Source organism: Rattus norvegicus, chromosome 3 (genome assembly GCF_021556685.1).
Source record: "Rattus norvegicus strain SHRSP/BbbUtx chromosome 3, alternate assembly SHRSP_T2T, whole genome shotgun sequence".
NCBI lineage: Eukaryota > Metazoa > Chordata > Mammalia > Rodentia > Muridae > Rattus > Rattus norvegicus.
Window position 1 is genome coordinate 121,614,380 of NC_141536.1, and position 144,179 is coordinate 121,758,558.

Genomic DNA, 144,179 nt, shown 5'->3' on the forward strand with positions numbered 1-144,179 from the left:
AGTGGTGGGAACGGTTAAGTTGAGATGGTCTCCTAGAAGTCCTAGAAGAATGCGGAAGTCCAGCAATCTTGGAGGAGTAGCAGAGTTACTTAGTAACTGCACCAACCTGGCCATGGCAAGTGGAACGAGCTCGTACAGAGAGTACAGTGAGCTAATGAGCTGTGGTGTGTTCAGAAGGCCTTACATCTTCAGCATTAACCTTGGGCACACGGCATGAATTTCACCAAGTTTAGGTATGAAAGGTAGAGAATGAATACTCAGAGAATAAACACAGAAGAAAGATTTTTTTAAACAAAGTAATATTTTCAACTGCTTTCACAAATGCTTTTATGTGAAAATATTCATATGAAAAAGCAGTACAGCACTCTGTTTCACTTGGTCATCACCACCTTTAGGTTTTGACACAAATGGAACTGACAATCAAATGGCAGTACACAGGCTCAGGGTTCTGTACAATCCTGTGCTCAGAGAATTTGCAATGCAGGCAATGTAGTGCTTGAAATGATGCACTGAGTTCTCATTTCAATTGCTACACATCTATTTGAGAGCACAGAATACACAGGTAAAGGAAAATAAATACACTGGGCTAAACAATCCACACTATTACAAAAAATAAATACACCATTTTATAATGTATTGACTTACAAGTGAACAGTGTCTTTAGTATAAAAATTCCATTTCTACAAAGCTGTCCAGAAAGAAATAAAATTAAACCACATCAGAAATGGGTCAAAGCCACAGGTGAACATCACAGTTTACACAAAACTTTAGAGACTATGCCGCTGAGGTCCACATGCTAGGCTGAAGCTGTCTTAGGTTTCTCAGTTGAACCTCCTGCCCGGCAGGTTTCATCGGATTCCACCTTGGCTTCTGTCAGACAAGCTACAATCTCACAAGAACCATATCAATGAATGGTATGAGGTAAAGATACACAACACTGGGAGAATTCTTGTTGGCACAAAGATTTACACAAATACTTTCCAATACTTGATAGATTTGACAGGCAAGTCAATCACGCATGTACAATACTGGCAGGAATAACAGCGGAACACTAAGAGAAGAACACAGAAAACCTGTATACACCAGCAGAAGTACCAATCTCTCCTTTCACTTCATGCTTAGGATTTTAATGCTGAAATATCTTTCACCCTTTTCATTCCTTTAAAACTTCCCTTTGAACTCCATTGTTTCCCATCATGCAAAAAGCAACATGGTAGATATTCTGTTAACTAGCATTTTAATCTCCTCGTCAAAAGATGTTACAAGGTGCTCTTATTCAAGTTTACACATACTCAAACTACACAGCAGTATCTTAATTATCAGTCATGGGGTGGCCCTAAAATGTGAGAGTGTAGCTTTTCAGCTACCCAGAGACGATCTTGTCAAGCGTGTTTGCCTTCCACTGCACTAGTTACTATAGTAACAGGTACAGAGCCTATGTATAGGATGAGACTGCAGTGACTGCCACAGCACCCAGCGAAATGGCCTGTGCACTGAATGAGCCATCTCTTCCGTGTTCCACGATTAGCTTTCAAAATCAAAACAATCAAAACAACAAAAACGTGAATTTGCCTGTGCATTGCTTCCATGAGATTCTAAGCAAGCTGCTGTGGTTCAGCATGGTTAAGGGGTGAAGTGCTAAGAAAAATTAAAAAGAGGTGGAATTTTCAGATATTCCAATGAAGAACAAGGCACCTTTCTCTAACTACCTGTCCATAAAGCACTATATATCCTCATTCCACAATTGCTATCTCATTCACCCAATTTTAACATACAGAAAATAGCAATCTACAATTAAATAGCAGGTATGGCAATGGAGGGGAAGCATGGTTAGTTTTGTTTTATAAAATCATGTTTTCATGCACTTAACTTCTGGATTAAATTTATTATATACACAAAAATAAAGTGATATTAAATGTTGATCTAATCGTAAGTTGGTCTTTCCCTTTAATTTTATATTAACAAAGTATTGAAAATTAACCTAAAGGCTTTACATCAAAAGAAATTAAGTTAAATAAATACTTCCTGGACTATTTACTAGAAACCCAATTTTTACCAGGATATTAAAAAGAGAAAAGCTAGGAAAAATTTGTTCCTACGAATAAATATAATTTTAGGCCTCTTCTTCGTGGCCCTTTCTCCCAGCCTCCAATATCTTTTAAGTATTATTAAGAAAGAAAATATATTATCTCATTATATTATTAGATAGTATTTGTGGTCCAACTGGAATGTGGTTTTAAAACATTTATCAAAGCTAAGGCTGACTGTAAGTCTTCAAGTTTTCCTCTGCTCAATTATCGCACTAGAACCCAGTATGTCAATTTGGAGGAGGGTACGTCACAGAACAGCGACACAAGCCTTCCCTTTTCCATACCCTGAACATAGATTTACTATTACACACTCCATGCATCTGATTACAAGGAAACAAAATGCACTGGCAAAAGAGAAGGTGCAGCTTAGCTCTAGTAGGAAGATATAGCAGGAAGTACCACAGAACCATGGCACTTTTGAGTAAGGATGTATCAGAAGGGTAGAAACATGGAAGGGAAGTAGGTCTCCAGTTCTGTGATAGCCTTAGCCTTGAACTGATAGTTAACTAAGTTACAAAGATGAAATAAAAACATTGATAAAGAATGGATTGTCACAATAAAATCTTCCTTTGTGCAAAGTTTGTAGCAGGCTTGTGCAGTATAGGAGGGCGAATTCTGAACCTCCACTACCAATGACTCTCCTGTTGGCAGCAAAGGGTTATCTAAGCAGACAGAGAATTACACTACATATCCCTTTTTAAAATGTCGAAACATTTTGAATTTCACAAACCTAAACTCATTACTCTGAGTCAACCCAAGGGTAATAAGATTCACTTTAGTCATCTTTCATACAGCTAAAATCTATTTTATGCATTTATTTGCAGACATGAGAGGGTAAGAGAGGAGATGGAAATATTTTTTTAAGAAAGCTGGGTTCCTTGACACTGATATTAGATTGAGCAGGGAGAGATTTATAATCATACAATTCTCTAGAGGATCAAGAGAGACAGAAACAAATCAAATCTTTCACCTCTTGATATTGACTTTCATCAATTTTTTCACCAAAAGCACATCAAGAAAAGCAAAGCCGACATGCCTTTTCAGTGGTTATTAAAGTGATTCCAGAGAGATTCCTGGAGATGGAAACTATCACAGACATGAAGTCAGCTTTAGAAAACTACCTTGTAGTGACAGGTGTTTTTCGGTTCAGAAAAACAAAGAATGTGGCTGAAGAAACTTGAAGAAGTCATCCTGTAACTATAGGGACCCAAGCAAGATGTTGTTTATACCTGTCCTATGAATCCACTACTCTCTTTTGCTTTTTCAGAGTACAGCATATCTTTGAGACACTTGGCGGTCTTGGCATCATCAGCTGTGATTACTGATTACCTCAAGCTTTACTTCAATTAAGGGTAACGCATGCAGATCACTGCTGCCTGCTCTTCTCACTACAGAGCAGCTGTGAAATGGAGTCTGCAAGTCAAAGAGGAAAAGTCATAGAGATTAAAGGTAAGAAACAAAAGACAACAGAGACCACAAGAGCTTACATGACTTCATTTTGAAGTTGTATCTATATCCAGGTCTCCACAATTTCTAGCCCCAAGATAATGTTGGGGAGCTGTGGGACCTGATGTTGCTGACATGACTAAAGGACATGCTTAACGGTGACGGCAAAGACTTCCTCTACTTCAAGGTGCTCCAGAGTGCGGTGGCTTTGTTCTCACTTCACTAAGCAGCAGCCTCATTTCTAAAGGTGCTCATGAGAACTGCAGAGAAGTCTTCTGATTTACTCCTTAGTTCCCAAGCACATCGACTTGTTCTGCACAAGTCCCCACAAAGATCCTGACACCATGGTGGCTAAGTGCTGCACCTGACTCTTACAACACTGAGCTTACTACCACGTAACCACAGGGCCAGAGATCATCTTTTAAAAGTGAACATTGCTCATCCAGAGAAACAAAACAAAACAAACAACTAAGGATTTGGCTTAAACTGCACACCAGAGGGAAACAAACTTATTTTTTTTGGCCTGTATTTTTAGAAGTAGCATAATGTAACCTATGGTCCCTTGGCATGCTGACTCTTGCGCTGCCTCAAGGAGTCTTCCACCACGTCCTGTGTGTCAGCTGAACGAGCTTCTTCATCCTTCGGGGACACACTGCCCTCCTTCACAACTCCTTGCTCATTGCTGTCACTTTTCTCCTCATCCATGATGCCTGCCAAGTTGTCTTCTTCCTCATCTTCTTCTACTTCATCGTCATCTCCAAGGTCCTCTTTCTCTTCCTCATCATCCACAAGACTGTCTTTGTTTTCTTCTTCATTTGAGTCATCCTTCTCTTCCTCTGCATCCTGTAGCTGCTCAGCTCCTTGAGCCTCCTCAGACCTCTGCTCCTGCTCTGTGGAGAGAAGAAAGAGGGGAAAAAACCCTCTGGATAAACAATGGCAACTTAGTAATTAACTCACTGGTTAACCATGAGAGGAACAAATGGGAGTTTTCTGTTCTTAAAATGCTGGTATCACATGAACAGGTTTTCTGGTTGCAGCTTAGCCTCATCTAAAAATTTCATATCCCCCTACAGGAGCACCACTGACTGTACAGTGAAGCAGACAGGACTAGAGTACACTTTATTTTATGGTATACAGTAATGCAGTACATACTGTATAAAATACTCAATGACTCACTGGTCATAGCAACTATTTCAGACAGGTTAAGCCAATGAGAGTCCTACTCCCCAGGAATTTGAGACCAAAGTCAGGAAGAAAAGGTCTCCTCTTACAACAAAGTTAAATTGATAAAGTAGGAGTTGGGAATACTCATGACTGAATGAACTTAGGAAATATAGGGCTGGGCTTAAAACCAGAGAACTCGTGCAGCAGTTTACACTGGCTACCTTTTGCACTCCATAATGCTGAAGGGCATACACGTTTCCTAGTTATCTATGAAGTCTTACAAACTTCAAGGACTAAAGACATAACCTTATTTAAACTCCTGAGAAACTCAACACTACAAATAAAGATCATTAGAGCCAGTTAGGCCTAGAAGTACAGTGAATAATTGCAGATTTGGGCAAACTGCTCTTAAAGGACTAGAGATAGTGACAATTGTCAGAGAGACTCAACAATGTCATTTCGTCTAAGAATATTTCCTTCCAATTCAAGAGTAAAAGTTATTCACTGAAAAATACAGGTGATAAGCTCAAGGAGAAAATGTAATCTTCAACATAAAATATTTTTTAATTTTTAAAAGAGGAAAGTAAATTTTATTCAAAGTTATATGGAGAACACATCTTTGGAGAACTCAATACATGTACCTGGAAGGTCAGTGGGAAGTGGTAAGCTATAGCCAAATGCTGAGCCACAGACTATATAGTATTCTATGAAACTCTAAACACCCATGAGAACTTTTCAAACTTACCAGAGCGTTCAGAGGAAGCTCTTGGAAGAGGCACATAGAAGCATTCTGAGATCACCACCAGGATCTGGAGGAAACAAAGTAACATCACGCTAAGTAGAGAAGACAAACTATCAAGCCTCTGGAACATCAGATGTGTGTCCCTTAACCAGATATCCCTTAACCAGACACTTAGCAACTAGACAAAGCTTTCAGAAAGATATACTTGACTGGAAAGCCACTCCAGGGTACAGAATTCTTGAGTACTTAAAAAAAATAACTGGCCATATAGAAGAAAAATCAGTAATATTGAGAGCTAAACTCTTATTTTAAGCAGAGATTGGCTGGCTTCACCTCTGACCTTGATGCATGAGTAATAGATGGGAAGGTTGGGAGGAAGGACTAGAATAAGAGGTAGAAGGGGAAGCTGTGGTCAGGGTGTAATATATGATAGAATAAATTAATAAAAACTATTTAAAAGAATCTAGACAGTTTTAGCTATTCAACTGGAGTACAGAAACAAGAAAATGGTCTGTCATCTCATTTGTTAGGTGTATTTTTTGTCTTTACTGCAGTGGTCAAAGCAAGGAGCTTTATGTGAAGCCATAGCCAACTTGGTTGCTTGGAAAAATGATTACCAATTGAACTACAATATTTATTTCTTCTTTGATCACTGTGTATATTCCTAGCAGCATTAATCTTCAGAACATTTAAGAAATTAAGACTAGAGGGTGGCAATGAATGAATTTCCCATTGGGTTACACATTGTCATTGAAACCAAAGAGCAAATTAACTGCTTAAAGGACAGACAAAGCTATTTATGTGCTTTTCCTTTTATGGCCACCTTTTAATTTTACATGAAATCCTCTGCTGAAAGGGCAAGAAAAAAGACTGGCAATGTCTTACCAAACCCATGAACAGGCCAAAGACCAAAGTGGCAATGACGAAAAAAACATAAGAACACCATGCAGGAATTCCAAGAGTCACTGTGAAATAGTTGTGAAGATGCTGCAAATCAAAAGAGAAATAAAATGTTTACTTGAAATGCAGGATTCTCTAACTGCAGCTCCATTCTACAAACTGCCTTTCCACATATGTGCCCGAAGTTTATACTCAAGTGATTACTAATGAACAAGTCAAATTTCATAGCTCTGAGAGACAGTAATTATTAAAATTGGATCTATTAAGAATTATTCTTTAGAGTTCAGGATCTTGATACAGGTCTGGACAAATTACTTTGCCAGCTCTTCCTTCCATAGCAAAATTTTTCTAATACCCTTCATGAAATCATTACCTTTTTCTCAGTATTTAATACAAACGTGAAATTTATTAAAAAAATTAAACCCTTTCATTCCTTATTGTTGTTATATAAAGCAAAGTGATGCCTTAGAGTATGAACCATTTAGCATTTCTACACTTATTTTTTCTAATGTTAAACAATATGTGAATTACAGATATGCACTTAGAGGTAGACTTCCCAGGTCTATACTTCCTCTTGTTGTCATAATGTTTTACACCATAAACTACAATCCTATCAATTAGTAGGCACAGAATTAAAAGGCTCTAAGTTAGACATCAGCAGTCCATAAAAACAATAATCTTCCAAGAACTCACAAAACTGCCGAAAATGAATACAAGTTTCTATATTAATCTCATATTTCTCAAAGTCTAAGTCATTCCTATTTTTGTTTTTTAGTTTATGGTAAGAAATTAATTTTTTTCTGGCCTGTTCTTAAGGAGAAACGTGTAAACCAAACAAAACTTTGTTAAATTACAAGAACAATCTGACAATCCAAAGACTCACCATTGAGGACCATCTGGAGCTGACATAGCCTGGCAGCCAAGCCCACATAATGCTAGTTTTATGGCCATGCCCTATGCACCACCACGAAAGGATCAAGGAGACTAAGGTCTCAGAAAGCTGTTCAGGCCAGATAATATGAATTCTCTGCAAAGGAAGCCCTAACAGTTTATTGTATAAAGACATGAAGGTGAACACTTGGCCAGGGAGATCCTGGATTTTTGAAGATGTAAAAAAAAAAATGTGGGCCACTAGTCAAGAAAGTTGTGGACACACCATAAGAGAGACTATGTGTACTCCAGGTTTACAGTATTGGAGCCCTTTGCAGCCCAGATGATGTCAGCATGAGTGCTGAATATAGAAACTAGAGTAGCAAGGGATGGTGGTTGTGTGTCTGCTGAATCTCCCTCACTTTGATCAAATCATTCTTGCTATGCCACCATTTCGCCACTTATGGAATTTCCTACCATATGCTAAAAATACCTAACTTGGTTTTTTACTGTATTAGAGCTCAGATTAAGAAACTTCCCTGAGTCTTAGAAGAGACTTTGTAATTTTTGAACAGCACTGAACAGTAGCTATGAGGACTTTTAATGTAAGGCCTGTATGCCTTTTGCCGTATGGGTGCCAGGGGTAGGGTATTGCTTGATATGAAAATGTATCCTACAGACTCATGTTTAGATACTTGGTACCCACCTGATGGTGGTATTTTCAGCCGCTGTACAACTTTAAAGGATGAGGCCTAGTTGGTAAAAGTAGGTCATTAAAGTTAAAGCCTGTTTTCAATTCTGACCTATTCCTGTAGAGGAATTTTAATCCAGAAACACAGCTATTCTACCTGGAATACAGACATGCCCTTAGTACCATTAATCCCAACAATGATGTCTAACTTGACGGACAAGTCAGAGAAAGATTTGACAGAAGTGAATATGGCCAACATATCATGAGAACAGTACAGGCAAGAGAGGCTATTTAAGAGTGCAGTGAAAGCAGTTCAGTCAGTTCTGTTTTGCCAGTTTTGTTCAGTACTGGCAGGACAAGAGGCAGTGCAGTGGAGTCTGTCCAGCTCTACTCAGTTCGTGCAGCAGAGGCAGTTGAAGCCAGAGAATAAGAAGGAGCCAGAAGATTAGAACGAATTGCCAGAGTTAGTTTCAAGCCAAGCAGAGCAATTCCATGAGAAGCTGAGAGAAGCCAGATTGAATCAGTCAGCTTGGAGAGAAGTTTAAGCCAGAATGGCTGAGTTGAAAGAGCCAGCTAAAGTTCAGAAAGAACTAGAAAGGGTGAGAATATTCAGCAGAAAGCCTGTGAGATGACAGTTACTTTCAGTGAAGAAAGTTACATTTATACTTTCCTCCCTCTCTCCTCTTGCCCTTGTTACCCCATCTCTTCTCTAATATTTTATTAATTCTTCGAGAATTTCACATATTTTGAGCATATTTAATACCTCTCTCTCTCAGCATCCTTTAGGATCACCCTCACTGACTTACCCACCAACCTATTTTGTTTTACCATTCTTTCTTTAAAATAAAATAAAACAAAATAAATATCAAATGAAAACTAAAATGTGTTACCCAAATACTTTGGAGTGTGGGACCTGGCCTCTCCTACTGCACTTTGTCTGGCTTGAGCTTGTCCTATGCTTGTAGTCATAGCCACTGTCTGCTCATATGTGCAGCTGCTCTGTTGTGTCTGGAAGACATTGTTTCCTTGTAGTCATTATACCACCTCTACCTCTTACCTCTTATATCAGCCCCCTTGTCCTCAACGATCTGTGAGGAGAGGCAAGTTAGATATGCCACATTTAGGGCTGAGAGTACTCTGTAGCCTTCTACTCTGCACACTGACCAGTTGTAGGTCTCACTGCAAAAAGCTTCTGATAAGGGTTGAGAAATGTACTAATATCGTTTATAACAATTTAGCAGAACCACAGTAATAGGGAAACCCTAGGGCCAATGAGCTGCCTATCAAGAGGTTCCTGGCCCTCCTAACACTGCCAGGTATGGGTTCCATCTCAAGGAGAAGGCCTTAGAGCCAATTAGGAAGTGGATGTTTATTCCTGTAACACTGGTGCTACTACCAAGACAGTCACTGTTGTAGCTCACAAAGTATACAGCTGGGTAAGGCTGATAATGAACTTTCTCCTCCAGTAGCATGCATAGCGCCTTTCAGCACTGTGAAAGTGAGTACACAGAATGTAGCTTCTAGGTTAGCACCCATTTGATTTCTCCATGTTTTGTGACTCAAGTCTGTGGTATCTTCAGAAGCAGGGTATTATCACCAAGTTCTGAAGAATAACCAAGAGAAATGGCAATAGCCTGTATGCAGTAGGTCTATGGGATCCCACTGGCCAACAGCTCAAAGGGAGGTAACTGAGGGGTTTCTTTGTTTGTATTTGGCTCTTCTACTGTATCCCTCTTACAGGGCAACTCTCCCTTTAAACTCTTTTTTCATATGTATGTGCATATATTTTAGGACCCTTCTATACTAGGTTTTCATAATGCCTTTTTCCAAAGGCCTTTGGTGTTAGCTTTCCTTCCCTATAGTCCCTCTTCTACCCTTACCTACTACCTCCCACCCTATTAAATTAATTTCTGTCTTCACCTCTTCAATGTCACTAGCTGGAAAGTCTCTACACCATGGCCAGAGCCCTAGCCACCATGTCTACCCTTCAGTGGAACTGTGAACTGAAGTAAATTCTTCTTCCATGAAGTTGTTTTAAAAAGTAGTTTCTAATTTTAATATTTTAGGAGTTATTATTCAGCTCTGGCTTTAGGTAAAAAATGTCTACGGAACAGCTCATGCTTTTCTTGATGAGTCATTATCATGACTGGGCTTAAAGTACGGCCAAAAAGACTGAGGACACCGAAGGCTACTCTGTCTCAGGCCTGACTCATGGATATATTTTGCAACTTGCTTTATGAATACCTGCTGTCTTACCTTACTTGTGAACCTATAATGAAGAGGCTGTGGATGAATAATGTGTAGCTGGGCAGTGTCCAAAACGTGTGATCAAAACACTCAAGAAATGTCTTAAGTGAATTTTAAATTACAAAAAAAAAAACGTTATTTGCCTCTGAATCATTGCATTCTAGGTTCAACTCAGCTTAATATTTGATAGCATTCTCTTATTTTAATAAGGTTTACTTCAAGTTTCTTTTATCAATTTATTCTTTAAAGGATCTATTTGAACTTCTAAAAAAATCTGAGATACTGTGGTTTTCTTAGGTAATTATTACTAAAGACTAATAACTAAATAATTATTACTAAGCACTAAAATTAATGAAGTTGTTTTAATAACTACAGACATAAAATTCCATCTGTTTACTTTGAGTTCAAATAGCTTTAGAAACTCTTATAAAGATTGGAGTTGTGGTATCATGAAGATCATATATATATATATATATATATATATTTGATTATAACAGATTCAGTTTAGCTTTAGATTTTTATGTTCCTGTTTCTTTAATTATGTTTCCTTAAGTCAACATACTAATACTTGATCAATGCTATATGTTTTCATTACATAAAAGTATCCTACTCTATTTTATTGAAAATATTTTAAAATGTCAGCTGATTATCCTGAAACTTTATTTAATATATAGATAAATATTATAAAATATATACTTAATATAATGTATAAATATAAAATTATATATTATATCTTTATAATAATAAAAATATTTAATATATAGTAATATATAAGAATACATTATATATAATATGTATGGTATGCAATATTTTACCAGATGTCTAAATTAGAGCTAATTTTTGTTATATATAAACTTACATGAAAGGACTAAATGAATTAATCATTAAATGAAAGAAATAAAATCATTTCTATCAGTAGAAAAATCAAGACCTCCAGGAACAGGTAAACTCTTCTGTGCCTAGGAAGGCCATCCCTTACTCTAGACATCTGGACTTTTTCAGCCAGCACTGCATGGTCTGATTCAAAGCTGCAGTGTTCCAGGAGGATAGAGTCTTAGGTTTGCAGCTCATCTGCATCACAGGATGTATATACACTTGAAGAACTCAGGACCACACTCATAATCCCCTTTCACACATATGTTAGAGTCCTCTCAATATTATTCTTGCATGGAAGCAATCAGTAAGGTCTCATCAGGCCAAGGTTTCTTGTCTCGGTTTATAGTCTATCTTTGAATATCTACAAGACCTAAGCTAACAGCTTTGTGTAGGCTTCAAGACTGGATGTACAGCATCTCAATATAACTTGCTAAGAAAATGTATGGCCATTGTGGTAAATGGAAGAAAATCTTGGCAAAAGAGATGTCCCCATCTAAACCACAGGGAACACACATGCACACACACATGAACAGGAACTGCTACAGATTTTTTTTATCTAAGTCTGCTATTATTAGATCAAAAAATAAGTAATATCTTTAAACTATTATGTTGTTTATAACCAGAAAGTAAGCAATTCAAGCAAAATATAAAATAAATATATAGCAATAAGCTCTCTCTACAAAGAAGAAAATGAATGGTCAAAGTACATATTAAAATCCAAGAAATAATTAAACACCTGGCCTAAATAATTGTAACTCTGAAGTGACTACATGTCATTATACAAGCACATACAATAGGGAGTATTTTCAGTAGTTGGCCACAATTCTTTTGGTGTTTGGCACTACTATATAACTCCATCACTGTAGTTCAACAAAGGTCAAGAAACACAAGATACTACAATAATATTGGCTGCTCAATGAAAGCTTTGTTTTCTAAAACCAGAAAGCCCTTCTCAGGCTACAGTTTTCTCCTTTTAGACACACAGAATGACTTTCATCCCTGCCTAGACAATCTTTGATCTAAAAAAGAGATTTTACAAGGGGAAAATGAGATAAAATGGAACCACATCACGTAAGCCTCTTTGCTTTTATAAGGATTCATCACCAATCTAATAAACTATGAGTCTGACACAGCTTCCTTGAGTCCCTCTTCAAATTATTCCTTTCTATAAATACATATTTCTACAATGAACCAAACATGAAAGTAGTTTTATGGCTTAAGAACTGTAAACGTACTTACAGTTTTCTTTTTCCAATTGTTTATAAGCTATATTTATACTCTTTAAAAATATGTATGTTCAAATATAATTATTTAAAAGTACTCACCCAAATCTTGCCAGAGATACTAAAAAGACCAGCCATTCCAGACATCCTAAGAAAGAAAAAGAAGAATCCTGGTCAGATACAAAGACAAAACCAAGCAAAGCTCAGGCCAGGGACCATACCCCACTGAGCCTTACTTGCTCTCTCTCCTCCATTCACTTCAATTCTCAAAAAGGTTAGATTTCCTGGTCATTATCTAGACTAAATATATTCTAAATCTTTGACCCCTTATTCTTTCATCATACAAAAATCAACAACTATGAATAAACTATATATGAAGAAAGATAACACATCCTGGTGACAAATGTAAAAGCTCAATATTGTCTAGTATAGTATCTTTCAGGATATAACTACCATAAACGCTCATTTGCTTTTTCTTCTTTTTAATCCTACACATCCTCACATCCTCACTCCACAGCACTGTGAGCTATCAAGCACTTCTGTATGTCACTGTAAAATCAGAAGCATGAGCTGACACTTTCATCTTCTAATCCCCAAATCTGAACCTGATGTATAACAGATCACTTCTGTATCAACAGCAAAGTCTACAAGGCCTGACTTAGGTCAGTTTATCAACCTGTGACTGGAATTTTAACCTGTTTGCTTTGTTGATGACATGATTCCAGTCTTCCCTTCTTCCTGAATAACTGCTTATTCTACTTCTCCAGAATCAGTCTCTTTATCACGAAGATATGTTACACTCACCTCTATCTTTTGAACTCTTCCCCTCACAATTCTTGAAAGCTTCAGAATAAAATTATCTAAAAAGCAGTCCTCTCTTACAATTTCTTCAGTGGTGTATGTCTTGAAACCATTTAAATATAGTTACATTCTAACCATTTGCCAAGGCCATAACAATGTCACCCTGCTGCATTCTATGCCCTTGTCAGAGTTTATCTTTCTTAGTCTCCTGGTGTCATGGGATACAAGTAACTTTTATTTAGTTTCTAGAAAATGTTTTACACTTATTTTTTCTTCTGCTGCACTGATACTAATTGTTCAATTTCCTGTCTTAATTTTAATCACACACACGTAAATTCACAATTTGGCTACATGTGGTGGTCATAGGAGGATTTGCTTGAATCGGTGCTCTCTACCATGTGAAGCCCAGGAATCCAACTCAGGTCATTAGGCTTGGTGGCAAGTATCTTTACCTCCTGTGTCCTCTCACTCGTCTACTTTCTTTTGATTACTTAGTGCTTAGTAGTTAACTTTGAGGACGGTCACAGATTTATCCCAAGAACACTACTCTTTTACTTTCTACCTTTAAATTTACCTTTAATTCTAAGGCTTTAAACACTATCAAAGTCTTCTCTAATCATGTTCATTAATTCTCCACAGGGAACTATCTACACACACACTAACCTTAACAGTTTTACAAAGTCTATACCACTACCAAGCCTAACATTTTTTCTTCTTCCTTTTTAATAATTTTTATTGTCTTTGAGAATTTCACACAATAAATTTTGATCATGTTTACCCCAATCCTTCCCAGATCCATCCCCACCTCCCCTAGGCTCCCTTGCTTCATATCCTCCCCCTCCTCCTTTTTCCTAACCTATCAACTACAATTAGTGTTAGTCATAAACCCTGGGCATGGGGCCATCCTGTGGAGGTTGTTAACATACCAGAAGTCACCCTTAGAAAAACTGACTTCCTCTTTCAAAACAGGAATCCAATACCATCCATAGCTCAATTTAGAGGTGGGGGCTCATGAATCCTTTACACACCAAGCCATAGTCTTGATTTTAAATATCCCAAAGCTATCCAGCAGAAGCTTTTTTTCAATATTTTAATTAAAATATAATTGTATCACTTCCTCCGTCCCTTTCCTCCCTCCACCTGCAACCCAAACAACATTCTCTTCCTCTCAAACTTATGGCCTCTTTCTTTTTCTTCAACATCTAGCAGAATCTTGACAGTGGGAAATAATGAGATCCACTAAGTATTAAATAGGTATCCAAGAAATTTTTTTCTTGTAAATGCCCCTTGTCATGTTAGCCAATTCTTCCTTCAAAACCAACTTTAAATCTAATTCTCTCCACCTCCACCACTGATGATACCCTGTTACAAACTGCTCTTCTTTTGGCTGGATACTATAAAAATCCTTCTAGCTGCTTTCACTTTGCCTTTTCTTTTTTCCTACTAATTTATTTATTTACTTTACACCCCCTCTCCTCCCAGTCACCTCCTCATATCATCCCTTCCCACTTCCCCTCCTCCTCTGAGAAAGGGGGAGGTTCCCCCTAGGTTCCATATTCCCTTGGTACATCAAGTCACTGCAGGACTAGGCAAATGCTCTCTCACTAAGACCAGACAAATTGGCCCAGTTAGGGGAACAGGATCCAAAGCAAACAATCAAGGACAGACCCCACTCCAGTTGTTGGGGTCCTGCATGAAGACCAAGCGGCACAGGAGCCTACATAACTTCCCTCTGAGACGTTCTACCCAACAGCTGACCAAAACAGATGCAAAAACCTGCAGCCAAACATTAGACAGAGCTCGGAGAGCCTTGTGAAAGAGTTGGGGGACCCAGAAGGAATAGAACTCCATAAGAAGGTCAATGGTTATGGGGTCAACTAACCTGGACCCTTTGGGGCTCCCAGAGACTGACCCACCCACCAAAGAGCGTACATGGCTGGACCTAGCTGCCTGCAGAGAAGGAGCAGATGTGCAGCTTGCTCTTCACCTATTCTTGTCCTCTCCAATCTTGCATCCTAAGAGTCAATTTCTTTTTATATGTACTTATATATACAAAATAAATAACTAAGTAAGAGAAATTCCCTCCTGACTGTGATCACAGACCCTGAACAATCTGTCTTCAGTCGACCTCTTACTCCACTAAGGCTCTGCTCCATCTTTTCAGAGTGCTCAATCTGCCACCATGCTGCTCCCAAGAGCTCCACAGAGCTCTTTCTTAAACTGAGGCTTCTGGGTAGGCTACAGTCATCCTGTGACTATGCCAGCCCTGCTCTTATCTGAGCCACAGCTCCTCCTGTCCTGGCAATCACACCCCAGTTCTCTCTTCTGATCAACCTCTCTTAACACCTGCTCAAGTAGGTCCATGACCCTTGTTTTTCCAGACTAATAATAGAAAATATGTTGCTGTTTTTAACAGCCTATCCAAATGATCATATCTCTCTAGTTTGTTTTGCAATCTGTCTTACTAGTTTTAAGTTATCTATAAAAGGAGTGGAGAAAGCAAGTCTATGTAGTGAAGTCATAAATACTTGTCTCTTAGAACAACATCTAACATAAAAATCAGTGTTCAGTTATTTGTAGAATGAAATGCCAGAGGGGAGTTAATTTTAGGATAAGCTCCATATCTCCGAAGCATGAACACATGTGGCATGTGTTAGATGGAATACCACACTACGGTGCTTCCACACTATTAAGGATATTTCCTACACCTGTATATGCAAACTAGAACTACTTTTTAATATGACCACTCAAGATTGAAGCCAAATAAGGAATGAGTTAATACAGTTCAGCCATATCTACCTTACTAGATATTATCAAAAGCTATCCCCAGGAAATTATACCAGACAGCCAAGAACACCAGTTTTATGCTCAAAATAAGTCACAAGAATCCCTGAGTACTGTGATTCAAGAAACATTTCTCCTTCCAGATAATGGCAACCAGTACTCAATACTACATTTGTAAAGAGGAAAGAGCTGGCATGGCTTGCTGCAAAAGTAGATGGAGGTTTTCTGTAATACCTCCCTCCAATCTAGCCATTCAATTCCTACTACACTAAAACCACTTGAAGTACAAAAAACACTACACAGACTAATCGTAGTTATAAATAATCTTAGATAAGAAGAACTATAAAGGAAAGTCTAGACTTGTAAGTTCAACACATTAACATGGGACCTATTAATAACTTACGTTAGAGAGGCTGGGGACTTCCAGCCAGTGAGAGGCTCAACTGATTGCCATTTCTTCTCTAATATGTAATTCTGTAAATCTTCATAGATTCCTGGACCACGGTAACGGCGGAATATCCCATCTTTTGCACTATAAATTATATAATCAAGTAGAAATTATATAAATCAAAATAAGAATTGCATAATAAAAAATTATTGATCATATATGTAAATCTGCTTGAATTTTAAATTATCTCAAATGAAAAAAGTGTACTGAGACATTAACCCAGAAGGCATGTGTTATTTATTCTAATACAAATGAGAAATTCTAAAACTTAAATCATTAAATTTTCTATTTCATCACATAAAATATAGTCTGTAACTATAAGTTAAATTTCCAGCAATATTTAATCAGTAAACTCATAACTAGCATGCATGCTTGCAACCAATTATTTTTACTTTTTCTAACAAAATAGCCATTGTTATCACATTAACAAATGTTGTATAGACATTTTCAAACTTACGTCATCCATGTCTCTACCTCTGATCAAGAGCAAATCACACATCCACCTCTAACCCTTCCCTCTCTCACCTACTCAGCTGAGATAGGATTCACAGGATGGCTCTACACATTCCCCTTCCTCTCTTCATTGCTAATGTACTGCAGACTGAAACTGACTCCATTGGACCTGTTGGGCTAGTATCTGGAATGACTCCATGTGCTCTATCCATGGGACATTTTTTGCCATTTTCCCTTCACCTTTCACTGGCATGGTTCACTACTACCTGCTTAACATGTCTCCCTGCAGTCCTGCATTTTAATCTTTATAAGATAATAAAATTAATAAAACTTACTGAAAAAATGCTGGGAGAGTGGTGACAAAGAAGCGGCCACTCAAACCTAGGAAAAACAGTTAAAAGTTAAAACTCCAAGTAACTCAGGTGCTCAGTGCTGGAAAGTAGCATCCTCAATACTGCTATTAGGACCACATGAACAAGCATCACTGGAATTACTGAATTACATCATTATCTTTTGACTGAAAGAAGAAAAAAATTAGTCATTTTTATTTCCTAATACTTTCTAGTCATTGACACAGACATGTTTATGTTTCATGTGTTACCCTAGAATTTTCTGGTTTATGTTTTACTTGATATTGCATGCAAGCTAAAAGAATATATTATATAACAATAGATCAGAGTTCAATACTAATTTTCTCTACTAGTTTTTGTGGCTTTAGATAATTTAACCTTTTTAAATTTCAGCTGTTTCATTGTAAAATAGGTATATTAACACTTATTTAATTATTCTACAGTTAAATTATATACAGAATATAACATAGTTCCTAAGAGAGTAAGATTTAACAAATTATAGGTATTGATTACCTCAACTGCAAAGTAAATGAACAGACTATTAATCATCGGGAAGCGGGTCCTTTTGGATTCTCCTTTATATAATAAAAAGAACTCCAATTTCTGGAGTCCCTACATTTTACAGTATGCAAATACATCAGGAAAGGCAGGGTATAAACCAAAAGATATAAGGTGGTTGAAAGTCCTTATAAATCAGTTTAAAAGTCACAATTATATCACAATTTTTTGAAGACTGCTGAACTTATTCAGAAAGGTTCTGAATTGACTTCATTGCTTATTCAACTACAACAAGTGATCCTAAGTAGAAATCATCCATTGTATAGAAAACATGTTAGATCCCATACAAGTTTGCCAGGTCCTCTGACACAAAGTAATAATGAAACTGATCAGTTATTGATAGGAAATGTACTAGAGGTTTCAGAATTTCATTTTAAAAAGAACTGAATGTTTATAGCAAAGGTTTAAAGAAATAATTTTCTATCACCTGGCAACAAGCCAAAGAGATTGTAAGGAAATGTCTTACTTGTTCATACCTATAAAAAGTAACTCTAAGGATAACCCAAGAAATGAAATTTGGAAAATGGATGTGTTTCATTTTACAGAGTTTGGTAAACTGGAATACATGTACCATACTATAGACACATATTAAGAATTTCAATGAGCAACTATCTTAGCTTCTCAAAAGGCTGATTCTGTAGGACAACAGATGTCCTACATGATATGAACTCCAAGGGCATGTACACACATGTAAACCCAAACATACATGAATATACACATGCACACAAAAATGTACATTTAGGTCTCATTTAAAATGTTCATATTTTTATGCATGATTGCTTGTATGTGTAGCACATATCTGCAGGTACTCAAAGAGGCAAGAAGAAGGTGTCAAAGGCAGTTGTGATCTGTCATGTGGGTGCTGGCAATGGAACCATCTCTCCATCCCTATTCAATGCTCATTTTAAACTGATTTGTTGTTTCTGAATTTTGTCAGTTTTCTATATATTCTGAGTATCAACCCCCAGAGGGATGCTTTATAAATATGGTCTTCTACTCTGTGTGGTTTTCTTTCTGTTGGTTGCTTATTTTGCTAAGCAGTAATACAGTGATATTTTAACCCAAGTCTGTTTGCTGGTCTCCAACCTGTGGAAACTGGATGTCGGTTTTTTGTTTTTTCTATACTTTTCCTAAATCTTTTCTTGTCTTTTTCTACAGACTCAGTTCAGGATGACAGCCAGACTCCATGGACTTATAAAAAGATCCTCCCACATGGTCTCCGAAGTCACCCTGGCTGTCTTCTCTCTACCCTTTCTTCCTGTCTCCATCTTCTGCCACCCACCCTCTGCGCTTGCGGCTTTCCCTCGGTGCGCATGCGTGACATGCAGTGGGGTTACAGCCTGCCAGTTGCTGTTTGCAATGATTTAAGGTCCTTCCCTGTTTTTGTTTAAACCTGAAATGTCCACCACTGGCTCAGTTTGTAATGCTTGGTCGTTAGCAAGTGGCAATGCTTAGGAACACCTTGAAACTTTTAGAAAACGGGGCGGGTGGGTGGGTTGGAGAGAGTAGTTGCAAGAGCTGGCCTTTGAGACTTATTCCTAGCTGTTGTTTCATGCCCTGTTATGTCTGCTATGATGTGAACAATGTCTGACAGAAACTACCGCACCAAGCACTAGGGAGCTACACCTGCGTTCTCCTCACCCCACCCCCACCCTGACCCCAGAATGGACTAAGCCCTCTGAAACCACGAGTTAAACAAATTTCTCTTCCTGAAAAAAAAAAAAAAGACTGATTCTGTAACTACGTATTTGCTAGTTTGTTAGAAGTTATGACAATTATGGGAATACCCATACAAATTAAGACTGGCAATGCTCTAGCATGTGTCTCTAGTAAAAAGAAGCAACGTTTTTTACATATTGTGATAAAAACATTATGATATAAACCACAAATTCCTACAAGACAAGCAAATCATGGAGAGATCTAATCATACTTTAAAAGAGATGTTTAACAAACAAAAAGGGGTAACAAAGCCCCAGTGATACATTACATAATGCTTTATTAACTTTAATTTTTTGAATTCTAATGAACAAAAAACTACAGCTGTTGAAAGGCACAGGATTGTGGAAAAAATGCTGAACAAAACCAGCTTGTTTATTTAAAGATGCCCTAACCTCAGAATGGAAAACAGGAAATATGTTACACTAGGGGAGAGGTTATGCCTATATCTCCACAGGGAAAGAAAATCTATGGGTTCCTTCCAAATTGATAAAAATCATACATGACAGAGGGAGACTTTCCTGAAGTACGAGGCTACAAACAAGAAAAGGGACATTTCCAAAACCAACAAAATAGGTAATATGTATGCTAATCCCTCTACATGGGGACAGCTCTTGAAAAACTTATATGTCTATATACAGTCAGTTAATCTTATTGGCTATAAATTCTCATGACTTATTATTACATATCATCCTTTCAGAGGCCACGAATGGACGTTTATATTACAGTTTGATTATATGATCAAACTAACTTTCTGAAGGGAGACACTTGTCTTTCACATGCTCAAATAAAGAGCAGGATATCATCCTTAATTGATCGTGCACCATGCACATCCCATACAATGTCTTCATAGAACTATGTATTCCTTGTAAAGTTTTCTACATTGTAGAATGGAAGGCCTGGAGGGCAGCCCTGACAGGATTCGTCCTTGAGAATGCAGAGATGCTGAGACCTGCTGTTTCAGGTTCCAGCTTGATCCTACCTCAACCTTATCAGACCTTTTCCTCTAAAAACTTGCTTCCTGAGTATTTTCAGGACAACTAATTCACACAGTCCAACCTTTCAGACTGTTCTGTTCCAGTCAGAACTTCATTTAAGCCTGTACTTTATCAACATTCAGAAACTAGACAACAAATGCTATAGCTACTTTCTTACAAATAACCATTTTTCTAATTTTCTTGGGCTCCTAAAAAGGGATACTTCACCCAAATTCAGAATCAATTATAAAAAGACCATCATCCCAGTCCCTTAAGTTGAGGTGGCGATTTTGGTTATTTTATGAGTTATAGATATGTGGTGAACTTAGGGGATGATTACAAATAATTATGGTCTTGAATAGGAAGTAAACAAAATAGGTTAGATTCAGGGATTTCCTCTCTCTTTCCCTTCCTTTTTTCTATCTTTCTTACTTCCATCCTTAGGTAAGGAAGAGGGTTAAAAAGAAAAGGGATATGGAAATACTATATGAAATTAGACAAGTACGGGTAGATTATTAAATCTGCACATATAAATATTATAAGAAATTAGACACAAAAGGATAGATTATTGAATATTCTTTTTTTAAAGGTTTTTCCTCGATTTTATTTCAATCTTTTCCACACTGAATCCTGCTTCTAAGGATGAACTCCTTTCAAATCTTCCTTTTTTTTTAATCTTTATTAACTTGAGTATTTCTTATTTACATTTCGATTGTTATTCCCCTTCCTGATTACCGGGCCAACATCCCCCTAACCCCTACACCTCTCCTTCTATATGGGCTTCCCCTCCCCATCTTCCCCCCCATTACCACCCTCCCCCCAACAATCATGTTCACTGGGGGTTCAGTCTTGGCAGGACCAAGGGCTTCCCCTTCCACTGGTGCCCTTACTAGGCTATTCATTGCTACCTATAAGGTTGGAGCCCAGGGTCAGTCCATGTATAGTCTTTGGGTAGTGGCTTAGTCCCTGGAAGCTCTGGTTGTTTGGCATTGTTGTTCATATGGGGTCTCGAGCCCCTTCAAGCTCTTCCAGTCCTTTCTCTGATTCCTTCAACGGGGGTCCTGTTCTCAGTTCAGTGGTTTGCTGCTGTCATTCGCCTCTGTATTTGCTGTATTCTGGGTGTGTCTCTCAAGAGTGATCTACATTAGTTTCCTGTCGGCCTGCACTTCTTTGCTTCATCCATCTTATCTAGTTTGGTGGCTGTATATGTATGGGCCACATGTGGGGCAGGCTCTGTTCTGCCTCTGTTCTAAACTTTGCCTCCCTATTCCCTGCCAAGGGTATTCTTGTTCCCCTTTTAAAGAACAAGTGAAGCATTCACATTTTGGTCATCCCTCTTGAGTTTCATGTGTTCTGTGCATCTAGGGCAAGTCAAGAATTTGGGCTAATATCCACTTATCAATGAGTGCATACCATGTGTGTTTTTCTGTGATTGGGTTACCTCACTCAGGATGATATTTTCCAGTTCCATCCATTTGCCTATGAATTTCATGAAGTCATTGTTTTTGATAGCTGAGTAGTACTCCATTGGGTAGATATACCACATTTTCTGTATCCATTCCTCTGTTGAAGGGTATCTGGGTTCTTTCCAACTTCTGGCTATTATAAATAAGGCTGCTATGAACATAGTAGAGCATGTGTCTTTGTTATAGGTTGGGGCATCTTTTGGGTATATGCCCAAGATATAGCTGGGTCCTCAGGTAGTTCAATGTCCAATTTTCTGAGGAACCTCCAGACTGATTTCCAGAATGGTTGTACCAGTCTGCAATCCCACCAACAATGGAGGAGTGTTCCTCTTTCTCCACATCCTCACCAGCATTTGCTGTCAACTGAGTTTTTGATCTTCGCCATTCTCACTGGTGTGAGGTGAAATCTCAGGGTTGTTTTGATTTGCATTTCCCTTATGACTAAAGATGTTGAACATTTCTTTAGGTGTTTCTCAGTCATTCAGCATTCCTCAGCTGTGAATTCTTTGTTTAGCTCTGAACCCCATTTTTTAATAGGGTTATTTGTCTCCCTGTGGTCTAACTTCTTGAGTTCTTTGTATATTTTGGATATAAGCCTTCTATCAGTTGTAGGATTGGTAAAGATCTTTTCCCAATCTGTTGGTTGCCGTTTTGTCCTAACAACAGTGTTCTTTGCCTTACAGAAGCTTTGCAGTTTTATGAGATCCCATTTGTCGATTCTTGATCTTAGAGCATACGCCATTGGTGTTTTGTTCAGGAAATTTTCTCCAGTGCCCATGTGTTCGAGATGCTTCACCACTTTTTCTTCTATTAGTTTGAGTGTATCTGGTTTGATGTGGAGGTCCTTGATCCACTTGGACTTAAGCTTTGTACAGGGTGATAAGCATGGATCGATATGCATTCTTTTACATACTGACCTCCAGTTGAACCAGAACCATTTGCTGAAAATCCTATCTTTTTTTCCATTGGATGGTTTTGGCTCCTTTGTCAAAAATCAAGTGACCATAGGTGTGTGGGTTCATTTCTGGGTCTTCAATTCTATTCCACTGGTCTATCTGTCTGTCTCTGTACCAATTATTGAATATTCTTAAACAAAAAAAAATGCTACAAAAAACAAACAAACAAAAAAACGAACCAAAAACAACATTTTATGGTCATAATCTTACATTGGTAGAGATCTTTATATTTTGATACAAAATTGAGGTTATATTTTGTTACATTGGTACAGAATTTTAATATTGGCACAGGTATAAAGTTTTCGTTGCCATAAATATTTATATAGTGATACAAAATTTACGATTAATTTGTTAAATCTAATATATGTATGTTTCAACTCTTGTGTAGGTATTATGCTTATACAGCTCATTTAAGCATACAAGGTTTAGTCCCAGTTCTTTTAATAGCTGCTATTACAAATGGTTTAGGATAATTAAGTGAATCAAGTGAATAGTCAGCCAATCAAACTCATGGCCACATTTGACAATAGTCTGGATTATCACAGACATATTTATTCTGGGTTGTACAGATAATAGGTAGTGCAGACAGGCAATGTTTGCTTGTACAGATGTGCTTGGATACACAGATGGTCTTCAATAATCTCAGAGACTCAAAGGATACAGCATTTAAAGATGTTTTGACATTGAGCCATGTCAATTCCTGGCAGTACCCCGTTATACTTCAAAGAAGATGATGAGTATCAATAGCTTCCATACGGCATTGCTTCAATTGTTGCAAGCTAGCCACTAGGCATCAAAATGCCCCAACTTATAGGCAGACAGACTGTTGTCCAAAAGGGGCAAATGGTGCAGGAAAGCCAACTGCCAAGCTCTGCCAACACAGGGTGAACACAGTCCTCATAATTTCTGCTTTACAAAAGATCTATCAGATATTCTGGGCCTGAAAGCTGAAGACAGATGTTCCAACATCATAGAGAATGTCGGGGACTGTCCAGGTAGTCAGCTGACTTTATCCTTTCTATTAACTTCTGGAACCTGTGTCCCTGTGCTTCCTGCATACCCAGGTAATATTTTTTCACTCTCACATCTCTGGTGGTGTGGAAGACTAGATAGATATAGTCTCAGGATAAGCTTAAGATGTTTAGGATTCTAGATCTAAGATGTTTTTAGGATGGTAAAACAAGTTAGGATAAAAAAATGATTTAGATACAGAAGTCTGAACTCATCCAGATAGGATAGATGATAATATACTTTAAGTTGCCAAAAATAAATGGACTGAATATTGTGAACGTAACTCTTACCCAATAGTTTTCATAATTGTTTTATAATTGGTCCTACTGTATGTTGTTTGTTTACTATTATAAAATAAATAGCTTTTTTTTACTTAGACAAAAAGGGGAAAATGTACTGGGTTGGTCTGATGCTGGTTTTTCAACATGTGCTTCCCCCCCCCAACCCCCAATTAAACTGATCATAAAAGGCTAGAGCCTGTGCTTGGGCAGTAGAGGAAGAAAGGTAGGCCTAGAAGTGCAGTGAGAAGGCTGCAGGTACAGGGAAGAGGAGGAAGAAGGAAGTAGAGTAAACTAACTCAGAGCAGGACTGCATGGCCAGGAGAAACAGCAAGTAACAATGAGCTTTATAGTTGGGGAATACATTAGTATAGCTCTAAGCCTGCTCAGTCTAGGCTTATGGCTTATGAATAAAATGCCTAGATTGTATGTCTTTTATACGAGCTTTTTAGGATTATAAATTCTTTCCACAGTTCATACTACAGTAGGCAGCCTCACATCCATGCACATATGAGTAGCAGTAAGTAAGCTTAGTAAGTTATTAAGCAAGACAGAGAGTTAGAATGAAAGAAAGATAGGTACATGTAGTTGATAGCAGGACATGTTAAGGATCTGGAGGGAACCCAAGAGTAGTTGTGATATTTCATTATACAAATATATGAAAGTCCCTAAGAAAAAAATTTAAAACTAAAAAGAACATCTTTTAAAAAAAACCTAAGCCAGCCATGGTAGAGAAAACCTTTAATTCCAGCACTTGGGAGGCAAAGGTAGGTGATCTCTATGGGCTTGAGGCCCGCCTGATCTACCAAATAGAGTCCAGGGCAGCCAAGGTTTGTTACATAGAGCAACCCTGTCTCAGAAAAAACAAACAAACAAACAAGTTTAAAAACTAAACCAGGCCCAGTGAAGCTGGTAATCCCAGAACTACAAATCTGAGGAATGCCTGGTATATATATCAAGTTTCATACCAGTTCAAAACTATAGCGATGCCTTATCTCATACGATGAAAAATAAAATAATATACAAGTGCTATTCCATTCCATTAATGAATATTTTAAAAGGCTTAATATCCTAATATTTTATATAATTTTGTATATTTATAAAATTTCCAAAGTACTGTACATGAATCTTATTTTCATTGTTTTTACAATTCTTTCCTAAACATAAAGCACATATGATGTTCTATTATCAATATATAAAGGAAAATAGAATAAAGGTCTCCTTCACTCAGCAAATAGTTACTAAGAAACTTCTTTGAGGAACCCTGGTAGTTCCTGGAGTTGACTGGATGAGGAAAGTAGGTAGTATTCTCACAGAGGGAAAGAGTTTCACTCATCACAATCATGGCCTCATGGAGACATTATACAAACAACAAAATGCAGCAAACCCCACTCACAATGACTGAAGAACAGCTCTTTAACCTATAAATGTGACTTGCAAATCAATTATATTTAGAAGGGTACCTGTACTTCATGGAGGGAAAGAATATATCGGGGGGCGGGGAGATAACATTCTTTTAACAGTTAATATTTCTACCTACTTGTTTTGCTAAATAACACCAACAAAATCAAGCATCTATGCAAATCAGCTGTTCGATTTTCCATCTCTTGGGTCACTTGAAATTGGATACACTGAAGCACTGACACTCTGTTTTCATCATTTTTATAAAATAAATCTGTATTTATATAATACTTAGGATTATCCTGGCTGGGCTTGCTGACTGTTTCCTCACAGAATGAGGGGTGGAATACTCATTCACTCCTCCCAGTTGTACGAATTCTGCCATAACTGCACAGCCTAAGGGAAGGGCTAGAGTATACAGGCAGGGAAAGACTTAGGAAATAAGTGAGATGGAGTGCCACGCCTGCATCATAAACACTCTGCTGAGCATGGGAGTATGGAAATTAAGCTCCTAGACACCATAAAGTCATTAGCTGGGAATCCCAGAGGTAGGGTGAGTTATCTACTAAGAAGTTGTAAGCCACTCCTAAACCAATAATGGCTACTGCCATTGCTACTGGTTTTCATTCCAGAACTCAATGGTAAGACACTAATGCTGATGGCATCACATAGTTTGTGTTTTAGGACTTGAAGAACTCAGGCTAGGACTGAAACAAAGTGTCCACTTCCTTGCAGAACAGTTTTTACTGAAGGTGCTACTAACACAGTCTTTCCCAGCTGTGGATCCTTCATGCTTCATGACAGAACTATCAGGTGATATGTGCCAGACCCTAAAATAGTGACACAAGTAGTTATAGACAGAACACATGCTCTGACTGGACTCAAGGCCTGATACACAGGGAGAAATTCACATCTGATACTTGAAACTTAGACAAAAACCTGTGTGGCCAAGGAAGTCATGGGTCCTAGTGAAGAACCAGAAGCTATTTCTTTGTTAAATAAAAATGTACCAGCTAAGGTACTGTCCAACATTTATGGCATGTATATAATCAGGTTATTACTTGACTCAAGTGTTTTTATTTCCCATCTGTCATATTTTCCCTCACTTATGTTTTATAATAGGAGGAATATCCCCCAAGACTTGCCAAAACTCATGCTCCAGAGATAGAGGAACTAACAGAGGGCATGGAGGTTCAATGCCTCACTGAAGTTGGAGAGGAGTAGTCAGATATCTATGCCACCCCTTCCAAGGCTCAGAGAACCTTGTGGAAGAGAAGGACAGAAAAAAAGAATTAAGAACCAAAGGAAAAGCTGGAGTGTAGTACATAACTATCTTCCATGCCTAACTGCTTGTTGACTATTGATATTCTTCCATGGAAGGATGAGCTTGGAGAATCTTGGGACCCTCATTGAAGTATCTAGCCACTCTCTACAACAGGTTATATGCAACTCTGCCTGCTTGAATGTGGTCTTGAGGAAGTACAGTCATGTCTGAGTTACCAACCATGCAGAGGTGTAGATCTTCCAGTGTGGCTGCTTAAACTAATCATTTTAAAAGAGGGAACCTCAACTGAGAATATACCCCTGCAAAACTGCCCTAGAAACAAACCCGTGGTGCCTTTTTTAAAAAATTGATAATTGATGTGGAAGGTGAACCAAATTCACTATGACTGTCCCTGGGTCCAGGGTGCTTTAAGAAAGTAGGCTGAACCAGCTATGAAGCAAGTCTGCAGGTAGCACTCCTCCATGACTTCTGCTCTAGTTCTTGCCCTAGCTTCTATGACTGATGGACTTATAAGCTATAAAATGAAATAAGCCCTTTCCTCGCCAAGTCACTGTTGTCTTGGTGTTTATCACAACAATATAAACTCTTAACTAATACAACCACGATCTTTAAAAAAAAAAAAAAGCCTATAAACCCAATAGTTCCTTAGGATAAACCCTGGTGAAATCAAACTCTGATTAGTCATTGGTACCTTAGGAAGAGACAGAGATTGCCTAATCTCCCCCTAGAGCAAAACTTCTCTGTTTTCTCAGAATTAAAAGGTAACATTTAAAAGGACGGATGGAGATACAAATCATGCAATGGTTATCTACCACATGTGAGGCTCTGGGTTCAATCCCCAATACCTCTGACACCATCCCCTCAAAATAAAAAGAAAAGAAAAGAAAAGGTTATAAAAGGAGGTATACTCTTAAACTTGCAAAGAGAAAACAAAGTTTGGACATAGTCTTCCAAAATTTCTGCATGTCTTTTCTACTGCAACTTCTGCTTTAAAATACTACTGTAGCACTGCAATAAAAAGAACAGATATCTTTTTGTGAGGCCATTTCAAGTTATTAGTTTTCAAGATACTGTCTAATAGAAACAATGTAACCAAAACTCTGCCACAGAATCAAGATTCATTAAAACAAGTTTAATTTAGGAAAAAAAGGTGGGGCATTTATCCAGAATATATAAGATATTAATTTCATAATATAAAACATATCAAAAACTCATTTTAAAGAACTAAAAGCTTACAGAAAGGACAAGATCATGTCAGGAGTTGTACTGTGATATGCAAAGGCAAGAGAGCTATCAAGTACTGAGGGTAAGACAGCCTATATTAAAGGGTACACAAATGGAGATCTGAAACAAATATATATATAAATCTAGTAAAGTTCATGAGTGGTATGATTTTAATTGCTCAGTCAGAATTTCATAAAAAGTAAGTATTAAGGATGACTTCAGGTAAGCTGTCCTCTCTCCATCAGTTGATAGACCCCTGGCTTTTTCAAGTTCCTGACTACTATAACCAGAACAGCAATGAACATGAATAAGCACATGTCTGTACAGTAGGACATGAGTCCTCTGGTCATATGCCCACGTGTAGAGCTGAATCTTGTGTGAAATCTATTTCTATTTCTCTGAAATCCACACTGACAGTGGGTGCACCAGTTTGTACTTCATCAGCAGTGACTAAGTACCCCCTTCTCCCCACATCCACGCTAGCATTCAGGATCATTTGTTGTTTTGATCTCAGGCAGTATGAATAATTAAAATGAAATTTTAAAGTAGTTACACTTCTCTAATGACTAAAGACACTGAATTTTTTTGTTTGTTTTTTTCCATCTTTATTAAACTGGGTATTTCTTATTTACATTTCGATTGTTATTCCCTTTCCCGGTTTCTGGACCAACAGCCCCTAACCCCTCCCCGTCCCCTTCTCTATGAGTGTTCCCCTCCCTATCCTCCCCCCAATCCCGCCCTCCCCCCAACAATCACGTTCACTGGGGGTTCAGTCTTAGCAGGACCCAGGGCTTCCCCTTCCACTGGTGCTCTTACTAGGCTATTCATTGCTACCTATGGGGTCAGAGTCCAGGGTCAGTCCATGTATAGTCTTTAGGTAGTGGCTTAGCCCCTGGAAGCTCTGGTTGCTTGGCATTGTTGTACATATGGGGTCTCAAGCCCCTTCAAGCTCTTCCAGTTCTTTCTCTGATTCCTTCAACGAGGGTCCTATTCTCAGTTCAGTGGTTTGCTGCTGGCATTTGCCTCTGTGTTTGCTGTATTCTGGCTGTGTCTCTCAGGAGAGAGCTACATCCGGCTCCTGTCGGCCTGCACTTCTTTGCTTCATCCATCTTATCTAGTTTGGTGGCTGTATATGTATGAGCCACATGTGGGGCAGGCTCTGAATGGGTGTTCCTTCAGCCTCCTATTCCCTCCCAAGGGTATTCTTGTTCCCCTTTTAAAGAAGGAGTGAAGCATTTGCATTTTGGTCATCCTTCTTGAGTTTCATGTGTTCTGTGCATCTAGGGTAATTCAAGCACTAACTGTTTCCCAGCCATTTATATATTTGTATTTCTTTTTTTGAGATCTATTCAGTTCCATACCCCAACTCTGTCTCTGTCTCTGTCTCTCTGACACACACACACACACACACACAAACACACACACACACACACACACAGGCTCACATTCATATTCATAATATCTCTCTCCCTCCCTCCATTTCTCCCTCTCCTTCCTCCCCCTCCCACCACTGTGTGTGTGTGTGTGTGTGTGTGTGTGTGTGTGTGTGTGTGTTTAGTTATAGTTTTTTTGGTCATTGTTTTGCTTTTTCAGCTCTTTGTATTATATATTTTGGATATTAACTCTCTGACAGATGAATACGAATATCTGGTAAAGATTTTTTCTCTGTCCCAAACCTGATACTTCACTCTAACTTCTCAACACGTCTTACGACTTATCTATCAGGAAATCCTAGTCTGAAATCGAAAAATTTAATCATTATGGCTTCTAATCCACCATGTTCTTAACTCTAGTTTACTGAACTAAGCTCTCAACTATACTACCTGTTTCCATTTCTGAGCCCTATCATTTTTTTCACATGGAGTTCTTTTAAAATATAAGTCATGAAAGTATCTACTTAAATCCTCCAGCACCATCCTTATTGTGTTTATCTTTTCAGAATTTTGGCCTCCTATCTCACACTGAGGGAAAAAGTGTTTCTTTCTATTTATAAATTATAGCTAACATAGTCACATGGAATGAGTAACGAGGCTACCATCCTAAAATCCAAAATGATTTATCTGATTAAAGCAAAAACAACACAAAGACAAAGGAGGGATTGTTATTTATATTTATATATTTAGTGTTGCTAGTTTAGCTAAGTGTTCAAGCTTAACGTCACAAATGGTGACAGTGAGAGCCTTCTGATAAAATGGAACATGAAGTCTCAGTACTACCGATGGAGTTCTATTCCCATAACTTGAAGAGAATCACATCTCTACAGCAAGTTTCCAGTTTATAGAAAACAGGAGAATAAATTATTACTCTAAGAAAATGCTGGGGCCTTAGTTCTCTTTCCCATCTTGCAAGATGGAGGGTGAAAGGCAGGAAAGCCTGATACAAAGCAGAAGACACTTGCGGCCAAGAAGGCTGGAGGTTATGCTGCTGCCTCTGGTTCTTCCAGTGGCTAGTGCCCAGGCCAATGGTGCAGCCAAAAGGGGTAACCCTAAGCCCAGGAAGGGGAAGCCCCATTGCAGCCAAAACCCTGTCCTAGCTAGAGGAGCTGGCAGGTACTCCAGATCTGGTATGTATCCAGAAAGGCCTTGTATAAAAAGAAATACCAAGACCAAGGTTGAAAAGTAGAAAAAGGAGAAGGTCCTTGCTACCTTCACAAAAATAGTTGGTGGGGACAAGAACAGTGGCATGCGGGTGGTGAGGCTTCGAAATGCCTAGGTATTATCCTGCTGAAGACGTGCCTCGGAAGCTGCTGAGACATGGCACAAAGCCCTTCAGCCAGCACGTGAGGAGGCTGCGCTCCAGCATCACTCCCAGGACTGTCCTACCATCCTCACTGGGCAACACAGGAGCAAGAGAGTGGTTTTCCTGAAGCAGCTGGGCAGTGGCTTGCTACTTGTGACTGGACCTCCTGCCCTCGACACAGTTCCTCTGTGCAGAACATACCAGAAGTCTGTCACTGCCACATCTACAAAAGTTGCTATCAGTGAGGTTAAAATCCCCAAACACCAGACTGAAGCTTCCTTCAAGAAGCAGCAGCTGCACAAGTCCAAGCATCAGGAGAGGGAAATCTTCAACACGGAGAAGGAGAAAGACTAGATTACAGAGAAAGCTGTGGACTCGTAGACTTTGCCAATGGTTAAAGCTGCGATCTCAGTTCTCCCTGATGAAAGGGATGTATTCTCACAAACTGGTGTTCTAAATTGCTAACAACCTAATTAAATAGCTTCATATGTGTAAAAGAAAGAAAAAAGAAGAAAATGTCTGTACATCATGGCCTATTCTCTTAAGTACATTAATGCTAATAAAAAGAGGATAATTCCAGATTGAGAGAATCTAAAAACATGTAACAACAAAATTCAAATTATAAAGCTTGATTGGATCACAATTTAAAATATATATATATATATACAAAAAGCCATGGGAACCTAGATTTAACATGCTAAAAAGTGATAGGTGAATTTTGTGATACTTATAACTTACTGTTACTGTATCAACAAATAGTAATAATCATATAAATATAATAATGTAAACATATGTGTGTATATGTATATATACTTGTGGATAAATGAATAAACACCCACATACATAGACACAAATATGCCTAAATATAGTCTGTTGCTTCTAGTTGCTATGTCCAATATCCTACTTGGCAAATTTTCTACAGACATGAAAATTTCTATGTAAGCAATTGCTAAACATCCCATCCCATCCCATTTACAGTACCTGGTTCTTGAATGACATCCACCTTTCCCACACTGATCTGAAGTGTTTCTCCATTCTTTGCAAAAGTCTCCCATTCAGAATCAGTCTGCTGGCAGGATGGACACCATGGAGCATAACTGCAAGACCAGAAGAACTAATCAAAATAAAATACGTAGGGTAAAATCTATAAACAAAATTCATAGACCATTCTAAGATAAACTCTTAGGTAAAGAGGAAATAAAGGCAAGCTTTCCAAAGTCATTTGACATAGAAAAACAAGAATGTATTTTCTCCTTATGATTTTATCTACAAATATTAATTCTATTAAATTGAGAATATTTTCAAAATAATCTTAACATACAAAACATTTCCTCCATGTAATTTTTTAAAAATAAATGAATCAAGTTTTATCCCCTGGCTTTGATCTTTGAGGCAAATATATTCGAGGCACTCAAAGTAAAATAACCTTCAAGAATGTCCCAATACTAGCCAAGCCAATTTCAGATCTCTCAAATCTACAGAAATGAGAAGCAGAGACCAGAGACCTGTCTGGTATGTTTCCAAGTACATAAATCCATGAGGAAGTTCTTAACTTTTCCAAAGAAAATAGAGTTACCCAATACATTTTTAAACTGAAAACATTGAGAATCTGCACCTTAAAGCCATAACTCTGCTTTTTACATGTACTGTTCGGTTAGATACAGGCAATGACATCTCATGACGGCCTACAGAGTAAGAACATCTCTCCGCAAAGATGGAGGACAATCAGCCAGAAGAGACACTGCTACACCTTGACACCTGCAGGTCTATTATCTCCAGAATTATGAAAAAATAAATTACAGCTATTCAAGCCTCCAATATGGTGATAATTTGTTATAGCAGCCTTAGGAAACTGATACAGAAAACCAGATAAAATTTGAAACAAGGACTTCAAGTAAATAAGCCTTACAGGTCTTAAAGCAATGGTTTTCAACCTTCGTAAAGCTGCGACCCTCTAATACAGTTCCACATGTTGTGGTGACCCCAACCATTAAACTATTTTCATTGCTGCTTCATAACAATAATTTTTGTTATTGTTATGAATTATAAATATTTTCAAGACAGATTAGCTGAAGGGGTCGGGATCCCCCAGAATGAGAACCGCTGTCTTAGAGGAATGGCAGGGCACTGTTTAATATAGAATTGGTGAATAAAAACAGAATGTGCTGGAATTCCATTTGAAAGTAATAACATGACATAATTTGAAGAAAAACTAACATTTTCATAATGTCATAAAAGATACGCTGATAGAAGTGGAGCAACATTTTGTTTGGTTTAATGACGCTTATAGATAAAAACACTAAAATAAAATGATCATTTCGAAAAACGGAACAGAATATTCAAAGAAAAAAAAGTTATAAGGAATACTTTAAAATATATTTCAGGAAGCTACCAAATAAACATAACATAGTAAGTCTGCTTAAATTGAACTTTTAAGAAGAAATAAAGTCAAGATATTGAGGAAATAAATGAAATATATTTTTAAAACCTGGTAACACTAAATTGTTTCCACACAACGAGTAAATGTTATAGCATATAAATTAAACACCAGGGGATAGAGAGTAGCAAGACATGTCAATTTCATGGTGGTAAACACAGGTGATGTCAGGTACAAGAGCACTGCAAGACCCACATCCAAAAAAAGAAAGTTAATCCCCGTGTGTGTGTGTGTGTGTGTGTGTGTGTGTGTGTGTGTGGTGTGTATGTATATGTATATGTGTGTGTGTGTGTGTGTGTGTGTGTGCATTTGCCTTTATCATTGTACATGCCATGCCTATAAAATGGAAACCAAGGAGGAAAAGCAATACAACTAGCCAAATTCTCAAGTTTGCTGGTTTAGGTGCTTATGATCAAATGTGTGCTTATGACCACATTCATATTCTCTGATTTAACTCTCTTAGTTTTTGAGACAGACTCTTGCCATATATAGCTCAAGAGAGCCCACAATGGCTTTGAACTGACTTGTAGTCTAGGGTGATTTGGAATTAACTATTATCCTGCTTCAAAACTGGCAGAATTCTAGACTTACAGGCATGTACCATGTCTAGCTATAAGTTCTTTTAAAATCTTATTGTACAGACATTTACTGCTATTTTTTTTTTTTTGGTTCTTTTTTTTTCGGAGCTGGGGACCGAACCCAGGGCCTTGTGCTTCCTAGGCAAGCGCTCTACCACTGAGCTATTCCCCAACCCCTATTTACTGCTATTTTAAAACACAAGGAAAGCACTTAGTTTGATGAATAACAGAAAAATTAAAATGATACTGAAAAGCATTTTGGTCACTCACATTATTTAAAAAAATGGGTACAAATGTTAGCCCCAACTAGGTAGAAGTACTTATTTTGGAAAAATACTAACTTTTAGGTCAAATTTAGAAGAGAAATTTTACTAAAAATGCCTTTATTCACAAAAAAGCATTTTTTTTCTTGGTTCTAAATTCACTAGGGTTTCTTAGAGCACTCTTTTTTTTTTTGAGTTTTTCTTGACATCACAGAAATTAACTGAATGACAGATCTAGGCAAATTATTTAGAAATTTATTTAACACTCAGCAAGATGTGACGATGAAGATGAAAGAAATACTAGGCCCACTGTTCTACAACTAAATAAATTAAATTACGATATCAACAAATGATACCTTAACTACACCAAACAAGTGTAGCTGGCTTCCCCACTATATATAGAGACACTATCTCACAGCAGATGCCCTGTTTCTCTGGCTCTTTCGATCCTTCTGTCACCTCTTCTGTTATGATTCCTGAACTTTAGGTACAGGGACTGTGATATAGATGTGTCAACTGAGGTGAGGCAAACCACGGTCAGTTCTCTCCATTAGACCAGGTGTGGATTTCTGTAGTGGCCTCTACCTGCTGCTAAAGGAAGTTCCGTTTCGACAAGGGTGAGAGCTACACTATCTGTACACATAGCAATAAGGATTTCTGAATGCAGTTAAAAATTATACTGTCTTAGGAAATGGCGGTGACAGACTTTCCTCCAGAATCTATAATCTCACCAATCAAGGGTAATTGGCTAGGTTGACAATACTAGGCATGAGTCCCTTCCTACTGGAGTGGACCTTAAGTCCCATTAGACTAAGTATTAGTTACTCTCAAAATATTAGTGCTACTACTGTAACCTTTGGGCTATCTTGGCAGGTTAGTTATTGTTGTATTCTTGTATTTTTATAGCTGGGTAGGACCTTGCACAGCACCTTCAGAAACTAGGAGGGCTACTGCTCAGAGGAAGGAGGCTTGCAGGTAAGCTCCAGGTCTATTCTTCCCAACCCTGTGTCTGAAGTACGTGGTGCCTTCAGCAGCCTAGTCTTACCTTAACGTCCTGGGAGACAACCAAGGGCAAAGGCAACTGCCTAACATTTAATCCTCTGTGTAAAGAATAAAACCTGTAGCTGTAGGAAAACTCTCACACCTGCTTGAGTGAGGAAACAGTATGTCCCAGGCAAGATGAATCTCCAAAGGCAATGACTGTTTCATTGCCTGTACTTAGAACAGAGACTAGCAGGACTGAGCCATCAAAAAAAAAATTATAACATCAATAAATAAATGGAAGATGACACATAGATGCTATGTGAATGGTATTTTTGAAAAGACTCAGTAAAGAAATAAGTTGTGTTACTTTTTCATTCATTTACTCAAAAACATTGAGCACTTGCTGTTTAATAGGAAGGCTCTAGCGTTAAACGGGGAAGAGAGAAATTTTATCCTCTATATAAAGTTTGTAGTATAGTAGAAAAATAAAACAAAATATTTAATATGAAGGCATACAGCCAGATTTATACTTACCAGACATGGTTAGAGCCATGCTAGAAACACAAGGCATTATAAAAAGGGGGTTTCCTGTAGGGAAGGTAGGCACTTATTCAAATGGTAAGAAGCATCGACATAAATACAGAAAGGATAGCATCAGAAGGTGTTTAAGGATAGCAACCAATTATAGTCAGAGAGAAGAAATGGGAACTAACATTATGAAATAAAACAGAAAAAATAAATGAGAAGAAAGAGTACACAACAAACCCCTAACAAGAAAGAAGTTCAAGTAGTAATGAAGACATTTTGCAGCTTTGTAAAAATGTTTCAAAATAAATAGAATGAATTATCACAAATTCATTTTAACTGGTATTTCTCAAACAGAATAATTTTCAAAACTGAAAATTCAAGCCCAAGCACAAATATTGATTCCTTAAAATACAAAGAAAATTTCATTAATTAAATTTTGTAATAGTTTTTCATGTATGCTAAGGTTTAAGAGCAAATGATTAATACCAATATAGACAGGAACCGTGTCACAGAGCTTTGTATGACTCAATATAAAAAAGCAGATTTCCAAAGAGTGATAGTGTTTGAACAAATGAAGAACAATCATTTTAAATGATGTCAAATTTTTACCAATATGATCTCAAAGCTTTCTAACTAATTTCTTTACAGAAAACAAATACGTTTTACTGCAGTCCTAATAATCTCAAAATATAAGACCAGACCATATGAAAAATGCACTGACTTGAAAGGTCATCTAAGTATGTACATGAATATTTGTGTGTGTGTGTCTGTGTGTGTGTGTACATGTGTGCACGTTTGTATGTGATTGTACATATACATGAATGTGTGTGCATGTCTGTGTGTGGGCCAAAGGTCAATGCTGGGTGTCTTCCTTAATTGCTCTCCACCTTATTTTAGTGAGACAGGGTCTTTCACTGAGCCTGCAGCTCACCTGTATAATAGACTACCTAACAAACAAGCATCAGAGATTCTCCTACTTCCAGCACCCCAGTGTCAGAATTATAGACATGGTTCTTGCTTCTACATAGTCCTTGGGGAGATGAACTCAGGTACTCATACTTGTGTGGCTTCTCTCTTATACACATAGTGGAGTAGCTATTTTGGAAGAACACTCCAAAATGTATTTATAGTAGGTCTATAGTGGTTATGAGAATTCAAATAGAAGTTTTGGAGTTTTTCAAAGAATAAGGAATGTCATCCAATAACCTAGGAAAATAGATTGAAAAAAAAAGATAGGCACAGTAGCTCTTCTGAACCAGTTTCTGGTATCCAGAGAGAAACCGAATGTAATAGCATAAGTCCTTCCCTTTCCATCCTCACTTCCTGCCTACCAATTCTGAAATATTTTTAAAACAGTGTCTCACTTTTTAAAAAGAGAGAAGAAACAATTTTACATATATATGTGTATATGTTTGTGTATGTATGTATGTATGTATGTATGTATGTATGTATGTATGTATAAAATGCACCTAGACACATGGCAAGTCCCAGGAAGGGATATGATTATCTAGACTGGAGCATTTTAAACAATAAAATAGGAACCATCCAGGAGTTGTTAGCTAGTACTAAATTAGAAGCTTACAGGGACTTATAATCATCTCAGTTTTATTGTTCTTATTTCTTTTCCTTAAACAGCAAAAAAAGAAAATTCAAAAAGGAACCACTAAGGAGTTAACAGCGTTAGATCTGAGGAGGCCTTTCTACTGCGACTGTTTTTACACTTCACATAAAAACACTCAGTATAACTAGAAAACCATCTAGAAAAACAGCTGAGTAAGGACCTTTGAAATGATAGTAATTATTATAGAAATAGCTGACAAAAGCTGTTTCTCAGTGTTCTGAAATATTGCACACTGGCAGTGCTAACATAAAGCTTACTGTCTTTAACTCTAGCACTCAAGAGGCAGTGGCAGGCTGATTTCTGTAACTTGGAGGGCACTCAGGTCTACACAGCCAGCTCCAGTTCAGCCAGAAATACATAGTGATACCATATCTAAAAAAGAAAAAGATGTTTCTCTCAAATAGGATATGACTCATTTCTATCCAAATAGGTTATTCATATCCATAGCCTTATAGTTTTACTGGTTTGATGATTTAACAGGAGTATTGCACTGCGAGGTCTAGATATCTCCATAGTTTGAGGTGATAAATACCTATTATTTTCTTTAATTTACATAGTTTTTACCATGATCTCAGGCATCTACTTGCAATCTGAACCGAAGAAATCAAAATGTGGCCTTGAATAAATAAAACAAAACAAAACAAAAAACAATTTTGAGAATATCTATATCCTCAACATAAAACTAATTACCAAATGGTAGTGATAAATCTGTATTACCTAAGACAACGAGCTATGGTAATGTGGTCTCATAAATTATGTTTCCAGATATCTTTCATTTTCTCTAGATGTCCATAAGCCTATTAAGCCTTTTCAGACGACTGTCCCCTTCCCTGGTATTAATTTTATATTACAATCAACATAAATCCCTTCCCTTTGTCCTGACAGCTTTACGTAACCTTCAAGCGTGGCACTACGCACCAACCACCACTTATGGACTTCTGTTGTTCAAAAGGGACTATTTGTTCTTGCCCTTTCTTTATGTCATTGGCGCAATCCAATGATGCTACTGACTCAAAAGTCCTACCTCATATATTCTTTTCTTTTTTAAAATTTAGCCACCCGTGTTTATGTTTTTGCTCCACAATGACATCTCAAGGTCTTCAGAAGGAAAAGTGGTATTTCACACAAACTGGTCTTCCTTCCCTGCTGCAATGGCTTGTTTCAACACACTTTACCTAGGTGTATGCATCCCTGAATGGCTGCTCCTTTTCTAATATGGTTATAGCTTTAAGGATTTATAGTTTTCGTTCCCCCTCACTTACTCCTCCCCCCTGGTGAACTGTCTCCTCCATTTCTAAAACACTTTTGGCCTAAAGCAAGGATGAAAGCGGCTAAGGATGCAGGGTGTGCTTCTTCATCCGCAGTCTGACAGCGGAAGGGCAGGCAATGTGCGCATGCTCATTGCCAAGGCCGCAGCCGGCCACCGCAGGTGCTGGCAGGCAGGGGCGTCACGGCCCGGTTCTAGGTCAGGTAGGACGCCGGGCACCGCGAGGACGAAGCGACGTGCGGGGCGGGTGGGGACACTCACAATTTCAGCATCCACTCGCCCTCCATCACCAGCGTCCAGTTGGAGGCGGTCATGGGCTGCACACGGCTCTCCTCCGCCGGCAGCGCGGCCTGCTCCAGGCCCTCGGCCTCGGCCGCTGCCGCCGCGAGCCAGGCGGCCAGGAATACCGGGACGCAGAAACCGCCTGTCATGGTGGCGCCTGTGAGATAGCTCGGCTCTCTGAGGGCCGGGAGCAGTGGCTGGGTTTCTCACCCCAAGCAACCGCCTTCACAGAGGTCTGAGGAGAGGCCAACTCGCCTCAGCGTCGCGCTCCCAGCCACGCCTGCCGCGCCTCCCTCAGCCTCTTATCTGCCCGCCCGGCAAGGCCACGCCCAACCACCCTGGCCACGCCCCCAACGCACTGCGGGAAGGCGGTTGCCAAAGCAACCGCCTGCAGTTTCCCAAGGCAACGGCCCGCTCTTCCTGCTGACAGTCTAGCTGAAAATACACGGGTGACCCAACGCTGTTTAAGCGGCTCTTGCTGTTTCTCTAAAGGGAAACGTGGCCATTGGCTAAACAAACCCATCCCCCATTTCATGCTAACACAAATATCCCAGAATTGTGGAGTGGATCATGGTGCCTGGAGGAAGGGACAATTTAAATCTCTCTGCTCGCACATACTACTGGAGCAGCATTGCCCAAAGAGATAAAACTGGATTAATAATAAAACTAGATAATGCAGTCTTTTTAAAAAATAAACATCTTTAAAAATTTATAAACTTTTAAAATACGTGTATTAACAAAATGAGTCTGTTCATGACTATCGCTACTTAAAGTCAAATGGACCCCATTTTTCTCCCAGCCTACAATTTTGTTAGACCTAAAATCAGAGTCGTACATGATTTCTGAATCTTTAGAGATACACATTAGGCGAGTCTGTGCCCTGGAACTACCTTAATGTAAGACTCATTACAAGTAGAGTGCCCAGGAGCTTATTTAGGGGTCTAACTTGTAAAATTCAGTGGTGTGGTTAATGTAGCGTGCAAAATGTGGTTTATGTTCCTAGCATAAAACACAGCTATGCAACTCAGAGTGCTTGAGAGTACTTAAGGCCAGCCTCTAGTTAGTAATACAGGACAGATCAATTTTGCATGCAGAGGTGTTGTCGTCTGGATAAGATGTTATAGTGTGCACATTGAGCCTATAAGGTCAGTAGAAAGCATTTTACTATGATTATAAAAGATTCATAAATAGGAAGCCTATCATTTTCATTAGCATTCTAGCACTTGCATATGCACACATGCATGCGTGCTCGCACACACATAGAGAGAGAGAGAGAGAGAGAGAAAGAGAGAGAGAGAGAGAGAGAGAGAGAGAGAAGAAAGAGAGAGAGGAGGGAGAGGAGGGGGAGAGAGAGAGGGAAAAGAGAGGAGAGAGAGAGAGAGAGAGAGAGAGAGAGAGAGAGAGAGAGAGAGAGAGAGAGAAATGCTTCTGCTAAGAATGAGCTTGGGGAGGCTGAAGGGGCAAAGAGCAAGGACAGTGCAAGGTTAGTCAGTGTTGAAGCTAATTGCATCCTTGTCCTGTTATTTGCTTTTGTGTAAATTAGTTGGAAATGAGAAATCAAAGAAAGAAACACGGGAGACACAAGAGAAAGCATTGCTAACACATTTCTCATTTCTAGCAGAAATTGTTTCCAAAACAAAAGGATGCTCAGAGGACTCTGCAAGGATTGTTGGGAGGGGCTTTGCCTCTAGGAAGCACAGATCAGGATAGGGGCATGGTTGCCTGCACCCACGGTGGCATCTAGGACACCATGCTTCCTAGTCACAAAATTTAGGAGGAAAAAAGAGACTAGCTGTGTTTAAAGACAACTGCTGGTGAAACCTGCTCTGTAAGATAGCTGTGCAGATGACAGAATATAATTTACATGGGAAGACTCAGGAGAGCTGGTCTCTACTTGTAGGCAACAGCACACTATAGCATTGATAAGGCTCTATATTTTCCCCAAAGTCAAAATCATTTAGATGTCGCATGGCCTCCTTCATAATGCAGCTTTGTTTTTGCCCAGTATTCCCATAAGCCCCTGGGCTCCAGGAATAAAAAGCTATGTCCCATTACTGAAGCACACTATATTTCATTTCCTTACCTCTCCATTCTTATTATTACTCTTCTGCCTCCATCACAATGCTCACACTGTACCTCTAACAGCCCTGGCAGAATGAAGTTGGTAATTCAAAGCTAATAGCTCTTCTGTTTATCTACACCATTCCTCGGTCCTATGCAACAATGACCCTTCCTTATCACTCCACTGTCTCCTCTCCAAAGGCATCTAAGAACTGTCCAAGATTATGGAGTTATTTTGTGTCTCCTTTACTGTGGATTCCAATCTGTCAGCAGTGCTAGGCATAGGCAGTTTCTGGCATGGCTCTGAAGGACACTGGATTCCTGACATTCAGAATTGTGTGTCTTTCCTCTTGAGTGTGAGTTGGGCTAGTGACTCGGTCCTAAATCATAAAATGCAACTGAAGTTAGGGATTAGTTCTTTCCCAGTAAGATCACAAAAGCCCAGGGATTCTCTTCCTTACTTGTTTAGATACCATGTTTAGGGGCAACAAAGAGAGACCTCAAACCAACATCTCACAAGGAACAGAGGCCACACTGTACAATAGCCTGCTGGGAACTAAACCTCAAAAACAGCCATGTAAATGACCACGATGTGGACCCTTCCCCAATTCTTGTGAGAGGGCACAACCTGATTAGTGATCCAGAGCCTTAAGACGAAGATCAGGTGGGTTCCGTATGTAAGAAACTGAGATATTCAATGTAATTTCAATTTACCCAGATTTGGAATAAATTGTAACACATGTCATTTCCTTCAGTTTGCAGGCACTGTCTGACTAGGTTGGTTCTATAACAGGCCTTGCAGAACAGAAAGGAAGATACTCAAAGAGCCTCTGTTTGTCTCTCAATGGGACTATCTGATTATTGAAACAATGGACCCCCGCAGAGAAAGGGGGATTTCCCCAGGAATTTCAGGATGGGAAAGGAAAAGGCATCAGCAGGGGGGACCTTGTCTTCCTAAAAGAGATTTGACACAGTTCTTATAATTTGTCAAACCTCCTTACAGATTGCAACTGAACTCTAAAAAATGATGGGTTGATGATGACAAGGTCAACACCTTGATGAGGAACAGTTAGAAGTGTGTGTCCTTGGCCTTCTATATAAAGTTTGATCTTACTTTAGGACCCCCAAAAAGGCTTAAGGGTTTCATTGGGTCTCTTTGTCCCTTGTCCCAATCTTGGAATGTGTGTGTGTGTGTGTGTGTGTGTGTGTGTGTGTGTGTGTGTATTCTCTCTTTCTACCAGTCCAAAGAGGGGTATGTGCTTTGGCATATACTTTGTCATCCCTTTAAGTCAGTCAAGCCAATGTGACTAGTTCCCATTAAAGAGTTGTAATAGGAATGTCAATGTATTGATTTCTGACTGATGAATTCTGCTACATGTGTAAGATATCCCAATGCCTATAGTGGTGAATTAGTTAAACCGCTTTTGCTCCCATGCATCCGCCTAAGAGCTCTCTGGATTCATGAATGAAAGGCACACATATGCCAGCTTAATTTTCATATGCCTCTACTAGTTCAATGACTGAGCATTTCTAAATCTCCCTGCAGCCAGCCAACACTCCCCTCCAGTATTCCTGGCTTAACACCTCCTAAATCCATATTTATCTTTGCTTCCCTGGTTCCTTCTGGACTGCCCCCAATCTTTGCTCCCCAAGATGCTTCCTGACAGTCCTTCTGGGGTCTACTTTCCTTCTTGTACCTACATTTTGGTCATTTCTCCCTCCTGTTCCTTCCCAGCATGGTCTGTCCTACCCCTTCTTTTGGCTGCCCTCTCTCTCTCCTCCCTGCACTCTTCCCTGGGAACCTAGAAGTCCCGCCTCCTTCATCCTGCCAGGCATTGTCCATTGACTCTTTATTGATAAATCAAAAACCAATTGGAGACAGGGACCTTCAGCGTTTGTTTGGACATGCTGATTCCTCATTTTGGGGGCCAAATTAAGACAAAGAATTGGAACCAATTTCTAACAAATGCCTCCTTTGCCTGCTATAAGAAATTTCGGAGCAAAGTTCATGACCTGAGAGTCTGTAAGGGAAGTGTGGTGTGAATGAGTGAGCTCCCTTGTGGAGAACAGCTGCCCAGATGGCTTCCTGAAACCTCCATGCGTTTCACATAGGCAAGACACATATTTTAATAATGATAGTTATTTGCATGTTAGCATTTATTTTAGGCTCCATCCAACAGTTACCTAGCAACCACCAGGTACAAGCCTCTCACACGCTCTCTCTGATTCCTCTCCTTTTCTCTGTCCTCTCCTTTCTCTGTTCTCTCTCTCTCTCTCTCTCTCTCTCTCTCTCTCTCTCTCTCTCTCTCTCCTCTGCTCCCCATCTCTCTTTCTCTGCTGCTACTCTCTTCTCATCCCCCTTTCTATGCCCCCAAATAAACTTCATTTTATACTAGACCCATTGTGTGACTGGTAGCTGGGGATGTGCCTCAACGTGAGCCTGCTAAGTCACCCCTCCGGCCACATCATACCATGTTTTACAAAACATATCAATAGTCTATATAACTAAGCTATTGCTCTTTAACTGACCATCCCAGGACTCATTTCTCATATTTCTGGAGGTGGTAGACTGAACTGAGTTGGGGTATTAACCTGTGTTAACATGTATTAACATGGAGTCACAGAATTGGAGGCTGAGCCTACAATTAGTTGAAGTAAATTTCATTTACACTAATTACTGCCACCTGACAGTAATGGTTAGGAGATATGAAGCCTGATCATGCATCTCTTTTCTGTCAAAGGGACTCTACTTGGCTAACTTATGCTTCTTTACTGCATGGAACTTTCAGGGCTTCCCTGTCTCTGTTTTCTACAGCAAGAATTCCCAAAAACAGGCTGAGAATGCATTGCTCCTTAAACCCTTGACCCAGAAGTCTAAGAATATCACGTCTACCAGTGGGGGAAAGAGCACTGAATGCCGACCTAAAACCACAAGGAGATTACACAAGACCCCTTAGTAAGAAGCAGCAAAAGAAATTGCGTCCATCAAAAAGGTCCTGAAGGACAAGATGAGTCAGCTGGTAAAGGAGGAAGCTCGCCTCCAAGCGTGTGTGTGTGTGTGTGTGTGTGTGTGTGTGTGTGTGTGTGTGTGTGAGATGTATGAATTCACTATCTCCTTTTGATGATTCTCATGGGAGTAGTGTTGGCATTCTCTGTGAATTACAGGGGCGTATTTCCACAGAACACAATGGATACTGACTCTTTGTCCATCTGTAAGCCAGCCCTGCCAGCTGCTATTTTGGGCAAAGAGAACTTGAGAGTGTTCAAGCCTTTGGTTTGACATCATGTATTTAAATACTCAACACTCCACTGAGTTTTTTTAAACTTCTTCAAAAAAAAAAAAGATTCAGACAATATGGTAGTATTTATATGAAGAAATCTGGAAGAATCTGATAACTACCTTTTGGATTCTGAATCTCTTTTCCGTTGAGCAACTGATATGAGGAAACAATCCTCTGAAGAGCTAAACGATGAATGCCATTCGTAGGTGCATTCTTACATGGTTACCAGACAAAGACTTGATATGATGGGCAGCATGAAACTTCCCAATGAGATGAGCAAAGTCACACAGCCCTATATTAATGGAATAGAGCACGCCAACACTATACACTGCTTTTCCTATTGGAGATGATAAAAGTAATACAAGACAATTAAGCTATATTGTAAAATTAGTTTGTAAAGCACAGCACTTAATTATGCAAACAGATGTTTCTAAATGTCTTACAGGAGCAGAGGTTGAAAGGAGAAGTTAAGAAGGACACAGTAGGGGCTGGGGATTTAGCTCAGTGGTAGAGCGCTTACCTAGGAAGTGCAAGGCCCTGGGTTCCGTCCCCAGCTCCGAAAAAAAGAACCAAAAAAAAAAAAAAAAAAAAAAAGAAGGACACAGTAACACAGTAATATGTCCTGGACCAGATGACAGGAAATGCCAGGTATGATGGAAATTTACAGAAGTGTACCATGATGAGTGACTAGAAACAAATCATAAAAAAATGAGAAGCCCCAGGTTCACGTTCTAATGAAAAAATGTCAACTTTTCTTCCACCTTAATAAGCAAGCTCAGGAAAAGAAGAGCTTTATATAAAAATATGCAGAAATCAACTCTATCCCTATGCATGGCAAAGACTAATTCAAATATCTAATCTAGACAAATATAGCAGCTGTCATGATTTGAATGAGAATGGCCCCCATAGGCTAATAGGTTTAACTACCTGATAGAACTGTTTGGGCAGGATTAGTGGGTGTGGCCTTGTTGGAAGAGATGTGACATGGGATTAGGCTGTGAGGCTTCAAAAGCCTCACCATTCCCAGTGACTTCTCTCTTTTACTTGCAGATCAAGGTCTGAGCTCCCAACTGTTCCCATGTCCATGCTTTTGTTCTGCTGTCATGGACTCTAAATTTTCAAAACCAGAAGTCCAATTAAATACTTTTATGAGTTACCTTGGCCATGATATTTTATCATGTCAATAGAAGAGTAACAACAACAAAACTATCTTTAATATATAACCTTGTAGGACATAGAGGGAAAAAAAACCCGATAGAATTTTTGCATCTATAGCATAGATGCAAAACCTTCCAAAATAACATCTATATCAAATGCTACATTATTCAAAATTTAACCAAGGTCCTTTTTAATAGAATTGAAAAAGGCTATCTTAAAAGGCAATACTTAGCTGGGCACCATAGCACCCTGATATAATTCCAATACTAAGGTGGGAAGCTTTCAAGTTCAAGACCAGCCAAGTCTCAAACAAACATATAAAATATAAATAAAATGAATATAATAACAATAAACATAATGCTTAAAATTAACTAGATGGGATTTGAAAAGAAGCACTGTGTAGTTCTTGATTCTCATGAATATTAAAATCTACCAAAAAGTTATAAAACAATAATGAGATTTTTGGTATAGAAAATGTTAAATAGACAAATGAATTGGAATAAATATCCAAGATACACAAATTATATAAAGCATATCAATTAAATGTATGCATTAAATATAAAATTTAATCATATGCATATTTATTCAAGCATTTGCCTATGTTAAAGCTATATAACAATAAAGTAGAGATATGTAATGATAATACATACTACCAAAATAATAAATAAATAAGTAGATAAATAAATAAATAAATAAATAAATAAATAAATAAATAAGAACAAATCTCAGATGATAAACTCATAGGGATAATTTCAAGTCATGACAAACAGACCTCGGAACTAGGAGAGCCATAGGGAAGCTAGACAACACACACTGTTTCAACCCTAAGTTTTTTCTCTTTCAGTTCAGACTTTCTCCATAACCAAGTAAGGTTAAAGAAATAAGCCACACCACAAACAGCCTTTTCCTAATCCACAGGAACACATGCCAGTTCAGTTCATTAGTCTTTTAGTCAAAATAAATCTACCTTCCTGAAAAAAAGCACTACTCTTTCATGGAAACTAATAAATAACAAACACAATGATATTCATGAATGACATCATCTCAAATCCATGTGGGAAAATGTATTAACCCACAGTAGTGTTAGGTCAGTATCTGCACCATATATACATATAGATAGACAGATGATAGATAAATGGATGATAGATAGATAGATAGATAGATAGATAGATAGATAGATAGATAGATAGATACTTTCCTAGGTATTGTATGATACACTGAAGACATAAAGGAACTCTAAAGGTTTACTACACAACAAAGAAAAAGTGCAGAACGAAACCCAAGAAGTAGTATAAAAAGCAAGAAAGAAGAATCATAAATCTGAAGATCAGGAACTCCTACACATCATGTAGGGACATAAAGTCCAGCCAAGAGCTGTGAAGCACAAACTCCTGCAGAAGATGGGCAGAGAAAACTGCTGTATACTCTGTGGGCTGAGAAAGCATATCTGAGAGTTGCTAATACTTACTGATTCTCTGGGATTCCTTTTAGGCAGAACCCACTGCTATCAGAACCAGACGCCCTGGTGTAAAATCCTCAGCAATCTCATCACAACAATCTAGGTGCCTGTTCCTTTACTCCATGGTTATGCTCACTGGTAACATAATATTGGGAATCTGTCGTGTGTGTGTGTGTGTGTGTGTGTGTGTGTGTGTGTGTGTGTGTGTGTGTGTGTGTGTTTTAAATGAGCATCACCCCAATTTTATTGCCCCAATTCAGCAAGAAGAAGTTGTGGATAGTCATCATCGCCATCTCTCGGGTTTGGGTGTCTGGTTATGGTTACTGTATAAATTACAGATGGGTTGTCATTTTAAGGTATAATTTGGAAATGGTCATAATTTTGAACAGGGAGGAAAGAGAATGGCATTTATTCTTGAACAAAGCATTCATAGGATTCAGTTACATGAAAAGGCAAAAGTAAATGATATGAGCTATTTATGAATAGAATGAAAACATTTAGCATATAAAAATTATTTATGTTTGATACAATAACCACCACATCTTTGATACCAGAGGATACTAGCTGCTTTTTCTAATGCCACAAATTTTATGAGCCATAAATTGTGCACGGGCCTGTGCAAGGCTCAATCAGACAACAGTGGTACAGTTCTCTGTGTGTAATAACATCACATTAAACAATGAGTTTAAAATGTCCGAAAAACAGTGTCCTCAGAGAGAGGTGCTATGTAGGATACCGAGGTTGTTGGCAGGCTTTAGTCTCCGTGTTCAGTGTCTTGGAGCAGTTCACAATGACAACACAACATGGAAAATGTATCAGCTTCAGACTATGTGGATATACTTAAGAAGCAGATGAAAGGGGGTGCAGAGAATATTTGGGGTGGAGAAATAACATAAAATGATTGGGTAAGAAGCACAGCATTTACCTCCAACCAACAATGCCGATGGACAAGGAAGTTAATCATGTTCCTTATGAACCATCCTTGTTCGTCTTTCAACATTTGAAGGTTAGGAACTCATGGCCTCTATTCACACAACACATTTATGTAGGATTTATTTTTACCAAAGAGAAGAAGTTAAACACACCAAGTACATCGTCCACCCATTGAGTGTACCATTATGCTCCAATACTTTGACACAAGGTGCCTGAAGTAATTCTGATGTGGCTACCAGGTTTTGGTTTTATTTTATACACTTTATTTTAGGACATATTCCTTGATATCAAGTCCAAATATTTCAGGCCATACTTAAGACTTCATTTGCCTTACAGTTCAATAAATGTGGAATACAATTGCTTACTGATGAAAACTTTATACTTTGATTTACCATTTTTGTCCCTACAGGAAGCTTCTCTCCCTTTGTTTTAGATATGATTTTGAAATCCACTATCAGGCACTGATAGTAATAGAGACATTCCACGCTGGTAGCCAAGAATCTGAATATTTATTACAATTGGTTATTGATCAAATTAACTCATAAAAGGATAATTGTCTTTCACCTGCTCAAACAAGGAGCAAAAAAAAAAATCCTTAAGTAAACTGTGCACCTTGCACAATCCATATGAATATATTAATAGCACTAAAATTTTGGTAGTAAATCTCATATATTACATAATGTAGAGCTCTGACAAGATTCAGACAAGATTCACAGGGACACTGAGATGACCTGCTGTTCCAACTCCCTGCCTCGGAGGCTGTTTCCAGAAACTCCCTTCTAGAATAGCTTCAGATATAACTGCTGATTGCTAATGGACTGACACAGTTCATTCAGCCTTTCAGACAGATCTAGTCAGGACTTCAATCAAGTCCTGAGCCTTCTAAGCACACAGGGACTAAATAATAGATGCTAAAGCTAGCTTTCTTATGTCTAACCAATTTTTCTAATTTCCCTACCCTGCCCCACCCCTTTAGAAAATGTCATTACCTCAATTCAACAGGAAGAAGTTGTCAATAGTCGTCATCCCCATCTCTTGGTTCTGGGTATCTGGTTATGTTTACTTTATAAATTATAAAAAGGTTGTCATTTTAAGGGATAATTTGGAAATGGTCATAATTTTGAATAGAGAGCAAATAGAATGGGATGAATTACTAAATTTATTCTTGAATAAAGCATCATATACCCATAATCTTACAGTGATAAAAATCTTTATAATTGATGCAACATTGAAGTTATAATTTCTTACATTGGTACAGCATTTATATGGCGATACAGATTTAAGGTTTTCATTGGTATAAATCTTTGTATATTGATACAAAATTTGAAATTAACATTGATCAGCATAATTACATCAGCATTGTTCCTATACAACTCATTTAAGAATACAAGGCTTTGATCCAGTCCATCAATAGCTGCTATTACAAACTATTTATTATGATTAAGTAATAGGGGCCAGATAGTAAATTCATGGTTACATTAGATTCTGGTTTAATTATAATAAAGTGTTTTCAATATTATTCACATAGAAATAGCTAAGAGTAGTCAAGGTATAAGAGTTCAGACATACCTTATATAGTCTTCAAAAACATCAGAAATCCACCGAATTTGACATTTATAATCACTTCATTATTATTTTTGCGAAAAGACATGTCACCTCCTGACAGTGCCCCCTTCATAGTTCAAAGAAGATATTGAATGTCATAACCTCCATATGGAGTTGCTCCAGTTGTGGCAAGGTAGCTACTGGGCAAGAATTTTCCTAATTCATCTACAGACAAAAACTACTGTCCAGGAAAGGACACATGATGAGGGACAGTCGACAGCTTAGCTCTGCCAAGACAGGGTAGGCTAGCCCTGTGCAGTTCCTGCTTCACTGAAGTTCTGTACGATGGCTCTGGACCAGAAGGCTGAAGACAGATGCTCCAACATTCTGAGGAATAAGGGAATAGTCACGTAGTCAGCTCTCTCTGCAAACTACATTTTTGAAGCTCTGTTTTTGAACTTCCTGTATATTCAGATAATATGTAATTCATTCTCAGGTCTCTGATGGGGTTGAAGACTAGTTATAGTCTCATAATTAAAATTAAGTTGTTTAGCATTGAAGAAGATGATATAGATTTGAAATGATAGTTTTCAGATAGTAATGCAAGTTAAAATCAGAACATAATTCAAGTATAGAATTATAAACTCTTTAAGTTAGTATAGATGTTAGAGTAATGTACCTAAATTGCCAAAATGAATGGATTGGACGTTATTAGTGTATATTATACCTTCTAGTTCACATAACTGTTATAACTATGCTTGATGTATATCCGAAAGAAAAGGCCTTTTTAGTGGATGAAAAAGGGCGAGATGTTCTGGACTTCATTTATTCCTTATATTATGTTAATTAGGTTCCCAAATTACAAGAGACTCACACGTCTGGGTATGAGACACTGACAATCCCTGCCCCTGCTGGTTCTAATTAGTAAATAATGTTGCCAGCATCCGATTGCTGGGCTGGGAGGCAGAGGCAGGACTTGAGGTTCCTGGCCAAGGAACCTGAGGAAAGAGGAGATCACCATTGGTGGGAGGAGAAGGTCCCAGCCTGAGAAGTGTAGGACAGAGAGACAGAGACAATACTAAGATGTAAGTGTATGGGGTTGTGGCCCACAAGGGTAGCAGCCAGGGTGGAAAGTAGATTTTAGTAAGACTATCAGAGGAGAGGCTGGTGTGGATGTGCTCAGCCATTGTGTTGTTCAAAGCATATTAAAATAGAAGGCTGTGTGTGTGTGTGTGTGTGTGTGTGTGTGTGTGTGTGTGTGTGTGTATGTGTCTTTCATTCATGGATCCAAGACATTTGCACGGGTAGTGAGGAGCTCATGCACACCCACCGGGAGGGAGTTTAGAGCAGATTAATATTCAACCACTTCAAGTCTTCAGCAAAGAGGTTAATAGAAAGAGAAATACATACCACATATGTAAGAATGAGTTTGACTTGTAAAGAGATAGCCATTTCTCTCTTACCTTCTTTACAATGGCTATGTATACACTCCCATGGCTTTCAAAGTTACACTTTTTAAAGAGGATAAATTTTTTAAGTAATGTTTAAAATGAAGTAGAATGGCATTATGTGGTTTGCGTAATTCTCTTATTTAAAATATTTTCCTTTTGTACATGAAGTTCTTAGGACAAATTATGAAGTACATTATTGAGATTTAAGGAGGAAAATTCATTGTTAACAAGAAAGAACACAAACTTATGAACGTCCTGGCTCTGCATGAGCAGTCTTTTGTTTTTGAGATCATTTGCAACATATCTGAGGGAAATGTGCATTATTTCTGCAAGCAATTTTGATTTCCTAGTGGAGTTGATGTTTTCTTCCCTGTTAACAGGAGAGGCAAACGAGGTCCCAGAAAGAAGGATTTCCTTCCCTCTCCATGTCTCCTGGGTTTCTTTTCATGCTCCTCCTGCCTCATAAACCATGTGATAGCTGTAGAGGCTTCATATGTATGGTCGTGCGATCCTACGCTTGGTTCAATTTTATGCTTCTTTGGTCCTCACTAAATTTCTTTCTTGTAAAGTGTCATTAAAAACATAACCAAAAGAGCACACAGGTTACATGAATTCTAAGATATGAAAGTTGATGTCAACTGTCTACCTGCGTCTGTTCACAGACTCACACACACCCTTGAGCTTTTATTCATCCAAGCTAACACAGGTGCTTGGGCTGTGGCAGTGATCCTCTTTCTGGTGTAACCTTTTCTGTTTCACAGCAGATTTACAGCAATGCCTAAACCCTGATGAATCACAACACTACTTTTTCCTTCAAGTATATCTACATAAAAGACAGCATGCATTAACAACACCTACAATGTGAAGCATGCTGTGTTTTTGACGCCTGCTCCTGTTTCAAACAATAAAAATAAATCTACCAAGTCTTAAAAATGCCAGCATTCCTATGCCAAAGCCCCAGAAATAATAGATAAGTTTTGTGATATTTATTTTAAAAACATAATCACTTTCTCATAATCACTTATCTTATTTTCTGCTGTGCAAAATAGAATTTTCATCAAATCGCTTAATACATGATTAAAAATTCCTCTTTTGTAAATTAAGTGGTTTCTAAAGTCCCCAGTAGATAAAAGAGCTAGGCAACAGAGGTGACACATCGGCTGGGATTTGGATGAACAGAAACTGCTGAGAGAAAGAACATGCCATTCTTTACCTATGTAAGAAGATCATGCATATTGCATACATTGTATACATTGTTCACATTGTACAGAAGTAACAGCCATTCTTATGTTGATAAATTTTCATCAAAAAATTATGGGACCAATGGTCCTCTACTAAAAAGGTGACTTTACCCTTCCCGGGTGGAAGTGTATTTGTTGATATCTGGGGCACTTGGGGGAGATTGCTAAGAGTAAGAATTATTATGAGTATGTGGTGGGCAGAAGTCAAAGATGCTATTGAATATCCCATGATGCCAGAACACTATAAATGAACACAAAGCCGAAAAGTCGAAGGAACTTTGTACTGCACACTAACATTTCCACACACACAGAACATGTGGGTGAAGTCACGCACCAGCACCACTGGGGTCCCCGACCTGGTTTTCCCAATCACCAGGCCTTGCGTGCCTTCTGGAAGGGATCTTTGTCTCTAATTATGTGGCATTACTTATGGGCATGCCTTCGCAGTTTGTAGGAATCCTTAGTACTGCCCGAGTGTTCTGCCTGTCTTCAATTTTCTATATGTGGAACTGTGTATGAATATATTTGCTAGATATTCTTTTTAAATTTTAAAAGTATTTTTAGTGATTCTTTGTCAAAGTATTTTGATCATATTCATCTCTATCCCATTCCTTCAAGATCCCTTTCCTAACCAGTCAGCTTTGTGAGTTGTCCTTGTTCTAAAATTATTGATTCCAATTTATGCTTGGGTGGGTGGGTGGGATGTAGTTGATCTACTAAAGGCTATAATCTTAAAGAACACTGAGTGTCCCTCTCCTAGCAGGTGTCATGTGACAATAATAATAGTTCCTCAGCTATGAGTAAGACATCCTGATATTCTGGGGCTGAACTTGGCCGCCCTCATTCAATTACTTTTGGATTAGCTTTCTGTTGTTAATCGTTTCCTTCAACTGCTTAGATTTTTCTTCGATTCCTTTTCACAAGTTGGAAACTGAGCTGAGAGGGTCTTGCCCTGAGGTTACCACGCCCTTTATTCTACCTTGAAACAGGCCTTTCTTTAACCTTGAACATTAGACTTACTTCGAACATTACATATCCTGGTGCTCCTTTTCTCTTCAAGCTGGGCATTTTGTATTTATTTTTTGACCTGTTTGCTATTTTTCATTATGGATTTTCATAAGCAAGGTCATCAGAACCATATGACAGAGTCGATAATAAGCTCTCTTGAAATTCTCTGCCAATATCATTAATCCAAGCCTCTTAAATTTAGCCTCCAGCAATCTTTTAGGACAACGGCCAAAAGCGGCCACATTCTTTGCCAAAATAACACAAGAAATAACACAAGTAAGTAGGCCACTTACTATTCTCACCTCTGAAACCTCTTGATCTGGACCCCAATAATTCACATCACCTTCAGCACCACTGTCCATGTTGCTACCAGTATAACCCACTAAGCCCCATTTAAAGCATCCAGTCACTTTTCTAGTTCAACGTCCCAAAGTCCACATTCTACAAACAAACAGAATAGTCAGGCCAGTCACAACAGTACTCCCAATGCCTGGTACTAATTTCTGTAGCCTAGGCTTTTCCTGAAGATGTGTCCTGCAGAAAGCAAGCAAGCACACATTGAGTGGTCTAACCTCTGGCAGCTGAGTGCTTCAGTCCTCAGCCACAGCAAGCTGGCCCCTGCAGCAACCTTAAAGCTTGGAAGAGGACTCTGAGAACTCCTGCAATACTGAGACCATACGCAGCAAATTATTCCTACAATTCTGTGGCTCACAGCCACAGGAACTGAGCTCATTAAATGTGTCATTTTAAGCCACTGGATTCGTGCTAATTTGCTACACAGGTTTTGGACATGTTTTGTCTCTTAATTTATTCTAAGTAAATAACATGGAATTTATATCGTATTTGCCAGTTTTAATACAACTTAATTTTTATTCTTCCCCTTTAGACAGCCAGTTCAAACTTGACTGGAAGGAAGTAGTTTTATAGTGTAGGCTTTGTTGTTGACTATCTTTTGTTGTGGTGTTGGTTCTGCATTTCAATATTGTTATAAAATACGGGATGTTTTTAAATGCTCACTAATTAGATTGAGCAATACTCCTCTGTTTATAATTTCCCAAAACTTCTTGCCAGAAATAGGTAGGCTTTTAAACAATTGTTCTGCACCTTTTAAAAATAACTTGATTTTTTTCTTTTAAATGTATAATGTGTTATACAAATACTTTATTCAAACCTTTTATTTTTGAGGCAGGGCTGGGAAAAGCAAGTTAGTCACAGTACTGTGTCCTCACATGTCTTGATGTAGATGGACAATATTGGCTGGAGGATTTTGGATCTAGGCTAACTTCTGAGAACAACGTTTCCATCTGTAATTTTTTTCTTTCTATTTTAACACCAAGAATATGCTCGCTTCGTGCAGTGGCTTCTCTGGAACAATTGTAAAAGACTGCACTATTTCCCTTTCAAATATTTTAGACATGAGTGAAAAACTCTCTAAATTTAGACGCGTCCTCAAGTTGGATGTAGCATCTAGGGATAATCAGGATAAATAGGATGACTCTGCTAACACTCAGAATAGTGTTATATCTGCATAGATCGCTCTTGTTTTAGCAGTCCTTTGCCACTGTAAAAACCTGTCTAGAGACATTGATTGAACATGATTCTAAAATTTACTTGAATTCTTAAACTTATCTGGATTCTGAACACTTTCAAGTTTACTTTTTGAAACAAAATGTGTTCTGTTAACTTAAATCTTTTATTTCCTTAAAAGATCTAAGACAAGTCTCAACATAGTGGTAGATGCCAAAAATCTAATCACTTAGGAGGCTGAGCTAAGAGAATCAAAAATTCAAGGTCAGCCTGGGCAGCATTGCCTGTTTCAGGCCACCCTGCCTCACAACAGCAATACCCACAGAAGACCCACAGAAAGAATTCAGTCAGCGCCGTGTTTCTGAAACACTAAATCTTAAGCCATAGAACATAAACGTGCTGAACCACGTGGTAAATTATCACATGTTGGTTTGTTAATGAGTGCTACTTAGGTATCAAAGCTCAGATGTTTGTGTTCATGATCCACAGGAAAGTACAAACCATATGCTTCTACTATGGACAGCACACTCGAAGTCATGTTGAGCAACCAAACGTGTCTCACATATCATAAAATGAACTGCTACCCTGATATATATCTATACCTATCTGTCTATCTGTCTGTCTGTCTGTCTGTCTGTCTGTCTGTCTATCTATCTATCTATCTATCTATCTATCTATCTATCTATCTATCTATCATCTCTCTCTCTCTCTCTCTCTCTCTCTCACACACACACACACACACACACACACACACACACACACACACACACCCTATTTCCGCACAGGCATGCACCCATAAAATACAAATTTATTCCCTCTTTTCCCAAACCTAGCCTCTGTTTTCCTCAACACAGCAAGAAGTCAAAGACTCATCCAAGTCCTGGGCTTTGATACACATTGCTAGATCACACCATTTAGAAAAGCAAATTTTAACATGCTAACAAGAGCATATATATATTTGATCATTTCAAAGAACACTTGTCTTTTCTAAGACAAATTTCTAAGAATAGTAAGAATAGTTGATTCTTTAAACATTATACTGTGCTGGCTACTTTTATTGACATACTTGATACAGCTTGATTCATTTGAGAAGAGATAATCTAAATTGAGAAAATGCCTCCATCAGATTAGCCTGTGTATTCATTTTCTTGATTGATGATTAATGCAGAAAGGCCCAGTTCTGCTGAGTCCTGCATGGCTGAGCAAGGGACCTTGTGACATTGTTCCTGCCCCTGGAGCACGGCTGACAGGGCATGGACCTCCATAAGTGTTGACTATTGTTAGGCATGAAACTTGTTTGTACAACGATGTGCACACCTTACTTTATGCTCCTCCTTTTGGAAATATTTTTCATGCCAAGGTTATCAAGGAATGTTTTCCCTGCCAAATTTAATGACTTCATGATAATTTGAAACAGTACCAGTCTGGGAGGCAAGGGTGTGTCTAATAGAAAAGTGGTAAATGCTATGACATTCAGGACAGCCCTTAAAGCTGGGAGAATGAATTCTGAAAACAGGAGTTTAAGAATATATAATATCTCCAGTATGCAAAATATAAGGATGCAATATAAACTATATGAGGGGCTTCTCAGACATGAAAGAACAGAGGGAGCTGAACAATGAGCCAGCCTGTCAGAAAGATATTAAGGAAGGAGATAAAGAGATTTAGGGAGTGGTGATCAAAGGACAAGATCCCACCCAGCTAAGTTTATTGTTTGTGCTTACAAAGGCAGGCAGATTCTGAGTTCAAGATTTGCATAACACAGAGGTCCAGGCATGGTGAAAATGGTAATCTCAGAATGAGATCCTACCCAGTTAGCTTACTGTCTGTGCTTTCAAATGCTGACAAATCTCTAAACTCATTTGTCATGTTTTGATTGCTTGTTTTGTTTTGTGTTTTGCTTTTTTAAAAGTGTACTTGCTGTGTTTTCTAAGAATCAAGGGGCTAAGGTCATAAAATTTCAATTCATGGAATAATCAAAAGGGAACCTGTGATGTACAATTGAATTTATATGCAAATAAAGGACTAGGCTTTGATCCACAAGAGCTGAGCAGTCTGGTGATCTCTGTAGAACTATGTTGAGCACAACACAGGACTATCACTTACAACCACCTTATTGGCTTTGAATAGTTTATTTTGGCTCTTCCAAACACCACTTCCTCAGGCCCCTTCTCCAAGCCAAAGCTGGTCCTTTGCACAGATCACTGTGGGCAGTATCACACCTTGGCTGATATGTCCAGGTGCTACAAGAAAGCAGGCTGAACAAGCAATGATGAGCAAGCCAGTAAGTAGCACTCCTCCATGGCTTCTCTAATTCCTGCCCCCAGGCCCTGCTCCGTTTGAGTTCCTGCTCTAAGTTCTCTCAGGTATGGATTGTTACCCTTTTCCTCCCCACATTGCCTCCCCCCTTTTTGAACATGGTATTTCATCACAGCAATAGAAATCCTAACTAAGACATATGTGTATCAATTTCTGTGGAATGCTTTGAAATTGAGTTTCCAAGAAACAGAAGTTTCAAGAAAGGTGCTGTTCCTTACGGCATTGCTTGGTGTTTAACCACCTCTCTTCTTCTTTTGTTTTGATTGTTTGTTTGTTGGTTTGTTTGGGTTGTTTGTTTGGGTTTGATTTTTGAGACAGGGATCACTTAACCATGCCTGTCCCTGGGACTTGCTTTGTAGACCAGGTTTTACTCAAACTCAGAGATCCACTGCTTCTGTCTAACTGCTAGAACTAAAGGGTATGGTTCACCATTCCCTTCTTAACCACCTTTTTTTCATCAATTTTTTTCAACTTGACAACTTTATGGTGATTTACATAGATGTCCTTGTTGAAAGTGTAAAAATATACTAAGTGACAAATAATAAATTTTAACACTTTTTTTAGTGAGGCAGAAGCTTAATAATCATTTTTTAAATTTTTATTGGATATTTTATGTTTTTAAATTTCAACTGTTATCTCCTTCCCTCCCTCTCCAATATACCCTCTCCCCCCCTCATCATGCTTCTATGAAGATGATCTCACTCCCACCCACCCATTCCCACCTCAACACCCTAGCATTAACGTTCATTGGGGAAACAAGCCTTCACAGGATGAAGGGATTTTCCTCCTATTGATGCTGGACAGTTCCATCCTATGCTACATATGTAGCTGGAGTCATGAATCCTATGCATACTCATTGGTTGGTGGTTTAGTCCCTGGAAATTCTTGGGGAGGGGCAGTCTGGTTGGTTAACATTGTTTCTTCCTATGGGATTGCAAACCCTTCAGTTTCTTCATTTCTTTCTCCAATTCCTCCAATGCAGTCCCTGTGCTCAGTCTGATGGCTAGCTGCAAGCATCCTCATCTGTATCAGTAAGACTCTGGCAGAGGCTCCTAGGAGACATCTATATCAGCCTCCTGTTAGCTAGCACTTGCACTTCTTGGCATCAGCAATAGTGATGGGTTTTGGTTGCTGCATATGTCATGGATCTCCCCACTCTTTGTCCCTATATTTCTTCCCATGAGTATTTTGTTCTCCCTTCTAATAAGGATTAAAGCATCCACATTTTGGTCTTCCTTATTGAGCATCATGTGTTCTGTGAGTTGTTTCTTGGGTATTCTTTCGGCTAATAACCACTTAGCAGTGAGTAAATACCATGTGTGCTCTTTTGTGACTGGGTTACCTCACTCAGAGTGATACTTTCTAGTTGCATCCATTTGCCTATGATTTCATGAAGTCATTGGTTTTAACAGATTAGTAGTATCCCATTGTGTAAATGTACCACATTTTCTGTATCCATTCCTCTGTTAAGGGACATCTGGGTTCTTTCCAGCTTCTGGCTATTACAAATAAAGAGGCTATGAACATAGTGGAGCATGTGTTCTTATATATTGGAGCATCTTCTGGCTTCAAAAATATTGTCTAGTTTTGGTGGTTGTATATATATGGGCTGGATCCCCAGGTGGAGCAGGCTTTGAATGATCATTCCTTCAGTCTCTGCTCCAAATTTTGTCTCCGTATCTCCTCCTATGAATATTTTTGTTCCCCCTTTTTAGAAGGACTGAAGCATCCCCACTTTGGTCATACTTCTTGAGCTTCATCAGATCTGTGGATTGTATCTTGAATAATTCGAGCTTTTAGGCTAATATCCACTTATCAGTGACTGCATACTGTGTGTGTGTGTGTGTGTGTGTGTGTGTGTGTGTGTGTGTGTGTGTTTGTGATGGGGTTACCTCACTCAGGATGATACTTTCTAGTTCCATCCATTTGCGTATGAATTTCATAAAGTCATTGTTTTTGATAGCTGAGTAGTACTCCATTGGGTAGATGTACCACATTTTCTGTATCCATTCCTCTGTTGAAGGGCATCTGAATCCTTTCCAGCTTCTGGCTATTATAAATAAGGCTGCTGTGAACATAGTGGAGCACGTGTCTTTGTTGTATGTTGGAGCATCTTTTGGGTATATACCCAAGAGAGGTATAGCTAGGTCCTCAGGTAGTTCAATGTCCAATTTTCTGAGGAACCTCCAGACTGATTTCCAGAATGGTTGTACCAGCTTGCAATCCCACCAACAATGGAGGAGTGTTCCTCTTTCTCTATATCCTCGCCAGCATCTGTTGTCCCCTGAGTTTTTGATCTTAGCCATTCTCACTGGTGTGAGGTGAAATCTCAGGGTTGTTTTGATTTGCATTTCCCTTATGACTAAAGATGTTGAACATTTCTTTAGGTGTTTCTCAGCCATTTGATATTCCTCAGCTGAGAATTCCTTGTATAACTCTGTACCCCATTTTTAATATGGTTATTTGACTTTCTGGAGTCTAACTTCTTGAGTTCTTTGTATATATTGGATATTAGCCCTCTAAGTCCTCTATCATCTCATGATATGTGATTTTAAATCCAAATCTTGCTTTTCCATTGTTCTGGAATATCCAGTATTTGCTGTGGTAGGAGAATTGGGTTCTGATGATACCAAGTAGTCTTGGTTTCTTTTTGCTTTGGCTCTTGTGCTTGCTTCTCACTATCTGGTTATCTCTGATGTTATTTAGTCTTATTGTCTCTAACTGGAGCTTGTCTCTCCTGTGGGTCTGTAAGCCTGTGATATTAGGAATGAGAGCATTCCTGGGAGACCAGCTCTCTCTGAGCAGGTTTTTGTTCTGGAGGGCTGTGGGAGAGGTCGGTCCAGATGGAGATCAGAAAGCCTGTCTCAGGCTGCCCCACAGCTCTTGCGTTCTGCAGTCTTCCTGCGGGTCTCTCCTTGGACATTCCATGGAGCAAATGTGGGGTCCCACCTGCGGACTTAGGAGTGAGAGCGCTCTTGGGAGACCAACTCTCTACAGGCAAGTTTTGCGTCAGGAAGGCTGTGGAACAGCCCCAGCTCTGGGTGCAGATTGAGACTGGAAGTTTCCCCTCCCAGGATGCGCTGAGGTTCCTGTGCCCTGTGCACTCCTGGTGGGTCTCTTTTTGGACACTCAATAGAGATAAAATGTGGTCCAACCTGTGGACTTAGGAGTGAGAGCACTCCTGGGAGACCAGCTCTCTGTGGACAGGTTTTGGGTCCGAAGGGCTGTGGGACAGCCCCAGCTCTGAACACAGATGGAGACAGGGCAAATTTTAACACTTTAAAGCATGGTATTTGTCCCAATGTCAAACATACAAAAGCTATTCAGAAGTTTTGGCTTCAATATTTTAAGATCTATTTTAATTATCTTAAGTATGTGTGTGCATGTGTGTGTGTGTGTGTGTGTGCGCACGCGCGTGCATGTGTGGGTGCGTGTGCGTGTGTGTGTGTGTGTGTGTGTGTGTGTGTGCGTGTGCGTGCGTGCGTGTGTGTACGCACATGTGTTTGTGGACCTGAGTGCAGGTGTCCACACAGGTCAGAGGTTAGATTCCCCTTAACTGGGGTTGCCCTGTATGGGTACTAGACACCAAAACTGCATCTTTGCAAGAGTAGCAAGTATTTTAACCGCTAAACCATCTCTTCAGCCCCAGAAGTTGTAGCTTTGATTGGGAAGAAGCCTTTAAGACTTTAGATGTGTGAGCTTAAATTGACACGAATAGCTTCAGTTTCACATGAATAATTTCATAAACACGTCTCAAGCTCAGGTTTGTTTTGTTGTTGTTGTTGTTTTGTTTTGTTTTCAAAAAGGAAAACTAAGTTGTGCTCTGGAAAACATGAAATCTTGATAGGATTCTGTTTCTGAGGTGAGTTCATTCACATGTGGAGGGGACACAGCATGCTTAGGCATGCAGACTCGTGCTTTTCTACTTCGCATTAATTCACTGAGCATGTGCTTATGTGTCCTTCGTTTTCCTCACAAACACCTGTTCCTTTAATTGGACATTTTAACATGGCTTTCTAGTACATGCCCAGGTTAGCTGTGTTGTACAGTGTAATAAAATAGGATATTTAACATGATACATTGCATTGTATAAAATCTTGGAAGAGTAATAAAATACACTACAATAAAAAATAACCCATTGGAAAAATACATAACTGGGTATGTATTTTCGAAGGAAACATTTGAAATCTGTACACCAGTAATTTTCTAGTGGTTACTAAAGCATTACAGTGTCTGGAAGAAACTGTGTTAATAACCCCTGCATGTTTTTATTGCATAGCTTTGATGTATATAGGCATACAATTCTATACATGATACACAGGAACAAATTTCTACTGATGGCATTTGATTATTTGAAACGCATACTCATAAATAACAATGAACAATCCCAACTATACCCTGCACTAAATATGCATGAGTTCATCTGGATATCTGGATAACTTTTATGAAACAGATTTACCGGCATGAAGGAAATGGGCATTTGCAACCTGGAGTACTATGGTGACCTATAGCCATGGCCCTCCATAGGGCTTTTCTCAACACATTCTTCCAAAAGAACTGTATGAGAGAAGCTGTTTCCACACCTCTCCCAACTGAGTTTGTCTTTGCTCCCATAATCTCCCCCACAAAACTGGCTCTGATATTTTTCTGATATTTTGTGCTCTTTTGTTGTCGTCGTTGTAAGATTTTCAAATTAATTGAAAATATCAAGTTGCAGAATTGTTCCTCTTTTAAAAAGTGTTAGAAGGTGCATGTGAGTCATTTAGTGGCTGTGCATGAAGAGGTGGCTTAGGATTTATGACTTCTTGCTGCTCTTGGAAAGGACTCAGGTCTTTTCCCCAACATCCACATGCCAGCTAACAACCATTTAAGTCCAGTTCCAGAGGATCAGATGCCCTCTTCTGGCATCTGTCGGTACTGCATGCATGTGACAGACATGCAGACCAAAAAAACTAACCAACCAACCAATCAAACAAACAAACAAAAAAACAATTAAATATGAAGTAAGAAGTAAATAATGTTAAAAAATAATTGAAGACAATTCCTGTTCCTTTGAAAATACGACACTGAATCCATTTACCAGATCCTGATGACAGTGGCTTCTTGAGCAGACACTTGACACTCTGCCTTTTCTAGGACAACATGCTCCTTGCAAACAGAAAGGATCACAAGTTCCCAATGATTCCCCTTTCTCCCAGAAAGATAACACAACTTGTCATGTTAAGGAATGTAAGGAACCTTGGCAGATAGGAAAGAACAGGGTACAATGGAGGTTTTTAATCGAGTATCTTTGTGTTCTATGTGAATCTTTTATCTAATTTAAAATAATTTAAACACACAATTAGCACAAGTGAAGACAAAGCATGTGATTTTAAACCAAAAGAACACGATTTTCCCGGATTCATATTTTATATTCATGGCAAGTGCTTCTTTGCTGTACAAAAATTCTGCCAATTTAATTTTAATAATGGAATATTTGGCATGGGGAGGATTGAAATCTAGTTAGAGGATGTGACAAGCTTAAACTCTTTGGCTAAGAACAGCACAGATCTTTGTGTTTGATGTTGGAGCCCGGCCTAATACAAGACTTCTCTCTCCCTCTCCTAAAATGTGTTAGTGAAACATAATTGTTTTGCATGTTCAGTATGCTTTTTCCTCATTCTTCTTGAAATAATGGTCAGGTTTTATTTAGGATGTTACCACACTAGTCCTGTGCCACTTCCCTGTTCAAACAAGACACACTGTACCTTTGACTCAGGCACAGGAACACTGGCTGATGGAAATCTGATAGAGTTACCGGGGGTTGAATATAGCCATTCACTATCCATGGAACTCCACACAATTCAATCAGCTACTTTGAAGTTTCCCTACTATACTCGTCTATAAAATGGGGGAACCACTGAAATCTATTTGAGTTCAGACTCTCTAGAAAATAAAGAAAGACTAAGACCACACTGAGAGTACTGAGTTAAGAGATAAGGAGTTGAAAATCTGACACCAGAAGAACAACAGAGTAAAGGGACATAGAACAAACAGAAACACACAGCTGCAATCGGATATACCCACCTGGCAAAGGATTTCCTAGGTTGCTAAAGGGAACCCAGATGTGGAAATAGTCATTCAAGGAAATAAAGAGGGCTGATGACATTACTCAGTGGGTAAAGCTATTGCTGGTAAGCTCGAGGAGCTGAATTCCAGCCCCACAATGGGAAGGAGAGGACCAACTTCCACAAGTCGTCCTACGATCTTTTGATCTATGAGTGTCTACTGCAGCATGGGTGTGTGCGTGCTCTCTCTCTCTCTCTCTCTCTCTCTCTCTCTCTCTCTCTCTCTCTTCCTCTCTCTTCTCTCTAAATAAATAAATAAATAAATAAATAAATAAATAAATAAAGTATTTTAACCCACATGTTTATAAAAGAGAAGGAGGAACACATAGTCTGAGCTTTGCATACCTAGCTCTACTTAACGGTTTGATTCAATGGACTTTTATTCCATTGCACAGAAGCATCCTTTGCTCTCCAGCTGCCCTGTGGGATCCCATGTCCAATCTGTGGTGTGAATGTTCATTGCCATCTTCAAGTGGCTAGAGGAGTCAGAATCCAAATAAGAAAGGAAATAGCTTTCATTTGGCTAGGATATCAAAGCTGCAAAGCAATAGGTCCCTCCCCTGGGTACTATTACATATGCTCCCTAAATTAAAATAAAATGAAGTCTAATTTGAAAAAAATTTATTCAAAATGCTTTGAATGAACTAATCTAATAAATCTTGGTGTTACAAAATATCTGACGTAAAACTTAAAAAGGGTCGTATTTGATTTTACCTTCCATTTCAGAGATTTCAGTTCATAATACTTGGCTCCATGAGTTTTAGGGCTTATAAGGACGCAGAACATCTTAGCAGTGAGAGCATGATGCAGAGATTGCTCACATCCTCTCAGACAGGAAGCAGGGAGAGTGGAAGGTGCTTAGGTTTAACCATGAAAGGCCCAGCCCAGTGACCTAGTAACCCACTTCCTCCATTCCTACTTCCTAAGCATTTGCTACCTGTCCAAATGCCACCATCACTCAGAAACCAAGCATTCAACACATGTGCTGGTAGAAGACATTTTATATTCAAACTGTTACACTCTACCTTGGTCCCCCATGGCTCATGGCTGCCACACGATTAATAAAACATTTATTCCACCTCCAAGAGTTCCAGAAATCTTCATGATTCCTACTACATATTCAAATGTCCAAATCTAATGTTCCTTCTGAGATTTGAGACACACTCTTAGCTGTCAGCTCCCAGAACACCAAAAATAAGATTATATGCATTCAAGTTGCAATGGTACAAGAGTTAAAATTCCAATTTTAAAGTGAGACAAATACAGGTTAGAAACTAGGGAATACTCAAAGTAAGAGCCAATTTCTCAGGGCAAACATTAAATCTTATTTGCCCTAGAGAGTTAACATCTGTGTGGTAGGGTCATGATGGCCTCTCCAAAAGGCTTAAACAGCCCTGCTGCTGTGAGGTTACTGCTTGTAGCTTATATAGTTTCTCTCTTAGGCTGGTTTTTCATGCTTTCTTCTCATTGACTGTGTAGTCTTTTTATTTTGTTCCCATCAGCATTTTGCTTTTATAAGATCCCAGAACTACCCCCTTAAGTTCTGCCTATAGCATTGTATTGCTTCTCTAGCCCATGTCTCCATTTTCCTCCAAATTTCTTTCACAAATCAGTTAACTCTCAAGAAATATATGGTCACATTTATTTATACCATGAACCCCATTCTTGGCACCAAAACCTGTGTCAATCAAGGTTCTCTTAGAGAAACAGGAGATATATGTACACGTATTCTCAGTGCAAGAAGTTGAACTTCCAGGATAAAAGAAACCAAGAATGTGATTCCTGTCTGAGACCAAAGCTTTGAAAGGCGCTAGAGAATGACTGATATGAGTGCCTGTTGGAAGGCTAAAGAAGAGACCTCCTAGCTTCCATGGCAATGGTGGGAGCAATAGACTCACCAAGGAGTAACAGAGCTCCCACCCTTGACTGAATTTATCTTTTCTACGTTTAACCCCACCCATACTCCAGTTTGTTGAATAATGCCATCTACCTCTAAGTTTAGCCTTTCCCCTTTAGTTCCATATTGCTTAGAAATACTGTCAGAGACATGTACAGAGATGAAAGTTACTAATCCCACAGTGTTCTCTCATGAAGATTAACAGTCACACCTATTAGCACAAATTTGAGTCTGTAATGCTTCCCACAGGCTTATGTTTGAATGTTTGTTTATTCCAGACAGCAGCTCTCCTTTAGGAACATTTAGGAAATGGGGCCTACCTAACAAGGAAGTTCACTAGAGAAAGGATCTTGCCTCACTCTACTTCCTTGTCTGCCACAGTGTAAACAGCCACTACCTCATGTTCCTGTCACAATGAATTGAGCTGACCTGCCAAGCATTCACTACCATGACAGACTGAATAGCTCTGAATTATGAACCAAAATACATCTTTCATCCATTCATTTGTTTCTTCGAGAGTTGTAGTTACAGTGAAAAGAAAGTAATGAATATCCTTTCTGAGCATCGCACCCAAGCAATACAGCACATGTTAGAATAAAGCAAGTTCAGAGACTGAAGAAAAGGCCATTCAGAACCTGCCCCACCTGGGGATCCAGCCCATATACAGTCACCAAACCCAGACAATATTGCTGATGCCAAGAAGTGCATGTTGATAGGAGCCTGATATACCTGTCTCCTGAGAGGCTCTGCCAGAGCATGACAGATACAGAGGCAAATGCTAGCAGCCAACCATTGACCTGAGATCGGGGTCCCCATTGGAGGAGTTAGAGAAAGGATTGAAGGAGTTGAAGGGGTTTGCAATACCAACCAACCAGAGTTACTAGGAACTAAACCACCATCCAAAGAGTACATATGGACAGACTCATGGCTCCAGCTGCCTATGTAGTAGAGGATGGTCTTATTGGGCACCAATGGGAGGAGATACTCTTGGTTCTGCCTAGGTTTGACCCCCAATGTAGGGGCATGTCAGGGTGGGGAAGCAGGAAGGGTGGATGGTTGAGTGGGGGACTACCCTCATAGAAGAAGGGAGGGATGAGATAGGGGATTTATGGACAGGAAACCAGGAAAGAGGATAACATTTGAAATGTAAATAAAAAATATCCAATAAAAAAGAATAAGGCATGTTTGCCTTGTGGCAAAGTTTTTGGATGAGGACCCCTCATTATCAGAAGAATGACACTAGCTTAGGCAAAATAAAAAGTCAAAACTCAGATTTCAAAGTGACTTCCTGCAGGTTTGGTTCAACAAGACTCAGTAGCCAGTGTTTGTTCAAACTTCAAGTTCAAATGTCTGATCCTGAATAGTTAGTTGATTTTTAGGCATATTTAAGCACAGCACAATTTGGTAACATTTTTCCTGATAATTAACTCAATTCTGTGCACAAGAAAGCTTAAGATGTAGCTACATAGGAACTCTTTGTAAAGGTTCATGATGCATTGGATAAAGACGGGTTCTATAGATTGGCTACATGCAAAAGCTTCCATAAAGATGGGTGCTATAGATTGCCAGGCTCAAAATAAGGGTTTGGAGGAGGATTTTGTATGGTCTCGGCTACACAGATAGCTCAATGGTCACTGGACTGTTAACCACAGCTGCTCACAGCCTTCTAGGTAGAAAACAAAGTTATACATCCCTTCCTTAGAAGGAATAACTCTGTGTGTTCAACATTCCTGGTTCCCCTGGTGTTTATGTGCGGGCACAGGAACCTTCACACCTCATACAGCTTTCTACTAAATGTACATTGAATTCCCATATCAATAAAAAATGTGTAGAGCATATCATTGTAATTTGGAAACTATGTGCATTGTAAACCATGCTTAGAAGAAACTTGGTCCATTAGTGAAGATCTACACTTCATTTCCATTTCATTCTTAACCCTGGTAGCTAGAGATCTGTTCTCAGCCCAAATAATTTTTCTATTGGGAACGATGCCCTTGAAACCCTCCATTATTGATGTTAATAATATAGTTAGAGTTAAATATGACTGGGTTCATGGAAAATCCTCAGCCAGCTGCAGAAGACTAATACAAATTTGGTGGTCAGGATGCCCAGTGATATGACAAACCTGTGACCTTTCTGAGAAACCAACATCTTGCTGACTAATGGTATGACAAACCTGTGACCTTTCTGAGAAACCAACATCCTGCTGACATCAGCTGACCACAGGAGTACTGTGTCCTTGGCTTTCGTAGATGCTTCCCACTTCCCCTCTCCCTCTGTTACCCCTGCTGTGGTATAAATTCAGCCTTGGGAAAAAATAAAATTGTCACCTTGATCAGACTCTTGTCTTGGTGTCTTTCTTCGAGTCTATTGTCCCCCATTCTCTCCTAGGTGGTCCCCAACCTTCGCTGACTGCCCTACGGGCCAGGGCATTTTTCCACAAGTCATATTCAGGCAGTCATCATATATGGCCTTTTAATGAAACAGCTTGTTGTTGTTGTTGCTGCTGTTGTTGTTGTTGTTGCTGCTGTTGTTGTTGTTGCTGTTGCTGTTTTTGCTGTAATGTAGGGTGTAATGATGTGACACTATTATATCCAGTTTGCAGAAATGATATTGAATGGAGTTCCGGTGTGCGTTTGCATGCAGGATTTTGTGTGCAGCTGTGCCTACATTTGAATGAGATTTCCAAGCCAAAGGATTGAGAGTATTTTACGTTTTTAAGAAAGTGACAAACTCATTTTCCTAATCACAGTGACATTTTACATCTCTGTGAGTCACCTACCACAGTCAGGAAAGTTCTGGATCGAGATTCAGAAGTGGAATTGTGTTTATATTGTTTCACATTCACAGCTCTCCAAGCCTAAAGGAACGAAGTTCTAATACATGATACTCTGTGGAGGAATTGTAACACCAGTAGGCTAAGTGGACCAAGACAACCTTAAAGGGCAGTTAGTGTGGGGTCCCATTATTATGAGATAACTATGAGAGGAACATTTAGATCTCAGAAGTACCCGTGACTCAGTAAGAGAAATTAAATGTTGTCATTTAATAGGTAGGGTTTCCGTTGTGGGGTGGTGCACAGTGTTTGGGATTAGAAGATGGTGATGGCAGTCTATAGTAATCCCGGATGTGCTGGATTGTATCCAATAATGCTTATGGCTGCATATGTTGCAGATTCAGTGATGAAACTGCATAGTACACTTCAGATGGAGGCTTGAGGTCCAAGGGTAGAGCACTTGCCTGGTTTGTGTGAGGACCTGACTTTTAACACTAAAACAACAAAGTAATTTCAGAGTAGAGGAAGCAAATGTGCAGAAGATTAATGATCACTCTGTGGTAACATGAACTGTGGAACTTCTTGAGCCATCATGACAGAATGCACTGGGATATGAGGACTGCTAGAATGATATGGAGATTTAGTGACATTGCTTGTGCAATGGGTACTGGCTATTGATGATGTGACCGCAGATGATAAAGGTATATATAGGTTTGCAGAGTGTCAGTGCCTAGTAGTAGCTGAAAAAAAAACCTGGTAGAACAATTAAAATTGAACTGACTTTAGGAACAGACTACATTTTTCTAAAAAAATCAGTCAGAAATTAACTCCTTTCTTAACAACAATCCTAACTCTCTTCTTGACTAATCTCAAAATGAAAAAAACCAGAATGAGCATCGTATCACCTTTCAGCCCACCAAATGATTTTTTCTTGTTTATTGTAAAAGAAAATATAATAATAATTAGATATGTAATCCAGAGCAAACAGTAAATTGTGTATGTTAGGTCTCAAACCCCTGGACAAACAGCTGAGGTGTATACTAATATATCACAGCGGATATTGTCAGCCAGTCTCTCTCGGCATAGCCAGTACCTGTAAGTAGTGGTTCTCAACCTTTAGGGTCACATATAAGATATCTTGCATATCAGATATTTATATTATATTCATACCAGTAGCAAAATTACAGTTATGAATTAGCAACAAAATAATTTTACAGTTGGAGGACACCACATCATGAGAACTGTGTTAATAGGTCACAGCCTTAGAAAGGTTGAGAACTACTGTGTTACAGTGATCCTGTATTTCCTGCCCCTGCCCTAGGCTTTCCAACCAGGGTCTGGGCTGCCCTTCCCCTAGCTGCCCTTCTGTATACAACCTCATTTCGGCTACTGCGATGGTTTTTAGGTTGAACACCACAGAGATGATGCTGTGCTGCTCTTAGGGCATCCTATCATGAGGTTATAGGTGAAGAGTCTTAGCGCCAATGAATGCCGCCTGGTAGAGCTTCCTTGTCTGCCAACTTTCAGTACTAGAACTCACAGGCTAGCCTTTGTGCTCAGCTTTGAGTATTGTGGTAGAGAAAACCAGGAGCTAACGCCAAGATGGTGCTAGGTAAAAGATATATAAATATATATATTTATATATTTTTATATTATTATATATTTATATTAATTATATATATTTACTTATTTATATATTCTTCATATTTTTATATTATATATATTTATATTAATTATATATATTTATTTATATATATTCTTCAGTCCAAACTTCTCCAGAGTAGAGGAATGAAGTCAGCCAAGACTAAAGTAGGGAAACCTCTTTATAGCAAATGATTAGAAAAGTGAAATCTTATAGTTATTTTAATGATAATGGGAAAGGTACACATTATGGGTTTATGATCAGACAGTTACTGGAACATAGTATGAAACATTTTATGGCCTTTCAATTCTCATTACAACAGAAACAATTTATGTATAAGATTACAGAGGAATAACAAGTTAAAAACAAAGTTGATCTTAAACTTGGGACACAATTAAAGGGAAAATTACTATTCAGGGACAATATGGAAAAATCAAATTCTAGCATTATGTTTAACTAGGAAAAGGAAGAAAAAATGGAGTCGAATGTACCTTAATATTAAGTTGCTCCCTGTAAGACCATACACACATCCTGTTTCTCAAGCATCTGACTAGCAAGTTCAGCCCCTATCTGTGGATCTTGTCTTCAGAGAGGACCACTCTACTTTGTATCTGAGGGACTTTCTAGCCTCTTCCTTTCTTTTGTACTTTTAACCAGAATTGGTCTAGGTGGAGGTTCCCTTCTTCCCCGATTTATTTATTTCTCCTTCAACTCTTGATTCTCTCAGCTTGAGCCTATAATACTTCTCCTGTACTCTGGGCTAGAATCCAATACTGCTTTTACCTACCTAATTACACAAAGTGTCCTGCTTTGGCAGAGGGAAGCTTTTCCAAGCTGGTAACTGGGTCCTTTGACCTTCCTACACCCTTTTCTAACAGCTCCTCACAGTCTGGCACCCACACGCTTTCTGATTCCACTGTGTATTTTTAAAATGTAATCTCTTCTTATTCTAAATATAGAATAAGATGTTTTTGTGTCGTTAATAAAAGGACCAGTATTTACAAAAGCCAAGTGATTATCTTAAAAGAAAGATTTAATCTGTGAAAAGAGTTGGTAGGCTTGAGATTAAGACAATAAAAGGAGTCTGGGAAGATGGTTTGACTCTTAGGAGTGCTTGCTGCCCAGTCATGAGGACAGGAATTCACATTAGACAACCCATATAACAAGTCCCAAATATGCGAAATGGCTATAACTCTAGCTTCAAAGATCCGTCATCCTCTTCTGGCTTCTGTGTATGCATAGTGCATGTGTGCACACACACATGCCTACACATGTGTACATGTGTGCATGTGCATGCACACATAAACATACCAATAAAAATATTTTAAAAATGCATAATGGCCAATTGTAGTAGCACATGCACATGCACTTGTGAGGCAGAAGAAGGTTGATCTCTTAGTTCGAGACCAGAATGGGCTATAAAGTGAGTTCTAGAGATCCAGGGCTAAATAGAGAAACCATGTCTTGAAATATATATATATATATATATATATATATATATATATATATATATATATATGTGTGTGTGTGTGTGTGTGTGTGTGTGTGTGTGTGTGTGTGTGTGTATAGTAATATAAATAACACCTGAAACAGGTGAGTTTGAGAAGAGAAAAAAATATATAAGAACAATGTAATAGCACTAAAACACTGTAAATGACAAATATAAAAGAGAAAGACAGGAGAGAAGGTGGGGGAAAAGAAGGAAAGAAAGAAGGGAGAAAGTAAGGAAAAAAGAGAGACTGAAAGTAGGCGTGGCGATAGTGAGAGCAGGTTATCCCAGCACAGGGGAAGCTGAGTAAGAAGAAGTTTGTATTCATGGCTATCTTGGGTTACAAAGCAAGCTGTGTTCAAGGCTGCCTTGGGGTATACAGCAAATACTTTGAAAAGAGAAACATCAGGATGATTTGAAACAAAGAGTCGTTTGCATCTGAGTTCACACACACACATACTTGGACACATCATAATAATACAATCAGTTACTTGCTGTCTAATAATATGAAACTTGTGAGAGTATTTTTGTGTTTCCAGCTTTGGCTCATGGCTAAATTTACAGCCAGCCCTTCTTTGTGAAGTAGAACACATTTTCACTGATCTTTTTTGCCACCCTTTGGCGCAAAAGGAGATGGAGACAAATACCAACTGTGCTATATTCTATTGACGTGATTTCCTTCCAAACCCTTCTTTTCTGAGAAAAATAAAGAAGCTGGCGACTAATACAGTGCTGGTGCAGCCCAGCCATGCATTGCACATTAAGAACAAAGGGAGACTCCTGGCTCCTTCAGAGACAGCCACGGGCTCCTAAGCAGGAAAGGATCTAGCGCTCAGTGGTTCCGCCTCTAGGTTTCTGCCACTAGGTGGCAGTCAAGTTCATAACTACAGCCTCAGTCTGGCTGACAGATTTTCAAAACACCGTTATTCATGCATGTGATTTATTGATTCAAAATTATCCTTTATTGTTCAGATATAATTATGACTAAATAACTGCAAAGAGCTATGGATTCCGAGAAAACAGAGATTGTTTCCTGTGCAGTCTTTACTCATGTAAGTGTAATATCTACTTAGTGGTGCATATTTATACTGCATATATGAGTGATACACTGTATAATATAAACATAGGGGAGCGATAGAGAGGGAACTGTTAGACAGCAACATATGCACCTCTGGAGCTGTCTTACAAAGGGAATCACTTTGCACTTGGATCATTTTTTTTTGTTTTTCCACCCCGTACAGAACCCAGAAAGCATCAATAGTTCAATTAATCCTTATCAAAAGAATGGATTATTCAGGTGGCTTTCTTCTCTGCTCCATCTTTTGAAAAGGAGTCATTTTTTAAAAATACTCTTTCTGCACAATCACAATTAAGTAGCTATTGAATTTGACAGTGGAAGCAGGCCAGCTAATTTCATCATTACACTAAACCGAGGTGTCTTTTCATCTTCTGAAATAATATTTTGTTCATCTATGTGCTCAAAGATTCCCTTTCATATTCATCAAACACAAAGGGCAGAGAAAACCTTCTGCTTCTTCAAGGGCCCCAGATCAGAAAGAGCTGAAATGTATCATATGACTGCCAAATGGCTCACAGGACAGACACGCACCTGCTTGGAATTAATACTGCGTTACTTAGGAAAATCATCTAACATCACCCAGCAGCTAAAGAAACCCACTGAATTATGGGAGGCGTCTTTGGGATGTGTCCACTCAGTGGCTGTATGTCCGTTGCTTTACTGTCACCTTTTCTGAGCAGGCCTTTAAAATCTAAATCTTGTCATTTTAATGCTCGATCAAGACCCTTGCATTCCTTGGAGGCCTCCTCCAGACTCAGTGATGCCAGCAATAATTGCTAATTCTCCACAGGAGAACTGGCTGTCAGCACCCTGGGCAGGCCTCTTCTCTGTGGGCAATTGACTGGTCACCCTTAATGTCCCCTTTGCACCTATTCTTTTTTTTAATTGGTCCATTCCCCCCGCCGTTGTTGCTTAGCTCTTAGGCGGCAGTTGCTCCTGTGGCTCCTACTTACAGGACTGCATTTTGCATGTTCACTCTTCAGGGATAGGAGAGCACTTCTTTATATTAAGAATTCCTGCCCACTGAACGTGGTGTCCCTTCTATCGCCTGAGGACATATTGACTGGTGATCCCCTTTGCTGTGCCTCTGGACTACTCTTTAAGTCTTGGAGAATTTCTCATTTTAGATGAAAAAAAAACAAACTACTGAAAAGGAGCCTCCCAATGACCAAATGGGAAAACCCAAAAGGGAGGAAACCAGCATTTTAGCACATTCCCTGATTGTCCCGCAAAAACATGTTTCTGCAGATATCATCAAACTTAATCAAAAAGAACCGTTTGAGAACTTCAAAACAGAAAGATGTTTTGAGCCAGTAAGTCAAAACTTCAGTATCCTACATAACTGTGACTTTCATGTTCCCACGAGGTCAGCAGGGACTCATTGAGTCCTCTGTTACTTTTTCCATCTCAGAGTGGAGGGAAACCATTTGGACATCGCTGTCATGCTCAGCACCTTGCACTTTTCAAAGAGCAGCCACTGTTTCCCTAAAACCGCATCCATCAGAGGAAGATTACGTTAGCTGGGATTAAGCCTCGGGGATGGCGACTTGTCTCTTTTGGTAGCTTCCACTTGGACCATTTCTCAGACTGCACAACGGGTCTCAGTAGACAAGTCGGTTTCAGTTTGTTTTGTTTAATGAGGTGTCCTAGCTAGCTTTTCTTATTATAGCATATAAGTTACCATGGCTACCAGAGTTCTGAGGATTCATTTCTAATGATGAACCTACCTTAACCAGCTTTTTTTACATTATATAAATAATGCTTGGTTTATTTAAAAGGAATGTTTCAAGAGACATATTATCTGTCTCTTGAAATATTATATGTAATGAAATAAATGTCCTGAAATCTCACAACCATGTCTCATTGTACACACACACACACACACACACACACACACACACACACACACACACGATATCATGTGAAATTTATGATACCAACTTCCTTCACATCACTCTAGGAAAGCATTTGGTATTATTTTTGCAGAGATGACCCTGTGTGTAGCTGTCTCTGGGGCAAGTGGACTAGAAAAACCTTTTTGTTGTTGGTTTTGTTCTAGGCATATGTGATTAACCCCTAAATAAGAGCAAGGGAATGGCAGATCACTGTGGGGTTTTTTTCCTGTTTTTATTTCCTCTCCCACTTTCCCTTAGCTTACTCTTAGATCCTTCCAAAAAGTCCCTGCATGCCCTTCCACGGAGACAGTATGACTCCACCTCCCTTCAGCAAGGCCCCCAGCCTGCTGCAGAGATTGGGCTGAGGCCTTCTTTCCCAGCTCTTCAATGGACACCTTAGCCTTGGTGTTGAAGCCAGAGTCTTAGGAGTGCATCCCAGACAATGCCTGAGTGAGTGTGTGCCCTCCAGAGGATACCCTCCCTTCACTCTGATGATTGCCATTAAACTGGTTGAGACTGTGACAGATACGATTATATTTTCAGGCAAGCTCGGACCATTTCTGGAAAGATCTTTGGAGCTCTTAAGTCCACCTACACATCTGCATTGTGGAAAGGGAAGAATGAAACACTTCACTTACCTGGACCCACCTCACTTTACCACACACACACACACACACACACACACACACACACGAGAGAGAGAGAGAGAGAGAGAGAGAGAGAGAGAGAGAGATACACATACATAAGAAAGTTTACAAGTTTACTACTGTTTCTAAAACTATTTTTATACATGCAATTCTAGTCATTTTACTTCCTGACAAGGAAGTGCATTATGCCCACTACTGGAGTTCCAGCTCATGATATTACTAGCCATGATATCAATATTTTAAAGTTAGTTTTCCACTAGTGAATTTTTTTCCAATCCAAACTGAAGCAAACAAACTGCTACATTCATCCTCATACACCCTGTCTCTCAGCGCTGCACTCTCTAGGTGTGAGGGTTCAAGAATTACGACTGTGTGCTTATCCATTTACTCATTTCTTTATGGTGCTTTTTTTTAAAGACAGGAACTCAGAGTAAAGCCCTCACTGAACTGCGCCTCTCAGTCTCCTGTCTTAGCCTCTCCAGTGCTATGATTGCAGGTATGTACTACCACATCTGGCTCGTACTTTGAATTTCAGTAAAATATTGCTTCAGATACTACCTTCGAAAAGACCTAAAATTAATTCCATATCCACTGGGAATTGAAGAAACCTTTCTTTTGCATTCCTTTCGGTAAGAGGTGTACAGACACCGATTTTTCCCATCTGAGTCCTGTAAAGTGAACTTGATGTCACTTACATCTCAGATCTAACTACAGAGGAATTTGAGAATTTTCCATGTTTACTCTTTATTAGTATTTTGCCCACCTGCAGATTGCTTTATACCATAAGTCTTCCTATTTTTATTATTTTATATGAGGTATATAAAGTTTATATTTTAAATATTTATATATATTTATATGAATCTCTAAAATCCATATGGAATTTATGTAAAATTTATATATTTTTCCTAGTAAGATTTTATTTTGTAAGAACTCTGTGAATAGTGGGTAGCATAACTATATAAGTTACTTTTCTCTTGCCATGATGACATATCCCAATTACAAGCTACTTAAGGAGGAAAAACTTACTTTGACGTTCAGTTGCATGGGCTAAGAGGTCATCACAGCAGAGAGCCATGGCAGCAAGTCACATTCATGGTGGCAGGAGCAGGGATCTGAGACAGCACATCTTCACACATAGAAAGCAGAGAGGGTAGACTGAAAGTGGGGCAAGACTAGAGACCCCCAAAGCTGGTCCCAGTGATAAACTTTCTCCAGCAAGACCACACCTAAAGATTCCATGACTTCCCTAAAAGCACCGCTAGTTGGGGAACAAATGTTTAAATTCATAAGCCTATGGGGGATGTTTCTCATTTAAAACATTTCAGTCATATACTTAAATTTTTTTCATGAAATCACATGTGTTTATCAATATTAGCCCTACTATGACTCCTTAAGATTTTCAAGCCTACTGTGGTGACTCTTGCCTGTAATCCCAGAACACCAGAGGAGAGGCAAGAGGAGGACCAGCCTTAATTACATCTCAAAGTCAGGACCACTGTGGCCTACAGGCTGCAGGTGACATTGGCTCACAAACTAAAACAAATGGACTACTACGTTTCCGTAAAACTCCCATTGCTTTTTCCTCTTTCCAAACTGTTCCCAAGATTCTTAGTACGATGCATTCGGTCTCTTGTTTTCTTTCTGATTTATACAGTGACTAAATGGAATGGACCTGGTTGTGTACGAGGTTGGAGGTCCAATCTGTCATTCTTTGAATGTGTGAGTGTCAATTTTACACTTTTCTAATGCACCTGCTTTCCCACATGATTTTCAGTCTTTGCAGCTCATCAACTTCCTATGCCTTTTGATGCACCTGGGAAATTTCTGGTTTCTCACAGTGTGTGTGTGTGTGTGTGTGTGTGTGTGTGTGTGTTTGTGTGTGTGCTTGTGTGTGTGCTTGTGTGTATCTATATCTGTCTATCTATCTATCTATCTATCTATCTATCTATCTATCTATCTATCTATCTGATGTCTAGTACTGTCTCTACTACTCACTATTATATTAGAAACTCCAGTGAATTCAAAGATTCAAAACTTCTTTAAAAGTTAATTATAATCGTATCTTCTCACCAACAAAGCAAAAGGCATCATAATTTAGACAGTGGTACCTTTAGAGTAAACTTCAAGAATTTTTCAGTGTTTTTTCCACTCATCTCTTTCACAATGTGAACTTTTTTTATGCTTTTTAGTGAGATTGATAATTTTCTCCACATAAAGCTTTTGTCATGTTTTCAGACGCATTATAAATTATGTAGATTTTGTTCTTAATATGAAAGAATTGATTTCGGTTATTTGTTTCTAGTTGGTTATTTCTATTGACACTTGAATATATGTCTTCTGATTAGCTAAAAAACTCATTATATTTTTTCTTTACTATGATCCCTTTTTGCCTTGGAGGTGAGAAGAGACAATTATAAGTCATTTTTAAGGAATTTTTTGAGTCCTTGGATTTGTTGGAGTTCCTAATATAATCGTGAATAACAAAGAAAGTACTAGACATCTTCCTCCTACAGCTTTGGTAGAAAAGGATTTAGCTCTTCACAAATCTAACATTAGCTGTTAGGTTTTTCAAAAAATAGTGTTATTTTTCTTACTCCTGTTTTAGATATTTATTCCCTTAGCAATGTCTGTGTGATATTTTTGCTTTCCCTTTAATTTGTTGACTTGAGGACTTGAGAGCTGGTACTTTATGTGAAGGCCGCTCTCCTGCAGGTCTTTGCTCCCTGTTGACTTCCTGAAGTGAGAAATGAAGCATTCCAAGCATCTCAGTCTATGACAGAGTTAAGGTGGAAATGACTGGTCAGTCCAGCTCTGCGATCATTCATTTGCTTCAGTGTCACCTTAACATCTACTAAAAACATAATAAAGTCTTCTATCCCTTGTTAGCCTCATTGAAAAAAAAATGAATCTTCAATAATTTCCATTTTCTAAAAAAGTATGCACTTTTTCTCTAGATTTTTCAAATGTTGTATACAGTCACATAGAATTACTTGTTTTATCATTTTACCTCCGTGGCTTATTTTCCTTCTTACTGAGGACTTTTAATTATTTTTTTTGTTATTATCCAGTTTTGAAAGTATCCACAGGTGTGTTTAGGACTAGAGTTTGTCTGTTAAATTTCAAACTGGGACACGTGGCTGAGGTGCCTATTTAACATATGAAAGCAGACCTGGCCTCCAGGTTCTCCCAGAATCCCTCAGTCCCTACTTGTTATAGGGTATGGCTGGCATACCCCACCCTCTACCCTGAACTCTCCAGCCCAGGGGAGCTGGGCTGCCCTCCCCGAGGAGGCTCTTTCCTATATGATCCAGACATTTTGGTTACCCACCTCTTTTTGTACCTTTGGCCTCCTGGCTGCTGCACTTGGTTCCCCTCTCTGCCCTTTCCCTCCCCTCCCGCTCCCGAGGCTCAGTCTGATCATGTCCTTTCCTTTTTATTTCCTTAGTTCATTTGTCTATGGTGCTACCTTTTAAATTCTTCTAAAGTCAGGATTTCAGTTACGCTCTTCATTAATCTTCTCTTGCATTTGTATTTGCATTCTCCCTAACTCCTGTTTAAAAGCTATCAACTTTCAGATAGAAGAGGAGCAGCACAGAGAGATTGATAACAGCGCTGGTGGGTGATGGACCACGCAGATGAGCACAGATGCTGCTGTGTGTGGAAGGGAGAGGGCAAGTCGCAGGAGTTGGTCCCTTCCTCTCACAGTGCGGATCCTAGGGATGAAACAAGCATGGTGAGGCTTGACAGTCTACTCCTTTACCTACTCTGTCTCGGCACTGGCCCGGAGGATATGTTTATTATCTTCAACATGGTGCTGGTTTTACAAGAACACACCTACACCAAAAATGTATCAAATTGTATATTTTAAACAGGTCCCCTAATACAAGTACATCGTGCATCACTAAATCATTAAAAAAAATAGGAAAAAGTAATTGTAGGATAATTGTGTTTAGATAACACTGCAAAAATATTCCTTTCATGTAGGCTGGATAATAACCAACGTCTCCCTTAGATTGCTGACCTTGACTCATGCACTGGTGAGGGGGCTTTCATGTGGGGCAAGCAATGTCCATTCTCAGCTCTATCTTAGAGTGGTTTCTTCGGTTTCGTTTTTGCTTCCTGTTTGTTTTCTTTTCTTTTTTACCGTGATGCGTATGTATGCAGACAGGAATGAAGGGCAAAGGAGTTATAGGTTTCTTACATGGCCAGAGCACAAAACTGAAGGCAGGGAGAAGCTCATGCTTGCTCGACGTCAGTGCTTCTTTTCTAATTAAGTTAGTATATAAAATAATGGGTTTTGTTATATCACACTTCTACATATATGTACTCCGGTTCCTCTACCTCGTTGCCCCGCCCACTCCTGCTTGTCCACTTTGCTCTTAAGAACCCCCTTGCTGCTTCACCTTTTTAATAATTTATCACCCTCTCCACATCCTTCCGTAAAAGCTCCTTTCTGCTCTCCTGCTCTCCTCTCTGATTTCTGTTATCATGATTTTGTTGGTTTTCCCGGCTATGTCTTATTGCTCAAAACTGCTTCATTTCTCTGAGCCTCAGTTTCCTTTCCTTTCCTTTCCTTTCCTTTTCTTTTCTTTTCTTTTTTTTTTTTTGTATTAGGAACTAAAAATAAAAACCTGGCTTAGGTACTGTTATGTTGCTATAATGGAACACTAGGGCCAAGGCAACCCTTTAAAAGAAAGCCTTTGACTGGGGACTTGCTTAGAGTTTCCCAGAGTTAGCCCGTGACCACCATGGCAAGGAGCACAGCAGCAGGCAGGGAGGTATGGTGCAGGAGCAGTAGCTGAAATGATCTGAAAACTATAAAAACAGAGAGAGACACTGGACCTGACATGGGCTTTTGAAACCTCAAAGCCCATCTCCAGTGATGGTGCACCTTCTCCAACATGGCTACATCTACTCCTGTAGTACAACCAATTTAAGCTTATCCAGGACTGGCTTATAAATAAATGAGGCTCAGATTATGATTATTTTATTTGGATTGACAATTAATGGGAGTGCGGTAACCCTTAATCTACTTTTCTAACTGCTAGCCTGGCTATCTCCCCAGGAATGGTCCCCCAATACTTATAGTTTCTCCTGGCCATGTCCTCATGATACACCTACTCTCATGATACATTTTCCTCTCTTCTCCTAGTTCTCCTCTTCTCTCATGGTCTCTTGACTCAGACCTCATGCTCAGGGACTGAAACCTCAGGTATCTCTCTTCTGCCCAGATGTAGGCTGGTGGCATCTTTAGTCACAAATCAGGGGTAACTTGGAGAGCAAGGTTACATAACGCCACTTGGTGTATGAGAGGATCTTCTCATCCCTGACCCAACCAGAACCAATACATTACAATACAATTTAAATTATATATGTATATATGTATATATACCCTATATATAATATATATTACATATACCTAAATCGTGTTTTTCTTTAAATTTCTTTTTAATTTATTATTTCATTGTATGTGTATAGGTGCTTTGCCTGCATGTATGTGTGTAAATCACATGTGTGCCTGGTGCTCAAGGTGGTCAAAGGGTGCATTGGTTACAAAACTGGAGTTACAGAAGGCTGCAAGCTACCATGTGGATCCAGAAAACAGAACCTGGGACTTCTGCAAGAGCAGCATATTCTCCTAATCACTGAACCATTGCTCCAGCTCCCTGAATTTTTTCTTAAGATTCAGAAATTTTACCAATATATGCCAAACCTTATTTTTCAACTTCATCAGGAACTCATTTTATTTTTTTCTCTGTGAAGAATTTGCTTTTCCCCCACACAGAGTAAACGGCTTCCATTGCTTACTTATTGCGTCACTCCATCTGTCCTCTGTCTGTTTGGCATACTTATTAATTGTGTATTAGACTTCCTAGAGTTGTACTTCAAATTGCATTTACTTTATGACTTTACATCTTAGGAATGTTTTTTTTTTGCTTAAAGATATTTATTTGACAGGAACTTCCTGGCTGATATATCAAATCTGCTGTCCTTTTAAATATATCTTCTGAGTTATAAAATTTCAACATCACTTTTTTTTAATTTTTAAAAGAACATTATGTCATATAATTGAATTTCCTCCACGTTCTATTTATTTATTCTGTCAGTGAGACAGTTTATCTTTGCCTCCTGGACCAGGAGGTTTTTGCTAGAACCCACCTGTGCAGACAATACCACCTCTTTCTCAATGATGATTCATTTCAGTACGCTTTTCCTGACTGCTTCGGGATGGCTCATCCTCAAGCCATTGCCTCAAAGAGATGCTTTATATCTTCCAACTTCACCCTGGAAAGAAAGCACAATTATTGATGAAATGTCATAGGAATTCCTATTAAAGAAGCCAAGGAAGGCTCTGTCACAGTCATTCTGTTTGTGACCATAGCCAACAGAATAAGACAAGAAAGAAATTAGTTGTATTGATTAGAAAGCAAAAGAAAAAGTTACCGCATTACAAATGATCTCCTCTGGCTAGAAAAAATATGTAAGCATAAAAATCAAAGTTTTATTAGAACTACAACTATTCTTTAAAGATTGTCAAATATGAGATTAGCCTTCAAATCTTAGGTAGCAGTCAATAAAATAAAGAACTCTCTCGAAACATCTGGAAACAAACTTATAGGTGTGTTCACGATATGTATGTGAACACACACACACATATGATCTTATAAAGATAATAAGAGATAGTGACTACATTGTTTTCATGAATTCTATATTACTGCAGCATATATTTAAAAATTATATACATGTAGAAAAATTCTAATTTTTAAATTCTTTAATTGTTCATACTTTATACAGCCAGTACAATGACAAATATAATCTATGTTGTGTTTTCATGTGTTCCTGAGAAACAAAGTAAATTTCACCTGTAAGAGGAAATATAAGTGAAAGTCACAAAGGTGACAGTAGACAGCTCATCTGCCTCAGTGTCTTAAATCTGTCATCATCATGATATGAGTCCAGGGGCTGGAGAGGTGGCTCAGCAGTTAAGAGCACTGACTGCTCTTAGAGAGGACCCAGATTTGGTTCTCAGCACCCACATGACAACTAATAACAGCCTTCTGTCACTTCAGTTCCAGAGGGTCTGATGTCCTCTTCCTGGCCTCTGAGGGCACTGCACACACATGGTGCAATCACAGACATACACGCAGAGAGAAGCACTCATCCACATATTTCTTTTAAATTGTGTTAAGAATTTAAAAGTATAAGCAGAAGATTCAGATATTCTAAAGAGGCCAAATACATACCTATGACCAAAGGGAAACTCACTATATAATAAGGTATTCATATTGGGAAGTGTATTTATATATTTAAAATGGGAAGTACAGACTCAATGAGATGACCCAGCAAGTTAAGATAGCTAATGTCACACCTAAAGACCCATGTTTAACTTCTGGTATACACACAAAGAAGGAAAAATCCAACTCCAGAAGGCTATACTCTGACCTACACAAGAGTATTATACCATGAGCATGCCCATCCAACAATAATTCTTTTTAAAAAAATTAATGGGAGTATGAAGTCAAATTGCTCAGTACAATGGAGTGAGATTTTTAATTTGATCTTGGAAGAAAGCAATTTTCTTTGAGACAGGTATTTTGGTTTCTGAGTGACCCCGGCAGTATACGCTGAGATCTCAGCAGCCCTGAGGCAGGATGAGCTGCACCTTTAGAACTGTCCAACCTGGAAGCTAGGATCAGTCAAAGAACTAAGCCCTGGATGTGATCTACGCTCGTGAATTTGGGCAAGGCTGCTCCTGACAACAGACACAACATGAAGTGAATATCAGATGCATCTAAAAACAGTGATAGAAAACTAAATTGTGGGATATTAGTTTTAAAATGTAGGACATATTTATAATCTTGGAGTACGAAAATATCTCACATGACAGATAAATCTGGCAACCTAAAATGTTGACGTTTATAAATAAATTATTTTATAACAGAAGCCAAAGGAGAGATTAAGGGAAAAATGTATTGATCGTTATGTTTTATAAAAAAAGATAGAAAGAACCAGGATGTGTTCAGTAGAGGCATAGTATGGAGAGGTGGAAGGGGGTACCTCTGTGGGCCCGTGCTTAGGCATCCCTTCCCCTTGAGGTACCAGCTGTATGGTGGACAGAATATGGTTTAAAGTTTGTTTAGGGCATGAGAAGGGGAGTTGAGAAGGGACTAGAGACAGAAAGGCAGAGAGAGAGTGAGGAGGCGAGAGGGAAGAAGGAAGAGGACAGGGGACAACAGAGAGAGAAGAAAGAAGAAGGAGAGGGGGAGGGGTTAGGGTAGGGGAGAGGGGAGAGAAGAAGAGAGGGGAGGGGAGGGGAGGAGAGGAGACCAGAGGAGAGGAGAGGGGTAGAGAAGAGAAGGGAAGGGGTGAAAGTAAGAGGGTAAGAGAGTGAGGAGGGGGCAAATAGCCCCCTTTATAGTGAGTCAGGCGAACCTGGCTGCTGCCAGGTAACTGTGTGGCCAAAACAAAAATGTAACTATTTCTGATTCCTCAGGAAGATCCTAAGATGTTCTTAAGTAGAAGCTTCAATGGGTTCCATGACTGTTCTGTCCCATATTCTTGCTAAGTCATCCACTTTCAATTCAGTCACAGTGTTGAGGCATGCCTGTAACCGAAGCACTTGGAAGGTCTAGGCAGGAGGGAGGGGATTTAGAAGATCGCCTCAGATATATAGTTAGATCCCATCTCAAAAGAAAAGGAAATGAAAGTAAAGAAACAGAAATGAAAACACATTCTCATTTCGGCCCAAGAAATTAAGCAACACTCCGAACTTCCCTCTGTAGTGAGGTGTCTACTCATCTTCTCCAGTTCTGTGCTACATAGAGTGGGGTCTTTAGGAACAGGGTGTGGCTCATTTGTGCTTGTTCTCTTATTTCTTCTCATCTTGTAGCCTCCTGGCAGCTGGGGTTTCAGACCCTGAGTTTCAGGAAAGGTTGAAAAGAAGACAGGAGAGGTGAAGGGAGAGAGATGAAAAGTCCCCACTTGACTAGCCTATCACAGCTGACTTCTTGTGTCTAGACCTGGCTGATAATGTGTGTATTAGGTGACGGTCTCTGGTGACACCAAAGATCTCTTCCACCATGAAATGTATACTGCCCAGGTTGATACTTGGGTTTTCCAAAGTTGATACTTATGGTTTGCTGTGGAATAGTTCTCAGACTCTTGTGAGAGTTTTCGGAGCTGCCCAGGTAGCTTGAGAATACTTGGGAAAGGTTGTCACAGTATGGGAACCATGGAGATTGGGCCAGTTACTTCCCAGATGAAGCCCTTTACACTTTGTCCCTGTCTCTTAGTATTAAAAGATACTAAGTGTGAAGAAAGGGAAACAACTTATGTATCATGAAGAAGGGGCAGGGCAGCGCTGGCACAGGGATGAAACTCAGTGCACAGAAGGATTTCTTGGTCTTTTGCAGATCTCCCTCCACCTTGCCAAACATGAGGAGAAGGTTGCTTTGTGCTTATGTGCTTGTTCATATTAAAATTTGTTCCTATCGAAAAGTTCTCTCTGCGATCTACACCAGGAGTGAAATTAACATATGGAATATATAGAAGCAACAAATAAGCAAATGTGCAAACTGTAAGTTGGCAAACAGAAAATACAATGGATTCATTAGACAAAGCACACATTTGTGCAAAGTAATGGCTGATTATCAGAATAGAACTTCATTCAACCAGCACTTGAATTATCAAAGTGATAAGGAATCACAACATCTAAGGTGTCAAAGTGTGCAAAGTAGAAGCACTAACTCACTGTAGTATCAGTGTGAGTTTGCACTTTGATGAGAACTATGGGGTATTTGAATATTGTACATAGAAAACCAACTGTTAACAAAAGATTAAAGCTTAAATAGATATTGTGTTTGTTAGATGCTGTTAGGTGTATCCTGAAGAGAAGCCATTTGGGGGTGCCCCTAAAAGCCTCCACAGACAAGAATACTAAAGAATGAAAATTCCCTGCCTGTTTTAAGGCAAGTTGCTTGGGAGAGGTCTTGTGTTGTGTTCTTTGCTCTATGACCAGAGGACAAGTCAGCTGGTTGGCCATGAGCAACCCTACCATAAAGGTGAAATGGTTTGGTCCCTATTGACTTGGCTTGGAGCACTGCCACCATGATGTTGACATGGATCAGCCTGCCAAGGTTGTAAGGAAGGAGCTAGGGGGAAATATATATATATATATATATATATATATATATATCATATATATATTATATATGTATATATATGTTATATATGTGTGTGTGTGTGTGTGTGTGTGTGTGTGTATAATTGGGCCTTTGATAGAACTCTTGCTCTGTATTTTTTGTCCTTTTTTTTTGGCTTCCAATAGCCTTCATGGAAGGAGCTCTGGGTAAAAGAAAGAGATTTTTCTCCTTAGGGTTGCAGGAACAACAGAGAAGCAGGTGGCAAGACACAGGTAAAAGGTATCCTAGGAAAAAGCTAAGGAGCCCTCTTGGGCCTGCAGGAGCTCAAGATAAAGGTAGGCTAGCTAGGTAGAATGACACAGAAAGAGATTTCTAAAGAGCTAGCAGTTAGTTAAGGATCAGGCTTTGTAAATAAATATTTTGTACATAGTTAAAAATTAGAGTTACCTCACTGAGCAGGCAGACCTCTATGTCAATTTATGCGTCTCATGTCTTCATTGGTAAAAATATGAGATAATTAAAACATTTACAAAACTGCTAAAACTTTGAAGTCTCCTTGGGCTATATAACCAAAAACTGTAAATTCTGGAACCCTTTAGGTTACTGGGTATTTATGTTCTTCCACTCATGACTGAAGACAGATGACCAGAGACCACAGAAATACATGGAGAGCTGCAGGGATTTACTTTTGTAACATTTGCTCTGACCTATCAAAACTGCCTTTCCCTTACTTGGGCTCTTGTGAGAGCATAATCCTGAAATAACTGCAGACTTAGACTATGCCTAAGATGTCATTAAAACCTAGCACAGAGCGGCACGCCTGCAATGCTAGCACCATCAAGATAGGAAGAGCTTGAAGGTCAGCAGTCTGGGTTCCTTAGAAAACCCTATTCAAAACAAAACAGCATTAGTTTTACAAATACGGTAATGCTTTCATAAAACAAAAGATGATACGCACATAGTCTTTTTTTTCTTTTCTTTTCTTTTTTGCATTTTTTAAAAAAGGCAACTTACTTTATAGAAACTAAGGGATTATACTTTTTTCTTGTTTTGTTTCTGTTTTTCAGGACAGGAATTCTCTGTATAACAGCTTGGCTATTTCTCAAACTCACTCTGTAGGCCGGGCTGGCCTGGAACTTATAGAGAAGCAATTGCAATTTTAACATTGTATTATAAAGATAGTTACAAAGTGACAAAATTTGAGGAGTATAATATTTTCTTAAGCCATGCTTTCTCAAATTCAATGGCCTATACATTGAATGGGCAATATAACCTTTTTAGATTACAAATACCAGAGATGCAACTCTAATTTTCTTAATTAAAATTACTACTGTAATCATAAAATGAAAATCATCTTGGTTCGACAACCAACCCATGTTGGCATCAACTTCTAATTAAGTAACTCTCTGGTCAACCAATTTCCCACCTCTGAGGGCTGCCTTTTTGAGAAAGCATACTTGCCTTCCAATAACCCCTGCACAGCTGTTTCAAAGATGATTGGCTCTAGGTGATCACACAATCCATGATCTATTCACCAGAATCCTGCTTGATAGTATTTTGAAGTTAGAATAAGAGACCCTAAAGAGTCTGTGTTGGCTTGAATGAAAAAACACAAGTTAAGAGAAAGGCTATCATTGTTAGTCTTTTAAGATCAGAAGGAAGCAGAACCATTCTTCAGAGAAGGGAGGAAGATTAATACAGATGCACATAGAGAAGCTGGGAGGGAAATAGGGAACAGTTATTGGAGGCCTTGTTGCTTTCCTTTACAATGAAAATAATCACTAGTAATAACACTTATTGAGCAAGTTCTGTATTCTGGAAGCTGTCCTGACTACTTTATATATATATGATATACTGCCTTTTTTGATCCTTATCCTGGTCTGTGTGGTGGCCAAAGACTTGGCAAACAACGTGTCACACTTCATTTACCTATTGTTAGCAGAACATCAATCTGAACTCTTAGTCAAATGACCCCAGGACTAGCTATGTTGCTTCCTGCTCTTTTAAATTTTTATTTCAATTTTTCTTTTTCCTTACAAAATTTTTTATTTTGAAAATTCTTTTGTTTCTAATATTTTCTTCACTATTCAATCAAGGTTATATATTGTGCCTTAATAGACAACTTAACATAAAATTATCCTCGTGTTTTTTCCTTCTTCCTTCCTTCCTTCCTTCCTTCCTTCCTTCCTTCCTTCCTTCTTTCCTTCCTTCCTTCCTCCTTCTTAACTATTTCACATCTGTTCAATTACCTATAGTTTTCTAAGAAAACTACCTTCAAACTTGGTGACTAGATACAAATACACAACAGCCCTTATATACAATGGTCGTAGGCTGACAAAATTGGATAGGGCACAATGGAGATGGCTTGTCTTTGCTCTACGATGTCAGTTGGCATCATCAAAGGCATCTTAATTGCCACATATGGTGCCTTGTCTTGGACACCTCTAGGGCTGGAGTCAGATATGGCTCTGTAACAAACAGAGCAGTTACACACAACCTGGAATTTCTTACAACGTGTCTGCACCAGGGCATTATACCTTCTGCACTGTGGCTCTCATCTCCATCACTGAGTACTCCCCCCCCCCACCCCATGCTGACAATCCTTTAATCACTTAGTCTCAGAAGACACATGGTCTTTCTACTCTACTGATCAAAGCAGAGAATAGACATGGGCTTCCATGACCTGTAACTTTTTAAAAACAAGGCCAAATCCTTACACACATATAACCATAAGATTCGTGATTTCTCTGAAGAATTCAACCCAATCAGGTATGTATTTAACCTTCATGGGTTTTTTCTGCAGCTTATGAGAGTCCCATTAGCTTTCTGATTTTTCTTTTCAAGCTCTCACTTTTGTTAGTTAAAACTTAAAGAACTCTAAGAAGTGAGGGAAAATCTTTCAAAAAACTATTGTGAACTTCTAAGTATGCTGGCAATGACCAGTCTGTCCTTCATCCTCAGTTGCTCCTCCTCCCTGAAGGAAACATGGTTAGTCATCACAGCACATTGGAGCAACACAGACACCTGTAACTCAGGACAAATGCTGGCATGCATCTGAGAGTAGGGCATCACAGGATAGTGCAGAAAGAAAATCAAGAGTGTGGGGCCATTGGGTGGGGAGGTGAATCTAACTTTAAAACAAGAAGGAAATTTTAAAGTAAATATATTATTAGATATTTGTATATGTTCAAAATTAACCTTTTAAGGTGTATCATTCTCCTGCATTTAAACAAAGTATAATTCATAGCCAAAGCTATATAGCCACCACTGCTACAATGAAAATAAAGAATACCATTGCCCCAGTCCTTCCTTCCTATTCGTTTACAGTCAATTCCCTTCATTCACCCACCGCCTCTGGAGATTACTAGTCTCATTTTTCTCTACAATCTGGAATTTTCCAAAAGGCAGCAGCTTTTGTTGAACCCAAGGAGCTTCGTTTGTATTATCAGACTAATCAACAGGTCATTCTCTGTCATTGCTGCCAAATATTACCATCTATTCCTGTTATGACTAATTTAGCTTTAATTTCAAATGCTTTATAAAACCCCAGAAAAGGGACAATGAGAATGCTCATGTGTTCATCCCCAGAATTTACATTATAGAATGATAGAGTTGACTCCTACCGGCTCTCCTCTGACCTCACCCATACACAATGGCACATGCGCACAAGCACTCCCCCCCACACACACATACACATATACACACGCAAATACACACACACAGATATATGTGTGTGTACATATATATATATATATATATATATCTGCACATGCATACACAGTGAAATAAATGTTTAAATCAGAAAAGAGTTTTTAAAAAGGGATCTTTTCATAGTATCTTTATTTCAGGTAATGGTAATTCAGGGTTTGTAACTGAAATTCATAAAATCACCCAATGAGGTTTTGCATGCCCAAGGTGGGGGAGGATAATATACGACAGCTATGGTTTGTTTTGTTTTTAATCAATGATTTCCCTTCTAAACTTTTTCTGATTTGTGTTGCTGTAAAATTATAAAAAAAAATGGCTTTCTTTACGCGGCACCAGAACCAGCACCACAGTGCCCCACGGTATCTGGTGGACGTCTTCATCTCCATCAGCAAGTGTCTCACCTGCTCTGCTCCATCCCATGTTACACGGGCCGAAGGCTTTTCGCTGAGCCTGGCAGCAATCTCTCTACCCAAGAGTGGGCTCCACCATGCCAGAAACACACATCCCAACTCTGTGGCAGCCCAGTGTCTCTGCTGCCACACACTCTCTGAAACTCAAATCGCCACAAAAAAAGAACACACAACACAATAACCTCTGATCCAATTGATAAGATATAATTGTTCACTTAAACATACAAAGACATCCATCCCTTAAGAATACTCATAACAACCTGTAAATACAGAGTGGAATCTTAACATCAGCCTCCATGTTCTCTTGATGGTTTCTTCCACCAGTCTCCTTCTGTTCCAGTCTTCTCCTCTTCCTTCAAACTTTTCTCCCGCTCATCCATCCTTCTTGTCCAATAATAAGCCTTATTCTATCTTGTACCTGCCTTCACCTGTATGATATCCTACACTTCACCCTTTTTGCCTAATTAATAAAACCTTTTCTCTAAATATAAGCTGAGCACAACTATTATCACTTTGTAATTAAAAGCATAAAATATATCTAACACCCAGCCCAACACTTTATCATTAAACAGAACATTTAGTTATCCATTCAAGCTTAAGAAAGGCTGAAAATCTATGTTATATCCTGGCTAGCTTGTATACTATCTGATAACTATCTAATAAAATATGTATTTTCAGAGTTAAAGAGCTAGACAGGCTATGAGTCTATAATCAGTCTTCAACTCCGTTGAATCTGAGAATGACCAATTATCTAAACATAGGAAGCCTAACACAGCTTCCAGAACTGAGAGGTTGTAGAGACTTAACTTAAGTATGAATATACTTTATAAAAATGTATAAAAAATGTATAAAAACGTAATTCTCTTGTGGAAGACCTAAGTTCAGTTCACATTTTTAAGATTTATTTTTATTTATTTATTTTCTAAGTTATATGTTAATTATCGTGTATTTGTGCGTATGGCATTGGGGAGGGGCATATGTATGTGTGAGCAGTTATCTGCAGAGATAAGAAGAGAACAATGGATCAAGCTGAGTCACAGGCAATGGTGAGCTATTCTCCAGATGTGAGTGCTGCAGGCTATAGGTCCCCTGCTGTTTGTTAAATAGCGTCAGCTCAGAGAGTTAGAGATTAAAGCTGCTTTTTAAAAAAAGTTATTTAAAAAGTCTTTCAGGATCCTCATATTCCTTCTAATGTGGGAATTTTGGGTTGAAATCCTAGTTAGACAAGCTACTTCTTAATGACAGGTATTGTTAGAAGGTGACTTAAGTTTGTTTTTAAGAAGAGAGTACAGAGATTACCTGAATCACGTGGGGCTTTTCACCTATGGTTTGGAACTTAGATACAGAGAATTAATCACTGACTCCAAGAAGAGAGATTATTGCCAGGCTCAGAGAGAGGCCATTGGCAGTGTTATATGGGATGGAGCAAAGTGGACGAGAGGCTTTGCTGACTGAAATTAAGATATCTATCTCATATCTTGGGGCATTGTGGTGCCAGACCTAGTTGGAGTAAAAGACAGCATTTTATTTTTTTTAATTTTACAGCAACAGATTTGATGCAGTATTTCCTGTTTCCTAATCAGTATGTTTATGGAGAATATTTAGAGAGGATTGTGGTCCATTGAGTAACAGGTGGCCTCCTAGAAATTACATGGCTAAAGAACTGTCAAAGTGTATAAATGTTAGAAACAAGGGCAAACAGGGTCAGATAATGGAGTTCCTTCCGTCCCTCTCTCCATCCACCCATTCCTACTTCCCTCCCTCCTTGTATACCTGTCTTCTTTGTGTCTATCTGTCTGTCTGCCTCTCCCCCCAACCCCCGTCTCTCTCATGGTGTGTGTGTGTGTGTGTGTGTGTGTGTGTGTGTGTGTGTGTGTGTGTGTGTGTATGCGCGTGTGTATACAATATCTTGGACTGACTCCCTGCATCTTTTGCATGTGATCTCAATAGCTTAAAACCAACTTTAAATCCATTAAAAAAAATGAGCCATTGTGTCCATGACCCTTTGCCTTTAAAACAACTGAGGAGTCAGCTGCATCCGGATTCCCTCATCCTTTTGCATCAATCGGCTTAAAGCATATGGTGCCACCGAAGTCTCAACTCCAGCTCAACTGCCAAGTCAGTTCAGTTCTCCCACCTCACTGTCAGTGCAGCAGTCTTTCCACTCTAGCTAAGTGGCTCTCGAAACTTCTGTAAGAGATGTCAGGATACATAACAAATTTAAGACAAATAGCATATTTGTCTTTCTAACTACTTCTCGGTTTTAAAAACAAGAGCAAAAAAAAAAAAAGATCAGAGATGAATCTCAGTGTGAGTCACTTGATAATAAATACTCTAGTTTTCTGACAGGAAATATTTCCTGAAAGATTAATAAGAGAAAAGGGTTTTAAAAAATAAGTTCTCCATTATGTCTGAAGCCTTGTTACATGTTTTGTTTACTTATATTTCCAGTCCCTTTCATCTCATAATAGCCCTTTCCATAATGGAATTTCAACTGTAGATGAAGAATAAATTTAATTTAGTTAATTTTTTCATCCTGAGAATTGAACCTAAAGCCTTGCACTTGTGAGGCAACCACTCTGCCAGGCACTCTTCAAGTCCTGACATTCAATTTAGGTTAATGTCAATATGTTAATGTCTCATTTTCTTGTATCCTATTGCATGTATTTCTCCTGTCTCTATACAATGCTTACCAGCTGTCTCTTGGTTAGCTGGGAACTAGAAACTTCTGAACTTTCTCAAAGCTTCCTCATCCTCAATCGCAACACACACAATGGTTTTTCTATACTCCTCATTTGTACATAATGACTGGGGATGAAAATTTATTCCATTTCCATTCCTTGTTAAACTAGAATATATAAATATGTTCATATATAAGTGAATAGGAATAGTTAAGTAGGTATATAATTTATAAAAATGTAGGTCTGTGGGGCTGGATAGATGGTTCAGTGGTTCAGAACACATAGTGCTCTTGTAGAGGACCTGAGTTCAGTTCACAGCACTCACATCAAAATAGCTCACCATTGCCTGTGACTCAGCTTGATCCATTGTCCTCTTCTTATCTCTGCAGATAACTGCTCACACATACATATGCCCCTCCCCAATGCCATACGCACAAATACACGATAATTAACATATAACTTAGAAAATAAATAAATAAAAATAAATCTTAAAAATGTGAACTGAACTTAGGTCTTCCACAAGAGAATTACGTTCTTAACCACTGAATATCCAGCTCCATAGAGCTACATTTTTATAAAGTATATTCATACTTAAGTTATAGCCTTATATATAAATCTTTTTATATTTTCTCAATTAACATGGAATGGAAGTTAAAAATCATATACACACATATATATATAATCATATACATAAACAATTGTTTATAGGTAATATGTTTTTAACTTTAAAAATAAGTTGTCTCCTTAGCCTAAGAATGTGCTTCCATTAAACAAGCTTTCTTGTTTTAATGTAAACACACACACTTGGCTGCACTTTGTTGCCAGCTGGTCAAGACTCCCCAGGCGTTCCCACTCTCTCATGCTTTTCTTGCTTTTTACTTTGTTAACAGCTCCTATCTGTTTCCCTGTAGCAGAGCCACTGAACTCTAAAATCGCATTTTCTATCTCCTATCTCCCTTTCTAGCCTTTGGCTCCATTCTTCATGCTTGAGCTTTCTTGCCTTGCATCTCTTTCAGGACTCCATAAGTTCAAAGTCAGCCTGTGCAACAAGGTAGGACAGAGTGACAGTGAGATCAAATACCACTAGTCCTTGATCAGGGAGGGCCTGAAGTTGATGGACTCTTGAGTGGGACAACTCTGAGGTGATCTCTGAAATACTCCAAAGATATAGTGCAGTATGGGCTTTGATTTCCCTTCTATTTTCCTTCTTTCCTTCCTTTCCTCCTTCCCTTTCTCTTTCCCTCCCTCCTTCCCTTCCTTCTTTCTCCTTTCCTCTCCTTTCTATTTAAAATCATCTGTGTTCTCAGGCTGATATCCCAGCCTGTCTCTGGAGGTATTCAGTCTGGAACCCGCTCAGGTAGAAGGTCAGTGCCTGTAAAAGCGGGGACATCTGAGACCTTTCTCACTAGTCACTCCAGCGCTGAGTTCATGGTTAGCAACAGACAGAGGTGTGCTGGGTAAATAAGGGACTGCATGTGTGTATACATGTGTGGCAGATGGAATTTGGATATCTTAGGAGATTTTGTTTCTGATTCATCACAGTATTTGTTTGCCTTAAGACTTTCCTGCCTTTGGGCCAAAATATAGGGGGAAACACAGAAGTATAAAAAGGCTGTGTGGGGGGCTGAAGGGATGGCTCAGCGGTTAAGAGCACTGACTGTTCTTCCAGAGGTCCTGAGTTCAAATCCCAGCAACCACATGGCGGCTCACAACCATTTGCAATGAGATTTGATGCCCTCTTTGGTTGTGTCTGAAGATAGTGACAGTGTACTCAGATATATAAAATAAATAAAAAATAAAAATCTTTTTTAAAGGCAGTGGGGTCTTGGAGATTTGAAATTGTTATTTAAACTGTATCTAAACACTAAGGATTTGATTCCTGAAAGGATTGTTTGAAAGAGAGGAGGTTGCTTTCATCTGAGTACTTTGAAAACAATGCTGAGAAACTCGTACAGACTGAAGAAGATGGCCCAGGGGGCTGGGAGCTGTACATTACACTCATCCATCAATAATATTCAACAATCTTACAACAGGATACATAGACATCGTGAAGATTATCAGGAGCTTTAAGAAAGAAACATACGTATAACCGTAAGTGAAAAAACTCTAGGTGTGTATGCAACTTGATGGACTCTGACAGACCAAGCATAACCACACAGTTAAAATCTAAATCAAGAAAGGGCATTAGTCTACCTCTCAGGGCGACTTCATTTATAAACACCTCTGCTGCTGTGTAAAGTAATATTTTTTCATTCTTTCTGGTGCATGCGATAATATGATTCACCTACTCCGATACAGGTTCTGTGCAGTTCGATGTGACTCAAACACGTCCTTGTCCATATATTTTGATGAATATATGTGATTATATTTTTTGGATGTTGAAGTAAGAGTTGACCTGTGGCATCAAAGACTATACATCTATTTAGGCTTAACACATTCTGCTGAACAGTTTCTTAAAGTGATTTATTCCTTTCCCCCAGCAGAATTTCTCTCAGCTACTGAGAATTTCTTAGATAACAAGTAATGCCTTTCATTTCACTTTGGTATTCTTTGTAGAGGGATTAAGGTCATACTACTAATGTATATTTTCTTGATGATAAGTAAAGTATTACACCTGATTTTGTGCAGGCAATTAAATATTTGCACTTGAAAACCAATAGATAGCCATTGCAAAAGCATGTATAAGAATTGTAAGTGAGGGCAGGTAATATCGATACCCACATGATCTTGGAGACCACTGAATGAAAGAATTCATTTAAAAATACATCATGATGCTATGCAGACGATGGAAGGTCAACTGATAATTCATCTTTTAACCTAATTTTATTAGATAAGACTGGCCCTAAAACGTGGTGGTAATTTTTGCTACTAAATATTTGTTACTTGAAGAGTGGAACACAGAGGCTTTGCTGAGTAGAAATATGGACAATATAACCTATGATAGGAGACCCAACAGGAAGAAAAGGGCAAAGAAGCAGAAATCAACCAAGCAAAGTAACCTCAAAGGCTGCACTGTTTTCATTTAAAATTACAAGTACAGTCTTAAATATCCAAGTGAGGGTCAAAATTATGACAAATTTTCATCTCTAGCAGCTTCTCTGTACTTCAGTTATATTACATATTTCCACTGATTTCCATTTTGCCTGTGAAGTCACGTTCTTTGAAAATACGTGAAATGCTCTTGGATACTGTCAGTTCGATTCATCAGAAACACATTTTGAACATTAAGAATCAGTTGAGTCAGGAAGGAAGAATCCATCCCAATACAGATAGGAGAAAAGGATTCCATGTGGTAGAATGGCACATGAACCCTCCATGTGACCTCAATCTTAAACGGCTAGTAGGATTTATTGGAACAAAAGGCAAGGATTTACTAAGACATCAAAGTAACAAAAATAGATGGAACATGTAATGTGCAGTTTTCGAACATCAGAAAGATACAGATGTGTAGTAAGTATAAATGCATAATAAGAAGAGGGACAGATGCCAAAAATCTGAGTCTAAATTATGATGGAGTTGATGATCATACTGAATTTGGTCTGGTGGCCTGTAAGGACTTAGGAAATTATTCAGAATTCAGGAATTCAGAAATGAGAAATGACATACTCTTAATCCAAGGATATAACTTCTTAAATCTTACATGTTATACATGAAGTGACATTAGGATTGGAAGTGACTAAGCTCTAAACATTTTACAAGAGAGTTGGTATACAAAGAAATAATGTGATAATATCAGAAAAAGGAAATGATTTTTAAAAGTTGACAACTAACTGGCTAATAACTGCCAAATAGTGAACGCTGGTGTGGATTCCGGGTCACCACCTCTGTTTTCTTATTCTAAAAATAATTTAACAGGAGGACTATGCTACGACCAGATTTTTAGAAGGGGGCGAGGGAGAGAGGAGCTTAGTTTATGTTGTTTTATGTTGACTGTTTAATTCTTTCACGTTTGTAATATCATACAGATAGTAATTCAGACAAAATGAAAGGTGAAGGCAATTTTGATGAAGCCCAAAGAAACATTTGTAGCGGAAAAGCTAAGTGAGAGGAAGTAATAAAGAGGTAAACAGTGACATCAGCGGGAGAAATACAGGAGACAAACCGTGTGACACAGCACATGGTAAGTGGACAAACAATTCATTGCATAGGGTTTTGTATGTATACACTCTGCTTCCAAGCATTCTTGTTAAATAGAAATCAGGACCAGAATCGTCATCAGAGCAACTCAGAAAAATAGTAATAACTAGCATATATCCACATTTCAACACAGATGACTAGAAACCTTCTAAATCTTCCTATTAATGTATTGATAACTCTGCATTACTATAAGTCACTCATTAAAAGCATGCTTTTAAATTTTTCTACTGTGTTTTGGGCACTATTCTAAACAATCGGGCTGTAGATTAGCATAAAGAACCCAAATCTCATTCCTCCAAGGTATTTTTTTTAACGGTTGTCCATAAAATAATGCTCTGTCCCCACCTCATAGCAAACTTACCTATGCACTTTGGTTCCCCAACCCACTGTCAAAGACAACCACAGCTAACATTCCCATGACAGCAATAGGCACATTGAATTATACTTGGCAGTTGTGGTAGCCTAAGAGACACCTGTCTAATAAAGATAAGTGGCATCATGATTTCAGTACAATTCCAACTGCAGAATCTAAACAAGCATTGACTATATATCCTGTAATTCACTAAATGAAGTTCATGTTTTATGAATAGCTATTAATCACTGATGACTGTTTGATGTCTCACATCATGAGAACATTTGACATTGCAGGTCGTTTTCCCAGAAAGGACAGTGAGTCCTTAAAATAATTGTTTAGCTAACCTTAGAGTGAACCAGCCTCGCTGTCAATGCTAGCATTTGGACGCACTCATTGTATTAATAGGTTTTGGCTCATTTCTCCTGCTTTAGCTCCATCTTTTAAGAATAGATCTTGTTCTCAGAGGTCTACACTGAAAAGATAAAAGGCACATTTGAAATAAATCTTCCAGAAGCTTTTAACTATTATTTCTCCCTTAGAACTTGGCTCCAGAATTGCATGTAGTCGAATCATAAAGTAGCAAGCATTGAGAATACTCACGGCTGGCAGGAGCTCCTTCTGTAGTGTTGGCTTCTGTGGTTAAAACTGGCAGATATTTTATCTTGATTACAGAAAGTCCCTGAGCAAATGTATCCTTGTTTTCAACTGGTCATTAAAACTCAAGACATTTGCTACCAACATATTGAGTAAATGCGTATTTGAAGAAAGCTCACCTTTGAACATGTCTTGACATTTTTCTAAGTATGGCTTTCTCTGTATTATAAATTCTGGAAAATTTACTACTCATGTCATGTATATTATGCCACTCTGGATAATGTAATTCTTCACTTCAATGAGATAAATTCCTGCCAGAATATCAAGATATCTGAACATGTAACGCCTGAAATAGCAAAATTTCATTTATAGAAAAATATTTCAAAATAGCCACCTGAATGAAAAATGGAACTCGGAAAGATATTCTCACCTTTAATAAGCATAATTTCTGTGTAAAGAGCTTCTATTCTGTTCTTTTGAATTTATACACTTTACAGATGTCCTGAAATGTGTTTTCCTGGAATAAAGCATGAAAGAGGCTAAGTAATCTTGAAGCATTCTTGAGAATGTATGCTTAAACAAAGCTCTCTGTGGGAAGAGAATAAAAGAGAAGGAATGAATAGATATTAATCTGTCCCAACACCAGCTATTTTGTGTTGAAAAGGTTCCAGTAGAGGGAAGCATAAAATAGAATTATAAATATGGAAGCCTGGTGAAATTTTTATGCATGAAAAACGTCCTCCTTAGTGTGATCCAGATGAAATGAATTTATATCCATATCTTAGTGTTTATCATACATTCACTATATAATCTGCTCCATTTCACATGAACTCCACAGCTTTCAGATTAGATCTCAGGTCTTTTAATACCTGAATCCTCTAAGATTTTATTCATAGTAGCCTTCATTTTTCATATATATGGTCTGCATGTAAATTTTAGATATAATACTCTATGAAGTAGCCACTCCATGTCTGTATTTGCTAGCTTTGTGGTATCTACTGAAGGGCAAAGCTTATTTCTCAGTCTCCCATAGTTCAAAGTTTATTTCTCGCTTTGCTGGAGTTCTAAATTTATTCCACACTCTCCTGAACACTGAAAGATATGAACATCCCTCCTTAGCGAACCTGCCAACGGTGCAGTCAATTTAAACTGCAGTCTGTCTTCTACTGCAGGTCAGACAGCCATGGAATTTTCATGGCTTTGAACAGGCTGATGCCTTGTATTATTTTAAATATCCAAAAAAGTTTTGGGGCACTTATGTTTGGATCATTTGTTTGGATTGTGCGAATGAGCCCAAACTGCCCTAATTACAAAACAACCATGTCATCTAACAGAACCTTCTGTGATTATGTCCAGCAGTTACAACTTTCCTGTGAGGCCACCAAGTCCTCCAGACTTGGTGATTAGTGTGGATAACTTGAGACACAGCAACATTTATTCTCTTGGGATGCAAAATCTTAGAACAGATTATAAGCGTTGACTGTAAAAGCATTCTCCAACACTATTTTTTCTGTAATTTGAAAACAAAAAAGTTTATGGTTAATAAAAAGCAAGCATGTGACTTCCTGTGTCAGCCATTTCCCCTCAGACCTTGACTGAGTTGGTATTTGTTCTCGGATAGTGTTTGCTTCATCTGACGGTCTGGTTACGAATCTAGTTTGAGGCTGAATCATCGTTATCATTTTAGGACTTATTTGGAATATTTTTTCTTGAGTTCTTATTCAATTTAATTTTTGAGATATCTTCCAATTTTCACTGGGTACACACATAAGACAATTTAGATAAAAAGATGAAGACACAATCATTTTGAAGCCTTAAGTAGATGTGTAGCTCAAAATATATTTATGTATTCTGAATATTTTTAATGTGGGTTTTTTCACAGTATTTTTAATGCTACATGATGTATATCTTACATTGAGTTCTCTTGCATTTTCTAAGGATTCCAACATACTTATTATAATGATTAATGATAGGGAAATTTGTGATTCTTTGATGCTAAATTTTAGGAATCACATATAGTTTTTCATCACCTTTTTTTTTCAGTAACATAGTACTAATTGCCGAGACTCAATTGTAGAAGTCTATATTAAACCTTTTTGTTAAGGTGAGAATATTGAGGTATCTATATAGAAATTATAATTTGGTATAGTTATTGTAAATGGCTGATATTGATAATTACTATGCCAATTTCAAGTGAAGACCTCTTGAGGTCAGGTACTTAGAAATCTTCAATGAGATCCCAGCAAAGGGGATAAGAACAGTCTTTGTTCTCCCAGCAAAGCTTTTGTAAAATCCTCATGCATGTAAGCCAATCCACTGGGTGCTACAAGAGCAATGGTAAACAGGAAAGACTGGAAATGTAGACCTTGGAAGCCTGAAGACCTATCAGTCAACTACTGTTATGCAATGTGCAACAATTATTACAGAAGCTCAATGGGCTGCAAAAATCACTTAGTTTTTAAATTTGGGGTTTCAGTGGGCCAGAGCTGGATCTCAACTCTTCTCCACTTATTTTCTTCCTTAATCTGGGTCAGCTATGGTCCAGTAAGGCGACTATGCTGATATTGATCTTGATTTTTTTATTTATAAACATAATTTTTTATCCTAATAATAAACATAAATGAATACCTAATCTTCAAATGTAGATAACTATTTGTCTCTCTTATGGTATTGTTTATATCACAAACAGTGTCATAAGCAAATCAGTACATAGCTCTGAAACGCACACACTATATATGTATACGTGTGCTTAATTATATATTGCTATTGTTTTCTATAGTACCCAGTGGATTGGCTTACATGCATGAGGTTTGCTGGGTGAACAAAGGGCTGTTCCCATCCCTTTGCTGGGATTCCATTAAAGATGTCTAAGTACAGGACCTCAAGAAGTATTCATTTGAAGTTTGCATAGTAATCAATTCATATTTAGTATACATATTTAGCAATGCATACTTTTCTACTTATACACAGTCTCCAGAGTGAAAATTTAGAAGCTGGATAGCCCCCTTAATTTTCATCCTTGGTAGGTAAATCTTTAAAAGATTAAACATGTATTAACATGGAAGTTATACATCCTCTTTGGACATGCACACATGTTGACTTGCTCCTCTCCATGGTGCTGGCTGCCTGTCTGTGAGCTGATGATCTTACCTGATGTTCTTTTCTTCTTTGACCTTGAGAGAGATAAGTGTGAGAACAAATCAAATTGTACAAAAGCTTTTCAAATCTCTGGTTCTGTGCTGACTATCGTTCTATTGGTGAGAATAAGTCACATGATCAAGCCTAGAGACTAAAGAATATTTAAGCAAGATTCGAAGGCTAAAGGTATGGAGCCATTAATGCAACCATTAGGTAAAAATGAATAAAACAGTTATAGTCAACTTTCTGTACAATTATTTCCACATCTATGGAATCAACTAACTGCAGATCAAAACATTAGGGGAAAACTATACGTGTACTGAACATCTATAGATTTTATTTCCTGATCATTATTCCCTCAGCAATACAGTATGATAACTATTTAAATAGTATGGTCACTTGTTTAGGCATTATATAGGACCTAGAGATGACTTAGGATACTTGTGGACACTGAGTGATGACATTACAAGAATTGAGGACATAATGACAATGAAGAACAAACCAGGATAAATTCTAGTTACACTTGACTTGTGAAACATTTTGAAATACATGATTTGATCTGGCAGAATTAGATGTGAACAAACCACAGCAGTGGTGTGTTCACTGAACACAGGCAGAAGTAGGAGAGCCAGAAGCCAAAGCAAGATGAAGTGGGCACAGGTGTGAGGATGGCGTTAACTGGGGAAGAGAAACACTGATTAGCAGGAATCCAGCACAGGCTTGGGCGGAGTCTGAATTGTTGCACTTCCTAGCTATAGAGACTGGGTTTATGCCTATAGACAACAAGAACATTAATGTTTGCAAGAAGCAGCATGATTTTTTTAAGGATGACTGATATCTGGAGTGGCTCCTCTGTTCTTCTCTGTAGATTTGCTCCTACTTGTACCCTAATTATTTTCAGCTCTTGCAGTTTGAATCTGAACTATTCCCAAAATTCATGAGTTGAATTCTTGGTCTTCAAAGCAGCAGTGTTCAAAGGTAAGGCTTCTGAATCATGAGGTTTTATCCTCATGGGTGTTCATTCATTTATATATTCATAGATGAATGCATATGGGGAGAGGATGGAAAGTAGAAAATGAGGTCTCCATGGATGAGGTAAGTCACTGAGGAGAATGGGATTTCCTTGAATGTTCATTTTGCCCTCATCCTTTCCTCTTCTTTCTTCTTAGGCTTCCTTGTTACCATGAAGTGAGAGGTCTATGTCGCTGCACACTCACTACGTGATGATCTGTGTCACTCATAGCCCAGAGACAACAGCCACATGGCAGCAATGGGAAGCTGGGACTCACACTAACTCTTTCCTACTTTACATTACTAGTCTAAGGTATTTTGTTATGGTAACAGAAAACAAGCATATTAGTGCCACATGGGATCCTTTTAATGATGTAAGTCGAGAATGGTAGTAATGAAATTCTGAAGATGACTTCTAAAGTATGTCCTGATTTATTCTTATTCTGGATATTGACTTTTTAAAGTCTTAGCATTTTTATTTAAGTAGGAAAATATAAGATTACTCTAAGTAAACACAAAGTATGATTAATAGAAAGCAGAAACTGAAATAAATGCAAAGGAATTTTCAAATAAAATCTACTCTTAAGGGACAGACAATTTAGTATGAAGGAACGAAAAAGAGCACAATTATTTAAAGTAGGTTTTTATGACATATATATATGTTTTTTTTAGTTTTTAGATGACTTTGTGAAAGATATATGTATGTTTTGAGATGGCTATTAAAGACATGTTTGTGGAATTAAGTTTGCAGTGAGTCACGTTACATTCTCATTTGTATTTGGGCGAGGACACCATAGGATGTGACTGTTTGGATTATGGGATAGATGTCACTGGCACCCTAACTGTAGCCATCAGGCTTTGCATTTCTATGTCTCTTGGTCCATATTCAAGAATGGTAACCTGTATCTCCTCCCTGGTGCACTTTCCCCAGCTGTAGATGACCTTTCTACTTCTCTGCTTTGTACACTATATGCTGAGAATGATTTTTAAAAATCCTTCATGCCCTGTAGTAGCATCCATTACCAAAGATTGATTCCAGGGTTTTTATGGAAATAGCTGTAGGCATGTTTGCCATGCGTCCCCAGACTCAGCTTCATTAATCTCACTGTGGTGACCACGGGAGAGGTCCCTCATCCCAGATATGAGCTTCCTTGCCATCCTCATATCATTTCCAGTCCTCTGCATCTTTCCCAATCAACATTGCTTGTCCTGGTGTTGGCTAATATAGACAGATGGGATTCATGTAGTTTACAGAGAGCTAGCCAAGAATATGCTTGGCTATCATGGCAAGCTGTGACTCGAGCCTACTGAAATGTAAACAGTTTCCTGAGCCACAGTCATTTTTATTCTAAGATACTTTGGGGTCCACTTTATCCTCACCAACAAATTCATAACTAAATATGCTTTTAGTAAGAAATGATAATAATTCCTTTGTGTGCATATTCATTGGAGAAAATTACTTATAACTCAAGGATTCCAGATTGTGGAACTGGTAGAAAATAGCTTATTTGTTCAAGGATTACAATTTTGTTAATGGCTTCCTAAAGATGAATGATGATCTAAGGAAGACATAGAATGAGTTCACAACCTTCCTAGCTTTGGGAACTGGAGATATAGCTCAAATGGTTAAATTAATTGCATTGAAAAATTAAGGGCCCAAATTTAGGCCCCCCTAAGCCATGTTAAACAAACAAACAAACAAACAAAGCCATATGTGATGGTATGCACTTGTAAACTCAGAGTTGGAGCAACAGACATGGGGGTGTGAGCTTGATGCCAGGAAACCTAGCCAACTTGGCAACCCCAGTGAGACTGAAGAATGAAACTGAGATCGTTCTCTGATTTTCACATACGTGTGCAGACACATACATGTGCACCCGATCACACACAAGTTCCTTTGCTTTGACTCTTAGCAGTTACATTCCCAAGTTCATTTTAGTTTAGGAAAAGGCATCCCGTATTTTCCAAGTTCTGTTACTAATGTGCATCTCTTATCAAAGTGTATAAAAGAATAATACCTTTGATAATAAAAGAGACCTACAGAGGGCCAAAAATGAACCACATGTTAAAAAGACCAGCATCAAACCAAATCAATATATAAAATATAGCAGTGGAGAGATGACTTGTAAAAAGGAAAATGACTGTCTTCCTAGCACTGTAACACCTAGGGTACTCCCGTTAAAACTTGGATTGCTGTTCTCCTTAGTTTTAAAATGTTATTCCTACATGAAATCAAGCTTTGAGGAGACAGATCCATGATGTGGCACTTAATTACAGGGGTTAGTTTTAGGACTGAGCAATGATTGTCAGAGATGTGATTTTTTTCCAATGCTGTTTTTCCAACTCCTGTTACCAGCTGAATTTCCTAGATGATGAAATAGAGTCCTGAGTTCAATTCCCAGCTACCACATGACGGCTCATACCCATCCACAATGAGATCTGGTTCCCACTTCTGGCATGCAGGCAGAATCCTGTATACATACTAAATGGATAAATAAATAAAATAAATAAATAAATCTTTTTTTTAAAGTTAAATTATGTCAACTGACACAAGCTAAAGTTATATGAGAGGAGAGAACATCAATTGAGAAAATGCCTCCATAAGCTGGGGTTTTAGGCAAACCCATAGGGCATTTTCTTACTTAGTGATTGATGGGGGAAGGCCCAGCACATTGTAGGTTGGAGACCCCTGTGCTGGTAGTCCTGGGTTCTATAATAAACTTTTCTCCCCCATCTTGGTTTTGTTCATAGTGCTTCATCACAGCACCAGTAACCCTGACTAGGACAGTCCATTCTTAAACCAATCTAAAGAATAAGGATCCGAAGTAGAAACTGCTCTTGAAGTGTTCGTTTTCCTGTCATCTGTCATCTCTGTTCTTCGTCCAGTTTTATGCATTTAGAGGAGACGCAAGGTAGGGATAACTCAGCACAGTTACTTTCTGTTACTGCTCCGTCCTTCAGTACTTAGGGTCAGCCTTGACCGTACCAGACTATACGAGAGTTTCCACGCTGATGACATGACTGTGATGATATCTGACTGACTATCAGGACGACAGATCTTCTTGTACGCAGGCTCAGTTATGCTGACTCTACTGTCTACTTGGTGAGTTCTTCAAAGGCTAAGTAACAGTCAAACAAACATGAGCCACATATGCACTTTAAACCTTTTGACAATGTTACTTACTTCCTGCAAAGGACAAAGTGCTAAAGCCGTGTTGTTCCAACTTTAATTAAACTACGAGTTGTTTCATGAACTCCATTAGATTTCACCAGCAGCAACTTATCAAAGAATGAAAAAAAAATCTGCCTATGTCATTAAAGTAGGAATAGTTTTATAGAACTTTTGTCTAGTACCATAATTTTTTCCTCAATGACAATAACATTCACAAAGATAAGGAGACCATGTAGGAATTAGTCACACAATCAGAAAATGAATCAACGGCATGGCACTTCACATCTGACGCTGGTCTTAGAGTGATGTCCTCAGCAGCAAACCCTAAAGCTGAGGAACACGTCTAAATGATTTGTCAAGTGAGTGTTCCCAGATAAAACCGGTAAGAAAGGGGCAGAAATGACAGAGGACTGAGAAATGGTACGAGGGTAATGATGTCCAGATATTCTGCTGAACCCAGAGGAGATCTGGAGCAAAGGTCAAACCATGAACTTGGTCTAAGGTGGTGGGTTTGTACTATCGTTATGGGTAATTGTTATTAAAACATGTCACTAGATGAAGTACTTATGAAGGTTGCCAATATCAGTGCATGGTTGCTAGGATTGATGAACATAAATCAGAAGGATGAGGCCAACAAGTATCTGAAGGCATCTAGAGGAAGAGACTGAGGTAGCCCAACTGCACTTGCAAAGAGACTTAATGGTACTTGCTGCTTTTCCCTGTCTGGGGTCATTTGGGATGTATTAGCCAGCTGCCTCACTGAAATAAGAGCCCTACTGTTGCTGTCTTCCTGTAGACAGTGTGGACTATGCTCTTGCTCTGAGTGAGTCCTGATCAGGATTGATGGTGAAACTGTCTGCACAATGCCCCCACTGTTAACAGAGAACTTCTGGATTTGCTGCCTAAGTCAGAATAAGGAACATCTGTTTTACCTCCCTGCCAAAGTGTTGCCTGTTAGCCTCCAAAATAGAAACTCAGTTCAGAAAGTTCAGAGCAATTCTTTGTAAAGTTATCTGTTCCCATTTACTCAGCATTTCTGGATACAGTAAGGCCAGGGATTAGTTTTGTTTTGACAGACTTGCTATATAACTTACCCAGATGACTTTAAACTTATACTCACTCTGCTTCCAAAGCGCCAAAAGTACAGGTCTGAGCCAGTGTCCAGTTTCCAGCACCTTCAATAGGACACTTTACAAGAGAAAGAAACTTTTTTTGGAGTCACACTGGAAAAGAAAGCAATAATATACACATGATTTATACTATAGAAACCTTTATATAAATGTGCATTATATATGTGCATTATATATAATATTATACACATCATCCTGAAAGGATAACTGCATAACCTTTACTGCATAGGAAAAATGTTTAAGTGTAATGGCCCATAGGGTGTGTTATCAGAATTCATCTATGAATGACTAATTCTGAAAAGGTACACAGTAATTTCACTGACTTTTTAGGGATACAAAAATCCCAAAATAACACATACACAAACTATACCAGTGTATACAATGATTAACTATGATAAAACATAAGCTTTATAAACATGTAAATATGATAATAGTTGGAGGAGAAACTTTTTCTCAGGCTGGGATTGAACCTAGGGTCTCACACATGCTAGGCAAGTGTTGTAAACCTTAGCAACATTCACGGCTAAAGATCAGCAATTACAAAATTCGTATCTCCCAAATCAAGATAAGAAAGATGTTTTAAGTCTGCCAGTTTCTTTAAGGCCTAGATCAGACATAACTGTACATAATGAAACATTTAAAATAGCTTTCTTAAGATTGATAATCTGTCCATGACTGCTTTTATTAACGTTGTTTGAGATCTTAGCCAGAAAGAGCAACAGAATAAAGAAGACACACACATCATGAGAAACTGTGATTTATATGTTTCATTGCTGCCAAGGGGTGATAGGTGTGACATATCAAATATAAAGGTTGTCAGATACTTAGGTAAAATTGAATTTATTATAGTTGTCAGTTTAATTAATAACCATAAGTTAGAACAATACTCCGAAAATACAAAATCAGAGATAAATCTACAGTAATGCCAGAAAATATTGATTTATTTGGGATTAGATGTAATAAATATAGATACAATATTCATTGGTAAAATTATATGAAATTGTATTTATGCATTAAGGAATATAAAAAGGAATGAAATCTTATAATTATTCCAATTTTTCCATAATTGAACTAGTGATTTGTGCTGGGCAGTTATATGTCAATTTGACACATGGAGAGTTATCTGTAAGAAGAGATCCTCATTTGTAAAAATGTCTCCATAAAATCTGGCTATAGGCCAGTTCTTAATTAGTGATTGGTGAAGATGGCCCCAGCCCATTATAGCTGGTGCCATTCCTAGATTCGTGTCCTGGGTTCTATAAGAAATCAGGCTAAGCAAGACAAATAGAGCAAGCCAGCAAGCAGCACTTGTCCACGCATCAGTTCTTCCCTCAGGTCACTGCCCTGCTTGAATTCGACCCTCACTGTTTTTAATGATGAAATGCTAAGTGGAACTGTGAATGAAATAAACCCCACCCCCAGGCTGCTTTTGGTGTTTCATCATAGCAATAGCAAGCAATTCCAGTCAATACTACAACAGATTTTTATTGCTGATTTTCTCAGATACTGCAATAATTTCCATGGAAATCTAATAGACCAGGAACATTAAAGACTCTTTTGAGGCAGTAAGAGGGAAGGGAGGTTTGCTAAACTGGGAATCTAGACATGTCATAAAGCTGGACTGGAAGGAGATGGCACAGCAGAACTATAACCTAGGAGTGAGAGGCACAGAGAAGATCATGGTGCATGAACTTTGGTCTGGAACAGAACAGGAATGAGTGAAAAGTCACTAGCCCAGGCCCTGCCAGACTTAAAACTTAAGTCCAGTCTTAAAAGTTTATTTTTACCTTTTAAAGGTTTAGAAAATGTAGGTGAATATCTTTTAGATGTTAAACCACATGGAAGACACCAAGCGGAATTATTGAATGTGGGTTTCTAGATGATGTGCATCCACAGAGATGAGACATAAGATAAAAGGAGAAGAGCTCATATTTTGTCACCTTACACATTTCACCTTTTATTTTGTTTGATAGGCTATGACTATATATTATATAAAATTGCACAATAAATTATAAAGGCAGCCTTTATGTGAAAATATTACAAAACAAGGATGACAATTAATCCTGTTCTAAATAGCCAAGGTCTTAGTGAAAAAGTAAATATCATTTTTTACACTTATTTTTTGTTTATTGTTATGTGTATTCTTGTAGTTCAGAGAACAACTTGAGGGAGTCCGTAGACTCCTTCTACTAAATGAGTTCCTAGGATCAAACTCAGGTTCCTGGCTTGGCAACAAGAACTTTCACCCACTGAGCCAACTTGCTGGCCATTTTAAATATGTTTATGCTTCACAGTTCACCATTTGTGAGGGAAAGTGGGGACGGGGAAGCATGACATAATGCTTATGAGCATGGACTGTGTGGTCACGAAAACATGAATTTACAACCTAGTTTTCTTCTCTAATACTAGGGTTCTCTTTGTAAATTACTCAGAAACCGGAAGCCTCAGATGCCTTTATCCCAGCAAAGGTAAGAACTTTGTCTTGGGTTGGTTTGAGGTTTTCCATAAGAACATGAAACCATTAATGTCAGAGATTCCCACCAAGTTCAGAAAAAGGCTTTAATACAGAAGAGAGAAAATGAGCATCACAGACAGAGACAACACCCCACAAGTACAAGCTTTCTTTTTTTAATTCTTTTTTAAATATTTTAAATCATTCAAAAGAAACAGGTGACGAAAGTCTACAACAGAAAATAGAGTAGGACCTCGGTTTTTATGAGTGTGAGAAAGGCAGGACAGGGAGAGTAGAAAGGTGAGAAGAAGGATAAAAGTGAGAGGGAGAAGAGAAGAGGGAGAACTACAGTCACAGGATTCCTGTGTACCTGTAGCTCTGGAGATGAGGACTTGAGCTAAGGATATAGATATGTTACAGGGTGAGCTTCTCCTTGGTTGCCTTATATATAATGGGAGTATCAATTTGGGCCATCAAACCATGCTTCTAAGTCTGATGGAATTCTAGTGAACTATATTGCAAAAGGTGGTTGCATACAGTTTCTTACCTCTGCAACTACAAGGCCCTGACGGGAAGGAGCTGTGTTCCATGAATCAGAACAAATCACACTATGCAGCAAGTCACATGTGGAAGGTTTATTGGGAAGAGGTAAGAGGTAGAAGGTCAAAGGAGGGGGGCGCAGGGAGGACTTTTATTCATGGCACATGTGCAACAGGACGCGGGGAGAGGCCTGGCACATGTTCAAAGAGATGGATGCAGGAGCAACACTGTTGCCTAGAGATGACCTGGCCTGTTGTTGAGTCCAGAAGCTGACTGTAAAGATGCCTGATTGCTGTGAGATCTCTTCTAGCTGTCCATGGATGTGCCTGATGCTAACACATCTGATCGTAGATAGACATGTAGAATTCCAATCATGTCATGGCTCTGTATTGTCTGCATAAGAACAGAACGATTCTTTAAATATGCACATTTGCTTCCAATTTCCATCTGTGCCCTGCAGCTAACCCTGTGCAAATGATTACCACAACCCAAATCCACCCACAGAGAGCTTTTCTCCAAGAAGTGCTAACATACCAAAGATCACAGGCTCACAAGCTCATTTGAAACTACAACATACAGACAGAGACAGCAAGACCAGCTAACACCAGAGATAACCAGATGGCAAGAAGCAAGCACAAGTACATAAGCAACAGAAACCAAGGCTACTTGACATAATCAGAAACCGGTTCTCCTACCACAGCAAGCCCTGGATTCCCCAACACACCAGAAAAGCAAGATTCTGATTTAAAATCACATCTCATGATGATGATAGAGGAATTTAAGAAGGACATACATAACTCCTTCAAAGAAATACAGGAGAACACAGGTAAATAGGTGGAAACATTTAAAGAGTAAACACACAAATCCCTTAAAGAAATATAGAAAAACACAACCAAACAGTTGAAGGAATTGAACAAAACCATCCAGGATCTAAACATAGAAATAGAAACAATAAAGAAATCACAAAAGGAGACAACCCTGGAAATAGAAAACTAGGGAAAGAGATCAGGAGTCATAGATGCAAGCATCACCAACAGAAAAAAAGAAATAGAAGAGAGAATTTCAGGGGCAGGAGATACCATAGAAAACATTGACACAACAGTTAATGAAAATGCAAAATGCAAAATGCTGCTAACCCAAAATATCCAGGAAATCCAGAACATAATGAAAAGGCCAAAGCTAAGGATGATAGGTATAGAAGAGAACGAACACAGCCAACTTAAAGGGCCAGTAAATACTTCAACAAAATTATAGAAGAAAAGTTCCATAACCTAGAGAAAAAGGTGCCCATAAACATACAAGAAGCTTACAAAACCTCAAATATATTGAACCAGAAAAGAAACTCCTCCTGACACATAATAGTCAAAGCATCGAACTCACAAAACAAAGAAAGAATATTAAAAGCATTAAGGGAAAAAGGTCAAGTAACATATAAAGGCAGACCAGACTTCTATGAGAATCACACCAGACTTCTCTACAGAGACTATGAAAGACAGAAGATCCTGGGCAGATATCATACAGACCTTAGTAGAACACAAATACCAGGCCAGGCTATAATCCAAGGCAAAACTCTCAATTACCATCAATGGAGAACCCAAGATATACCATGACAAAACCAAATTTATACAATATCTTTCCACAAATCTAGCCCTACAAAGAATAATAGATAAAAAACTCAACCACAAGGAGGGAAACTACACCCTAGAAAAGGCAAGGAAGTAATCTTCTTGCAACAAACCCAAAAGAAGAGAGCCACACAAATATAATTCCACATCTAACAACAAAAAATAACAGGAAGCAACAAACACTATTCCTTAATATTTCTTAACATCAATGGACTCAATTTCCCAATAAAAAGATAAATACTAACAGACTGGATACGTATATAGGACCCAGCATTTTGCTGCATATAGGAAATGCACCTAAGTGACAAAGAGTACAAGGCTGGGAAAAAATGTCCAAGGAAATGATCCCAAGAAACAGGCTGTAGTAGCCATTCTAATATGGAATAAAATTGACTTTCAAGCAAAAGTTATCAAAAAAGATGAGGAAGGACACTTCATACTCATCAAAGGAAAAATTGACCAAGATGAGCTCTCAAATTTGAACACAATGCAAGGGCAGCCACATTCATAAAAGAAGCTTTACTAAATATCAAATCACACATTGCACCTCAAAAATAATAGTGGGAGACTTCAACACCCACTCTCATCAATGGACAGATCATGGAAACAGAAACTAAACAGAGACACAGTGAAATTAACAGAAGCTGTGAACCAAACGGAATTAACAGATATCTGTAGAACATTTCATCCTAAAACAAAAGAATATATATACCTTCTGTTCAACACCTCATGGTACCTTCTCCAAAATTGACTATATAATTAGCCCCAAAACAAGCCTCAACAGATATAAGAAGATTGAGATCATCCCATACATCTTATCAGATCACTGCAGACTAAGGCTGGTCTTCAATAACAAGAAAAAAACAAAAAACAAAAAACAGAAAACCTACCCACACATGGAAACTGAACAACTCTCTTCTCAATGATAACCTGGTCAGGGAATAAATAAAAAAGAAATTAAAGAATATTTAGAATTTAGTGAAAATGAAGGCACAACATACCTAAACTTACGGGACACAATGAAAGCAGTGCTAAGAGGAAAACTCATAGCTCTGAGTGCCTCCAAAAAGAAATTGGAGAGAGCATTCACTAGCAGCTCAAGAGCACATATGAAGGATCTAGAACAAAAAAGAACCAAATACACCCAAGAAGAGTAGAGAGCAGGAAATAAACTCAGGGTTGAAATCAACCAAGTAGAAACAAAGTGAACTGTACAAAGAATTAACAAAACCGGGAGCTGGTTCTTTAGGAAGATTCACAAGATAGTCAGACTTACCAGAGGGCACAGAGACAGTATCTAAATTAACAAATTTAGAAATGAAAAGGGAGACATAACAACAGAAAATGGGGAAATTAAAAAAATCATCAGATCCTACTACAAAAACCCACACTCAACAAAACTGGAAAATCTTGATGAAATAGATGGTTTTCTAGACATATATCAGGTACCAAAGTTAAATCAGGATCAGATAAACCATCGAAGCAGGCCCATAACCCCTAAGAAATAGAAGCAGTAATTAAAAGTTTCCCAACCAAAAAAAGCCCAGGACCAGATGGTCTTAGTGCAGAATTCTATCAGACTTTCAAGGAAGACCTAATATCAATGTTCTTCAAACTATTCCACAAAATAGAAGAAGAAGGAGCACACCTAATTTGTTTTATGAAGCCACAGTTATGCTGATACCTAAACCACACAAACACCCAACAAAGAAAGAGAACTTGAGACCAGTTCTCTTCAGACCAGATATAGTATGAATATCAATGCAAAAATACTCAATAAATTTTGTGCAAACCCAATCCAAGAGCACATCAAAACAATCATTCACCAAGATCAAGTAAGCGTCATCCCAGGATACAGGAATGCTTCAATATACGAAAATCCACCAATGTAATCCACTATATAAACAAACTCCAAGAACCACATGATCATCTCATCAGATGCTGAAAAAGCCTTTGACAAAATACAACATCCCTTCATGTTAAAGGTCTTGGGAAGATCAGGAATTAAAGGCCCATACCTAAACATAGTAAAAATAATATATAGTAAACCACTAGCCAACATCAAAGTAAATGGAGAGAAACTTGAAACAATCCTACTAAAATCAGGGACAAGAAAAGGTTGCCCACTGTCCCCCTATCTATTCAATATAGTACCTGAAGTTCTAGCCAGAACAATTAGACAACAAATGGAGGTCAAAGTGATACAAATTTAAAAGAAAGAAGTCAAAATAAAATTATTTGCAGATGATACTATACTTAAGTGACACCAAAAATTCCACCAGAGTATTAATAAATAAGATAAACAACTTCAGCAAAGTGTGGCTGGGTATAAAATGAACTCAAACAAATCAGTAAACTTTCCTCTACTCAAAAGATAAACAGGCTGAGAAAGAAATTAGGAAAGCGAAACCCTTCACAACAGTCATGAATAATATAAAATATCTTGGTGTGACTCTAAACAAGCAAGTAAAAGATCTGTATGACAAGAACTTCAAGTCTCTGAAGAAAGAAATCAAAGAGGACCTCAGAAGATAGAAAGATCTCTGATGCTCGTGGATTGGCAGGACTAATACAGTAAAAATGGCCATCTTCCTGAAAGTAACCTACATAGTCAATGCGATCACCGTCAAAATTCCAAATCAATTCTTCACAGTCTTAGAAAGAGCAATTTTCAAAATTCCTTTCAAGTAATCAAAGACCCAGTATAGCAAAAACTATTCTCAACAAAAAAAGAACTTCTGGGGGAATCACCATTCCTGACCTCAAGCTATATTATAGAGCAATAGTGATAAAAACTGTATGGTATTGGTACAGAAACAGGCAGGTAGATCAATGGAATAGAATGGAAGACCCAGAAATGAACCCACACACCTATGGGCACTTGATCTTTGACAAAGAAGCTAAAACCATGCAGTGGAAAGAAGATAGCATTTTCAACAAATGGTGCTGGCTCAACTGTCAGTCAGAGTGTAGAAGAATGCAAATCATTCTATTATTGTAGCCCTGTGCAAAGCTCAAGTCCAAGTGGACCAAGGACCTGCGCATAAAACCAGATACACTAAAACTAACAGAAGCGAAAGTGGAATAGAGCCTTGAACACACGGGCACTGGAGAAAATTTCCTGAACAGAACACCAATGGCTCATGCTCTAAGATCAAAAATTGACAAATGGGGCCTCATAAAATTGAAAAGCTTCTGTAAGGCAAAAGACATTGTCAATAGGACAAAACAGCAACCAACAGTTGGGAAAAGAACTTTATCATTCCTATATCCGATAGAAGGCTAATATCCAATATATACCAAAAACTCAAGAGGTTAGCCTCCAGAGAACCAGATAAACCTATTCAAAAATAGGGTACAGAGGTAAACAAAGAATTCTCAACTGAGGAATATTGAATAGGCAAGAAGCACCAAAAAAAAAAAAAAAAAGTTCAACATTCTCAGTCATCAGGGAAATGTAAATCAAAATGACCATGAGATTCCACCTCACACAGGTCAGAATGGTTAAGATAAAAACCTCAGGTGACAGCAGATGCTAGCAGTGGTATGGAGAAAGAGGAACACTCCTCCATTGTTGGTGGGATTGGAAGCTGATACAACCACTCTGGAAATCAGTCTGGTGGTTCCTCAGAAAATTGAGAATCCAGCTATACCACTCCTGGGCATATATCCAAAAGATGCTCCAACATATAGCAAGGACACATGCTCCACTATGTTCATAGAAGCCTTATTTATAATAGCCAGAAGCTGGAAAGAACCCAGATGCCCTTCAGCAGAGGAATGGATACAGAAAATATGGTACATCTACACAATGGAGTATTACTCAGCTATCAAAAACAATGACTTCATGAAATTCATAGGCAAATGGATGGAACTGGAAAATATCATCCCAAGTGATGTAACCCAATCACAAAAGAGCATACATGGTATGTACTCACTGATAAGTGTTTGTATTAGGGAAGAAGCTCAGAATATCTATGATCTAATTCACATGATTATATGAAATTGAACAGAGGTGCCTAGCAATGGGGGATGGGGAACCAGAGCTAACCACCAGAAAGTCCCAGAGGCCAAGAAAGTAAGAGGCTCCCAGGACCTAACGTGGATGACATTAGCTGAAATAATCAACAAAAGGGAGAGAGACCCTGTGGAGACCATATCCAGAGGTTAGACACAGCCCTCGATTGCGGTATAGGGCCACTCACCCATCTCCCAAATTTTAACCCTAAATTGCTCCTGTCTAAATGCAAGGACAAAGAGTGGCACAGAGTCTGAAGGAAAGCCCATTCAGAGACTGCCCCACATGGGGAGCCATCCCAGATGCAGCCATCAAACCCAGAAACTACTGCTGATGCCAAGAAGAGTCTGATACAGCTGTCTCCTGAGAAGCTCTGCCAGAGCCTGACCAGTACAGATGTGGATACTTGCAGCTATCTATCGGACTGAGCACGGGGACCCTAATAGAGGAGTTAAGGAAAGGATTGTAGGAGCTGAAGGGGTTTTTGACTTTATAGGAAGAACAATAATATCAACTAACTAGACCCCCCAGAGCTTCCAGGGCCTAAACCACCAACCAAAGGGTACACATGGACAAACCCATGGCTCCAGCTGCATATGTAGTAGAGGATGGTCTTATCTAACATCAGTGGGAGAGGAGGCCCTTGGTCCTGTGAAAGCCTGATGCCCCAGTGTAGGGGAATGCTAGGTTGGTGAGGCAGGAGTGCATGGGGGTTGGGGAGCACCCTCATAGGAGCATGGGGAGGGGGATGGGATACAGGGTTTGCAGAGAGGAAACCTGGAAAGGGCATATCGTTTGAAATGCAAATAAATAAAATATCTAATAAAACATACATTTAAAAAGGGCACAATTTCCATTACAGAGTTCCCACACTAGAGCTTTGGTCACTATGATTCCTACCCATCCAGTGATGGAAGGCTGAGATCTGTTGTTGTAAAAATATAAAAATAAAAAGGTACGGTTGTCTTTTACCCACTAGGTCCGCACCGCGGGTGCCCCAAGATATCTGCTAGTTATCTTGGCGGAAAAACATCCCAGATGCACACTTTCCTACACTAAACCTTCGCATAAAAGAACACACAGCACAGTAATCTTTGACCCAATTGATAAGATATAATTGCCCACTTAAACATACAAAGCCCAGTACCACCCATCCCTTAGGAACATTAATAACAACCTGTAAATACACAAAGCAGAATGTTAACATCACCTGCCATGGCTTCTCCCCTCTCTCTGTCTCCTCTCTCTCCTTCTCTTCCGGTCTCCTCCTCTTCCTTCAAACTTCTCTCCTGCCCATCCTTCCTTCTCCTCCAATGACAGGCCTCCTTCTATCCTGTACCTGCCCCTCACCTGTACTTTACAAATTCAATGGGGAGAAGGTTCTGGTGAAGTCACCTGATTCCTGAGTACAGGGAAGCTGTCCTTGGGGCAGTGGAATTAGCATCAAAATACAGATAACTCCAGGACAAACCACAACTGAGATCCACTTTGTGGATTATCAAAGTCACCACAAGATTAGAATATTCAGATGAAAGGCAGCATGAAAAGACAACTTCAAAACTTGGCTGGATCTCCATTAGTGGACCTAAAACAAATTCCAACTTAGCTGCACATTAAATTTATCAAAGAAGTTGACAAATTTATTTAAAACTTGTTTGCAGGACTGCTCAGCAATAAATTTATATCTGTGGCCTTAATCACTAGTGGCCACCTCTGGCTAAAAGTTAACAACTGTAAAATCCCTGAAATAAATAGTTGGCAAGTGTGTTAGACTTCCATTTATGATAAATCACTTAAAAGGGGTGTGGGACTGTGTAAGGCAGCCTGGTTCCTGGTTGAGCTAAGGCTAGAAACCCTAGTGACCCTGAAGGGACAGTAGGCCTTTCCCCTGATTCCGGGGGAACACACGCCCCTCCCCCATCACTAGCCTCAGCCTTCCATAGATTCCCAAGCCCCTCTACAGTTAGAGGATGTGACCATACGTCAAGTAGGCTCCAAACAGATCTCCATTATAATGAGGTACCTAAAGGCCTAGAGGCTTAGCCAATTAACCTTTCCTTCCCAGACACTCCTCCCTGAAAAATGATTTTAATCTCAGGCCCACCCTGAGAAGTGGGTACAGTTTTACTCATCCACTTTCCGCCATAACAATAAATGTCTTAAAACCATGACTGCCTCTTTTCATCAGGATCTGCTTTAGGGAGTCACAGAGAAGACCTTCACCTACAAAGCTGCTGTCTAATCTCTCTTAGAAGGCCTCCCTGCACTCCCAGTCACAGCCACCACAGCCTGTCACTGTCAAGCCAAGGACTATCCCTGCTGGAGCTCTCCTCTTTCCCCCTAGGCCCTGGGGCTAGATCTAGTCCACAGCCCCCACTGTTTCCAGCTCTTCCTCCTCTTCCAGAGGCTGCCCTACAGCCCAACACCCACCAGGTGACAGCCTGGGGTAATCTTGGTCAAACTTCCCATGTCTTGCCTTCCCAAGCAGCCAAGCCCTGTGGTGGAGCATCCACAGAACGCATAACCCTACAGAGGAGAGAGGTTCATTTTGGTTCTCTGTCTAAGCATGGTCTAGTGTCATTATTTTGTCTGCAGCAAGGCTGAACATCATGAGTGTGAAGGACGACTGTTGATTACATGGAGGTCAGAAAGCAGAGCCGGGTAATGGGGACAGGGACAAGAAGCATCTTTTCAGAGCCTTTTTTCAGTGAACTACTTCTCTGAACTATGCTACACTTCCTGTTCTTCTCCACCTCTCAATAACAGCAGCAGATTATGAATTCTTCACATAATGAGTCTTTTGAATAAGTCAGAACCTTATATATTCAGATTCCTCTTAGGACATCAGCTGGTAGGCAACACTCCATTTAATGAATCTTGGGCAGTAGGCTTTCAGATTCAATCCAAAAAAGCTAGTTTTAAAGAAGTTTTTAAGTTCTATTTTATTTGTGTGTGTGTGTGTGTGTGTGTGTGTGTGTGTATGTGTGTGTGTGTGTGTGTGTGTGTGTGTGTGCGCGCGCGAGCGCACACGCATATACATGCATGTAGTGTGGGCATGTGCCTTTGTTTCTGTGTACAGGTCTGTGTTGACTATATTATCACATGTGTGTCACATACCTTTAGAAGCCAGAAAAGAGGACTGGATCCCTCAGCGCTGGAGTCACAGGTAGTTATGAGCTGCTCAGCTTATATACTTCTGGTCCTCATGGTTGAACAGCAACCACTCTTAACCACTGAGCCATTCTCTTCTCCAGCCTTTAAAGAATTTCTGTTACAGGGGTTGGGGATTTAGCTCAGTGGTAGAGCGCTTGCCTAGAAAGTGCAAGGCCCTGCGTTTGGTCCTCAGCTCCAAAAAAAAGAAAGAAAGAAAAAAAGAATTTACGTTACAGCATATGATTATAATTGTTCTTTGAAATAGTAGTTGCTATTGTTAATTTCTTGCTGTGATAATTTAGAAATTAAACTCCATCATATAAAATTATATAAAAATCAGTATGTGAATTTAATATATAAAATTCAGTATTCTGTAAGTTTTGGAAGTCCATTAGGAGGCTTCATAATTAGTCCTACAAATTAAAGGGAATACCACAGAGGAAAGATGCATAATAACAACCAATAGTGTTTTGGAGAAATGTGATATGCATTCCAGTTATGGAGTCAGTGTAAGTTTAGTGGTGTCTTGTTTATAATGCATTGCTACTGCTATGCTGGGAGAAAAATAGATCAAAAGGAACAAAAGGGAAACAAAACTATGTATGGGACATGAATGTGATGTGACTCCAAATTTGTGGGGACATGTAGTATGGGGATATTTAATTTTCTATATAGAGAAAGGGTCAGTTTATAGTCCAAACAATAAAAGAAAACTAAATGAAGACTAACTTTGAAAAGTTAACCAGCAAAATGTAGGTTGTTTCCTCAAGACAGAGTGCTGTGTGAACAAAACAATAAAATAAACTTTTGACAAGCAGACTGTTATTATAAGTAAAAGACAGAAACTACAGAATTGCATAATTGAACAATAGACGGCTCTTAACAGTTTCTTTTGACCCTTTCTCTTTGCTATCCATGGCTTGGGGTGATTTCTTCCCCTGGAGTTAGTCCAATCAACAGAATGTCTCAATCTTCAGAGCCTGCCATTCCCATGCTAATCACAAGAGCTTCTACTAAGTTCCACTACAGACATTGCCTGGCTTTGGTGAAGTAGGTGTCAGGTTACCATGCGGTCAGCTGGCCCAAAGGGAACACCCCCAGGACCAAAACAAAAGGAGCAAGGTACCAAGAATGTCATGTAGATAAAGGAGGAGTTGATCAGAACTCTGTTGATCCTTCCCAGGAGGCTGCGCTCTGGCTAACACCCTGGGTAGAGCCTTGTGAGAGGGACCGAGGCATAAGGGTTTGCTAAACCAGGACAGAATCTCAACCAACAGAAAGGGTGCGACAACAAACACGCCGTGTTCGGAGCTGTGGTGTTTGCGGTGCTTTGCTTCCCAGCAACAGATAACTAGCGCAGATGTCATGAACAAGCTGATGTGAGTCAGAGGTGAAGAAGGCATTACAACACATGTCACAGTCAAAGGTTTGTTCCCACGATTTCATAAAAATTCCTACAAGTTCACAGAAAGTGGTGATTTGAGAAATAAGACCAATGAAAGGATTGGGCAATTCATGAAACAGAAGCTTGCCTTGACAACAAATTGGTTTTATTTATTTATTTTTTTAATGGCTGTTCTTACTCAGAGTTCAAAGCACGGAATTTAAAGATCAAATAGTATTTTACACTTACTACTTGACAGAGCTTCAAATGCTTCCATAAAGTCAAGTATGGCTGTGCATGTACACATATACTCCTAGTCGATAAAAGTACCAGTGTCTGGATTGAACCTGATGTAAGGGCAGAGAAATTAGCATTCGAATAACACAACAATGCCCTTTACACAGTGCACAAAACATTATGCCTACAAAAATATGCAAAATAATGTGAATTAAATAATTTAATATATAGTTATTTAAATTTTTACTTTATTGTTTTATTCAAAATATTGTTTTTTTCTAGTAACAAACTATGAAAATAATACATGAAAGTATAATTTTTTTCATATAGTATAATCTGATTATAGTTTTACCATCCTCAACTGTTCCCAGTTTTTTCCCCTTCCATCCGCATTTACACTCTTTCTGTCTCTCATTAGAATACAAGGTGCTAAGGGATAATAATAAACTAAAATAAAATATAGTAAGATAAAGCCAAGGCACAAACAACAGATTAGGAGAAAACAAACCAATAGAAGGAAAGGAGTCCAAAACAGGCACAAAACACAGATAGAGACACACTGATTCACATACTCCTCAGGAGTCCCAAAAAGGCATAAAAACCAGAAGCCATAGTATATATGCTAAGGACCTTTGGGGTTTAAAAAAAGGAAAGAAAATACAATTTAAAAAGGAAGAGCTCTCATGTATTATGAGATATGGTGCCTCCAAAGACACCACTGAGTAGTTTTCTGACCTTTTCTTAAGAGCAGTTCGTTTTTCCCGCGAGGCGCCCTTAGAGAAAACTTAATTTTCATTTGTAAGTAGACTTCAATTGGCAGCAGCTTCTGAGTGGGGATGGAGACAAGCATCTACTTCTTCCAGCTCCAGGGTTAAAAAAGTACCAACCAAATTAATTATGGTCATTACCTGTGGAGAAGAATTAGTACCTTCTTCCCTTGAGAAAAAGAAATCTAATTATGTTAGCATATATTTCATCATTTGCATATTATTTTTTCTATTATTAACTATAATCATATAATTTATACATTTCAGATCTGGGGTGGTAGCAAACCATTCCTGGGGGTCCTCCGTTTTTTAAATGGCTTAGTTGTTTTCAAAATAGCAAAACAACATTGAAAATGATCATCCTAGCAACGTTTTCTTTACGATAACGGATGGCTGGCAATCCAGAGAAATTTTCATTAAATTACCTGAAGTGGCATATAGCAATACTTTATTTATTTTATGTGAATACACTTTTGGCTGTCTTCAAACACACCAGAAGAGGGCATCGGATCCCATTACAGATGGTTGTGAACCACCTCGTGGTTGCTGGGAATTGAACTCAGGACCTCTGGAAGAGCAGTCAGTGCTCTTAACCTCTGAGCCATCTATAGCAATACTTTAACCAAGAAAAAAAACAATTACTTGAGAAAATCTTATGGGGCAGTTTTAGCACATGTCACAAGTCAGGCTGGGACAACGATGGATGAATATTTGATCAGTTAACATTTAGACACTTGTTTTCCTCACAGATTGTAATTAGTCTTCATTCCCAGCCCGTTCAACTCATAGCCTTGTGATTCTTTTCTGACGCGCGATTACATGCTGCATCATTTCTTTTCTAACTATTCCAAAGACCAACAACTACTTGCGGTTTCTTGCAGAAGGTCAGCCTAGTGACCAGCCTCACTGTGGGTCACCACAACATAAGGAGCTGTATTTAAGGGTTACAGCATTAGGAGGGTTGAGAACCACTTTTGTAGACAACAATTTAGAAGCACAGAATAGCTGTTCTCATGTTCACTTGAGTGTAAGGCCAGAATGGCAGCAGAGGAGAACTAGTTGAGTATAGATTCCGAAGCCAGAGGAACTTGGGATGCTGGTACAGTAAACAACCATGCATCTTTCAAATTACCATGGTTTTTAATCTGCAGTAAATTACTAATCTGGCTGACTTTGGAAGCCACCATATACATATTTAAGATGGTAGCCCTATGCTATTTATGGAACAAGTAATTTCTTCCGTGAGTATCTATGTGGCACTTTTATTTCTCGCTTAGTGGTAGAAGTGTTTGACGCAGTCCTCCCCCTGTCCTCCCCCGACTCCTGTAGTTCTAGAATGGTCTGCTAGAGAACAGGAATCCAAGGGTGTTCATAAGTATGAGAACAGTCCAAGCCATTTGGCCTTGCGGCTTTGTAGGAGTGCCAGCTGCCATACAAGCCATCGCCTCATTTTGATGGCATTGTAGTACCTTGCTTACTGCTGGGTTTCCTCACAGTTAAACTGACCTCCTGACAGGAGGGCTGCTGTTATTTAATGTTCTTATTCAGACACCACAGTGATGGAGAGACAGTTTGCTCTCACTGCTCTTTGATGGAAATTCAGACTGCACTGTAAGGGTTTCCAGTGCCACCCCTACCTTCTGTTGAACTACTTTTGCAAACGGGTGTCCTGCTGGGAGCTAGAGGCTGTTCTGGCTGCTGAATCCACACCACTCCCACTGCCGCCCCGGCCCCGCCCCGCCCCGCCCCTCGCCCCGCCCAGGCCCAGCCTTGCCCATTTAGACTGGTGACTTCTATTTGAAGGAGACTTGAGTCTGTTTAAACAATTCAACTCTAATTCTCCGTTCTATTCTAACATTGGAGATGTCCATGGAATTTATTGCTCTTCAAAACTGTATGCTTCTTTCAACTCCACTGGAAGTGCCGTTGTAGTTTAGCCTAAGGAATCTTTAAATTTGAACCTCATTTAGTAAGAAAAATTTTAAATTCCTTCTTCCTTGAAAGACAGGATTTCCTTATGCAAACTATCTTGCTTCCTGCTTCCGCTTCTGAGACCAGCTCTGACAACTAGGTAATTCGTTTATTCTGTCTTCCTTTGAGCATTGCACATTTCTCTAGATGATAAGTATCTACGCGCGCGCGCGTTTGTGTGTGTGTGTGTGTGTTTGTGTGTGTGTGTGTGTGTGTGTGTGTGTGTGTGTGTGTGTGTGTGTGTGTTGGAGGCTGAACCTGGGCAATTGTCAGGCAAGTAGTGTATACTGAGTTAAATCAACAATCTTTAAAACTATTTAAAGACACATTAAAAAAATTTTAGAACTAACACAAAATAAATACATGCTGGCTGGCACGTGGGTTGGGGCAAAAGGAATCCGCAAGTAAAAGTGCTTGCTAGGCAAGCCTGGAGACTTCAATTCAATTTCCAGAACCCACATAAAGTTGGAAGGAGACAATCATGTACCATCTACAAAACACACACACACACACACACACACACACACACGACTCACACTCACATGCCCTAATAATAAACTTCTAAAAAATGTAGGTTGGTCCTTGTCTACTGTCACCCAATGAGAGTTTTCTTCTATGAGCTCCATTTGGTCAATACCTGCCCTCATCCTTTGGGATGCTCCCATGAACTCTAATAAACCTTATCTTGTTCACCAAAGAAAACCCCACATTTTTTTAAAATCATTCTGGTCATGGTATACTAAAAAAAAAAAAACAAGGGGCAGGCCTTTTGAGAGTGAAAGGGTCATATTCAGAGGACTAAAAGGGCTCGGTGCAGGATCCAGAAGTAGTCTTATTGCATATGTGGACCCATATTGGTACACCTAATTCTCAGCCCATACCCAGTATTCCCTGAAGTACACATGTAACAGAGAGCAATGCATCTATGAATACCTAGGAATGATACCCATCCTGTGCCCAAAACAGAGCCAGTGTCAGGGACAGAAAAATATCAAACAGAAACCTTAAACATGGAGTAGAGGTTGATTTTTAAGCAGGTCTAACCGTGGGGAAAGGAGCATTTTGCCACCTCGTTGTACTTGTAACTTTGCACAAATGTAAATATGTGCAGCTTGTCTGAGATTCTTCACATGAAGCCTTTTGCTCTAACTCGGGTGATTTTGCCAAAGTTATAAATGGCCAAAGACCATTGGCTAACACATGTTTTCTTTAGGGTGAACTATTAAGTTTTATAACCTCTACATTGCCGATTTTAAAAATATTGACTAGATGCAAACATTTTTGAGGCAGAAATGGGAAGGAACTGTGTCTTTTTTTTTTTAATCTTCCTTCGTTAATCTAAAATGTATATTTGAAAATTCTGCAGAAGAACAATTAGCTGATGCTATTTTTCTCAATTGGTGTCTATATTCTGGATAAAAAGAATTATCAATTTTTCTCCTTCATCGTCTCTTAGTGATTTTTATCTGAAGCGTAATAACTTGAGGGCAATTTAGCATTAGCCTACTATTTCAGTTGGAATAATTGAAGCAGTGGGTGATTCTATCCTTCGCACTCAGACTTAAGGAAAGAGAAGACGGAGAAAGGAAGGAGGAAAAATGAGGGAAAGAAAGAGTGAGATTCCCATTTAGATTCCAGATCTGGGAAAGGATTTAATTCTTTGATGATATTGAGAAAACTGATCTTGCCATTTAGGAGAGTGACTATCTTATAGCTACAGAAGAAACCCTCTATTTTTAGGACCAAGGTCTGAATCCCAGCCGTATATTCAAACGCATGTACCAATGCTTTCTGAGGTCACAAGACATAAAGCAGTGTCACTTATACAACAGGATCATTTCCCAACCTTTAAGCAAGAGGTATTACATACTTATGAATCTGGGCACTGGCACCAATCAGTCTTCAATAACTAATGGTGAGTACACTTAGCAAATGATAAAGCATTTAAAGCAGCTGAACACAGTCAAGCATGGGCGACCTAAGCTGGTCTGGAACAGCAGTTGCGTTCAGGATGCTAAGCAATAATGGTGAACTACGGTTGTGGCTTTGGACATCCATTAGTGTATGCCACGTGAAACTTAAAAACCTCTATGAGCATTTCCAGGAAGAAAACAAGGCCCATCAATGAATCAATAAAAACTTGTTTGTGTGAATTTATTTTGACAAATAATGGGGTGTTGGCAATTCTGTCACTGCTAACAGTGACCTTTTGTCAGTGAGTAAAGGGACATGTTCTTCATTGGACACAGTTGTAAATAATACATTTCAGTCACTAGAACAGTGTTCCTAATCTATTTCAGAAAAGGGTCCATTTCTTTTTAAATTACTAGACACATTATAATCACTGCTGTGGGACAACAGTCAAGAACTTTGACTCCCAAACCTCAAGGATCGTAAATTCAAGGGGAAAAATCAGGCTTGGGCATTCCTATCTCTTTTGCTTCCTGGGAATGCCTGCTTCATCTTCCAAGAGCATCTGGGTAGAACAATAAGGAAAGAAATCATCAAATACATTTGGAAGAAAGAATCCCACTCAATCGTTCATTTATATTTTTAAATTCATTTAATTTTACTTATTTTGCTTTTATTGATTCGTATGTAGATTCTGATACCCATTTTGTTTCAAAAATAACAAATAAAACAGATGTACTTATTAATCACCTCTAACTTTAGTCCATTTACATTCTATGTATGCTTTTGTCTGTATCTTTGAATCCCTCTGATGTATACATAAGTAAGTAGGGTGAATATACAGATGCACTCTTATATTTATTAAAACATAGGTCATACATTTTTATATATGCCATGTACATTTTCCTGTTTAAGACAAAGTCTCAATTATTTAACCCCAGCTGACCTGGAACTCACTACCCAACCAGGCTGTCCTTGAAAGCTATGAGGACTCACACCTGATTTTCTCATTCCTCACCTTTAAGGTCCTTGATGTCACAGAGTCAAACATAGTACTCGGTCATGCCTCTGCCTCCCAAGTGCTGCGATGAAAGATGAATGCCACCCCACCATGCCCAGCCTCCATGTTTTTCATGATCCAACAATAATTTACTGTAAACGGAATGTAAAGAAAGATCGTGTGTGTGTGTGTGTGTGTGTGTGTGTGTGTGTGTGTGTTGTGCACGTGTGTGTGTAATTTTTTTATTTTTGGTTGTGAGCCTACCCTTTAACGGCTGAGCCAACTCTCCAGCCCATAAGTGTAATTATGAATATATCCCTGCTTCCTGTGGTTAGATCTCTTAGAAAAGTCTCAGCAATATTTCAGGTCAGAACAGTAAGAACCACATGGACCTTTTTAACTGTTGCATTATGTATCCCATTGAAAAGGTTTAACAGATGCTACTTACCCATTCTCCTTCATGCCTCCTCACATGGGCCAGATTTTTCTAGCATAATCAGAAGAAGAACTGTTCACTAAAAGGGGATCTATATTTAATGCTTCATAGAAATTCTGCCAAATTCTCTTTCAAAATGGTTGTGCCAAATTATTACCACCAGTTATTCAGGAAAGTTAATGCATTCTTGACTCTTATCAACCCAAAGTTCAACAAAGATTTACATTTCTTGCCAAACTGTTCGAAATTCCAGTTCTCTGTGTAATGAGGGCAGTTGAACATATTTCCTATGTAGCTACTGGACAAATGAATTTTCTACTTTGGATTTGTATCTATGAAATTTAACTTTAAAACATGGTTGAATAGTGTGTCAGATAGTTTTAACTTTAACAATCTTTGAGCAATATTTTGTGAAAATATGTTCTTCTTTAATTGATCAAGGTATTTATTTATCTCAAATAGCTATATAAATTGCCATTGGTTTTCTCCATTTTATGCCTTATCTTCTAACTCTGAAAAGATATAGTTCATAAAACTTCAGTACTATATGATACAAGTATCTTTTCCTTAGAGCTTTGTCAGACCTTTTCTAAGGTGACATCCATACTCTCCATCTCTCTCTCTCTCTCTCTCTCTCTCTCTCTCTCTCTCTGTCTGTCTTTGTCTCTGTCTCTCTTTCTGTTAACATTTTATTTATATATTGGGATAGATGGGATATTGGGTTTGTGCTTCTTTTCCAGGGCATGATCTGTTTCTCTAATGTCATCTACTGAACACCTCCCTATTATAATGACAACAGATACCACCTCATTTATTTATGAGAATTTCCCTGGTAATCAGTTATCTTGATTCCCTAATTTGTCCCATGTTATAAAAAAAAGTTTGCTACTTATCAGCTGCTAATGGGAAGAGTGTTGTGAGATGTACTCCAGCAGATACTCTATACACACACACACACACACACACACACAGAGAGAGAGAGAGAGAGAGAGAGAGAGAGAGAGAGAGAGAGAGAATGAGAGGGGGTGGGGGGAAAGGACAATCTATTCTGTCTGCATGATTTGCTGGGGCTATGGAGGTGCAGAACTTGTGGGAGTGGCCAACCAATGACTGGTCTAATTTGAGGTCTACACCAAGGAGAGGGAGCCCATATCTGACATTGCCTGGGTGCCAGGAAGTGATCAGAGATCTAAGATAGAAAGAAATATCAATAATGATCTTGTGCTATATTTATAGATCTTGCCTAGCTTCATGGTCATCAGAGAGGTTTCCTCTGGCAGCTGACTGGAGCAGATGCAGAGAACCACAGCCAAACATTAGGTGCAAACCAAATTGGCCATCTCCATTTGGTCCCTCCTTTTGGAGCTCTAGGGGACCACAAAGAAGAGGAAGAGGAAGGATTGCAGGAGCAAGAGAGGTCAAAGGACCAGAAGAATACAACTCAGATTCAACAAAGCAAAGCTCCCAGGGGCTCACAGATACTAAAACCACAATCACACAGCCTAAAGGGATCTGTACTAGGGCCTCTGCAAATATGCCATAGTTGTTAACTCGATGTTTTTGTGGGAGTCCTAACAGTGGGAGTTGGGGATTTTCATTTTGCCTACTCTTGGGACCCTTTTCCTCCTACTGAATTGCCTTGTCCAACCCTGATATGAGGGTTTGTGCTTAGTTTTATTGCATCTGTGTTTGGTTGATATCTCTGGGAAGCCTGTTCTTTTCCTAAGGGAAATGGAGAAGGAATGGATCCGGGGGAGAGAGGAGGGAGGTATGGGGGGAACTGGACACAGTGTAATGAAGTGAAATTGCAGTCAGTTTGTAATATATGAGAGTAAAATAAAATAAAATATAAAGAATTTTGAAAGGAAGCCATTGTGGGGCTATCTAGTAGGAGTGTAAATGTATCAAATTATCAAAGAATGAATAAAAACATTTTAAACAATTTAAAATTAATAAATAATTATGCCCAAATCAAAAGGGTATACCACTTTTAAATATTAGGCATTTTTAAAATTCTGTGTGTGTGTGTGTGTGTGTGTGTGTGTGTGTGCACGAGCATGCGTGTGCATATGAGTGCAGGTGCCTATTGGGGCCAATTAGAGTAGAAGTTATAGGGAGTTTCATGTATGTTGTCCCACGTAGGCTCTGGAACTTGAACCCAGGTTTTCTACAAGAGAAGTCTTTCCTCATGACTCTTATAGTTTTATATAGGATGTTGAGAGCAGAGAGTGCAATCACACAGCCAGTGGGTGGGTGCACTATAGAGCATCAATAGGATGCTAAATTTAATCATTTCTGTTGTCCTCTTATGGAGTAATCAGAAATACAGATCCGTTCTATCTATATCAAGTCCATATAGGGTATTTTGAACTTAGTACAGCTTGTTTTTTTTTTTACCATTTCCAAACTTCTCATCAGAGATAACATGTGTATGAGTTACTTGTGTCATTGTTATGCTAAACCATCTGAGAAGAGCAACCTAAGGAGGAAAGGATTTATTTTAGCTCACAGTTGGAAGGTGGCGCAGTCATGGTGGGGAAGTCACAATAGGGAGAGCTTCAGGCAATGGTCCTAATCCATCTGCAGCAGAAAGCAACAGTGATGAATGGTCATGCTCAGCTACATGTCTCATAATAAAATGTAGGATCCCAGCCCTTTGTATAGGATGGGAAAGCAATGTAGATTGAACTTCAAGAAGACTTTAAATAACTGAGATGTTTGACTGAATGCTATGTGTATTAAATCAGAAGAAACACAGCAAGAGGACCTATGTGTGGTTTCAGTGTGTGGTTCCACACTCCGGGTAGTTCTTTCTATATCAATTAACCTAGTGTTGTTTCAAAAATGTGCCCAGAGACTAACTACCCTAGATAATCCACATAGGTAGGTATGCCCAGAGGCTTGTCTCCTATATCCTGTCAAGTTGACAATCAAAGCTTACCATTACAATATGCAAAGCATAACATTATGGGGAAATTTTTTGGTTTATTAGTTTTGTTAAAAATTTTAAATCCATCTGAGAAAATGAAGTATACAAGCACAAAAATATGGTATAAGTAGATAAAGATAATACAGTGTATTATTTTTAAGCAAATAGGATAAACCAAGCTGAGGTTCCTTGTGATGTAGGAAACTTCAGCTAGAATGTAGCCACAGAGCTCTGAATAAGTGGACACAAGACCATGGAGAAATTCTCATTTCCTTCTGTCAGTTTGACTGGAACAGAGTAAAAAAGAAATACCTCTCTGGAAGAGTGTCTGGGGTAGCAATGTAGACTGAACTTCAAGAAGACATTGAACAACTGAGATGTTTGGTTGAATGCTGTGTTTATTAGGGATATACTAATAGGGATAGAAGAAACTTATAGATTTCACAGGGTGAAATTTTACAGATAGAAGAAACACAGGGTGGCCAGTGTTTTTTGAATTGACTTGGTAGTTGCTCTCCAGTCACCTAGAAAATGGCACAAATGTTAAAGATTCTCCTCAACCAACCCTCAGGGGGAAAGAATTAAATTATCTCTACACTTGAGGAAAAAATCTAAAGGCGACGTATGTCCTTTGAGTCATCATAGCATAACCCCCCTCTGGGAAATAAATTTGTACTTTGCCTATTTTGCTTGAAGGAGCCAGGAAATGGCAAACTCCTTTCTCTGGAGACATGAGAACTTTGTTTTCCAGGGTATCCTAAGAGGAGTCATGCTGTTTTTTTTTCCTTCCTTCCTTCTTTCCTTCCTTCCTTCCTTCCTTCCTCCATCCCTTCCTTCCTTTTTTCCTTTTCTTTTCTTTTCTTTTCTCGGTAGCCATTTAAACAGTTTTTAGTGATATCCATCACTGAGTTTTAATTTGTCTATAAAATTTTCTTAATTATGGTCAGGATTTCAATCCACGTCAAAGGAGAGACTAGGTCTAGTGTCAAAAGACTGAATTCTGTTTGCTTCATCTCCCAGCTCCTTGTGTTGATCAGAATTAATATGAGCCAACTGGCATATTGCAAGCTGTACTAGAGAGCCTCAATGAAAAGAAACTTAAGAAGTTCTCAGCCCATCAGCTAGTGCAAAGAAAAAATAAGCCTGTTTGCAACCATGAAAATGGATTCTTCCCCATTGGAGTCATTTGCCAACCTCAATACTATTGATGAGTGGAAAACCCTTCTGATGGAAGACACACATGAGTGTGCCAAAATTCAAAATTCATGTAAGTCTATGAGGTCATATTCCATTGTATTGAGCCAGTAAATTTTAGGTGATTTTTTTTTATTCAAAATCTATAACTAATGCAGACCATTCCATACTGAAACATGCTATGGTATCGTAGGCCTCTTGAAATAAAAAGAGATGTTTAAATCAGGTACATTCATACCACATTCAATGCAGAAGACCCTCATGAAACCCTCTTCTTATGACTGTTAGGTCGCATGTGAATCCCCACCATGTTTTAAATATTCTTGCCCAGTTAATTTTTGACCAGGTTTGGGATTTTTTTCTCACTAATAGTTCCTTGTTAATGTTGAGCTTTGGTGTCTCAGCATATGACTTTCATTAATGTTGGCTTCTCAGCTGGGATAAGGAGAATTGTATTAGTTGTTAAGACTAGTGGGAAAGAAATAGTATGTTAGGTCAGAGAAGATCATCCTTACTGGCCTAATGACTCTTTCCACACACAGGTTTCCTGTGGTAAACATTTCCTCGAAATAGAAAAGGAAAATGCCAACCTAATTGTGTTCAGAGATCATGACGAAGAGGGGGAAAATGAATTGTTGTAATAAATACCCACAAGAATTCTCAAAAACACATCTGATGAGTTACAGATTTATCAGCATTTGACTTCTTAAATAAGGAAAGCTTCAGGGTGGTAATCCCTGCAATCCCTCAGGGACTGTTCTTTGTCATGGTCATGTGTGTGGCAGCTGCAGTACATCTTAGCATCCCTCTGCGTTTCCCAAGCACATTATCAGCATGTGAAGTCATACACCAAAATGTGATGAGGCCATCCATTGAAAAGCCGCTGTGAAAGACTGGACACATGAAAGAATTTAACCCGAGAGAACCATTGAAAAGTTACTGCATTCCTGGGTGAGTACAGCATAGCTGAGGCTACTGATTGCTACTCCTTATTTCTTTTGGGGTTCATTCCTTCATGCTGAGGCTGCTATTTCAAACACCTGAAACTCTGCTTGTATAGGAGTTAATATCGACTTGCTCTGGTCAGGAAAATATTAAGAATTTCTAGAGGGAAATATTGGATTAGAAACAGGAAGACAGGCACCATCTTCCTTATAGCTCTGTTGGAAAACTCTTAAGACATACTCCACATTGGCTCCAAGAAGGCCTGCATCAAATTAAACTGCAGCCGTCCAAAGCGGTGGTCAACTTCTTGATGAAGATTAGCTGGCCTCTCCTGTTTGATCCTCTTGTCCATTCCCAATATTTGCAATTGTAAATGTCTCTGGGATGACTCAAGTAAGGTGTTTGGACACAAACCCATGCCTGAGATTGGACTGTAAACAACTTGTTTTACAATTGCATATTTAAATTAGGTTTTGCTTTATTCTATTAACTTCTTTTCCTCTATTTTCTAGTTTATTAAGTTAACAAACTCAAGACCTCTCTTACCCTGCAAATATAGAACTTGCTTGCTGAAATATTACTGCTAATTACTGAACACAGGCATGTAAACATTTTGAAATGTTTTATTTTCATTCATATTAAAATATTTTATAATATCATATTGGACTTAATCTCTTGCTTTCTGGTGCTGGAGTTAGATTCCAAGGCTGGGTCCACTCTAGATAAATGTTCTGCTACTGAGCTATGTCTTGAATATATCACTGGACTGAGTCTTTTTTTTTTTTTGTCCTTAGGGGTCATTTTATTGTTACTTTATTTTATTTTTTATTGGATATTGTATGTATTTACAATTCAAATGTTATAGCCTCCCCTCCCATACTCCCTTCTCTCCTTGCTTCTCTGAAGACTCCCACCTCCACCCACCCACTCCCACCTCAAGGCCCAGGCATCCCATACACAGTGAAAACGAGCCTTCACAGGCCCAAAGGATTCTCTTCCTACTGATGCCAGACAAGGCCATCTTCTGCTACACGTGTGGCTGAAGCCATGGGTTTCTCCATGTCTACTCATTGGTTGGTGGTTTAGTCCCTGGGAATGCTGGGGTGTCTGGTTGGTTGGACTGAATCGTTAATTCATGGACATTAGAATCTTCTCGTTTACTTATCAATATTTTCAGCGATCTTTTATGCTAATGATTTCTACTGCTCCTCCATTGTTGACATCCCAGCTTAACTCCCTAAGACTTGTTTTGTGGCTCTAAGCATCATCCAGACGCATAAATATTCAAAGTGTAACTGATAAAAATGTATTCGCTGTTGTCTTGGAGAGTTGTAAATTTGAATTCGGTAAGGGGACATTTGACTGTGATAGAAATCCATTATAGTCTTACTAACTTATGCTCTACTTTGTTCTACCAGAGAGAGAGAGAGAGAGAGAGAGAGAGAGAGAGAGAGAGAGAGAGAGAGAGAGAGAGAGAGGGAGAGGGAGAGGGAGAGGGAGAGGGAGAGGGAGAGGGAGAGGGAGAGGGAGAGAGAGAGCACTTAAAGCCTGACAAACGTGGCTCTATCAGTTTCCGGGAGTCACATGTTTCAATCAACGAATAATCATACTGTTCTTATGTACATTAACAATTAAACTTTCACCAGCTGTGGTGGTACATACCTTTAATCCCAGCACTTGGGAGGCAAAGGCAGGGAGTTCGAGTCCAGTCTGGACTACATACAGTGTTCCAGGACAGCCAGAGCTACATAGACAGACCCTGTCTCAGAAGTAACTGTCCTCCTCCCACCACCCAAAAACCCAACTGGAACTTTTAAATTCCCTAGACGTATTGCTGTCTGCATCATTATGAAGGAAATCATTTTTACAATTAAGACATTGTTTTCTCTACTATTTCCTTTGTGCGATACTAATGCAGTGTCTTCTACTTTCTTTTGTTTGGGATGAGTTATTTTGCTTTCAGATTAGACTGACATTTTGTTTCTTTCATGAAACTATGTGTCTGTGTAAAGCTCTCTCTTACCCCGGAAATTTGAATCACGTGATGAGTTATTTTTACTGTAAGCATTGGGTCATTGCATGTTGTTGGGCTGAACGTGTGGCTCCCTCACTGCACAATTAGGCCATCCTCGGCGTTGTCTCAAGTCTCTGTCCCAATGCCTTCCATCCTGCAGTTTTCATCCTGATGAAAAGTCTCTCATGCTTCTCTTTGTGCCTCTACACGGAATATATTGTCCTGTTTATAAGATCTTTTTCTTTTACAATGAAGTATTTAGAAATTTGACTATGCCATGCCTAGTCATACTTGGTTTTTCTTGTTACAGAGCTTTCTTATTTTTATGTTTTTATCAGTTGTGAGTTTCATATATGCATATAATGTACTTTTAATCGACTTCCATTTTATTCCCATCAAATTCTCTTCCATCATCCTCCCTCCATGCCCTCCCTTCTCATCATAAATCTTATTTTCCTGCTTCTTCTCAGGTCTCATACTATTTGGGTCAGTATGTCATTGAGTGTGTATTTCATTTTGAATGCTAAATGTTTTTATGCTACAACCCTTTTATTTTACTCTGGAGGAGAATTTGATCTTTTAGAGGTTTGCTTTTATAATCAGGTGGAGCACACAATTTTTAGTCTACATACGATAAATTCCCACATGCAAGCCATCAGCTGAGAGCATCCTTGGCACCTCCTGTTCAATAAGCTTTGAGATTTTCTAGTCCACTTGGTTGATGCAAACTGGGCCCCAACTCTGTGTGAATTAATTAGAATCCTCCCAGGTGATGTTTTCCCCAGGCTCAGGTAATTCCTTTCCATTACATGTGGATCATCACTTTGCTGAGGACTCACAGAACAACCACAGCACAGCCCAGAAATCCCTCGTTACTGTCTAACCATCTGTCAGGGTGGCAGTTGGAATCTGCTCTCCCTTGATACAGTTTCCTGTCTATAACGCCTAAAAATCTTCTCCCCATTCCTAGCATTCCCCTTATTTGTACTACAAAGGCATTGAAACATTCTTGGGGTCAGACGTCTCAGAGATTTCCTCTCCTGGAAGCTTGGTGTTTGATATCTTTAAAATTATGGTACATGTATCCTTTTCTATTCGTTTATTATTTTGGATGATAAGGCAAATTTGGTTCATATTATTTCATCACTGGGTGTCAGATGAGTCTCATACTTTGATGAATAAAGTAAAACAGAGAAGACTTGTTTAATGTCAAGTGCTGTGGTCACGGTTTAAATGCAGATATTCAGGCTTTAGAGTTTATGTCATTTACCCTCTGGATTTTTAAGCTTGTCACTTCAAAGTATTACTTACTTTTATATTATTGATTAATGAAACATTACAGATTTTTTTAAATGGGCATGGGACCAAAAGTATTTTATGTAGGCAGTACAATGTATGCAGGCAGGGAATTGTATGCACATCCCCAAACAACAGGATTCAATAATAGGAATTACACAGATGTTTCAAATAGCTAAGGTTGAACAAGGTAATAAATAATTTAAATCATAGCATAGTGGACTCAGATAGGTTTAGGACATTCTTATTCTGGGACATTTTAGCACATTTCACTTAGAGTTCAGAGTTGTGAGATATACAAGCTTTGGTAAGACTGGGACAAGAACTCTCCTGAGCACCCCTGACTTGAAACTCCACAAGGGTAATTAATGGAAATGCCATTAGCTTACTTTGTTGAGACAGCATGAATAAAGAGCTTAGGTAATTATGCAAATAGTGTATAGATTGCTGTCTGCAAGCAGGTGAGGGCAGGTAAAGACCAGGCTAAAGCCTGTGATTGGGCAGTAGAAAAAAAGGGCGGGTGCATAGTTTTTGAGAGGCAGGAGAGATAGGAGAGAGGGGAGAAGGAAGGAAGATGGGGGAAGAGAAAGATGACCCAGATCCTTATAGCTTTAAATAACCATAAGTAGCTATGAATAGCTTATAAGGTATGGATAATTCCAGGACAATTTGTCTTATCTAGGTAGGCAGTTTATATCAATATTAATTGGCTCTAACTCTAATGTGTGGACGTTTTATGAGGTGAGAATTTACTGATATCAATCTGATTGATAACTTACAAGCCTCTAGAGCTTTGATCTTGCTGGGGTACAGGGATTTGTGACAGCTAACCTCGAGATGAGTGGTCGTTGCCTGGGGCTGACATGGCAGCGACCTGCCAAGGGACCTTAGCGAGTTGGGTGGAGACATTTCAAGAGCTCTGGGCCAGAGAGTCTGACGAGCAAGACCAGTAGGGTTAGAAAGTAGCCCTGGTGGTAGCATGGGATGGAAAATTCCTTTTTTATTATTTAACGCTACATATTGCATTGAGAACAAGAAGACAAAAGGAGGTACACATTATCCACTATCTGCTGCCATATTTGGTTTCAACTGCTTTATTCTAAAACTGAGGCTGCCTGTCCTTTTCTGTCTGGAAAGCATGTGAAAGTAAGTATTAGACTGTATGTGTACATACACTTTCACTGACAACTCACAGTGACATTTTACAACTCTTTCCCAATGGCGATGCTGTCTAATTAACACTATTTCTTGATTTCAGTAGCTGCCAAGTCCTCTTCTTTGGTAACTGAGAAAGTAATGCTTATTACAAATATCAAAGAAAAAAATGAAGTGTTTTCTCTTTTTCTTCCCATTATTCTTCTTTATGTCGAGAGATTAAAATTAGTTTGTGCAAAACCTACGGCATAGTGCAGAGTAGGTACCTAAGGACTGACACCTTGGGATTCTATGAGAAAACTTTGGGGGGATACCAATGCCAGAGAGAGACAGAAAATGGAAGAGAATGAAAACAAAGAGGAGACAGAAGGAGAATAACATAGCAGTCACAGTAACTGCAGCCACAGAGACAGAAGGCAGGGCGTGTAGGTAAAATAATACAGAATACAAATGGTCTGCATCTTGTTTGGTGGCTTTTCCTTTTATTTGTTTTTGGTTTGGGGGTTTGTTGTTGTTTTGTTGTTGGTTGTTGTTGTTGTTGTTGTTGTTGTTGTTTTGGCTTGATCAAATTCAAGCCAGTCAAAGATCCAACATGGTTGGGAGTGGGACTCAGGAAACCCCACCCCTAACTGAGGTCTACTGGCAGTTGATATATTGAGGGTGAGGGAGTCACTATTCTTTTGGGGTATGGTTGCTATTAGTTTGCCCATGCTGTAGTCAATGGTTACACATCCATATGCATATGATCAGAGCTAATAGGATCCAGAGACTGGTAGTAGTAGTAGTAGTAGTAGTAGTAGTAGTAGTAGTAGTAAGTAATAGTAGTAGTAGTAACTAATGATAATGGTAAATGGGAGGGAGTCAGACTAACTGGGGAGCTGAGGGAGATTGTGGGAGATAAATACGATAATACAACATCATATGCATGTGTGCAATTTGCAAAGAATAAAGTTAAAATATTCTTAAAATAACATGACAAAAAAGAAAGGTCTTCCAGATGTTCAAGTACCCTACAAGCAGAGAATAAGTATCATGTCAGTCCAGTAGTTCTCAACCTGTGAGTGGTGACCGCCCAGAGGGTTGTAGAAAAACCTTTTCACAGGGGGCATCGAAGACCACTGGATAACACAGATATTACTTTATGATTCAAAACACTAGCAAATTTACAAAAATGAAGTAGCAATGGATATACATTTATGCTTGGGGGTCACCACAACATGAGGAACTGTATTAAAGGGTCGCAGCATTAGGGGTGTTAAGAAAGACTGTGTCAATCAATACTTCGGATAGTCTTCTCAAGGAATGTTTAGACTAATAAAATGGGAATTAAAATGCAAAACTGATTGGAGAATGCTTATAGGAAGATAAAGAGGATCATTATATCTTAAAGTTAGATATTCAGGAAAAATGGTAGATCTAGCTTAGAGAATATTTGCCTCTGCCCCAGTGCTGTAATCTTTCCTAACTTCAGTAATTCCAAAAACTGTAATGTTTATTCCAATTTGCTTATAAATGTTTCACATCCAACCATTATATTCTGACTACTGAAAAATGTAACAGTAGCACAAAATGTCCATAAACATTTAATATAATAGCCATATATATTTTCAGATTGCTTTATACAGTAAATATAAACATCTTATTCTTTTCCCCTTTAAAACTCCCTTTAAATATCTCATATTATCACCTCAATGAAAAGTATCAATTGACATTGCTTCTGTCTTTTCAATTCAATTTCAACAGCTTTGTTTCCAGGTCCCCTATTCCGAGCCACTCGCATCGGCTCTCCACTGTTTTGTGTTCACTTTTCCAGACAATAAAAATATAAACATTCAGATGAACAGCGCTATCTGCAGCACCCAGGAGAGACTCGTCCTTGGATATTTAAAATATTTCATCACAGGCTATAGCAACATGCATTTTGGAGAGAATGGAGTATCCACTTCTGTAAGATATTTCTGTAGTTGTAGAAATTATTCTGGGGAAATTACTTTTTTTCCCCTCTTTATCATTTAATAGTCTGCTGTGAAGTGCATCCGCCCTCTGGAGAGATAGGCTCGCTCCATAATCGTGTTGCTGCTGAGAAAAGGCCCCTACTGACACTTTTCATCAACCCCACACCAATCTTTTCTACAGACCCAGGTTTGTATATTTTAAAAATATTATATGTATGTAGCTCTGAATTGAAAAAAAAAGGAATGGTATCCAAGTCTGAGTGACTTAGCAAATAAGTGGTGCGTGGATATCTCAGCTCTCTTCTCTCTTGAATTTTCTCACAAAATGGTTTTAATAAGACGAGGATGACAACTAAGTTTTTCCAATTATCATTTCTCGAATGCAGCGTTCAGTGGCTGAGTGTCGAAGAGAGCACCTCAAGTCCTTCAGGGGTCAGTAATTAAACAGGGGGAAAGGAGTTTAAATGACTTCACCCTGTCTTTTTAAATTGAATTCAATATTCCTTTATTGTGACTCTTTCCATTTCAAAATATGAGGGCACAGTCCTTGCCTCTCCTTTGCCCCAACTTGCAACAAAAACAATATATTTTAGAAATCTGCAGACTGCAATGAACTTCATTTTTATTGAGCTAAGAAGTTGCACATCAACCTGCACTCAGGCACTGAGGGACAAAGGACAGCTAGATTAAGCATAGACATTTCTGTTTCAAGCAGCAAGCAAGTCTGCAAAGCATCAAAATCTCTCGTCGTTTTCTGTAAGGTGAGAGTAGTGGTCACTATATTATAGAACTTGAGTGGGGATCAAATAGATACCAAATGTGCAAAAACCGATAATAAATACCAGTACCTTTTTGATTTATGATAAATGCTATACGGTACATCTGAATCTTATGAACTGACAAAAGCAGAGAAATCAAGTTGCAACTAATATTTACCTGCCCAGTTTATGACATATGACAAACTTACAATTATAAGGGAAATTATCTTTCTTTTGGATATTTTTCCAAGGAAAAATATTAATTCATCCTAATATTCCACAATCCACATGAGTCCTAAAGGGAACTACCTGATATGTGACATCTAGAAGAATTCAAATACTTGATGGTTTATCTAAAGTTTTGGCCACTCTGACTTATGAGGCTACTGTTGTAAAGCTGACTGAACTCTAAACGTATAAATGCCTGTTATCTAAAAATTTACAGGTCATATGACTAACAAAAATAATTTACATATAATTATTAAAATATACTTATTTATTAAATATAGAAAAGTACCTGTGTACTAAAGCACTCTATATATTTCAAAATATAGACTAAATGTAATTGAAAATAGTTCTACTGCACCATGTAACACTATGCCATCATTCCCTTTTCTCGACCATAGCATCCTTTTCCTGTAGACACTTGTGTGGTGGTGGAGAGTGGCTGGGATAGATTCCTTTCTCATAGGTTATTATAAACACTAAAAGGCTATAAACTGATGTTTTTTTCCTGTGGCAGATTGTTCTCATTTTGCAGAGAACCAAACAGTTCCTTATTTTACCAGAATTGGGAGAAATTGAGGTTTTGGTGGAATCCCAGCAAGTGCTTTCGCTAGCTTTCTGACTAATAAAATATTACAATGCGCCCTTTGAGATTATGAAACTGCCTTGAATCCCTGTACAGAGTCATGTGCAATCTTTCATGCCTCCTCTCTGATTTTCACAACTTCCTGAAGTGGTTTGCGCTCCGACGTCTACCTCTGTCTTCATTTCTCCCATTCATGTGAAATTCTCCATTTGTTTCTTGCTGTCCCTTGGAGTCTTCCTCTGCTCTCCTGCCTCCCATCTATAATGATCACTATAACAGATGGAGGAGGAGAGTTTGATTATAGCACAACACAGAAGATAAATATCAGCCTATGATTTCTATTCTTCAAGATCCCTTAAGTCTTTTTCTCTCTCCTTTCCCAATTTTATTTTAGACAACTTTGACCTTAGATCTTGGTGGTTTGTTTGTCCCTTTCAAAATTATCCATCTATCTATCATTCACTGTGGTGAACATTTTTTTTCAATGGAGGAGACTATTCCAGGACAAGGGAGTGGTAAATACAGACTGACCTAACATTACTTCAGATTTTTATGTCACAACACATTGTATGAAAGCCAATGATGAGATATGATAGAAATAATAACAAAGTATGTATAATACTTACTATAGATAAAATCAAGCCTATGTCTACTCCCATAGAACAACGTGTTGTATGTCTTTGACTTATCATCTACATTGTAGATTAGGAGGAAAAGTGGGGAATTGTGCATACAATTGAACACGTCTCACATGTGGAAAGTGAACTACATGCAAATCAGATAAAATTCACCCAACTCTGTCAGCAAGAATTCAGTAAATGGTCTGGGAGACAGTATTTCAATCCTATAGGATAATATATGTACTTTTTATTATGATGGAAATAGAATTCGGGTGAGTGGTAAAGCAAAGCAGGTAAACAAACGTAACATACTGGAAAGAGAGGCTGAGGTGGCATGTCTAGCCGGCCCACATGACACAGAGACATAAGTAATTTGCTATGTGCCTCTTCACAGCTCCTCATCTACCGTGGCTTGCCAAGGACCATGACCTCCCTCAGACCCCTCTCCATCCTTCCGGGACTCACCAGCTCTTAGCCTGCTTACCTCCGGTGACTCTCCACACATAACCTAAAACCCAAACCATCCGCCCTCCCCTCCCCATTCAGGATTCATCAGACTCCTTCTGGCTCCTACTTGGGATCCTCCCTTTGCATTATCTATCTTTGAAACCCAGAACCAGTTGATACTGTTTGGGGAAACATGTTTCTAGCTCCTTGACCAAGCTGCTGAAGGTAGTAGACTGCAGCTGACAGGCCGAAGGCCTGAGGAAGACTGTAGCCCCAGATACCAGACAAACATAAGAAACTGATGGCCCAGCCCTTCTATGAATTAACCCCCTTATAATACTGACAAAGAAGGATACTACATAACTAAGAGAACAAACAAATAAACAAAAGGAAGAAAAAGAAGCCCCAGATGAAGAATTTAAAAGAATGATTATAACTCTGGTCAAACAACTCAAAAAAGATAAAAATATGAAAGAAATAAGGAAGGCAATGCAAGCCATGAAAAGACAATCTGAGAAAAAAAATTTGCACAGAGTCTCACTGTGTACCTCTGGCTAGCCTGGAACTCACTATGTAGAGCAGGTTGCCCTCAAACTCACAAGTTTCTGCTTGTCTCTGCCTCTCATATACTGAGATTAAAGGCATCTGTGACTCCATACCCAGTACCCATCAGAATTTTAAAGAAGACCCACAGCGAAACAATGCTGAACATGAGAAACTCAGTAAGATGACTAACACCCCAGGAAAGCATCACCAATGGAATGTGTCACACTGAATGGGGAGTCAGGAATGAAAGATGATACAGAGCAGTTGAATCCCTCAGTGAAGGCCAGTGAGCAGTACCCTTACCTGCAGATGAATATCTACACACAGAAGTCCCAACAGCCTCCATCAGAAAATCCCTTCAGTTGATAAACACATTCATCAAAGCAACAGGGTACAAAATTCAAACAAACGAACAAACAAATCAACAATAACAATGATAACAACAAGCAGTAGCTGCCTTAACATTAAGGGCAGACATACAGAGAAATACACTAGGAAAACAATACCACTCATGACAGCTTAGAAGTAATTCTTACGAAGAGTCTAGCCAAGGAAGGGAAAGACACAGTGAAACTTTAAACCACTGAAAAAAGAAATTGAAGAAGGTATCAAAAGGAAACCCTTCTGTGCCCATAGACTGCCAGGATAAATACTGTGGAAATGGCCAACCTAGTACAAGTAACCTACAGGATTCAATACCATCCCCATCAATTCCAATGTCATTCCCCAAATAAGTTGTAAAAATAATATTTTTACATTTCATTTGGAAAACACAAAAGACCCCGAGTTGCCAAAAACTATACTGAATAATAAGACACTACTGGAGGAATCACCTATGATATCAATGTATACAATGTCACTATGGTAATAAAACCACATGGTACTCGCATAGAATAGAGTCACTGATCATTAGAATAGAATTGAGGACTCAGATAAGCCTACTTCTTGCTCCTTTAGCTACCTAAATTTAATATCATTGTTAAAAATGCATAATTGGAGAAAAGAAGGTATCTTCAACAAATGGTGTCATTCATACTGAGTGCCTAAGTTTTGAAGACTGAAAATAGATCCTTACCTCTCTTCTTATACAAAACCTAACTCTAAATGGATCTAGGACTGCAATGCAAGACCTAATACAATAAATCTGATAGCAAAGTAGTGATACTGGGAACTTACAGATACAAGAGAGGGCCAGGCATTAAGACCAACAATTAATACATAGAGAACGTGAAATTGAAAAGCTTCTGTATAACAAAGGACACCACCATTCTAGAGACTAGACAGCACCCATAGAATGAGACAAAAATATACAAAAATAAAAATAAAGATCTTTACCAGTTATACATCTGACAGAGTTAATATCCAGAACATACAAAGAACTAAAGACCAAAAACAAAGAACAAATATAAAGAAAAAATAATTTAAAAATAGGGCATGACAGCAGCAAACCACTGAACTGAGAATAGGACCCCCGTTGAAGGAATCAGAGAAAGAACTGGAAGAGCTTGAAGGGGCTCGAGACTCCATATGTACAACAATGCCAAGCAACCAGAGCTTCCAGGGACTAAGCCCCTACCCAAAGACTATACATGGACTGACCCTGGACTCTGACCTCATAGGTAGCAATGCATATCCTAGTAAAAGCACCAGTGGAAGGGGAAGCCCTGGGTCCTGCTAAGACTGAACCCCCAGTGAACTAGACTGGTGGGGGGAGGGCGGCAATGGGGGGAGGGTTGGGAGGGGAACACCTATAAGGAAGGGGAGGGGGGAGGGGGATGTTTGCCCGGATACCGGGAAAGGGAATAACACTTGAAATGTATATAAGAAATACTCAAGTTAATAAAAAAAATATAGAAATAAACAAAAAAAATAGGGCATGAATCTAGACAAAGAATTCTCAAATGCTGACATATAAATTTATGTGAAAAAATTAATATTCAGCATCCTTGGCTATCAAGGAAATTCTATTTAAAAGTACCTTGAGGCTTCATCTTGCCCCAAACAGAATAGCTAAGATAAAACAAAATCAAAAACACGATTTATGACAAATGAGCGAATGCTGGCTTAGAGATGGAAAAGGGGGAAGTATAGTGTTATTGTTTTTTTTTAAGATTTACTTTATTAATATGAGTACACTGTAGCTGTCTTCAGACACACCAGAAGGGGGCATCGGATCCCATTACAGATGGTTGTGAGCCACCATGTGGTTGCTGGGAATTGAACTCAGGACCTCAGGAAGAGCAGTCATTGCTCTTAACCACTAAGCCATCTCTCCAGCCCAATATAGTGTTTTTTAACTGTTGGTGGAAACAAAAACTGGTATGACCACCATTGCAATCGGTGGAAATTTTTTTATAAAGCAAGAATTAGATCTATCACATGATCTAGCTGTATTGGGCATATACCCAAAGAACTTATGTCTGACTATAGAGGTACCTACTAATTCACACTTACTGCCTCTTCATTAACAAGAGCTAGGAAATAAAAACAGCTTCGATGATCATCAAATGATAAATAAATAATGAAAATGTGGTATATTAACACAATAAAAATATTCAGCAATAAAGAAAAATGAAATTCATAAGCAAATGAATGGAGTTAAAACGAAGTTTGATAATCCATGCCCAGAAAGAAACATTTCACATGTTCTCTCTCATTTGTGCATGTTAGCTTTGAATCTTTGTATTTGTGTTTTATTTGGAATATCCGTAGACGTGAGGAACTTAGTCATTGACCATGGAGGAAGATGCTAAAGGGAACGCAGATGCAATGCAGTAGCATAAAGGCTTTAAAGAAAATACAAAACCAGGAAGGACTGAATTGGTCTGTGGGGTAGGAAGGCTGAGTAGAGGATACACTGTAGTGAAGAATAACTAAGACTAAAGTCTTTTTAAACATACTTACAACTGTAGAAGCGTCCTAAAATATATACACAAACCTATATAAAGAGCTTAAGAGGACTTAACCTGTAATGTGTATGGGGTAATACAATGCTCCTAATAGACATGATAGGGTAACAGAAAAATTCCAGTACCAGAACTGGGTTATCTTTCTTGGAGTTGTTGGCCAGTGAAGTCTCACAGACTACAAACACTATAGGTATTGGCAAGGCTACTGTTGACCTTCCAGAACTCGAGAGTACAACCATATGCTTCTGACATTATATACTTGAGCTTTGAAATACGACAAAATCCAGCTGGTGTAAACTGCAAAGTTTTAGACTTACAGGATTGATTTCCTAATGTTGGAAGCTGCTGTTTCCACCACCAGAGGACAAAATTGTTATCAATCACACAAAGCTGTTGAGTCCTGCGTGCTACAACAGTGACTGGCCTGACAAGGTCTACTGCCCTCTTGTGCATCAGTGGCATGAATACCGTGGCAGTAACCAACTACTTTATAATTAGACTTAAGGGATGCTCCACAAGGTAAGACTCATAGCTGACACCATTACCAGGGTGATGAACCTGTGGCTAGACAGGTCCTAGGTCCTAGCAAAGAACCCATTTGCTAAATGGACACAGTATCTAACTAACTCTTAAGGGTTTGTCCTTATACTCATAAATTAGTCCATCTCTTATCCCTCACCAGAGAAGCTTCTCTTTGTAGAAGATAGCAATTAACACAGCAAACAGCAATTGGTCAAAGTACGGAAAATAAGAGACTGTGGAATATCCAACACTAATAGGACATCTATATTATATCCCTTTCTTCCAAAGTTCAAGAATCACTGAAGAACAGGTGCCAAAAAATTGTAAACACCGGAAGCATGACTATAAGGGTGTAGATGGTGGCTACACGAAAACATAGTCTTCTGGATACAGAACAGAAACCTCACATATGAACACACACTGGTTATGACAATATACACAAGACTTTGGTAAGCTCAAGTGAGAACAAATCTCAAAATGGATAGGTGAGGTGGGCAGGAAGTCCCACCTCTAGCCAAGGAGATTTTTGCAATACATAGCTTCTGGAAAAGGGAGGGTCAGTGTTCTATAAAAGCAAAGCCTCTGGTAAGTAGACCCTGCCCAAGCGAGGGGCCATACATCCAAAAAGATATATTTAGCACATAGTAAACTTGATGGGTATAAAAATTACAACAACAACAATAACAACAAAAACCAAACAGGACACGAAAATTGGCTATGTTCTGAAGATGGTCCGTCTCAGAGGAGTTGAGGGAGGGCTGAGGATGATGATCAAAATATATTGAAGGAAGCTATGAAATAATTTCTTAAAATAAATAATAAATAACTAATTAAATATTTACAGAGACCAAGGAGGTAGCACTGAGGAATCTCTTGGCCAGTAAAAACCTTCTGCTTTCCCTTAAGATGTCAATCTCCTTTACATGAAAGAAACACAATTAACTACCATAGAACTTCCCCACAAAAGGCACACAATTCAGAGTTTTGAAATCCTATCTTGAAGTTACACAACTGTCACCACTATCAAATCCAAAACATTTCATAATCTTCCACAGACCTCTGTACACACTAGCAGTTACTCTTAACTTCATTCCTTTTGACCATCAGTTGCTGGAAATCCCTAAGCTACATACTCTCTGTAAGGGTTTGTCTGATCTGGAACCTTCATACAATTAGAATTACATAATACATAGCCCTTTGTGTTTGGCTCTTAACATGTAGAATAAAGTTTTCTGGGTTTATTCATATTATGGAGAATTTTATGACTAAATATTTCATTGTGTGCATAGGCTAAACCTTTTTTAAAAGTCTACTTACCAACTGATGGAATTTGTAGTGTTGCTGTCTGGGGGCTATTGTGAGACATTCTGTTATGAGCATTGCTATATACATTTTATAAGCATATTTTCTGTTGTATTGAGCATCTTTGGTTATATTGTAACTGCATATTCTTATCTTTTAAAGAAGTAAAGTTATTATATACTCATATCAGCAATATATGAGAGTTTCAATTTTTCACCAATCTCTATACTACTTATTACCTTTTAAATTATAACTGTCTTAAAAGTTGTTGCCAAGTAGAATTTCATTCTGTGTGAGTTGTTTCTAGTTGGGTAATGATAGTGAATATCTTTTAAGGTAAAAACAGGTCATGATACACCTTATTTTATCCTTCAAATGTATGTATTTTACAGAACAAAAATGATAACTATGTGGTTCAAAATGAAAATAAAGTGAAGAATAAATTCTAAGATAACTACAAGGGGAGGCAAATAGAAAGAGGTCAAGTTTCCATCTATCATCAAAGATGGTGAAATAATTTTACTATTACAATGTAATAACATTTGCATATATGATACATTACCTATAATAATCACTAAAAGGAGCTACAAAGAAATTCTAAATAAATTAATGAACAAAATATAATAAAGGTAAA

General features: G+C 38.7%; 1 protein-coding gene, 2 long non-coding RNA genes and 1 pseudogene across 5 annotated transcripts; 2 read left to right on the forward strand and 2 right to left on the reverse strand.

Moving 5' to 3' along the window:
* Positions 1-282: 282 nt before the first annotated feature.
* Positions 283-38,943, reverse strand: Tmx4 (thioredoxin-related transmembrane protein 4). Its single transcript, NM_001100529.1, is given in 8 exon segments — positions 283-4,426; positions 5,446-5,509; positions 6,328-6,429; positions 12,352-12,397; positions 16,238-16,366; positions 17,071-17,116; positions 31,678-31,793; positions 38,636-38,943. Coding segments are annotated over 8 exon segments (1,011 nt in total). The 5' UTR covers positions 38,806-38,943; the 3' UTR covers positions 283-4,088.
* On the forward strand, positions 28,581-31,077 carry LOC147995703 (large ribosomal subunit protein eL6 pseudogene; annotated as a pseudogene). Its single transcript, XR_015685024.1, has one exon. The product of XR_015685024.1 is annotated as a large ribosomal subunit protein eL6 pseudogene (transcript).
* Positions 38,944-47,008: 8,065 nt separating the features above from the next.
* LOC147995704 (uncharacterized) lies at positions 47,009-104,741 on the reverse strand. The gene is made up of 5 exons (XR_015683811.1): positions 104,639-104,741; positions 96,628-96,714; positions 80,330-80,455; positions 75,197-75,296; positions 47,009-49,480 (listed from the first exon to the last, which is right to left on the reverse strand). It is a non-coding gene; the product is annotated as an uncharacterized LOC147995704 (long non-coding RNA).
* Positions 104,742-120,612: 15,871 nt separating this feature from the next.
* On the forward strand, positions 120,613-129,866 carry LOC147995705 (uncharacterized). Of its 2 annotated transcripts, XR_015683813.1 has the most exons (3): positions 120,624-120,895; positions 128,092-128,338; positions 128,808-129,866. It is a non-coding gene; the product is annotated as an uncharacterized LOC147995705 (long non-coding RNA). The 2 variants fall into 2 exon arrangements; XR_015683812.1 differs by lacking the exons at positions 128,092-128,338; positions 128,808-129,866 and adding an exon at positions 125,379-126,091 and having other exon boundaries at positions 120,613-120,895.
* The last annotated feature ends 14,313 nt before the right edge of the window (positions 129,867-144,179 follow it).